The sequence below is a fragment of the Mixophyes fleayi genome, chromosome 11 (genome assembly GCF_038048845.1).
Source record: "Mixophyes fleayi isolate aMixFle1 chromosome 11, aMixFle1.hap1, whole genome shotgun sequence".
Classification (NCBI taxonomy): domain Eukaryota; kingdom Metazoa; phylum Chordata; class Amphibia; order Anura; family Limnodynastidae; genus Mixophyes; species Mixophyes fleayi.
Genome location: NC_134412.1, coordinates 26,598,197 through 26,742,375, shown reverse-complemented (window position 1 = coordinate 26,742,375; position 144,179 = coordinate 26,598,197). Strand labels below are relative to the sequence as shown.

The 144,179-nt window shown below is 40.3% G+C and overlaps 1 protein-coding gene across 6 annotated transcripts; it reads right to left on the bottom strand.

Moving 5' to 3' along the window:
- Positions 1 to 72,549: 72,549 nt before the first annotated feature.
- Positions 72,550 to 142,544, bottom strand: TEAD2 (TEA domain transcription factor 2). 6 transcript variants are annotated; one of them, XM_075190647.1, is made up of 14 exons: positions 142,164 to 142,544; positions 141,699 to 141,915; positions 111,236 to 111,504; positions 93,605 to 93,669; positions 92,162 to 92,224; positions 89,185 to 89,196; positions 83,174 to 83,305; positions 82,401 to 82,459; positions 80,796 to 80,860; positions 79,833 to 79,966; positions 78,587 to 78,760; positions 78,163 to 78,303; positions 77,544 to 77,696; positions 72,550 to 76,042 (listed from the first exon to the last, which is right to left on the bottom strand). In XM_075190647.1, exons 3-14 carry the CDS (start codon positions 111,435 to 111,437, stop codon positions 75,929 to 75,931), a joined length of 1,314 nt encoding a protein of 437 aa, XP_075046748.1. In that variant the 5' UTR covers positions 111,438 to 111,504; positions 141,699 to 141,915; positions 142,164 to 142,544; the 3' UTR covers positions 72,550 to 75,928. The 6 variants fall into 6 exon arrangements, with proteins under 6 accessions (XP_075046748.1, XP_075046751.1, XP_075046750.1 ...); XM_075190650.1 differs by having other exon boundaries at positions 141,699 to 141,840; XM_075190649.1 differs by lacking the exon at positions 141,699 to 141,915.
- Between the last annotated feature and the right edge of the window lie 1,635 nt (positions 142,545 to 144,179).

The following is a 144,179-nucleotide window of genomic DNA, read 5'->3' as shown; positions in this document are numbered from 1 at the left end:
CAGGCTTCTATGTCAAATGCTTATAATAATTTATTAGTTGATATAAACCTGATCTGTTTCTAACCTCCAGCAGTTGAATCTTACCCTGGGAATGCATCTTCTTAATTTTAAAATATCAATGTCACCACAGTAAAATGATACTGCTGTCATATGGTAACTCCAGTCTACTATTAAATTTTTAAAGCCCTTTTTTATCCCTGTTTAAGCACACTGATCTTGACTTTTCATGCAAGTAAAGAAACTGAATATGTCTAAGTCTATGTGGGTCATATGAAATGGAAGGGACGGGGCACTGCATGGCAAATGTTGCCCATTTTCTGTCATTGCTCCTTTTTCCAATAATTCACTGGTGTAACTTAAACATGCAATAAAATCCTTGATATTTAATAATTACCATAACAGGAAATTGAGCAAATCTGGAGGTGTGGCTGTCTTGTACACGGAGATGCAGCGCTTTTGTAGACTGGATTTTTACGGCTGGTCCAAAAATGATCTTAACATATTTACTTGACATCGGGCTTGTCTCCATGTTTGTCTGTGCTTCACCCTCAGATTCCTGATTCACTAAGGAAAGTAAAGCAAAATAAATGAGTAACTCTGCACCTTGGCAAAACCATGTTGCATTGGAAGGGGGATGTTAATTTAAAATGTGATGGCATGTCCTAGACCTGGCATCAACAGCTGTCAAGAGAGGTGAACCAAGGGGCCTTGAACTGTGGATGCTTCACTGCAAAATCCATCACCTACTTGTGGGGGTCATTGGTTAAGACCAGTCCCCCTAGTAAGTCAGCAATAATCATGAGCAGCATAGAGGATCTAAATCTCCACCTACAGTCTGAGACATGGTGTACTTGTAGCTTCTTATTGTTATAGATTTGATATTATACTTATGCTTTAGATATTGGTCTTTTTTCTGGTTTAATTTGGACCTTTAATTATCCTATAGTAAAAAATTTTTCAGGCCTATTTGGGAGACCCAGAGGCAAATATACCATTTTCAACTATAAGAAATCTCCACCTCTAACGGTCCATTTAACTATCTTCTCCTGTAAAATGTAATCCATTCTTTGTGGAGTTCCCATATCTTTAGGCAGATCTTGGGCCTGATTCAATAAGGAAAGGAAAGCAAAAATATGAGTAACTTTGAACCTTGGAAAAACCATGTTACAATGTAAAGAGTGTAAATGAGTTTATTATTTTGCACGTAAGGAAATACTGTCTGTTTTTCAGGTAGCACACAAATACTTGATAGCTTATTTGTACACTGACATTTAAAGTTGTTCTAGGGCATGCCATCACATTTTAAATGTACATCCCCCTTCCAATGCAACATGGTTTTGCCAAGGTGCAAAGTTACTCATTTATTTGCTTTACTTTCCTTAATGAATTAGGCCCCTTGTGTCTACTCTCTACTGGTCAAAAGTTACAATGTTTTCCCTACCTGGTCCTGCCCAAGATTATTCATGTGCAGTCTGTAAATCTATGGACATACCTCACAAAAGCATGACATCCAATTGCCATGTGCCATGTGTGGCGCATCCTCTTTGTAAATAACACACAATTTATTTCTGCTCTGCACGTTTTCTCAGGGGGTCAGTTTTTATTTATTTATTTATTTATTTTACTGGCTCTCGTGAAATATATTTTTTCAATTGTTTAATTTGGGGAAGCATTATAACTAGTAAATCACTAACTAAACATTAATTTCCTCTATATCTCTCCAATGATTCCAATATTGATAATATATTTAAAAAAAATCAAATTGGGCAACAAAGGTGTCATTTATATAGTGTATATCAGTGGTTCCCAAATTGTGTGCCGCGGCTCTCAAGAGTGCAGGGGCACAGAGTGTGTGGATGAAGAGGCACACAGTGTATGGAAATGAAGGAGGGCACAGAGTGTGTGGATGCAGGGGGCACAGAGGGTGTAGATATGAAAGAGGGCACAGAGTGTGTGGATGCAGGGGGCACAGAGGGTGTAGATATGAAAGAGGGCACAGAGTGAGTGGATGCAGGGGGCATAGAGGGTGTAGATATGAAAGAGGGCACAGAGTGTGTGGATGCAGGGGCACAGAGTGTGTGGATATGAAGGAGGGCTCAGAGTGTGTGGAAATGAAGGAGGACACAGAGTGTGTAGAGATGAAGGAGGGCACAGAGTGTGTGGAGATGAAGGAGGGCACAGAGTGTGTGAATATGAAGGTAGGCACAGAGTGTGTGGATATGAAGGAGAGCTCAGAGTGTGTGGAGATGAAGGAAGGCACAGAGTGTGTGGAGATGAAGGAGGGCACAGTGTGTGTGGATATGAAGGAGGGCACAGAGTATGTAGATATGAAGGAGGGCACAGAGTGTGTGGATATGAAGGAGAGCTCAGAGTGTGTGGAGATGAAGGAAGGCACAGAGTGTGTGGAGATGAAGGAGGGCACAGTGTGTGTGGATATGAAGGAGGGCACAGAGTGTGTGGAAATGAAGGAGGGCACAGAGTGTGTGGAGATGAAGGAGGGCACAGAGTGTGTGAATATGAAGGTGGGCACAGAGTGTTTGGATGCAGGGGCACAGAGTGTATAGATACGAAGAAGGGCACAGAGTGTGTGGATATGAAGGAGAGCACAGAGTGTGTGGAGATGAAGGAGGGCACAGAGTGTGTGGATATGAAGGAGAGCACAGAGTGTGTGGAGATGAAGGAGGGCACAGAGTGTGTGGAGATGAAGGAGGGAACAGTGTGAGTTATCTGTAAATTATTCTTTGACAGAAATATAATTTAAACAAATATATAAAAATATTCTTTTCCTTTGGATTTATGTGTATTAATTTTGCATACAACTAAATAAGTATTTCTGCCCTGACCTAAATACTTATTACATTTTTTTGAGCCAACTACTTGTAAAACGGGACTGCTCTGTAATTATTTTGGCCTTGAAAAAATTATGGACACTCTAAGGGTGCCGCAAACTGCAAAAGTTTGGGTACCCTTAGTGCCCAAACTTTGTTGTTTGGGCACTAAAGTTTGTTGCCTAAATACCAATATCTACCCCAAATTCAATAGTAGTATACCCACCTTGTGTGTTTTAGTGCTTTAGTGATGTTAATGGGTTTGTATATTAACCTCTTCACCTCTAAGGGTTTCTCAGCCCTGTGCGGAGTCTATTGTGTCACTTGTTGGGCTTGTCATATTCCAACATCAAAATCAGTAATGTGTTTATGTAGTACACACCATGCAAATTATAACTTGTTTTTCAGAAGACTTTGAAATTTCAAAAAATACCATTAATTAATAAAAGAAAATGGGAAAAAAGGTGCTTTTTTTATATTGAAATTGCAAGAACATGGGGCAGCACGGTGGCTAAGTGGTTAGCACATCTGCCTCACAGCGCTGGGGTCATGAGTTCAATTCCCGACCATGGCCTTATCTGTGTGGAGTTTGTATGGTCTCCCCGTGTTTGTGTGGGTTCCCTCCGGGTGCTCCGGTTTCCTCCCACACTCCAAAAAATACTAGTAGCTGCTAATTGGCTGCTATCAAAATTTACTGTAGTCAGTGGGGCAGGGACTGATGTGAGCGAGTTCACTGTACAGCGCTGCAGAATTAGTGGCGCTATATAAATAGATGATGTGGGGAGCACAGTGATGACATGATGTGGGGAGCACAGTGATGACATGATGTGGTGAGCACAGTGATGACATGAAGTGGGGAGCACAGTGATAACATGATGTAGACAACAGGTTTGGCATTATGTGGGAGGCACAGTGAGTGCATCATGTGTGATGACATGATATGACTGGTACAGAGATGAAAAGAAGCGGCACCAAACGACCAGTTAGGCTTCTGGCCTTGTAGCCTGTGCACAAAACATTTCATTTTAAATTATTGCAGTAGTGCTGCATGCCTGTGAATCTCTTTAATTCAGTTCCCACTATTTATTTAACTGTGAAGCTCCCGTGAGTCAAGGTAAGAAAGGAGGTAAAAGAGAGTGTGGTCTGCTCTGGGTTTCTGGGCTGTACCGTTACACCACAGAAAATGTCCTTAATATTATTTAATAAAATAAAAATCATTGTGCAATACCACTTTTCTTGCGTGTATGCTGGCTGCAATCCCCAGGCACTTTGCTTATCTTGTGTATATAGATAACTTCACTATATCCACTTTTCTTGTTGGTATCCCAGGTTTAGATGTCAGAATATTTCTTTATTCAAATGCTTTTATAAGTTGGGCCATATTTAGAATTTGCTGCGTATGAGCCAATTGCAAACTAATATTCCATAGACTATGCGGAGGATAAGCCCATGTAACCCAGCCCAGCAACTTAATTTATGGTTGTTACCAAGCTATAGATTAGCTGACAATTTATTTACATACGTCAATACATCTCTGCACTAGGTTTGGGTCAACAGTATATTGTTACTTGTGCTTACTTTGCAATTTATTTCCATATTCCAATTACGTCCATATCCAGTGGTCATGTAATGTGTGGGGTGGATTGGTCTGCTATACATGTCTTGTCAGTACTGAGACTATATAAAGTAATTTGTGACATACATTCACTCTGACACAAATCACTAAATAATACAGCTATCTGCAAATTTCACTAAAAATGAGCAATGTTGCTGTATGTTTTTCATATAAATGCTGTTGTTAAGAACAACTCTAACCTATACCGCACACCATCCATGGGCTGACCACAGGCCTCCGTGGTACAATTTTGTGATCCTGAACCATTCATTTCCTCGGGTGGGCTATACCAGTCCGACACTGTATATTGACGCAAATCAGTTTTGAAGCTCAGCATCATCTGACTGGCCGCTATAATAATGAGCTATATCACAGCGGGGGCAGATTGCAAAAACAATTTAGCCCAGGGCATATTGCCAATGTCCTGCACATGCAGCCTTGACCGGTGGTCAGGGCCAGATTAAGGGAATGGAGGCCCCTGGGCTAAAGGGGCCTCCATTCCCCCGTGAAGGCTCCACTCCGGTGAGCTGAGCCGCGCCGCCCGCCCACCCCCCACCCGGCACTTAACTCCTTCTCCTCCTTCCCCAGCACGCTGTGCGCTCTTTTACTGAGGAGATCTCGTGAGAGTGAGACTCACGAGATCTCCTCAGTAAGGAGACTACAGCGCGCCGGGGAAGGACCGCAGTGAAAGTGCTCAGCAGCACTGATCGCACCGGGGGCGCCCCCACCCCCGACCGATCAATACTGCTGCTGAGCACTTTCACTGGATGCCAGAGGCCCCTGGGCTGTAGCCCAGTTAGCCCTATGGTTAATCCGGCCCTGCCAGTGGTGAAGTTGCGGACATATTGAGAGCCACAAGTGGTCCGTGAGGTTACACCCACTGTGGTAGATACTATTGATCAGGCAAATTTGCAGAGTGCAGTTCCAGACTCAGCATCAGTCCACCGTGCAGAAGTCTACCTCGACATGCCCTAGGCCCTGGTAGGACAATCCACCCCTTTCTCACTGTGTTCCTTACTTTGCTGACAATATAAAAATTATACAATGGAATAAATATGAAAATTATTTCTTCTGATTTTCTAATTTAAGCTGGGTACACACTGATGCGATTATCGTGTAGATCAAACAATGCACGACCGTTTGTTCAGCTATTGCAAGAATGTGTACGCTCCCACAATCATGTCTTATCTTGCCAAAACACATCGCATCTGTTGATTTGTTTTTATAAACCTCCTAAAAATCATGAATAAATAAATAGAGCCCCTTGGTGTAGAGGTGTAGAATGAAAACGTATGGGTGCATGAAACATTCACAAAGTACATTAATATAATTAAATTTAATACAAGCATGCATTATATTAAGTAATTAAGCAAAGCAAAAAGCATATATAAAGGTTGCAACCTACTCAAGTATAGTAAATTACAATATCATTCCAAAGATTGTCATTAGTAGCTGTATTGAATAGTGGCTGCCAAAGTTGGATAAAATGGCAAAAACAGCAAGGGCATATGTCCCAATTGTCCAACCATAAGTCCAGAGTGTAAAAGCCCCCCTAGACAAGGATAAATGGTTCGTTTCATGATAAAGCCAATTGTGTTGGCGTTCAGAGATAGACATCAACAACTGGATTAAATAGTAGCTATCAATGGCAGTCATTGATTGTGAACCTTTCATGCGCCCATACTTTTTCACTCTACATCACTGCGCCAAGGGGCTCTATTTATTTATTTATCCTATTCGAAGGGTTGGAAGACCCCTTTTTACACTTTACTTGCCCCCTACAGCAGCTAACTAGGGAAACTATCCTACATCCAGGGAGTGCAGATCCCCAATACCTACTTCTTCCTATTCCTAAAATCATATACCTGTAGAGTGTACAGAGTCACAGGGGTAAATGTATCAAGCTGAGAGTTTTCTGCCGGGTTTGAAAAGTGAAGATGTTGCCTATAGCAACCAATCACATTCTAGCTTTCATTTTGTAGAATGCACTAAATAAATGATAACCAGGGGCCTGATTCATTAAGGATCTTAAATAAAGAGGATTCTTATTTCAATCTCCTGGACAAAACCATGTTACATTGCAAGGGGTGCAAATGAGTGTTCTGTTTTACACATAAGTTAAATACTGCCTGTTTTTTCATGTAGCACACACATATCAACTTTAAATTTCAGTGTACAAATAATATATCAAGTATTTGTGTGCTACATGAAAAAACAGGCAGTATTTAACTTATGTGCAAAACAGAACACTCATTTGCACCCCTTGTAATGTAACATGGTTTTGTCCAGGAGACTGAAATAAGAATCCTCTTCATTTAAGATCCTTAATGAATCAGGCCCTAGAATCTGATTGGTGTTTCAAACCCAAGGTAAAACTCTCAGCTTGATACACTTACCCCATAATCTCTTTTCAGCAGATGGTTATGAGATGAAGATCACAGATCTGAACGTACATTGTGTAGGTGTGTATGCATGAATCGACATGCTCATCGGGACTTTTAATCGTTGGTTAAATTGTTACAGAAATTGCATTTGAAGTTAGATTGTTTAGGTTTAAAATTGTTTAAAACACAGAATTTAACTGAAATGTACCAGCACTCAGTAGCAACTTCTGATTCATTCCCATAACAATGCATTTCAGAAAAACGAAGACAATACATTTACCCTTGTTTGCAACACATCATTTTTTGCATTTAATTCCTCTACAAATATATCTCTTTTGTCATTTGAAATGTTGCCAGTTCTTGTATTTCGTAATTAATGCTCATGTTACAATAAAACTTATACAATTACTGAATGCTTCTCGCAATTTTGCTGGTTACTATATGTATGTATTTACTTATTTTTACCCACACTAATACTCTATGTCCAATCTCTAATATTATCTCACGCTAACTGCCCCCATGATGTCTGGCTCTCTCCAGAAAGGTATTTAACACCTCATGAATGTGCAGCGTGCTGAGAAATTACACCCACTGATCTGCCAGAGGTATTTACTCTTAATACACTCAAGGTCAAGCACTAACTTATCCAGACGCTCAGCACTTACAGGCTTGCAAAATTGTTTCTAATTAAAATAGCATCCTCTTTTATTGAGAACATATGAGTTCTGGTCCAAATTATATGCTGCTCGATATCCCAGAATTTAAATGAAAAATGTATCGGGTATTTAAAAATTTAACACTAGAACATTTACTTTAAACCTTATATAAAATTGCTTCAAACATAGATAATTATATGTAGTGACGAATTAAACATATGGCCATATAGGAAGGAAGTCCCTATCCATTGTCATCTAAACAGAATGTAAACCCAACATCTCAAATATTATAACAGCCAATCAGAGTCATGTTATAATGAGTTCATCTGAAATAATTTTTAGACCCTTAAGTAATATATGGAAAAATGTATTCCATTGCAAAGTTTAGCAAAAAAAAAATCATTGATTGCATTTGGCTCACTTTTGCAAACAGTAGGATAGGTAAATTGTTTAGGTCCCTTCCTTAGCCTGGGTACACACTACAGAATTTTCCACCAACTTTTTATGCCGATCGATTTTACACCCGATTGATGGTCCGATCGCTCGGTCCATGGACAGCATACACACTAGCCTTGTTTTAGACGATAAAGGAAAGAGCGGACGTCCCATTAGTGACTTTTTACAGCCATGTTGTCGTGAGCAATGACTGTAATTTCGTACTCACTGTCGTGGATCGGTCGGAAACTTATACACACTACACAGCGGAAACTAGATTGGAACAAAAATATTTAACGGTACGACCAACCAAATGAGGCGACAATTGTCCATTTGGGCAGACTTTCGACCATCTTGTCACTACACACACTGACCCGACTTTTGAACGAGCGGTCGTATGTCGGCTGGTTGAGCCGATTATTGGACGAAAACCCTGTAGTGTGTGCCCAGCTTTAGCGACTTTTTTTCATGCCAATTGTTGAAGTTTAGTAATTGGACAAAAGGTGGTAATCAATAATTTCTGGACACTACAATCAGTTGCGATGTGATTAATACACAACCTAATCATTATCGTAGCAACATGTAAATAAGTCTCATGTATTTCTATCATTTAATATAAAATATAATGTGGTGAAAAAGCTAGTTTTCAACATATCATTTGCATTGAGTTTGGTGTCATTCTGTTCGCATTCCCATGAGAATGTTTCCGGTGTTATTTATGCAGTGTTTGCACATTGCGAATGCTAGTTATAAATAATGTTACTTTTCATACACCAAATAGCAACTCAAGAGATGTCATAAAAGAACCAGTTTATACAGGTCTAGAGTCGGGAGCCTGAGGATAGGACACCTGGCCATACATGGAAAGATGACCCCCACCTCAAGGAACAATGACCAGAGGAATCAGCCAATGGGGCGTCGAGTTCTTGGGAGGTCATGACCCATCAACCTATAAATGTGGACTTGAATACTGTAACTGTGTATCTTTGTGATGTCACTGCTTTTTATGAATGGACAGTGTATAAAATGTTCACCTCTGGCTCTGGAAAATAGAGCGTTCTGATAGAAGCTTGTTGTTGGTGCCAACCGCGTAGACGTATGCATGCAATACCTTGCTCTGTAATATATTTTGCAAATAAAACTCTTGTGCTTTGGAACAACAGCGATCGCATCGGAAAATCATTATTTTATACGATACATATGGACATAACACAATTCTACAGTATATTATAATACTATATCTAAGGCATAACTATTGATACCACACAGGTAATGGGTTCTTTGTTCCTAATTAGATGGACATCTCTTTTCACCACCATGCTCACCAAAGATGTAGTGAAGAGTTACTTTGCTTTAACAGTAGAACAACAAAAAATGTAAAAGTTTTACAGCTCCAGAGTTATATGAGAAAGTGTGAAAGTGATAATTGGATATTTTATTGACTGACCCCATATCTACAACTTAAGGTTTTGCTGGCTGGGGTCTTTAATGGTACTGGCCAGTTTTATAGTAAAATAATAAAATAAGAACAAAATAAAAAATGTTTTGCTCTCATCTATTTTTAATGTGCATGAACTAATGGAGAGTAGATAATGTGACTAGAGATGTCGGATAGCCTATGGCAGTGTGCAATTATTGATTTTCCGAGTATACAAAGCTGTTCCGAGAGAATTCCTCCTTCTTTGCCGTGTTTCAAAAAATAAATAAATCAGTTCGATGTAGTTTAAATTTTTTTGAGCGAAAAATTTGGTAATTTTGTACACAAAGAAAAATACTTACTATATACGTCATGTCACTGATCATTTTACCGGCAATTATTCCAATAACATTTATTTGAACAACTTCCAGGAGGACCTTATTTTTCTGATCCCAACCCATAGATTAAGAGCATGGGCTATAATGTTTATTGGATGTCAAACAGGGGTATTATTTTACCAAGGAATTTGAGCTTGGCAGGGAGAGACAAACCATATCCGTCAGGATCACAGGTATATTCTGCCTCATCCGCTTTCCTGACATCAACGTTGTCATTGTGCCTGATTTTACAGAGGGGCTGCAAAATTGTCACAGCTGGCGACTGTTGAGGGACTGTGGGTACCCCAAGTGTCTGCTGCATTGTGGATTAGAACTGAACATATGCCATTTTGTTGTTAATTATGGTCTGATTTGACAGTGCTGAGCAACCATGACAGTGTCCATGTGCATGTCTGTAGAGCCTGGCAAACCAGTAAGTAAACCTTTACTACTCTTGGTCAGATGTTCAGCTGCCACTGTGATATTTTTTCCATGCTTGCCAACAATGAGTTTTTGTCTTCCAGGAGAGGTGTGTGCTGGGAGGGCGGGAGGGGGCGGGTTGCGTCAAGTCGTGTCATTTGGCCACGCCCCCACAATGAAAGTGGACAGGATGCAGAAGAATTGCCTGCTCTCGCGAGAGAGTGGGCAAGTATGATTTTTTGAGAGTAAAATATGATGTGACAGTGTGATATAACCATACTAGTCAAATAATTGACATCTAATTATAACATAATCTCCCTTCCCCAACTTTACCTCTTTTTGGACCCAACTCACATATTTCTCTTGGCTCCCAACTACTGTTTGCTATGCTTTTTTAGTGTTTGTATCACTGGATGGATATTCAAAATCACAATATTTACTATGATTGGCCAAGAGACTTGGCAGCAGAAAGGTGTATTAAGAGGGCATTCTAATATTGTGTGTGAGTCTCACATAATCTGCTCACATCCAGTCCTTGGACATTCTCCTCTGTCAGGTACACCCTGTTGCTGATGAGCCCCATGAGCAGTTGCAATGAGTATTGTAATTTTGCCATCAATACCCATCCTCTTTACGCTTAATTTCTGATAGTTTACACCCAAAAGTCTGCAGAGGTGCATAATCTTGGTCTTTTAAACTATTGGGAGGTATAATTAAGTATTGATGCATTAGCTTTACAAATAAATTCTAAATCCTGTTCCAATGTCATGACAACATTAGGAGCAATCCTAGTTTTTTTTAGCTTAGTGTCAACAATTGTTACAGTTATTATTGATCCATAATGGGGTTATATAGTGCCCAGAAACCAATCAAAAAGTCATATTCTGGATACATGTATGTTACATATTAATGGTTTCTTACCAAACAATAACAGCACAAATACACTGAGATTAAAGGATGTGTTTATAGTATAGTATACATTATCCCTTGGTATTTTAGCATTTTGTAATCCTGTTTGTATTTACATGTGATGTAAAGAAGCAGTAGTGTTAACACACCTGGCAGTACAAGTGAGAGATTTACCAAATATTGATTTGATGACTCGCAAAACTTTACTGCCAAAGGCAGCCAGTTCAAAATCAAGAAATGTTTTGCAAACTATTGCTGTGACAGGATGGACCTCCTATGCCACCCTGTCCTTGCTGCTAGGGACTGTCTGGGCTTGCCTTGTCACCGTCCCATTTTGTTATCCCAAATTGCGCCCCTCTCAATGCTGTAGAAGGGGCTTGCTGCTGCCACCACTAGGCTCCTTCGCCGGCTCCTAGAACCAGTTCCTTCTGGGTAACTTTCGCTGCTAGTGTACCTACTTGCTGGGCACCTGGGCTGGTACCCCTCATCTCTTCCTTTAGATCAGGGTTGCTGTGAATGGTTCCCCCTGGCCTATCACACTGGGCAGAGCTGCAGTGTAGTGGGCAGAGCGTTGACACTGAAATGCTGGATCCCAACCTCAGAACAGCCGGATAATAGATTATATTTGTCTAATCTATAGATCACAGGGTTTGCCGCAGGTGAGTACAGTAGACGTCAAAGCAGGATCTTGAATCAGTGATGTTTATTAGCTCAAGTGTCCTAATAAGGTTAGTTACACTTGTGTGTCCTATTATTTATCTTCAGAAGGTACAGATTGTATAATACTACTTCTACATTACATGGTCAAACAGTACGCTTCTTATACAGATTTACACAGATACCCTGGTAGGAGGTAATCCAGACTCCTGCCCCTCTAACCAATCCAGGTGCTTCATGTAGTCATGCAATCAGCCTGGAGGGGTTTAGCACTTTTTTACATTGCTGCTAGCGGCACCACAATGCCTGAGGTTTTATATTGAATATTTACCATCAAGATATAACATTTTCTCTAATCTTGCTTTTAACACAATTTAACTTGCGAAATTGACATTAATCTGTGATCACTTGCATCCTGAGTCTTACAAACATAGGAAGTCTACTAGCAAGTCTAATTACCCCTCCTGTGCTCTCAGGCTCAACAGAAGTGTTGGTCACTCAGCAATGAAAAGGTCTAATTAATATGAGATTACCTGTCCCCAGACAGTTTCAAAAGCAGATTCCCTCCACACATATGCCTACTAGGGATTTTCTCTAGCAAAGTTACAAAACCCAAACATGACATACTGTCTCAAAATTCAATACATTTCCATACAAAACACATACCAATTTAAAAAGATAAGTACATTTGTATTGATATAAATAGGCTCCTCTACCACTAATTGAAATACATTTCTACAATAAATTATTTCTACGCGATTCAGCCACAATTGCTAAGGCTTAATTTAAGGAATTGGAGAAGACCTGATGCTGTTCCACATATCTGAACCACCAATGTCCTGGCTCGTTCTGCCCAAAATGTGTAAAGAGATCTTATTAAATGCAGCTGAAAATTTAATAGCTGAATTTTGTTCGGCATAAGCTTCTTAGGATAGTCTGGAGAGGGGCTTTTTTGAGCCTGCATTACATTTGTTCATGCTCCCAAAACAGACAAATAGATTTTAAGATTTTTTGAATGGCTGTAAACAATAGATTAACATAACCCTATTCGCAGCAAGGGTACGCTATCTCTTTTTTTTGCCATTTCTTCTTGTAGCTTACTCAGGCTGTTAGTATCCTGCCTTACCTATCATTGATTAAAATTATTGGTGTACTTACAATACTACTTTGCACTTCCCTGTTCCTGTTTGTTCTAATATACACCGATCAGCCACAAAATGAAAACCACCTGCCTAATATTGTGTAGGTCCTCCTCATGTCACCAAAACAGCACTAACCCTTCGAGATTTACCCTCCACAAGACCTCTGAAGGTGTCCTGTGGTATCTGGCACCAAGACGTTAGCAGCAGATCCTTTAAGTCCTGTAAGTTGCGAGGTGAGGCCTCCATGCCTCGGACTTGTTTTTCCAGCACATCCCACGGATGCTCAATTGGATTGCGATCTGGTGATTTTGGACACAATATCAACACCTTGAACTATTTGTCACATTCCTCAAACCATTCCTGAAAACTTTTTACAGTGTGGCAGGGAGCATTATCCTGCTGAAAGAGGCCACTGCTATCAGGGCATATCGTTGTCATGAAGGAGTGTAATTGATCTGCTAAAATGTTTAGGTAGGTGGCACATATCAAACTAGCATCCACATGAATGCCAGGACCCAAAGTTTCCCAGCAGAACATTGCCCAGAGCATCTCACTGCCCCTGCCGACTTGCCTTCTTCCCATAGAGCATCCTGGTAACATCTCTTCCCCAGATAAACAACGCACATGCACCTGCCATCCATATAATGTAAAAGAAACGTGATTCATCAGGCTAGGCCACCTTCTTCTATTGTTCCATGGTCCAGTTCTAGTGCTCACGTGCCCATATTAGGTTCTTTAGGAGGAGGACAGGGGTCAGCATGGGCTCTCTGACTGGTTTGTGGTTAAGCAGCCCCATATGCAGCAAACATTAACATTTTCAGAAATTTGTGCTATAGTAGCTCTTCTCTGGGATTGGACCAGACGGGTTAGCTTTCTCGACCTACGCGTATCAATGTGTCTTGGGCGCTCATGACCCTGTTGCTGGTTCACCGGTTGTCCTTCCTTGGACCACTTTAGGTAGGTACTCACCACTTCATACCCGGAACAACTCACAAGAACTGCCATTTTGGAGATGCTTTGACCCAATCATCTAGCAATCACAATTTGGCCCTTGTTGTTCAGATCCTTACCCTTGCCCATTTTCCTGCTTCCAACACATCAACTTCAAAAACTGACTGTTCCCTTTCTACCTAATATGTCCCACCTCTTGACAGATGCCATTGTGACAAGATAATCAATGTTATGTTATTCACTTCACTTGTCAGTGGTTTTAATGTTGTGGCTGATCAGTCTATGTATACATGTGTGTATATTTTTATATATACAGTATACAGAAATATAAATATAGATATTGCCAGAATGGAGGGAGGAGAGTCCCAAGAATATGTCTTGCCTAGGACTCCATGGGGTCTTAACTGGTCCTGCTTCTCCTCCATGTCAGTGTTCCGCTGGGAGTGTGTTGTTTGGCTCTGATGTCACAGCCAAGTACCACCCTCCCAGTCTGAGGAGCTGAGGATACCACCCCAATTACTGCCTAATAAAGTAAAAAGCGCATCCCTAGTGGGTGGTTCTGCCTAGGGCACCCCCAGGGCTTGTGATGCCCTGCCTGCAGGTCTGATTACAGGGCTGCTAATTTAGTGGCAGCAGCTATCAATAATTTTTGGAGAGCTCAGTAATCTTTCTGTGTTGGATGGGCCTGGGAAATGTAGCACGGGCTCCTCAGTCCTCACTGAAAACGTGTTTGCGAATACTCCTATTGCTATCCCTCTTAACAAACTAGATTCCACTCCCCCACATTTTATTATTATTCTTAATATATGATATTCATTTTTAGCGTTATTTATTTTAGATCATTATTTTGCTGCCAAGGGTATTTTCTTATCTGAACCCGATGCTGTAGGTAAATTCCATCTTTTTCCACATACATTAATATTGCATTAGTAAAAATTATCTCTGTACAACTCTAGTCCAAATTTAACAGGACAGTTGTCTGTAACTCTGTCACAGTTGAAGCTCCTTACCTTCGGTGTGAGTCACTTGCTCTTCTTAACACTTCTAAAAGATTAAAATATCTGTGTCACAACAGGAAAATAATCTTGTTGCCATACAGCAGGGGGTGCGGAGCTTCAATATTCCATGACCCTTCAAAGGCCAAGACTTGGAGTGATCCACTCAGATATATGTAGCTCAAAGCTTCTAACTGATCTAAATGAGCAAAACATGTATTATGTAGCAATAGCAATCACTTAAGTATGAAAAATTATTAAACTGCAATATATTTTCTATTTTGTGTATAAAGGCAAATGCAGTTTATTTCTCAATAGTAATACACATGCTTCAAAGTACAAAAAAAAACTATGTCTATGAAATATTTAATTTCCTATAAATGTATATTGAAAAATATTTACATAATTTATCTTTTTAAATAAAAGATAAACTGCATCTAATACAATTCTAAATCTAGAAAAATGTTTGCTTTTAAAGGGCAAATACTATGGTTTCTTTATATTACTAGTAATCCAAAACCTTGTAGGTAAAATATATTAGTTATTGGGTAAATAATACAAGGCCTTCTCACCTGTTTGTCTGTTTTACCCAGTTTGTTTACTAGTTTACTATGTTTGTCCCCAATTGTAAAGCGCTACGGAATATGTTGGCGCTATATAAATAAATGATGATGATGATGATAATGGGCCCGATTCATCAGGCATACATACTGAGCTCAACATGTGTTTGGTTTAAAATGCTTGTAACTCAGCTCTGTGTAATCCTGAATTTAACATGGAACGGAACGTAGGATACGTCCGCCGATGAATTCAGGTGTAGGTCTGCTGTATTCTACTATACAAGACACTGCAGGATACATCCAAACCCTATGTGGATTAGACATTCGCAAAAAAATGCATAGGAAAAAAAGAAACTATTGAATTAAAGTCACCTGTTAATAATATAAGCATTAATGAGAAAACAGTTAAAAACAAAATAAAATGTATTTTATTATATTTTTTATTTTTCCATAAAAAATAGTGAACATAAAATATACTTTTACAGTTGCTCATGATTGCAAACACATGTTATAGCATGCATACGAGACTGTTATCACTCGTACTCAGGACTTAGACTAGCCCTGTAGCTGGAGCAAGAGATAAGGCAGAAAAACAAGTAATTTTGAGATGCCCAGAGCTTCATTCGGAAGTGTGCGCTAGAGTTTGGCACCAATTTAATTCATCAGCAGCGACTGAAGACAGAAGACATCAAGAAAGAAGCCGTGTCAGACACAAGACAGAATAAGCGGGACAGAAGTGAGCAAGCGAAAAAAATAGAAGAGAGAAGACACCTGAGAACGGCAGAGAGCAGAAGCAGGGAGCCCTTGTAAGGGCTGAGAGCTACCCTGTCAGGAAGACGTCAGGAGCGGAGAAGAGCCCAGCTGGGTGAAGAACTCTGCGGCTGATCAAGAGGATGTCGGCGGCACAGACAGCGTGGCGGCAGAGGCCTGGAATCAGGTCAGGTCCTTGTGGGCACCCCATCTACTGGGCCCATGCCCGTACCTCTTTGCCATCTGTCTCTAATAAAATCACCCCTTCTTCTCACACCAGGCACTAGGCCTTCCACCCTCCCCCCTGGAGGCCAATAATAGAAAGTTGGCAACTATGGTGTAATTTCAGTAATTGCATTGTCTGTGTAGTTTTGCTAGATTTCTGCAGAAAAAACTATAACCTTTAGCAGCTAATCCGATATTAAGTCATTTAAAAAACAATACAGTTTAGATAGCAAATGTCTAAATGCTGCCATGGGTTATATAACCCTTTCTGCACAGTTACTTTTGCACCAGTTTTTATAAATGTGCCTATATTTTTCTAGAACATCTCCATTTCTGATCCTTTGGTAAAGTATAAATGTACATTTTATATACTTGTGTAAGTATAACTTTTTGGGCCTGATTCATCAAAGCACGTATCTGCCGAATTTGTGCGTATCACATGCAAAATCACTTTGCGCAGGCCGAAAACTGGGCCATATGCAACTAAACTCAGCAATGTTTAATGCATTTACGTACGCAAAGGACTCTTACTGCAGCTTAAGATTTTTGGGAAGGAACATGTTTGGAGAAGGGTCGTTCACCCCTAGTCAATGTACAGTAAGGGAGTGTCAAACTCTAGTGCACACAACCACTTCTGAATGAAGCTCTGGGCATCTCAAAGTTACTTGTTTTTCTCTTGCTCCAGCTACAGGGCTAGTCTAAGTCCTGAGTACCAGTGATGACAGTCTCGTTTGCATGCTATAACATGTGTTTGCAATCAGGAGCAACTGTAAAAGTGTATTTTATGTTCACTAGGCATTAAGATTATCTTAATAAATATTTTTGTGGAAAAATAAAAAATATAATAAAACACACACACACGTTGGCTGAATTGCAAATTTAGATGTGCTTGTATGGAACTTCCACTTTGAAATGAATGGTTGGGGGTCCGATGGTTTAGAGATTTTTGGTAGAGTGAAATTAAATTTAGATGCATTTTAACAGTGTATAGTATAATATAAAACATATTAAATGATGCAAGGCTATGCACACTGTGTCACCCTCCTCTCCTGTGCCAAGTTACCTTTCCTCTGCGTCCCTCCACCTCTTCCTCGTGTCTCGTTTGTGTACTTACATTTTCCCTCATTTCTCCATATTATAATAAAACGATCCAAACTATATCCATTATATCTTCCATGTTATCCTTTATCTTTTCCTTATCTGTTTCCTTTCTCTGTTCCTATGTGCCCCTATCTTCATTGCAGGTATCCCCCTCTCTCCCTCCCTACCTGCTCTCCCCTGTGCTTCACATCCTGCTTCTCTCACTCCTCCCTTGCTCCTTGATCCTCTCTATCTATCCCTATCCCTGCTCCTATTATTCCCTTTTACTAGTTAATTTACACTTTTGCCCCTCCATCATCACACTGTGCCCCCTCCATCATCACACTACACCCTCCTCAATCACACTGTGCCCAATCCTTCTTCGAACTGTGCTCCCTCTTTCATCATACATATATAGTCCACAAGGCTCTATGCAATGTATAAATAAAATGACAATGCAGGGCTTGACAAGGTTCTCTGCTGTCGCTGGTGTTCACACTGTGCCCCCTTCTTCACACTGTGCCTCCTCATTTATCATACAGTGCCCCCATGTCACACTGTACCCTCATTCATGACACTGTGCCCCCTTCTTCACACTGTGCCTCCTCATTCATCACACTGTGCCCCCATATCACACTGTACCCTCATTCATGACACTGTGCCCCCTCCAAAACACTGTGCCCCCACCATATCTCACAGCAACCTCCTCCATTACACTGTGCCCAATCCTTCATTGCACTGTGCCCCCTCCTTCATCACACTGTGCTTCCACATCACACTGTGCCCCCAATATCACACTGTGCCCAAATCCTTCATTGCACTATGCCCCTCCTCATTACAATGTGCACTCTCCTCCATCATTACACTGTGCCCCCTCCTCATCACAATGTGCCTCCACATCACACTGTGCCCCCCATATCACACTGAGCCCCCATATCACACTGAGCCCCCCATATTACACTGTGCCCTCATTCAGGACACTGTGCCCCCTCCATATATCACAGTGCCCTATCCATATATCTCATTGTGACCACTCCATATATCACACTGTGACCACTCCATATACAGAGCCCTAAATAATGGAACAACAAAGCTGGAGTTAACCAAACAACCAACTTCTACTGAAGCTGATGCAGTCTGTACATTACATACTGCTGTTGTGCTGGTACTGGTACTGGGCGGTGGGTGTAATTGTATCTCTTAGTCACCTTAAGTGTCTGCAATAGCCTCTTGAAAGCACTGTCCACAGAAGCCACTTTCATCACAGGAGGCAGCAGTGTGACAGGTGATTGACCAGTCACATTGCTACGTCGCTAGAGCTCCACCCCACCCCACCCCACCCCACATCATGTGCCTGCTGCCTCCCCACTCTTACATCTTAAGGCTGGGACCCGACACAACCCGCGAACGACACCAGTAACTGCTCCCACCCCACATATATACATATATATATATATACACACACACATATATATATATATATATATATATATATATATATATATATATATATATACACACACACACACACATCATCAATTATTTATATAGCGCCACTAATTCCACAGCGCTGTACAGAGAACTCACTCAGATCAGTCCCTGGCCCATTGGAGCTTAGAGTCTATAAATTTATGTTTATTAAAGCATTTAAAATGCTTTCATTTCCCCACAGTATACACTTAGACACTTGTGTAGTATTTTTACCCTGTGTGGATGATAAATCAAAAGGTCCACAAATGTCTGTTCAGTATGTGTATGTCAGTAATTTACTATTCTTTCAGTGCTGACAACGGCTGTAAAATGGTGATGATGGTGCATCCAAGTCTCTTCCTAACAGTTTACATAAGTGGAGAGATTTATTGACCCATGAATGCCTGTATGGTATGCCCTAACTAAGGCGATGACCTAACATCAATAGCAAATATTGAATGGAAGCAACAAAGAATTTTAATATTGAACAATTTATTTAAACGTTCAACTAAGTAATATACATTAACACTGCAGAGAAAAACACATGGAATATATATTATGTTACATTTAAAATTAAATCATTCTACATTAAATACTTAGTGTAATAAAAAACAATGCATATGTCGCCGATATAAAATAGCAACATTAAAAAGCTATACATTATGGCTAAAATGTAATATTACAGGAGTGGTTCACTCAGTTTATTTCCAAGTTGTTTTCCCCAATTGATAAGGTTACCTTAGAAAAACAATTTTTAAACGTAGCTTGTCTGTGGCACAAAGGATTAGGGACCACCTGAGTCATTAAGGAAAGTAAGGCAAAACAAAATGTAAAATGTTCTCCGGGACAAACCATGTTACAGTGCAAGGGGTGCAAATTAGTTTACTATTTTGCACATAAGATAAATACTGGCTGTTTTTTTATCTAGCACACATATACTTGATAGCTTTATTTGTACACTGAAATTTAAAGTTTATCTAGGACATGCCATATCCCATCTATAAATCTGTCCCCACATTTTAAATTTATTCCCCCCCCCCCTCCAATGCAACATGGTTTTGTCCATGTGCAAAGTTACTCCTTTTTTGTGCTTTGCTCTTCTTAATGACTCAGGCCCTAACTGTTTTAAAGTGCATTAAAATTGTTTAACGTGAATAAAAGCTTTAAGTGAAAACTGGAGGCTGGAGGCTGGAGAATGTGAGTTTCAACTACTATCTTTTCAAACTCGATGTGATGCAGATTGGCTAATATCTCCAGCACACAAGTAGATAGGTTAGAACTAGTTTTTAATGTTTTTCCAGAAAAAGGTATCGGTACATTTAAAAACAAATGCTTGGGAGGTCCCTTACAATGACACACACACAAACGATAGACCCGCTGCCAGAGATTTATTTTCACGTTTTTGGAATAATTCTGGTATAGAACATTTATGATGAAAAAAATCTTCAGTTTTTTAGTTCAATCAGTTCAATAAATTTTTCGATATAAAATAATATGTGTTTTATTTTTAAAATCTTTATACATTCTGCAGAGAACTTTACAAGGAATTTCGTGGTTATCTTGGCCAATTATATAACAGTACATTGAAGGATATAGATAATGCAGATTTGAGCTAGAGAACATATATTACTGAACTACTACACATAAGAATATAATTGCAGTGTAGCAGGACTTTATACAGTTACTATTTTTGCTACTATATAGCAGACAAACTGCAATCCACATTTCCATCAACCACAGTATATTTTAAATGACGAGTATTTCATCATTTTATATACAACTTTTTATAAATTTTTCTTCTATTTGGAAAGTTTTTGTATTTCGCTGCTAAAACACACACACACTTTTTCTGGTAACTATTATATTTTTTAGTGAATCTAAATAAAAGTTACATTTTAGATTATTAGATGCATTAGTGCATCAATTGAAGAGGACTCTTTAGGATATATTACTAAACTGTGGATTTGAAAAAGTGGAGATGTTGCCTATAGCAACCAATCAGATTCTAGCTATCATTTATTTAGTACATTCTACAAAGTGACAGTTAGAATCTAATTGGTTGCTATAGGCAACATTTCCATTTTTCAAACCCGCATTTTCGTAAATATACACTTGTATCTCTCCCCTTTTTTGTAAAAACATTTGGTTCTAATTAGGATAACACCTTCCCAATTGTAAATGAAAATGATCTAAGTAACCTTGATAATAGGGAAGTAAGATCTAATACATATAGCATATATCTTGTGCAGTAAAGCTTTCATCTTTCCACCTGTCCTTTTCTGATTGAAGGTTATCTTGCCATGCCAGAAAATGAAATCAATATTCCAGAGACATCTAGTCATGTCACTGATTATGCCTGATTACTGTGGTCATGGTTCCTTTTGTCTAATATATAATATACTGATGCCTTTGCAGGCTATATACTCTCAACACTATACCTGAACTATTACGTTTTTATTGCACACACATGCATCATGTGGCAGTTAAGACAGACTGCATCTGGGTTATTGCTATCTTCGTATTTCTAAAAGCTGTTTCCTTTTTGGGAGGGAGTAGGGGTTTGTTAGTTTTTTAGCATTTTGTTTTCCACATTTTATTAGAATTTAGAAGATGAGTAAGAGGTGTTTTAAGTACGGAGGAGGATGGAACTATTACAAACAGTAGATGTAAGAATGTTAGCACCTGCAAGTCGCTGCAGATTATCTGCAGATGTGGTAATTCAGATCGTTGAAGCTATGAGTGTTGAGTCCAACCTGACTGGTGGCACATTAATAGCCATGGAGGCAGGGGAGGGCTGGCAGACTTTAGCCCGGGGGGCAAGCACACAGCAGTGGCCCATAAGTAGCGCGGCCCAGCCTTAAAGCTGTTTTTCGGTACAATATATATTTCATAAGATAAAAAGAGGCTGTTTTAGTGTTACTTAATCAGCAGTACTTTATTATTATAATTATAAATACTGAAAATAAATAATGTAACCAAAAACATATATATGCATAAATAAACTTTACAAAAATTGTTGTGAGTGGCAGACCAGTATTAAAATATGGCTCCAAATAACAAATTGTAATAATAGGTTATGGAAATAAGAGTAAACAACATTATACGGCTTCACACTTGCAATCTTTGACAATACAATACAATACACTGCATTGTACTTTAACACACACTCAGAATCAAGATCAGGCCCATATATATGGGGCAAACACAGTATTTTTAAGGGGGGTTTCTAAATGTTTGAAATCAGAACAAAGCCACAAAATAAAATTTCCTAAAACCTTCAACATACACTTTTTAGTCTAGTCAAATTGTTTTTCAAAATAACATTGATACCGCACATCAAAACTAGCAATGATACCGCAGATCAAAACTAGAAATGATACCGCACATCACAACAGCATTGATACCGCACATCAAAATAGCATTAATTGCGCACATCAAAACTAGCAATGATACCGCACATCAAAACTAGCAATGATACCGCACATCAAAATAGCATTGATACCGCACATGAAAACAGCATTGATACCCCATATCAAAACAGCATTGATACCGCACATCAAAACTAGCAATGATAACGCACATGAAAACAGTATTGATACCGCATATGAAATCAGCATTGATACCGCACATCAAAACTAGCAATGATACCGCACATCAAAATAGCATTGATAACGCACATTACAAATACAACTGATACCCTACATTAAAAATAATTTTGATAACACACATTTAAAATATGATCAATAAAAAAAATAAACAACCAAAAACATTGACACTATGACACCAGTTTTTTATTATATTACATACATGTTTACATGCTTTTGCCTGCTCGTCTGTGAAGGGTGGAGGGGGTTTAGCAATATATTATATAATAATGTTCTATTACAGTACTGAACCCAGTGGCTGATTTATCAAAGTGCAAGAAGCCATTTTGCTTTAAAAAACTGATGTTTTTGTGAACAAAATGGCTTGGTTTTGCTCCATAAAATACTAAAGTTGGGGGCACCGATTTATCAAGCACTATTAATAGATCATCATACAAATAGCACTACACTATTTCTTTGATTATCTATTCGCCCACATACAGAAAAAAATGCTATTTTTTTTCAATAAAGATTAAAAAGAGAATATTAAAAAAAATGAACATACACTTACCTGAATAAAAGTGATTGTAATTTCTCTCTTTTTTTATTTCTTCGTGCTGTGCTTTTGCTCTTGTCTTCAATAATGGCTGCAGGGGTAGGTGTTTTTCATGCCCTGCCTAAATGGGAGCCTCCTACTGTATTGGAAGCCCCCGTTGTATTGGTGGGCAAGCCACCAGGATATAAAATATATATATAATATAAATGCCTAGTGGCGTGTGTTAGTCTGTCTGTGTGTGTCTGTGTGTGTGTGTGTAAAAAATAAAACCAAGCTTCAGCGCCACCTGCTGGGCGGAGTTATACACTGACCTACTAAATTCTTAGTGTGTGTGGAAAAAACCTCAGAAAGGGCTGGAATTTGGTATACTAAGATGTTTTTAATTTGTTAATTTAATTTGTTAATTGTTAAAAGTGTTTATAAAGATTTTAAAAAAATATATATATATTTCTTGAAGGAGAAGTGACAGTTGGGAGTGGTTGGTGGTTCCAGGGGGTGACAGAGCGAGAGGAGTGTGATACTCAGGACCGCTGAGAGAGATCCCTGTGTCTGGATAGACATCTGGATAGATGTGGCGATGAAAATGAAGGATGAGGTGATGGAGAAGAATGATGAGGTGGTGACATGTGGACAAAACCACGTTAAAAAAGGGCGCTTGCGTCGGGAAGTAACGCTCTTCCCCTGAGGAGGCCTGGGCTAGGCCCAAATGCATGACAAGAACCTTTTTAACACCTTAAGTAGCTTGATTTGACTAGAATGCATGAGTATCATGCACGGGTTAACTTGTATATATATATTTATATATATATATATATATATATATATATATATATATATATATATATATATATATATATATATTTATTTATTATTTTTTAATTTTAATTACGGATTTAATTATTTAAATATGGGTGTGTGTGTATATATATATATATATATATATATATATATATATACATATATACACACACACACATTTATTTATTAATATTTATTTATATATTAACTAATTTTTACCTACTTCATGGGAGCCTCCTAGTGAGATTGAGGCTCCCATGTATTTGATTGATTGGGGCTGCCCCAATCACATGCAGAGTGGGCTGGTATTGGGGAGGAGGAGATGCAGTGATTGGCTGCTACAGGGCTCCTGTGGGCTATTGGAGGAGCCCTGTAGTACTTGGCTAATGGTTTTTTATGCTGTTTACATGGGTAGCATATAGAGAATACTACCCATGTGTCATGCCCCCCCCATGCTTGAATTAGCAATCTCCCCGGCAGTGACAGCGCTGCGCTACAATCCCGCCCCCCAACCCCACCGCCCACTTTCCACTTCCCCCTCCCGTGGCGCCGTCCGCATACACTGAGTATTACCCAGCGCACAGGCGGCCGCATCACCTGACACTCAATGCGGCCGTGTCATTGGATGACGCGGCCACATTGAGTGTGATGTGAGGGGAGGGGGGGCGGCCTGAATACCTGTCTGATCAAGCGGCCTGGGGGGCCGATGCCCCCCTGCCCCTGGCCCAGCCCGCCCCTGCATGGAGGTACCTTCTGCTCATTCTAATACATCCGATGGTGCATTCATTGATTAGAGAAGGACAGGTTGGGAGAAGCATCAGTGAGGTCACAGCTTTTATACATGGGGTTTTTCCTTGACCGTGGAAAATGACATAGCTGTTTTTAAAAGAAGGGAATTTAAGATAATTTTGTGAAGAATAGAGTCAAGTTTATTAACTCTCATGTACATGGACCACCTAGTCTAATCAGATCAAAAGGTAACGATAATACATCTGCACATATGTTTTATAACAACAATCTTGGCACCCTTATGCAGAGGGATGTTTAGCTTGCCATTTACAGTGATTGGATAACTACTAATTACGTGCACCGCTACTCAAAGAATGTGCCTCCTTGATCACAACATGTTAAACTGAGGTCCTATATTTGAGATGTTAATTCTCTTATTAGTGACCTGACAGCAATCACAACAGACGCTAATGTTTAGTGCTGCATTTGCACTGGTTGTGCAGTCCAGAGAAGCCTGCGGTGCGGCTTTGTATTTAAATATACTGTAAGTGCACCCACACATGTATCTTGTAAGTTGATTAAGTCAAACACGGATCAGTCTGGTAAAGGGCAGTGGATAACTCTTTACGCCCAAGATGACCCGGCCATATGCCCTGTCGCTTTATGTTCTTGATTGGCAGGGGTTTCGCCACCAAGGGGATGACATGTGGTTGATACAGGCTGATGGTTCCCCCTTAAAAAACTTCAGCAAGCTGCTCTCTGGCATGTGTGGGTCTAGACCCAGCACTATACGGCACCCATTCCTCTCGGATCTGGGCAGCTACTGCTGCAGCTGAAAGTTGCTCTTCCATAATGGCCATTCAATCCTTAGGGCAATGTAAGTCAGACACCTATAAAAAGTACATATGGCCTAAAGCCTAAAGTTGCTCCTGGGCGTCCCCTTTTTCGGTAATCCAGGGCTATGCTACTCCTCACTTTTAGTGGGGCATGAAGGGATCTTTTCTGTAGATTAAGGCCTGATTAGCTATAAACTTTGGGGTTTTATGAGTTTTTACCTTCATATGAGTTACCGTTTCCCCCTCCCCTCCCTGCCCTGGTACCCCATTGTTATGGCATGGGAGCCTCCGAGTTATGCAGCACACTGCTGTCAGGGGTCTGCTTTATGGTGTGCGGCCCACTGCTCTGGCAGGGGCCTGCTTAGGTACAGTAAGCAGCTCACTGCAGAGACAGGAGTCTGCTTCTGATAAGGCCTGAAGACCACTTTTCAAAGTAGAGATAAATCCCGACTGGACACTATGTGCTTCATCCTACGTACACAGGCCAAGAGGATCCGGATTTGGATTATTGGCTATTCATACATATACTAGGTGGCCAGACACCGGTTAGCCTAGGATTGGTCCTCTTTCTCCTACCCCGTGAACATCAGGTGGTTGGGAAGGAGGGGTTTGGTATGTGCGTCCATCATACCCTTATTGTCAGGGGAGATAACTCTACATGGTCCCCAACACTTTAGTATTGCATCTAGGGGTAACGATGTGAGAAAGGGCAAGTCACTAGAGTTACTTAACTCCACTAGGGAGGATCTTCGGGCCATTCAGGTACATTGGCCAGCAGTTACATTGAGCTGGTCCAACATTGTCCCATGACTTTCTTGGAGATCCGCCATCTCCTCCCCATTATGTGTTCTCTCCTCAAGAAAATCAATAGTTCCTCGGGCAGGTCATCAGTGTGCTAGAGGAAATAATCATTGACACCCTTTAATAACGGTGGAACAGGTATACCTGTTTAGGCCAGATGGTATTCACATTACCAATGAGGGGTTATAGCTCTTTATTGAGCAGATTTATTGGAAATTGGGGGCTAGCTATAGTGAGGTCACTTGGTGGTGGGTTGTGAGTCCATTAAGAGATCACAGTGGTTTGTAGGAGAGCATCGAAGTCAGTGACTAGTAAGCATATGGTGCTTCCACAGCTTGCCCAGGGGTCACTGCCCCCTTCGTAGCAACCTGACTCTTGTTGCTTTTGTGTGGAGGACCTCTTGAACTGCTTTGTGAGGGCACGTCATTGTTGAGTCCCAAAAGGGTGTAGTAACTCATAAAGGATAATATCCTGGGACCAGTGGTGAAATGGTGTGAACTTCCACTGTCTGGCTTTGCAAATAGTTTGGCTGACTGCCCTACTCTCACCGCCACCTTTTCATATATTCATTTATATGTAAATAAACTGTGAGCTTTAATCTGGTGTCCATGTGTTTATTTATAATACGAATACGGTTATAAGATGAACATTAGAAGGAGGTCGGGTGCATGAAAAAAGGGACATTAACACTATGCAGTTTATGGGTTCTTTGTCATTTAAGTTGTGTAGAGTACAGACTCCCAAATCTCTCCCTGGTGATCCCAGACATTACCTGATTGCCACGAATCAAGGTTTGGGTGGAGGCACTGAAGCAATCCACATGGTGAAAGCTACATCACATTATACACACATGCACCTTTCTCTTAGATTAATAAACATGACTAAAAATAAGAATGAAAGTGAAAAACTACACAAGAAAAAATTAAATATAGATAAATAAGTATTTGAGCATGCTCAGTGTGCTCTCAGTTTGGGTGCATTATTCCACAGCTGCTTCAGAATAGTCCTTATTGCTTCTCCTTATAAAGGAAGCCTTTATAAAGGATTGTTTTATCTTTTATCTCTAAATCTGTCACATTGCCCTGGCAATTTCTGCTCCTAGAAAACACATTTTCATCACCTTTGTTTTCCCAGCAATTTATTATCTTTATAACTTGAAACAGGTTCTGTTCTGATCATTCTGATGAAAGTGCTATGAACAGCAGAGAAACGCATTAAGGAAAGGGCCTGAATCTATTATATAGACACGTATTTGGAGCGCGGAGTTAAGCAGCAAGCCGTTAACTGTGGGCGATTCCCTTGTGCACAATGTAGATAAATTGCACCATAACCTGGACAAAGTATACTGATCCAGGAGTGGTATTTGAGTATATACATATGAATTACTATCCATTGGGGACTGACAATTCTCTCTACACATCAGCTAAACACTCTGCTTTTCAAGACCAGAGGGACTGTGCAAGTTCCCTTCTATGTCTCCCACTGTGACCTGCTAATAGACACTACATGTACTTTCTCTGTGATATATACAACTGCCATTCTCAACCAATTTCAGGGCCAGAATCAGCCCAGTTTTACATGTTTATAGAGATGAATATATATTTGTTATGATATTATTAAATTGATTTTGGAGACATCCGTGGTATCCTGATATAGAGCTTTATATAGATATAAAAAGGGTTAATCAACAAGCATGTACATATTACATTAATCATTAGAATGATACCTAGAAAAGTGGTATCTAGGAATGTGCTTTTCCTTATAAAAGGAAAGTTTAATGTGTGACCCTTTATAAGTATAGGGATGAGATCCAATCTCTCGGTGGTAGAGGAGAATTGAAGGCCTTTTGCAGGAAGGGAAAGGTTGCAAGATCTCCTACAAAGCAGGGACCACCCCGTACATCTGTTTTTTCCACCCATTTATAGAATTTAAATAGTCCTCTCCCCCTATATGAACTATCATTTTGGAACTTTAGACTCCCTTTTGTGCCTAAATTGCACCTTGCAAGAAACAATCTTGATCAACCCAACATCTCCCATTGGCCAGTGCAAACTTCTATGCACCCACAAATGCCCCCATCTTGACCCACAGATCCAATGCGTTTCCTGCACATCTAGTTGCACTTACAGAAAAGTAGTTGGTTGACATCACAAAAGACCATTTATTATTATAATTATTATTAATCTTTATTTATAGGGCACCACAAGGTTTCCGCAGCTCCTTACAGGCTACAGACAGGGGACCATACAGGGTTTAGGCCATTGGAACAGACAGCTTTGGAGTATGGAGTCTACTGGTTGCCTTGGTTTTTTGAAAGAACCCTACAAGAGAGCTTGGGTTCCAATGTGAAGTGAACATAGGTTGCAGCCTTCAAGGGTATTTCATGATGTGACTGCTGACAACAAATACATTACCACATCACTGGACAAAAATGACTTACAAGAACTTGTCGAGGAGCAAGGGCATATAGAAAAGTAGCTAAGGGTTATGGCACACAGAGTACAAGAATAGCTAAGACCAAGCCATATTGGGCAAAGGATCAAGTCAGAGTGATTTGTACAGTGCTGCAGAATCTGTGGTGTTTTATAAATATACAGTGATGATCATAGCATGGAAATGTTGGATTTGTGCATTAATAATACCATATGTACAAGTGCTATAAAAACATGTATGTAAGCCCATTTTGCATAACGCAGACAGGCATTAAAGCTGATTGACTGTGGTACTAGTATTTTGATGAAAATGTTTATTAATGTTTTTTTGCATTCTATAACTCAAGCTAACAATAGTTCCAGAAAGTAGTACAATTCATACAGGAAAATAGGAGAGCATTTAAATTATTAAAACAAGAGGGTACAGAGATTTTATCCATAGGCATGCATAGCAAATTTCATTAGCGTGTACACACCAGATTTTTTTTAAAAAGCAATTATTAATCCAGCAATAATTAACCCCTCACCCTAAATTATTAGCTCCCTTTCACATCATCATTCTCCGTTAACCTCCTCATCATCTTTATATTATTATAAAAACTTATTCTTTACTCATCCAGGCCCCTGAGCGTCTCCAGGGGGAGTGATAATACATCAGTTGGCGTCTGAGTACTTCTGTACTTGTGTCAAGCCCCCTGTTTTTTGGGAAAGTTGTAAACCGGATATTGGCAATGCTTGTAATGTGAATTATCTGGATTTTTACAAATTATTTGATACAGTTTCACTTTAAAGATTAAAACATAAAATAAAAGTACTGGGATTAGGGTAAAAAATGTACATGGGACACAGATGGTTCTTATTAATGAAACATATTCTGAGGAGGAAATATTGTTCCTATCTCTCTAATAACCAGCCAGTCTTCTAAATCACGTCGCCTCTTTGCCACATTCAACTCACTTCTCATACCAAATTCCACCCACTCGACCCACCTTCACCTACACCCCTAATTCATTCTCTCCAGTAACAGAAGACGAAGTCTCTGCACTCATCTCATCATCTCACCCTACAACCTGTCTCCTCAATCCTATTGACTCCCATCTCCCCCACTGTACACCTCTAGCTCATCTCTTCAACCTATCTCTCTCCGCTGGCACATTTCCATCCTCTTTTAAATATGTGCTCATCAATTCTAAAGAAATCATCTCTCAATCCAGCCTCTCATCAATTATCGCCCTATCTCTCTCCTCCCCTTTGTCTTCAAACTACTTGAGGGATTAGTGTACAATCGCCTGTCTCACTTTCTCTCCTCTCACTCCATTCTTGACTCTCTGCAATCAGGCTTACGCTCCCAACATTCAACTGAAACTGCTCTCCAAACAGTGATCAATGATCTACTTACTGGAAAGTCTAAGGAGTATATTTAATAAACTGTGGGTTTGAAAAAGTGGAGATGTTGCCTATAGCATCCAATCAGATTCTAGCTGTCATTTTGTAGAATGCACTAAATAAATGAAAGCTAGAATCTGACAAGTTGCCATAGGCAACATCTCCACTTTTTTAAACCTGCAGTTTAGTAAATATGCTCCTAGGCGTCATTTCTCCATACTCATTCTCCTGGACCTAACCGCTGCTTTTAACACTGCTGATAACCTTTTTATCCTATTCACCTGTCACTCTTTCCTTGTTCACTTCTTGGCCCTTTACTTTTTTCACTGTACACCTCTTCTCTCGGAGAACTAATTCACTTATTCAGGCTCGTGTACCATCTCTACACTTACAACACCCAAATCTATATCTCTTCCCCTCACCTCTCCCCATCTGTACTATATTGTGTAATCAACTGTCTTTCTGCTATCTCCACGTGGATGTCCCAACACTACCTAAAGCTCAAAATGCAGTCACCACCTTCCGTTAAATCTCCCTCACTGTCAACACGATTTCCTCAGTCTTTCAAGCCCGCTGCCTTACTGTGCCCCTTGACTCCACCCTCTGCTTTATTCTTCACATTCAGTTTCTCTCCCAGTCCTGTCAACTTCACCTTAAAAACGTTGCCAGAATTTGCCATTTTCTTACCCAACATGCTAATAAAACTCTTATCCATTCTCTAACCATCTCCTGCCTTGGCTACAGCAACCTCCTGCTATCATCATCATCATCAGTTATTTATATAGCACCACTAGTTCCGCAGTGCTGTACAGAGAGCTCTTTCACAACAGTCCCTGCCCCATTGGGACTTACAGTCTAAATTCCCTATCTGGCATTCCCAAAACCATGTATCCCCAATTCAATCCATCATAATTGAAGGTGCAAGACTGATCTTCCTCTCTCACAGCTCCACATTTGTTACACCACTTTGCAAATCCCTATACTGGCACCCTGTGTCATCCAGAATGTAATTCAAATTACTCACCCTTACCTACAACGTCCTCTACAACACCACTCCTGCATACAGGAGAGGGCGGGCAAATTTTAACCCAGGGGTGCGGCAAAACTAGACTCAGCAGCCCATAAGGAACATTTTAAAAGAAATGAAAATGCAGGTGGCCCAGTGACCCAGCCAAAGGTAACCTACTATGGAACTGGACCGGGGAAGATCCCCCCTGCCCACAGCCCACTCAGTTCCTACATTCATACATCTCAAATCTCATATCAAAATACTCATCCTCCCACTTTTATATCTACCTCTGATCTGCTCCTTGTCTCGTCTCTGGTAACCACTTCTCACTCCCACCTACAAGACCTGTTCCGTGGTGCTCCCCAGTTATGGAATTCCCTACAATGCCCAATCAGGCATTCCCACAGCCTTCAATTCTTTAGACACTCTCTTTTTTAGATCTTACCTTATCCTTGATGATACTATTCACTATTGGAACAGTTTTGCACTCTCACAACTGTCCCAATCTCCACTCTGAGCCACAATCACTCCCCCTGTTTCAGTTGTGCCCTCTTCCACTTACAATGTAAACTCTCTAAAGAACAGGGTCCACTATAACATTTGTTCTCATGTCTGCATTTATTTTGTCAACCTTGTATGTCCCAGTTTTATGTATGTACTGTTTTCCCTACTGTACGGCGCTGCGGAGCACTGTGGCGCCTTACAAATCTATGACAATAATAATTGGGCTAAACTGAATAGTGGCGTCCCTCAGGGATCAGTATTAGGCCCTTTTTTCATTAATGAACTCTGAAGGTCTAGCAAGTAAGGTCATGTTAGTTAGGCCATGGTAATAATTGTGCTACCTATACATTAAATGGTATACAATTGGAGAGATTTGAGATGGAAAAGGACGTGGATATCTTAGTAGACAATAAGCTTAGTAGCAACACCTAGTGCCAGGCAGTTGCTGTAAGAGCTAATAAAATCCTAGGATCCAGAAAATAGGATGTAGATGCATGAGAACCACACCATTGTATAAACACTTGGTTAGACCGCCTCTTGAATGTGGGGTACAGTTTTGGGTACCTCTATAAACTAAAGACCTAGGGTAGCATTAGAAGGTTCAGAGACAGGCTACCTTGGCAATAAGGTTAAATTATAATGAGAGACTTGAAAGAAGGTTTATTTATATTTGAAAGGACTTAATTACATTCTATAAATATATTCAAGTACAATACAAAAAATTGAAGTTTTTACACCCAGTACACTTACAAGGTGACATGATGAATTTAATGCTGACAGAGATAGTAATGATAGAATCACAGAAAGAATTTAAAAAGGGATTGGATATTAATCTTACAAGGAATAATATCAATAATTATAATACACAAACTAAGCATGTCACACCAGAGGATCTGTCTGTACCCAGACTGGGTTGTGTCTCTGGAGTTAGACTATGTACACAAAGCTGGGTGGCCTGATTATGTTCCTTTGCATGTAAATGGAAGGACTGGCACAGGTGGTGATAGACTAGCAGAGGAGACCAGGCGGGAACTGGATTGCTGGAACCGGAGTGAAGGAATCGGAATGTTGGAACCGGAATGGAGCTGGAATGCTAGAAAGACTGCAGACTGCTGGGAACCAGGTTGGCTTTTGGAAATACAACGTTGCACTGGCAACAGGTAAGGGCTCCATGAAGTCCTTTTATATTTGTTGTTGTTGATTCCTGATTGGAGACTGCGGTCAGCTGGCAGGGCCACCTTAACAACATTATGGGCCCACAGGCAAAGCAGTGCACCGTGGCCCCTACATATATATATATATTATATATATATATATATATATATATATATATATATAGATGTATAGAGGAGATACAGATATAGGTATAGATATATAGAGATAGAGATAGATGTACTTGCTCAGTGACCCTTGAAGGTTTTTTTTGCAGGTTTTTTCTTTTGCAGGATTATTTATTCTAATTAAGAGCCCTGCCTATGGGGCCCCCTTGCCCGTGGGGCCCCCGGGCACCTGCCCATTGTGCCCGATGGAAAAGATGGCACTGTCAGCTGGGCAGAAGCAGCATTCTGAGTTGCTGAGATGGATCAGGTGACTATATCCAAGATGGCAGCTCTCAGGAATTGGTTTTGTAGTGAAGCCTGGCGAGAAGGTTGCTATCCCCTGATTGACTGAGAGGAATCATGTGACCGAATCCAAGATGGCAGCGCCCATACCCTGATTCTGGAAGGATCTCTGGAGCAGAGACAGACTGGGCAGAATCTTGTAGAGAGATCTGAAACCAGCAGAGCCTGAGGGCCGCAGGGACAGCCTGGAGGGACAGCTTGGAAAGACAGCGGAGAGGTAAATTTCTGGTGCCTAAGAAAAGTGTGACAAAGAGGCTTATTTGCTTCATCTATCCTGCATAGGGACAGGAAAGATCCCAAGAATCTGCAGGTACAGGCTGCCAAAAGGGTTAATTCCCACACAGTCTTTCCCTTGCAGCACACAAACACACAGGTGCACCACATGGGTGTAATTGGTTTGTTTTCAGTGATTGGTTTGTAGTGCTTGGGTGGAGGATAAAAGTCAAAAGATAAAGTCTGTTGTTGTGGGCAGGGCGACTGATGCCAGCTAGTTGGCCGGTGTCTGGGCAAAAAGACAGCGTCTAATCAGAGTTAGGTTTCCTGGTGTCATCCTGCTGAAAGATTACTGTGTTATTGGGTTGTGAACAATAAAAGCACAGTTTATTCATGAAAGAAGTTGTAGGTGTCTGTCATATGAGTGTCAGTATCACAATATATAGAACAGAACATGCATGTCTTGGCATTTAAAGAAATGGGGCAAAAATCACAGCCAATGTGTAACATTATGGACCAAACGAAGGATCATTCTTAAAAATAGGGCCAATAGATGGCTGGAATCTGTACTGAGAGCCTTCAACTACAGTGTATAGTTACTTACACTCTCTAAGAAAAATGTTGGCAGTAAATGTATATGTATGCTTTAATTTGGCCTAGACTTTACAATTCTTTCTAACTGTATGAGGTTTATAGTTTTATTGGATTATGGTTCATCTATTGCTTTTGTATATTTTCCATAAATCTAGATCTGAAGACATGTATATGAAGATTATGCCTTGTAGCTATAGATTACCTTATGTGTTTCTAGTGTAGAAGCATTGGTGTTATTTTGCTACAGGCCCCTATTGTAAATAGATACACCATGGAGTTAAGCCAAATTCTGCTGTCTTTGGAACCCAGCAGCTTCAGCTCAAATTTCTGCTATAAAAAGCTTAGGGCACTGTGGACTGCACACATCTGGCGGGAGGGTGACTAGAAAGGCAGAACAGCCTTATGTCATTATGGATTGATGGTAAAAAATAGATTTGTCTTGATAAGGTCGATGATAGATGATAATCTCTATACCATATGTTCAGTCTTTTAGAGCATTGATCCAAGATGTCAATGCTTTGCATATGTTGTATTGTGCAGACTGAAGTAATAAGGGGTTTCCTACAGTAATATGGTAAAAACATTTGTATCTCCTTGATCATCTATCACTCTAATTATGTACAGCAAGAGCCACAAAATAACAAACATAAAGGGATATGTGGGGCACAAAGGGTATTCTGCATGTGCAATGCTCATTAAAATGATTAAACCATGTTTTGTACTAGAAGCAGCTGCCCTACATTGACTATAACATGTAGACACATTTGGATCACCAGCATATTGGTCCCTTACATGCATTCCTTAATGGAATTGTAACCTTTAGGCTGAAAAGTAGAGCACAGACAGTAAACTTTTGGTCTCCAGGGCTAGCAAAACAAGTGGCTCAGGTTGTTCTACCAGTGCGCCATAATTGTGGTTTGGTTTGTCTAAAATAGGCATGGTTTTATGTAGTCAATGAAATATATAAAAAAAAACAAAAAACATTTCAAAGAGCTCTAATCGAAACAATACAGCCCCATCTGATTAGTATCCAATGATCTCTATACAATGCAGAGAGCATTGTACCTTTAAGACCTCCAACCCCCAGGTCACTTGATGTCCTCAACTGGGTGTTTCTTACCTGCTGCTGATGTTGCAGCACCTATCCTGATAGAATGTGTCCGTAATGTTGCCCTATACCAATGTTGGCTAACCTGTGACACTCCAGGTGTTGTGAAACTACAAGTCCCAGCATACCCTTCTAGCAATAAGCTGCTATATATTAGCAAAGCATGCTGGGACTTGTAATTTCACAACACCTGGAGTGTCACAGGTTGGTCAACACTGCCCTATACCAACCAAAGGCTTGAACGTATCTCTTGAAAATGATTGTAAACTGACTACTGTGGATAAGTCGATGTGTACCACAGAAACAAGCCCACCTTCTGGACCGGTCCGGAACCCATGTATACATGCACTGCTGCAACCAGGCAATCTTCTGGCTCTGCATCTGGTTTCTCCTAATCTCAATAAAGGAATAAAGCCCAAAATCTCCTCCTGGTGACAGTTCCACTTTAAAGCTGCATTCCCAAGTAGAGTGAAAAGCACCACTTGCTGGAGTCACAAGGGTGACCTATGCAGCCGGTTTTTTTATGGCTCTGTGCTTGGTCTCATAGCCCTTGTAAAAAACCGAAGTGACACTGCGGAGGAGTGTGTGATTACACAGACAAATAAGAAGCCACAATCACGGAGATTATGGATAATTATTGATCCTCCATATGTATGCACTTTAAGTGTTATTTTCCTGGCCGTATGCCAGTGTAACCTATGGCTCTTCAGTGCCAGCTTGTCCTTATGCAGGGTAGTTCCACAGCACTGAACAGTCACACATTGATAAAGTTAGTGTAATTGAAGACCCATCTTGCAAGCTTGTGTAAGTTCTTTACTCTCTTCCTTTCTTTTCTATTCCTTCCTCCACTCTTCTTTTCTTCTATCTTCCTTTTCTTCTTTGTTCTCTGTGTGATGCCTATGGACTAGGGGGAACAGTCAGATGTGTCTGTATTATCGAGTGATGTTCCATATCAACTATCTTGGGACCGGACAATCCACCAATTATGCAACACGGATGTGTCTTTTGTGCACCAGGCTTAACTTAGCAGCTCCATAGAGGGTGGGGTGGCTCAGTATAGGGTTATTAGTGACAAAGCAGCCTGGGTCAGATGCCACCTTTCCCTTGACCTTGCCCCCCTGGCTGTGGTCTAGCAGTTTCATTATTTCTTCTAGGTAATCAATAGAAAAAATTCCAAGTATCAAAAAGTATATCCACTTATCAAAAATGTAGTGCATATATGAATAGCCCAGTGCATTATAAAAACATTCAAACTACAGTTAATAGTCACTGGCTAAACAACTTTTAACACCAAGTTTTATTCTCAACTTTGCTTTTTTCAAGTTAAACACACAATAAAACCCAATAAACTTCTGCAGAATGATTCAGAGAATGATGAGAGCACTGCTGATGAAGAACAATGGTCAGAGATAAAAAACATATTGAGGACTGTAGAACCCATTAGTTTGAACTTATCAGAAATGAGTCACTGTCATTGAAGTGGGACACGGTTAACAAGTGTCATTACGATCTTTGCGATGCAGAGATTGGAGTAAATACAAACAACTATCCTCTAGTCTGCCTTCTAACCACAACTAAGATGGAAGCAACACAACACTGACTACTGAACGATACAACTATAAATCCATCATTAATTATGATGCTGATGAGTTATCCATAAGTCCTCGCTTTTAGCTTATAGTTGTCTACACTGTGCCTTTATATTGTATATGCATTGCTCACTGTCCAATCAAATAAATAATAACTTTTATACACATATATTATTTTGTTATTACCAATTTAGAATTTCTCGATTTCAAGTATATTATTGATATTAATTAGTGCAGGAGATTATTCTTCTTTATAAATGTTCTTTATTTTTTTATTTATAAAAAAAAGAAAAAATTACATAAGAGTAAAATTAAATATGTTAAAAACGGTGGCATGATTGAAGGTATGGTCCATGCTACTGTACAAACAGCATGTTTGCCTGCAGTTGTCAATCGCACCACCACATGGCAGTAAAAATGTAACTATTCTATCAAGACATACTGTATACACCATTTTTTTTTAACTTCTTATCGGACATACGTACGTACAAGTCTAATCAGACCAACTAGAAATAAATTCCTATTATTCTCTTGTTGAATTTTTCTCCGAAGACAACATGAGGTGACTTTTATGAAGAAGCAAAGTTCAAGTGGTCAAAGTTTTACACTAAAAGTGTTTTATTAATATAAACACTGGGCCTGGGTCATTAAGGAGAGTAAGGCAGAAAAAAGAGTACGTTTTCTCCAGGACAAACCATGTTACAATGCTAGGGGTGCACATTAGTTTATTATTTTGAGCATAAGCTAAATACTGGCTGTTTTTTCATCTATCACACAAATGCTTGATAGCTTTATTTTTATACTGAAACTTAAAGTTGATATAGGATATGCCCTACCCCAATTATAAATCTGTCCCCACATTTTAACTTTACTTCCCCCTCCAATGCAACATGGTTTTGTCAAAGTGCAAAATTACTCATTTTTTTTTGCTTTGCGCTCCTTAATGACTCAGGCCCATAGTGCAAAGCAAAGTAATGATAGGAGTAAGATTTTGTGAAGCCACCTGCTAGTACTGAAATAAAGTGCAGTCCTTTAAAAAACAAAAAACAAATGAAAACCTAGTTTTTCATATTCTCACGTGTGCTTGTATACACAAATTCCAAGAAAGATAGCAACCATCCAAAAGCTTTTATAATGACATTATTCCTGTATTAGTGTCACACACATGCTCACTGAGGGTCTGGTTCATTAAAGCACGCAAAACTAACGGAAATTACATTTTTTTTAAAAACGCACGTATCTAGGAGCGGATCTGAAGAAACGTCTCTTGTTGAATATGGGTCTAGGTACGCTCTGCTCTGACAGACAACATACTGCAGGATGAGTCCAATACATACATAAAATATAAAGTGCCAAAAGAACACACAGAAGAAAATAAATAATTCAATTAATGTCATCATGTAATAATATAGTAATTGATGACAAACCATAACAAAACCACAATCAATCCCTTTCTCATCCAATTGCCGCCTTTATCATCCTCCTCTCCACATAATCCCCTTATGAACATTCATTTAATCATTATTGCCATCCTGTCTCCCTCATTATCTCCATCACCCTTGCCCATTCATCATTATAATCATAATAATGAACTCCTTTACCAATATTAACCATCCACATAGTCTTCATTAACCCCTCCATTATTTATTCATGTATCAATTACCATTCACTATTTACCCCTGCCTGCCTCGACTCCAATCCAGTCATCTCCTTCAAAACATCTTGTTCTCTGAGTTTGAGCTCTTAGATTTGACTCAGACTTTTATCAGCTGGCCGACAGTAAAATACATTTCAAAAAGACAGTTTTTGAACACTGCATATCTGTGTGTATCCAGCAAAATGAAAACATGAGGTATTAGTTCATATTTTGATCAAAACATTTAAGCCTGCATCCCAGCGTCAAGGGCACCTCATTATATGCAGATCCTACACTGATTTATAGCTTTAAACACTATTAACATGCAGTTAAAATCAGACACACTCACCTTACAGGCACAGGGGCTTACTTCTAGTGTGAGCCACACCCAAAAGAACCATAAGTAGGTCTGTTAACAGCTGCTAAGACAACATAAGGCAATATTTATTTAGTAAAATACATTTGTCAACTTGCCAGTTGCCTTATTGCAGTGATTGCCCCATGTCAGTAATCAACTTCTTACACATAGAAATAGCCTTGTCCCCAACACACACACACACACAGACACAGACACACACACACATACAGACACACACATACAGACACACACGCACCCCGTAACATAAAATTACAATGCCACTTTTGCATGGGGTCCATGGCAACCTATTGACTTAGGAGTAAGCGAAATGAAGAGGTCCATGTCATGGTTACCCTATTATATACATAAAGGTAGATAAACCTTTATGTATCTACATAAAGGATGCATATGTGAGATAGGAAAAAACAGACAAGACCTAGGATATGGAGATATAGAAATGGGCAGACTAATAGGGCATGTAGGGTAAGACACAGGTAGGAAAGACAGGGCAAAGACAGGGAAAACAAATACAGTGAAGTAAAGAGATAGTAGAACCATGGAATACACATAAGGGGCCTGATTCATTAAGGATCTTAAATGAAGAGGTATCTTATTTCAGTCTCCTGGACAAAACCATGTTACAATGCAAGGGGTGCAAACTAGTTTTCTGTTTTGCACACGAGTTAAATACTGACTGTTTTTTCATGTAAGATCCTTAATGAATCAGGCCCAAGGACTAATAACCAGGACAGACATATAGATAGGTACATATGGCTACATAGAGGGACACATAGGACATACATAGATGAAGGATAAATAGACACATAAATAGGATAGGCTACACAAAAGTCATAGGTCAAATAAACAGAGAGAAGACGGGAAAGCTGATAAAAATATAATACACAGTGGAAAGAGAGAAAACAAACATAACATAATGAGGGTCACCAGCCTACTGGAAAGACTCCAATAAGCCTCTATATGGCACTCTACTTATTAGATTTATTTACAACTTGGTTATTAGCATTTCCCTTTCTATGCATAAACACTTTCCAACTCACCATCCATCCGCACTGTCTTACACCAGTAAGAGTACGGACAAAAAAGTTGAAACCTTTAGACTTCCCACAAGTGAATTGATGACATTTTAAGTCAGATGGGTTCATTTAGCTATCAGATCTCTCCATTAGAAGAACAATAATAATTTTCCAAAGAGGAAATTATCTTCTGTGGGCATTTTAAACACCGATGGATGGTTTTGCTAGAAATGTTTCTGCATACGAGTTGGCAGAGCTAATATATCTCACAATGCTTTAAAAAATGTTAAAATGCAGAGGGACATCAATGTACATTTTCTAGACTGTAATGAGTCCATCAGATGATTTCTTGACCCTGGTTTACTATGACAGACCTGTCCTCAATTCTTATACAGCGTCTATCAATGGTGGAACTAGTGAGCTGTGGGCCCCAGTGCAGGGAAGCAGGGAGGAGGGAACCGAGGCTCCCTAGTTGCCCGTGCAGCGGGCCCCATTATCTCCGTGGGCCACGGTGCACCGCACCTGCTGCACCAATGGTAGTTCTGCCACTGCCGTCCGCTAAATAAAAACACTGTATCAAGTTATGGAACATCAGTGTTCTTTTTGCAATATGTCATGTTTGTATACATACTTTTTTTTTTCTGAAGTTTAAATTGTTTTCTTCAACCACTTTATACCTAGGAAGTGTTTAGTCTTTTATGACCCAAGTCATTTGCGTATCTGTTTCCATAAACAATTTATATCCGCAGTTATTTTTACATCTAAGCCAATGCATTTCTTATGTCTCTGCACCTCATGCTAAACGGATCCATTAGTCCAACCACTTAAATGTTTTGGATGCCACTTCTCATCACACCTCATATTAGAGGTATCCTATTTAAGCACCTAATGGATAATTTTTGCTGTTTCAACATCTGGTGTCCTAGGAAGATAAGAAAACAATTACTTTAAATAAGGAGAGTCTCTTCTTTCAAGTGGGTTACTTCACTAACTTGATTATGATCCTCAGGTTCTAACAAAAATAAATAAAAGGAATACTACTTTAACTTCAGCTAAACAGTATTTATCCTAACTAAAGATGAGCAAATTTTTACACTTATAATCTGAGGGGACCAATATGCAATATATGGCGCTTAACTTCATGTATAAAACTTCTATTGTCCTATACATTGATCATCATCATCATCAGTTATTTATATAGCGCCACTGATTCTGCAGCGCTGAACAGAGAGCTCATTCACATCAGTCCCTGCCCCATTGGAACTTACAGTCTAAATTCCCTAACACACACACACACACACACACACACACACACACAGAAAAAGAGAGACTAGGGTCAATTTTTAATAGCAGCCAATTAACCTACCAGTATGTTTTTGGAGTGTGGGAGGAAAGCAGAGCACGCGGAGGAAACCCACGCAAACACAGGGAGAACATACAAACTCCACACAGATAAGGCCATGGTCGGGAATTGAACCCCAGCACTGTGAGGCAGAAGTGCTAACCACTTAGCCACTGTGCTGCCCATTGTAAGCTTGCGAGCATGGCCCCCTCACCTCTTTGTCTGTCTGTTAATACGCAGCCCTGTTTTGTTCCAGTTGTAAAGTGCTATGGAATGTGCTGGTTCTCTAAAAGTAAATGTTGTTGATAATAATAATAATAATAACAATAATAATAATAATAATAATAATAATAATAATAATTAATAACATAAGCTTACCTCTTAGACTGTGTGCGCAAATTACTGCAATTTAGTACTCCAGTTCAGGACAGCATGTAGGTACAGCTGCAGCACAGCTGTAGTACAGCAACTTAAATTCATACAATTTGATATTGATTCAGGGTACTTCAATTAATATTACTATTGCTGATGTTTATGTCCACCAGCTAGTAATGGCTAACACACCTATAGATCACTGTGAGAATTAATCTGGCCTGTTGCATTTAGTAATTGTGTTTTACAAACATATGAAGAGGTCTCTGTGATGTGTCACATTAGCAAACTGCTCTCATTTTATTAGATCCTAGTTGAAAATGAGGGTCCTCACCAGATGGAATAACACTTACATTATGTCTTTGCTGTCTTTACCTTTATGTTCCTATAGGTGTCCATTTTGAGGGTTCAACTAAAATGATCAAACATTTTTATTGTAAATGTACTACAGCATCAATTTGCCTGTGATGCATAGTTTAAACAAAACATTTTAAAACTACCAGAACATGGCAGTTGGCAACCTAGGAGAAAAATTTGAATTCAGGAGGCACTTTGACTTTAAAGAAGAGCAAATGAGGCGACAGGATGTTGGAAATAGTTAGAACAAAAAGTTATGGAGAAGTAACAGAAGCTGGCACAATGAGGGAAGGGTTATAGATGACTTTAAAGGTAGTAAGGGATTGTGTAATATTCAACATAACATTATAATATAATGAAGTGCATCACATCAGTATAATATAGAAAATAAAAACCAGTGGTGGTAATCGTAATGCCAGCGACATATTAGTATCAACAGTCAGACACACGAGTTATGAATTCTTGACAGTCCTCAGTGACAAGAGAATCAGAATGGGAAAGGAAGCAAAGTAGCACAAAACATTTAAATGCAGTTTACTGTTATCCAAGGTGAATCTGAAACGGATGAAGAATCTTCAGATTCAGGAACAGGACTCACATACAAATGCTATTTAAGTGCTTATAGAGGGCATCGGATGACCAACTGTGACTCCAATTGCCGGAGTTTGAAAGGATGGTACATGCAGACATGTCTATATAAGAGTTAGTGGTACATGTTCAGATCCTGTCCACCTTTGGTCAACACTGAGCCACAGATATAACAACCCATGAATGTCAATGCATAAACAGTATCATGTATTGATCCATTCATGGCAAGCAAACTTACTTCCCTCTGACTCCCACTGTCACTTCCTATGCCTCTCTGTCCTGTATTCTCTATGCTGGTGAAGGGGAGAAACACTGGCATCTCTAGAGGAAGACCAAGATTCACCACACAGAGACTTGGATGCCTTGTGCCACATTGGGTAAGTACAGAGCTCCTCCTCTGAGGTCCAGCAATAAATGAGCTTACTCTGGTCTACAAACTTTCAAGCACTCTCTGAAAACCCACCTCTTCAGACAAGCTTATAATATTCCTCAACCACCCTCTTAACCTCACCACATTATCCTATTACCATCCGTTACACAATTTCACACATGACAACTACCCCCTGACCAACATTGTTGTGTGACAGGATCATTTAGCTTATGAGTCACTTTTACCTTTTGGCTGGGCCGAAATGCAAAATATAGACATAGCCTTAGCCTCATGTGTCAAACTCCCATTGTCCCATAGATTGTAAGCTTGCGAGCATGGCCTTCTCACCTCTTTGTCTGCTTTACCCAGTTTGTTTATTAGTTTACTATGTTTGTCCCCAATTGTAAAACGCTACGGAATATGTTGGCGCTATATAAATAAATGATGATGATGATGATGATGATGATACTCTGCTATTTGGACACAGAGTATAATCTATTGAAGCAGAGGTGTCTAGGCTGGACTGTCTTTCGCGACTGAATAGAATACCTGAATGTCTCCTGCAGAGATGATTAGCGTGGATGACTGGATCCTACCTCGGTCCCGGATCGGGAAGTTCTCCGTACGCTCGCGAATAACACCTAAGAGGAGAAACAGAGTTAAACCGAGCCTACCAAGTAAGGGCTGTCTGAGAATATGGCAATGAACAAGGACACTCTCAGTCCAAGCCCACTTGCCACCTCCTCACTTTGCTCTTGCCAAGGCACTGGGGACTACAGGCACTTGAGACCAGGACTAGTCCCGCCTCAAGAACCTCGCACACCACCCGGTGAGGGCCTAACCGAAAGGGGGAATCGAGCGTGATACTCACCGGGACACTCCCACTTACGATCCGGTTCTCCTGCACCTCCCCGACACCTGCGGATGACAAGGAACACACAGCCTCCCTCTGCACTCTCAGTGAGACTAAGATGGCCAACCACAAAACTAAACTAACTACAACAGCGACCCGACCCTAACAACGCTCTAATGGTCGGCAACGCAACTAAGTCAAACAACTATGACTAACTAGGTGTGGTGCACTAACGAAATGCTCACTGACCACTACGGGGAACACCAGCCGGTGTTCATGGACTAAACCGGAGGGCGGTTCCTAACCCCTTCACCCAGGCCGTACCAAGAAGCTGCCTTCTTGCTATGGGGTCACCCACGGATCCTAAGGACCGGCTGCACCAGGCCCGACTGAGGCTCACTGGAACAGCACACTAACCTGCGTACAGACTGCCGCCCGGAACAGCCGATCGAAACTGTACCGCCCGACTGCCTCCACCCAGATATCGAACACGTATCCCACTCCGGAACCACCAGGGAACCTGCACGGAACTGAGGACTGGGACACTCAACCAGAACCACAGGACGCCCCCTGGAACTGCGTTGAGCTGTGCTGCACTGCCACTGACTCACTCAGTCACCCCCTCTGGAAACCAGTGTGATCCCAGGGACATAAGGGACAGGAAAACTATGTATGTTCTTCCCTGACTATGTGTAAGCTGGTAACCACACTTGTCCCCACAGCACGGGTTAGTACAGGAAAACACAGGGAACAAGAGCCTACCTTTAATGGGGGCCTGACATCTTGCCCCTGGAAACAATTAGGTAGCACACCTAAAGTTACAGTAATACAGACAATACTCGCCGCACAGACAGAATACAGTAATACAGTACTTTGTACGCTACTCACCAGAGCACACCACTGCTAGCCAACCAGCCGGTTGCTACAGCACCCACAAGAGCTTCCGCTCTACTGTACCTCCTAACTCCGTGTGCTCACCTCACACAGGACCGCGCCTACACTCACAAGGCTCTCACGCCTATCACACCACCAGGGCCTTATGCCCTACACACCATGTGCCTCGTGCACAGCTGCCTACAGAGCCTTGTGCTCTGACTATGGGCCTTAGCCCCCTCTATAACTCAGGGCTCTGAGCCCACTAGCTACGGCCTTGTGCCCTGCTACCTAGGGGCACTAGCCCCTGCCTACTTAGGCCTCGTGGCCTCCTAGTTATCTACTAGGGCCTTGTGCCCTTCTCAGACTATGGGCTTTCAGCCCCCTAACCAGGCCCTGTGGCCTTCCTATGGCCTCTAGGCCACTACCTACCTAAGGGCCTTGTGCCCTTTTATACCTGGGGCTCTGAGTCCCCCTGCCTAACTAACTAACTAACAGGGCCTTGTGCCCCTCAAAACTTATGGCCTACTGGCTCACTACTTTATAAGGGCCTAGTGCCCAGTTCCCTGGGCCTTGTGCCCCTAATTTACTGTTGCACTGGCCTTGTGCCCGACCGTGGCCACGGGCCTAGTGCCCCGAATTTATAGTCGTGCTGAGGGCGTGGGCCCGAAAGAGATGCTGCCCGGCAAGGGCCTTACCTGGTGCTGTCTTCGGGGAGCTTCTCCTGGACTCCTTCCCCTTCTGCCGCTGCTTTCACGCTCTGCCGCAGGCTTCTGGTCTTGATCACGCCGGTCTTCAGGCAGCAGAGGCGCTCTTAGCCCTGACAAGGGCTCTCTGCCACCACTGCTGGTCTCCGCTGGCTTCTTGGCTTCTGATCTCCGCGACACGTCTGGCTCCTTCTCTCTCCGCCGAAGAACGTAAAATGGCGGCGCGCCGACTTAAATAGTCGGCGACGCGCTGACGTCATCACGCAGTGTCGACGCGACGTTACGCGATGACGTGGCTGGTCCTGATTGGCCCGCCGCCGCGTAGCTTCAAACTCCCGGGAGGTGAGCCCTGATTGGCTCACCGCCCCGGCCGAACAGAGGGGACCGCCGCCGCCGGAAGACGGACGACGACCCCATCCAGGTAAGTCCTCCACACTACCAGTCTCTGTTTCAATTACAGCTATTAATATGTCAAATGGCAAGATTGCATGTAGCACAATTGACAGCAACACAGTAAATTCAATGTCCTCTGCCTGCAGTGCTATCATTACTTTCAGACGCAGCTACTGCGGGTGAGGTTGTAGAAGGTACAAACTCCTGCAACCTGCAATCTGCACAAACTATTTCCCTAAAGACTCAACAACAAACCCCAAACTTTAACTCTAGACCGAAATATTAGCTCCAACCCTGATTAAACTCATGTTTTGTCAAGTGGAATGGTAGCGCACATATTTCTGAAAGCGGCCATGCCTTATTATCATGTGACCTCTGAGACAACTTCTGACCCTAGAAGCATTCATAAATACAACAAACATCAAGGGGTAAATGTATCAAGCTGAGAGTTTTCCAGTGGGTTTGAAGAACCAGTCAGATTCTAGTTATTATTTATTTAGTACGTTCTACAAAATGATAGCTATAATCTGATTGGTTGCTATAAGCAACGTCTCCATTTTTCAAACCTCCCAGATTGATACATTTACCCCTAAGAGTAAATCATGACAATCTTTCACTTGAACTACTGAAATAAATAAAAAGAAATGTTCATGAGCACAAGCATTATCAGAAAAGACGCACACATGAAAAAGCGCAATTACATGTATAAGTTCAGACTGACGATTTCCAAGATATGTCCAGTTGTACACCATTAGCATGCACACCAGGTTTACATCAAGAGTAAACTTACACATCCCTATAGTATGAACAAAATGCAGAAACAGGCGTATAAAATATACAAACACAAATTCAATTAAATTAAATTAAATACAAACGCCTGTTGTTTTCACCTTTACAAATCAAAAGGGAACCTTATTTCCTGCCACAGTACAAATGCAAGCATCAATTAAATAATGCGAATAGACAGACGCAACTTCATATGATACAGCAGCCACACTAAGGAATTAGCTGGAGGAATCAATATGTAATCAGCCAATCAGAAGCGGCTACTTAGTGCTGCTGGTTATCATCATTTCATCTCATTGCACCAGCCCTCCAGCACCCGCACGCCAGGTGCATAGGCAAACCAAGGGGGGTTTACTAGTGCCTGGAAACCCCCCTCCAAGCCTGGGGCACTGTATAATTGAGGTAGCTGGACCCTGCTCTCGCTTCACACAGCTCTGCTTGAAAAGGGAGAGCAGCGTGCACCTAACAGTAGTGCATGCAGCATTGCCCATGTATATTATAGGGATAGGAAGAGTTGGAGAGCAGCCAAGCACTGTCTAATATTATAGCCACGCCCCCATGCATGCTGGTCACGCCCACTGGCGTCATGGTGTGGAAAAAACCCTCTACAAATCCTGCGTTTGCCCCTGAGGTGTATATGCACCTGAGTCCTATTCTTGCCCACCATTGTTTCCCTCACCCTTTTGGTCTCTTTGAGCCTAAGAAGTCATACCTGTTAGATGAGACAAAATCTGCATGCGGATGTATGCGTGCGTACATCCAATCCTATATAAGCCCTCAAATGTTTTACCAACTGTCGTAATAGTAGCATTGCACAAAAGAGAAACTGCAGACTCAAAAGTTACCACTAGATGCCCCTATACATCCACAGTAGAAAACTGGCTTTGTTTTCCCATGACTTTCTCATTGTGTTAAATCTACAGTACCACTTTCTTACAAGTTACATTAATCTAAAGTGTAAATTAAAGGGGTGGTGCACATTTTTTACTTAATTCTATTTTTATTCAAATTTTCATTGTGTCCATATGAACCATGCCAGTGGGATGTGTTTTTTTTTCATGCTTTAGCAGTAGAGATGAGTGATTTAACTTATCTCTACTTAGCAGAAGTTCATTTAATTTAACAAATTGCATAAAAAGAGTGTGGAAAAACACTTGCATTTTAATGCTGTGCTATTTATACATTGAGCAGGAATCAATGAATTAACTGGAATTCAGGTGAATACATGGAAACTGTATCAGAGAAACCTCAATAAAACATGTGTATTTAGGATGCATGTTTAATGAAACCATAGTCCCAAACCTATGATATTGTTTAATTGTGCTCCATTGCCCCATTTCCTCTTTTGTTTTTGCCTGTGATTGGCAACCAATGCATTACAAGGTGAAAGCAACTCCAGTACACTACTAGGCACCAAGAAGGGGTTCTGTATTGTACACTAGTCACCATAAAATAGCCTGTGGGTCAAGGGTGTAAGGAGTCTATATAATAAGTTAATTTAATTAACCAAACTTGCTGAAACTGATTATATTCTATTTTGCTGCCACCCTTCAAATAAATGTGCTGTCTTAGGGCCTGATTCATTAAGGATCTTAACTTGAGAAACTTCTTATTTCAGTCTCCTGGACAAAACCATGTTACAATGCAAGGGGTGCAAATTACTATTTTTTTTGCACATAAGTTAAATACTGACTGTTTTTTCATGTAGGACACAAATACTTGATAGCTTATTTGTACACTGAAATTTAAAGTTGATATTTGTGTTCTACATGAAAAAACAGTCAGTATTTAACTTATGTGCAAAACAAAATAGTAATTTGCACCCCTTGCATTGTAACATGGTTTTGTCCAGGAGACTGAAATAAGAAGTTTCTCAAGTTAAGATCCTTAATGAATCAGGCCCCTAGAGAGGAGACATCCCTCAGTGTGAATTATACTTAGTACCCCCTCCCAATATATATGTACAAGTTTCCACACTATGACAAGAATTAAGATATTAGACATTTTTAATTACCACAGTGCATGTTACTATCCCAATATAACCACTATCTTCTAGTGTCCTTCTATAGAGCTGATTAGAAGTTTAATGTGTACCGTCAAGCATCCTTTCCCCATGATCAAACCTTTATTGCAAATATATATAACTATGATACGATTCACAAAATATTATATTTCATATAAAGCTATATACATTTAAGGATTACCAGCCTTTCAAAAATACCTATTTTGACAGTACATCTCATATATCTGTTTATTTACTTGATCATTTTATATTCCTTGGGAGCCTCAATCAATGTTAGTATAATTAAAATATAATATTTATTCTTGTATTATTTTAGGAAGAAAAAGTGAGCGATACTGAGTAGGTAATATAATATAGTATAATTTAGTCAATTCATCAAACAAAAGCAACAACTGCTGACTACTAACTTGGCAATCATCATACCATTCTGAAATATGTTACAATGTATGTTACAAAAAGGAACACTTAAAAGGTAATTAAAAAATAAGCTCAAAGATAAAAAATACATAACATAACATAAAAACATAATAAATTGCCTACTCTAACAGAGTGTCCAATAGAAACTCTAGGAGTAGTGTGAGACCTTTCCAGACTATCGGGAGAGCAGGCAATTATCCTGGAAGGATGGTTAAATGCCTGCAAAGTGGGCGGGAGTGTGACACAGTAAAACAAATCATAAAGGAGGGGAGATGCTATTAGCATCATCATACTCTTTGCCCCACCCACTGATGCAAATTTCACCACTTCTGCCATACCTCACCTCCAATACCCTGGAAGAATGAAAGGTAGGGTTTAGTTCCCCCTCAACAATCACTTCTTTTACTGACCATGGGTTATATTTATCAAGCTGCAATTTTCTGGCTAGTTTGAAAAGTGGAGACGTTGCCAATAGCAACCAGAGTCTAGCTGTCATTTTGTAGAATGTGCTAAATAAATGATTACTAGAATCTGGTTGGTTGCTATAGGCAACATCTCCACTTTTCAAACCTGCCAGAAAATGACAGCTTGATAAATTTACCCCCAAGTGTTTGTTTTGGTGTGCGTGTCTCAATGATCTTGCCTCAGTGGTGACAACATGATGAATGGATTAGCTGGACTACTGATCATTATTCAAAAACTTAATGACAGCTGGGAGTCAGGTTACAGCTGAAGTATAGATTTCCAAACTGCCATAGCCCTGTGCAGAATGTACTCTGTGTCAGTATGCTTTCATGCAAAGTCAAAGCAAAGGTAAAAATATCATTGTGATTCAGAAGTATTGATCACATTGTGATCATGGAGATCCCAAGTAGGCATTCCATTTCAGATAAAGACTAACATTTTCCCCAAGTCTCCCTATTATGTTTTCTGTGCTAAAAAGCTAATACTACCTTGCACTGTAATCAGTTCAGATGCATGCTGCATACATCTTAATTAACTGCATGTAAACATGCAAATTGTATGCTTGATATAGGTACCTCCAGAGGTCGAAGTGGAAATTTAGAAATGACGCATGGAATATGTAAGTAAATGCAATTTGATAGTTTTACAATGAAGGCAGTAGGAGAAGAGACGGTATTACATACCCCCGTATACCAGCCCACTTCCACCGCTGGGTACCTCATTAGTTCATTGGGGGGGGGTTTCCTCCCATAGGACCTCACAAATATTGGTAGCCTCTGTTGGTCAGTCTCTTTAATCACATTTGAGCAGTCAATGGAATGGTATAACTAGCAATTAAAGCCAGCTCCTTATTGGATGATCATAGCTCTCTCCAAATCAGAAGCCGTCTGTCATTTCTAAGAATGTTTTATATTTTTTTAAGGGTGCACATTCATCCATCAATCATTAAGCATTCAGCCACCAAAATTAACCCCCTTTCATCTTCATTCTCCATTATCCTCATAGTTCTTCATCCTCATAATATTATCCACCCTGCCAGAGCTGGATTGAGCCTTAGGGAGGTCCGGGATACTAAAGACAGGGGGGCACCTATGATGTAATAAGGTTATCACTTTAGTAAAATAGGCAATACTGTGTGCACTACTGTTAGATGCACGCAGTTCTGCCTTCAGGAGCAGTACAGTGTAAAGTGGGACATACCTCCCAACTGTCGTTGTAGTCAAACCAAATCCTGACTAAGCGGGACAGTCACCCAATTCTGCACACCAGATTCAGTTGGCAGTCTGTCCTGCTCTCTCCTACCTGTTCTTGTCACTTTCACCAACTGTGGCTCGGTGGTAAACGTTAACACGATTACCACAATTACTACCCCCACGAAACCTACAAATAAAGACGAATGTATTAAAAACTGATGTAAATATTAATAGACTTACCTGAAAAGCGACTGTGTAGATCACCGATGGAGCAGCATGATGACCGCAAGTGATTAGAATGAAGAACTGTCCGGCACTACAGTTTACTGTCATTGCGTCTTCTATTAATGTTAATTTAAAGCGGCAATGTCGGGACCACGCAGGTTAAGTGTTTAAACACTTATCTAAAGCAAAAAAAAAAAAGAAGTAAAAAAAAAAGGAGTAACTTTGCATCTTGGTAAAACCATGTTGCCTTGGAGGGGGAGGCAAATTTAAAATGTGATGGCAGATTTATATTTGGGGTTGGCCATGTCCTAGATCAAATTTACATTTCAGTGTAAACATAAAGCTATCAAGTATCTGTGTGTTACATGAAAAACAGCCAGTATTTATCTTATATGTAAAATAATAAACCTATTTTCACCCCTAGCATGGTTTTGTCCAGGAGAAAACTTACTCATTTTTTTGCCTTAGTTTCCTTAATGAATGAGGCCCAATATATTTTAATGGTCTATTTTACTTGCATACCCATGTTCTGTGCTAATTAGTGGCACGCATACGTCTACTTTTCCAAATAAAGACTATACTGTGTTAGCCATCACTATCAGTCGGCACTTACACCTGCCCTGTAGCTGATGGAAATGGAACGACTGAAACAAGCGTACTTACCAGAAACACAGGTCTTGAATCGTCTGCATCTGCGTCGGTACGCCCGCAGCACGCCCTTATTATACAATGTCTAGGTCTGTCCACTCCTTGCCACCATTGTTCCCTTCTGTGCTGTAGGCAGTCGTAAGTGTCATTTGCTTTTGGACATGAATTACATGCAATTGCGCTAATTGAAGTAAATTCGTTTTGGAGCAAGCGCAGGTCTATTTCACGCAAGATACGTCTGCACATGAATCTGGCCCATAATGTTTATATGTACATCTATATACATAGAAGAGAATAAAATCTTAGGAGTTGTTAGGGGAGGATGGTAAAGGGTGCCTATGAGGGTGTGACCACGCACCCATTGTGATATGACCACACATCTATTTCTGGATGCACCGCTGCAAACTGTGCTTTGTTCTGATTCGGGGTTTGCAAAATTTGGGAGGCATGAAATAAAGACTGAATATTACTTACAATATAAATAAAATGTAACAATATTACAACATAAGCGCATTGTCACACGTGTTAAAGCTTAACTTGTGCCTCAATTTAGAATTGAAACAATGATCCTCCATATATAATATAATAGACAAGACATTTAACCTCAGCGATGGAATCCACACAGATGTTTTCTTCATTCCACGGGGAGGTGTCAGTGGGATCTCCAACGAGGGTCTTCATCGCAACTCCTGGCACTGGGGAGACAAGAATATTCATTATCAGCTAATATATTCTCAATGATGGGTGACTTTGTTTTAATACAAATTATCATTAATTTACCCCATTGCATTAACTATATAAATCTGTTAAACATATTTCTCATGTCTCCGATCTGCATCCATGTGTTTGTTCATTATGCTTGTTTTGTGCCTTCCACCCTTAGTTCCTCCCCAGTTGCCTCTTATGTGCGTTCCTTTGTGTGCAATAGCTACCTCTTGTGTGTAGATCCAGTCTGCATCGTCTGGCACTCAGGAGGGATAAGAGACTTTCAATTTGCAGATCGCTTCTGTGAAAGCTTGAAATTAGAAAGTGGCCTATGCCGACAGAGAGTCCATAACTGATCTACATGGAAAAGCTAGCTTCCGCGGCATAGCCGTGGGCCTTGGCTAGTACATGTGTCCCATTAATTATTATTATTGCAGTTGATATGTAAAGTGACACAGTGATAGGCAAAAGAGGTATTGGGAAAAACAGAGTATACAAAATACAGAGACATACAAGGTAGACAAACATAACCACATCTCGATGGGGGTGTGGTCAAGTTACGGTGGGGACGTGGTCATTAGCTATCTCCCTTACTCCACATTCCCACCTGTGGGACAAATATGTCCCCGGGCAGGATAGTGGGACAGAGCCCTGAATTTGAGACAATTAGGAGGTATGTAACTACCATACTGCTTATCAATTGTGGCAAAACTATACCATATACAAAGAAGAAACACATACTGAGAGGCATTGGCAAGTGAGCGCTAGCTGTCTGTAACAGAACAGGCTGACAGCGGCTTCAGGACTCAACAAGTTACATCAGAGTTACAAAAAGATGGGGGATGGGGGGTGCTTGGTGTACCACTGGGTGCCCTAATTGTCCGTATCAAATTCTTGTTTGATATTACCACTGGGTGCCCTGGATTTTTGGAGCCCCGCCCTAATGAATACATTTATATTTTACTTACATCTGGAAGATCCGTGGATGACAGGCTTGTCTTCACTCATTGTTCTGTCACTTGTCAAGTATCAATCTGTTGTTAATAAATTTATTCAAAACATGGTTACTTTCAGAGCTGTTCATTATTTAATAAAAAAAAGTTACTAAAAACAAGTCTCAAAAAATGTGTCCCAAAGCTACTGTGCCTAATTCATTAAGGAAAGGAAAGCAAAATAAATAACTGCACCTTGGCAAAACCATGTTGCATTGGAAAGGGAGGTAAATTTAGGGGTAGGGCATGTCCTAGGTCAACTATAAAATTCAGTGTAAAAATAAGGCTATCAAGTATTTGTTTGCTACATAAAAAACAGCCAGTATTTAACTTATATGCAAAATAATAAACTAATTTGCACCCCTTGCATTTTAACATGGTTTTGTCTAGGATCAAATATAGTCCTTTTTTGCTTTGTTCTCCTTAATGAATCAGGCCCATTGTGTTTAAATGTATTCTACACTTTACCTCCAACCTTGTCTCGTCTCCCCTCGCTCATCCTTCTCCCCTCACCCCATTACTTCCTCATCCTTTCTAATCTCTGTTACTTTCCATTCACCCCCTTTCTCTCCATCCATCTTTGGTTCTCTATCAAGCTCAAGATGGACTAAAATCATTATGTTAGTTCTAGATTAGTTTAGTTCACATTGGGGCTAATGCACATGGGCACCATTATAGTCCTGTAGATTCAATCTTTTATTATATAAACATTAATCTCCTGTTCCCCCTGTGACCCCACAAGTGGACTTACCTGAATAAAGGACTGGAGACTATCGCTAGGACCCATAGAGCGTCAGACCTGGTGTAGGAAATGCACAAGGCACTAACTGGGGCATTTTTATTAACTATAGGGCATTTTGGGCATATAAATTATTTGCTGCACTTTTATTGTTATCATTAGATTGTAAGATCTCTCAGGAGAAGGGTTCTCACTACCCTTGGTTTTTATATTGCCATTTATTTTGTCTATATTGTATGTAGCTGTTTTATGTATGACATGTTTACCTCACTAATCTGTAAAGCACATTTTGCCTTAAAAATAAATAATAATAATAATAATAATAATAATAATAATAATACACATTTTCTGTAAAAACATTTTAGAAAATGTTCCCCTTTGTGTGCCCAGTAATCCTTGATCAGCCATTGGTTGAGAGCCGTGTAACTGTATATTGCCATATGTATGACAGCCCTATGTCTTAGTTATGTACATATGTGTAACATGTATGAGCTATATGAATTATGGGGAAGTGAAGCCATGACCTGAATGGTTAAGTTATAAAAAAAACTATCTATATTTTGGCATAAGACTACTTAGTGGGCTATTCAATTTCCCATTGTTGTGTGTGAAACAAGAAGATTTTTTACCTTTCCCCCATATTTTGTTTTTTATGCTTTACTAGAGATGAGCAATTCAGAGATAGAATTAGATAGATAGGAATTTTGGGGTACAGAGTAGAATTGAGTCATGACTCGTTGTCTTGCTCCAAATTCTGAAATGAAATATAGAAAAGGAAAAACATCATTCTATGTAAAATGTTGGCTATCACAAGTATTGGATCGATATCTTCAATGTATAGCCCTCGTTACTGTTCTCAGCTGCCGTTTTAGAAGTGATAGCATGTGGGTAGGACGTTTGCTGCAATTCTGTGCTCATAACGTTGGTTTCTCGGGGTGCCAGAGACAGTGTATATTGAAATAGCTGTGATTTTACTGCACAAATCTTAAATTTATTTACAAGCAGTGGCTACTGCCACTAGCATATTATTAAACTAAGAGTTGACAAAAAATATTCTTTCTTACTTTGAAAATCAAAGTTGTTTAAATCTGAAGGCAGCAGTGCAAGGGTCAGTATCAGTCACATCTAAAACTATTTAGTGGACAAGAAACAGGGCACTATTTAACTCTGAGCAGCACACCCCTCCCCCCCCCAAAAAATCTTGCTTTTAAAAAATCCAAGTATTTCAATCTGAATGTAATTGCATGAGGGTCAGTATCAGTGACATCTGAAATATTTCATGGTGAAAAATAGGGTTGGATTGTGAGCAACCCCCCCCCCCCCCCCTACCTAAAAACAAAATGTATATACTGTGTGTAAATTAGAGATGCTCAGGCTCGGTTCCTCAGAGACTGAACATACCCGAACTTAGGGGACCCGATTACTGAGCCGAGGCGGCTCGGTACTTTCGCGCTTTTTTGGATTGCAAAACGAGGCAGAACGTCATCGCAACGTCGTTGGATCTCGGATCTCTTGAGTTTTGGAATCTATAAATACCGCCCTCCACGGCGATCTAGCGCCATTTGAGAGAGAGATACAGACGGTGTAGGATATAGTGTAGAGCAGTTGGGCAGGCAAACTTACAGAAGTGAAAGAGGAGGGTGGTAGAAGTGTTCAACAAACCTCCATTGCTAATTGTCGTCGCTCAAATACAACTATGCAAGTCCTTGCAGGCTTTTATTCTGAATTTGCACCAAAAAGTGTAGGGTGTTATATACACCCAAAGACAAGAGCTCCATTGCTCAGCTTGTCATTGCTGAAATTCAAATACAAATAAATACAAATAAAATGGCTGCCAGAATGGATGGGAATGCAATCTGCGCTCTATTCCGGATGCAAATATTTTAAAGAATTAAGGGCAAAAATCAGTGATGTAAAAAAATAAATTAAAAAAACTAGAAAAAAACTTCATGCAGATGCTTCAGTTTTATTCAGAAGGTTATGTCACAAAGCACCAGCCACTTCCACCATTAACAAGTGTAATGTGATATTGCTAATATAAATATGTTGCAACTTTTTATTTTTCAACTATTATTTTTTGCAGCAGAATTCAAACATAAATCACTTGGATTTACAATGTGTGGTTTATTCTGTGTATTTTACAAATATATCCATTAATAAGTAAATAAAGGTTCAATTATAAAACATATTGTATGTACATGTAATGGGTTACATGTGCAAGATGCAGCACCATTTACATAGGTACTAATATGTAACCAGACATATATAAAATACACATCTATACACATCTATAGGAAACACAAAAATGTGTTACATACAAAAATGTATATAATTATGCATGCAGATAAATGTAATACATATATTTTCCCTTTTTATTAATGTGTATTGAGTGTACAATAAAGTGACACATAGCTATAGCTATATTAAGGAGGCAGACATAAGCAATACACAAATAAATGAAACATTGTTTTATTATAACACTACACTGACAAAGGTCTATAATTAAACTGGCAGACATATGCTATACGCATTAATGCAATAGACACCTGCTGTTACTTTAACGCTAGAAGCACCTAATTACCAAATGGGTGACATGTGGAGACCACGTGGGACTGGTACAGGCATCAGAAAAGAACAAACACACGCCCCCAAATGAGTAGCAGCTCGAGGAACTATCGGCAGTTGCTCGTGGATCGATCAGAAACTTATACACACTACATGATCGTTAGGTGGATTGGTCGGAAAATATTAAACAGTACGACCAACTAAATGAGCCGACAATCGACGCTTTGGAATGAATTTCGACCATCATGTCACTATACACACTAACACGACTTCTGACCGAACGGTCGTATGTCGGCTGATTTGCCTGATTATTGGATGAAAATGCTCCAGTGTGTACTTAGCACTACTCTTGGGGGCTATTCTGGCCCCATAGTGTCTGATCTGATGGTTCATCAACAGGATAGAATTCCTGGGTGTATACAAGTTCTGTGCCTCAAAGTGAACAATTATTTTTAAATTAGCCCAAGCTGGACTCACCTATTAGTGAAACCACCAATTTATGGCTTTGTGGCACAGGTGCAGGAAATGCACCTATTTATATCAGTGCTTAAAGCATCATGCAACAACCACAAATATACTGGGACCCGCAACAAACAATCACACATTTAATTCCACTGATCAAACTTCCACTAAACTGACCAAGGCTCATATCTGACTGGTTGATATTTGTTAAACCACATGTGTGATAATTGCATCATATTATAAAGTAAGTCTTTTCCCCCTCATGGACTGATGACATGGGCTGATGACATCACAATATGACAAGACATCACAATATGACAAGATATCACAGACTCACCACAGGCTAAACGTTGTCAGATATATTTATATCTGGATAGGAGAGGAGGAAAATCATATTTGTTGCAGTCTGAAATTGACGTAAAGATGTCAGATACAGTGGTAAGTGATGTTAATTCTCTACTTAAGACGCTCTATATAACTTTACCTCTGTCTTTGCCTTACAGGTTACATGTCTTGTTCTTTTCATTAATATATTAACTCCATGCTGTGATCAGTAGATGATGTACTTCTACCGAGTGTTCATCCCCATGAACCATTTTTTGTATTTTACTGATATGCCAGATTTATTGGAATTCAATGTTTTATTCCTTAATCTAAAAATTAAATGTTTTGTAGCTTCAGAATGTACTAGATAAATGATAGCTAGAATCTGATTGGTTGATATAAGTAACACCTCCACTTTTCATTTTTAGAAAGACATTATTAAAACATCAGTAGAAAATCATATATATGATATTCCTACTTAGAAAATGAAAATATCTCCTAAAAAGCAGTGTGCTGCCAACTGAGAGGAGAAGAGTTATTTCCTAAAATAAAGTTTGGACACCTGTTTTATATATAATACTTTCCCTGAATGCACTGCCGTTACCTTCCCAGTGAGATCTCACACTCATATGCTTTGATTGGTTAATACAGCCCAATGTGATTCATGCCAAGCAGTTAACAGCATTAATAGTTGGAAGAAATTATTGATTTGCTAAATTTGAGATAAATGTATTAAAATGCAGCTTTCCTGCTTTCACAGAACTTAGAATTGGAGCCCTGGGTACACATAGGTTTGGATTGGTGCCGTAACCGCAGCTTCCGCATCATCACTCAGAAAATGCTGCAGAAACTGCCGTAAGTGGCAAATGATGAACTTGACTGACAGATTAGGAGTGTGGCCACAACCACATTGGTGTGGTCTGAGCAGAACAGGATATGACCTAATGCTGGAAGGTTTGGAGAAAAGCAGGGCTGAGCCTGTAACATTACCAGTCATGATTTGACCTGAGCTCATTTTTCCAACACTCAGTGCCCATAGAGTTATCTGGATTCTACCATGACTGTATATAACATAAAACATATTTTCCTCATTTATAGTTATCCCGGTGATTATCGATGTGTGTTGCCACCGATAATGAGTAACGAGGAACAACAGCGCATTATGGAGGCGGCCCTTGAACCAACAGAGGGAGAATATAGAGTGGCAAAGCCATATTTGGGAATGGTAAAGATGGACTCCACCGTAAGTATCCATTCTCAAATGAAAGATGCAGAGAAATTTAACAGAGTCACTGTGATAATAAGGTATAATGAACATCATTTAGTAGCATTCTGCTATATATATTACATTTCTAATAGATGCTTTATTCAAGCAGTGAGAAGAGTTAAGGAGAACTTAAGGAGACCAGTAGAGGGTTCTTTCCCCAGTCATGATGCATTTATTAGTAGCGAGTTTAGAATTCCATCATGTATTTGTTTAAAGAACTAATACTTCTTTGTGACTAATGTCTCATGTTTTCCAGCTTGCTCTTAGATCCATGACCAAAGAACAGGTCAAACAAAATGAGTGCCTGAGAAAGGTGATGTATGACACCATCAGAAAAGAGCAAAAAGACTGTCAGGCCCGTAAAGATCGTTACCTGGCCCAGCAGGCGGAACGGGAGCGGGCTGAAAGAGACAGGTTTTTAAGGTATGGAGAATTGGATCTTTTCTAAGCCAGATAACAGCAGGTGTAACGGAGTATTGATATTTGTGAGCAGGTCATCTGATTGTCCTCTCTCAAAATGTTTCATCCCAGATCCCAGAGAGAAATCATAGATAAAGAAATAAAAAAGCAGAGGGAGAAGACCATCCAGCCCAAGAACATCAAACCGCTGGTGAAGCACGAGCTGCCACCAGGCCCATCTAAGCAGCTTAATGACCGCCTTGAGCCATTTATACACCATCAGAAGCTGTGCACGGAACAGAAGGAGGAGTTTAAACAGAGGGTGTTCCAGGAGTGGCAGTAAGTGTAACACAGAGGATAGAGGAGAACTGACAAAGTATCAGAACAGAACAAATACAACGAGACCTTTCCTGTAGTCATAGAACACAGAAATGTGTTTACGCAGTTATCAGTCCCATCACGATTCCATGGGACTGTACATGTGGCCTCATTTCAGTTGTTGTGCTAATAAGTATCAGAGCATGTAAAGTAACCTGGGGCCCTCTGGCTGTTGTGGAACTACAGATTGCAGAACACTCTGCCAGCCAAGATCTAGAGAACCTCAGGTTGCCTGATATAAAGCTATGTATATCAAGGAGAATAGCATCACAAGATAAAACACATTATGTAAATGTAACTAATGTGAAGATATGTTCTCGGTATGTTTACTGTTATTTACTTATTATTATTATGTTTATTATCATTATTATATTTATTAACTTTGCGCAGTTTGTCTTAAATTATTACCATTAATATGGGTGACAGCTGCCACACGGCTGATTTCTTGTGAAACATGGAATCGTTTTCCATAGACTATAAAAGAACAGGGCCCCAGTCGCCAGATTGGCTGGAAGAAATGGCAGAAGTCTGGCTGAGCTTCACTGAACCAAGTTCCCTCAACACATAAAACACTATGAATTGTCACTGATTTTCCATCTTGTTCCTCCCACTAATTTTAAGTCATTGTTTTAGATCTGCGGTACACTGGCCAGGACACAAGCCACCTGCAGGGAAATTGGAGAAGATAGAAGGGAAAAAGAAGCCCAAATTGGTGGATCGGGTAAAGCCACCCTCTGTGGCCAAAAGAGATCCAACCTGCATCTACTATTATCGTGCACAATAAAATTGCACCTCTTTCATGTGTCTCTTTTTCATTTACACCTCACATCTATTAGATTGTTGCTATTATTATTATTATTATTATTATGAATATTTGTTTTAGAATAAGTAATACATTGCTTTAGCTACAAATCAAACAAAGGTCTTGTATCTGCTAACGCTACACAATTTACAGACAAGTTCTATGTGTTAAACACAACATTGTCTCTATTAGTCACAGGTTACAGCAGTTGCCCAATATAGGACACTACGCGCCTGATTCAGTGAGACGTACGTCTGTTTGTGTAGAGGATCTTTGCACTTTTTCACACCCGCATGTTCAGAAAGTGAAGATTTGCAACTGCAGCTACTCAGACCTGTGGCTATTTGGCACTTATAACGTCTCATGTCTGAAGGTGTGATGGGGAGGAAAAGGGTGTTCTAGCGTAACCAATGTACAGTAAGACAGAGCTCCATTAAGAATTTGGAGCACTTCAGCCAGGGGGGCCCTATCGTCTAAAAGTATATAGATATAGAAGTATACATATTTTAAACAATAAATGAAAAATATTTAAAAAATAAAAAATTAAATGATTAAAGATTAGTCAAAGTATAAAGCAACTTTTTAAATTACTTTAAAATGTTCTGGTATCGCCATCCTCAGATGAAGATACCAGAACAGGTATTTTGGGATAAATAGGCTTCTGTATGTAAAGACAATCTTGCCGCCTGCCGGGGTAACCGCCGGTGATAGCAGCATTATCCCCGGAGCACACTAAAGTGACGGAACATTGTGCTTACCTACCATCCTCAGGTTCAGTTATGTGGCGCTGGACATGGCTATGCCCTTGTTCACTCACGTCACTTCTGATCTACAGCCACCAGCGCTGCCTACCACATCCAGAAGAGGAGGAAGGAAAGGTGCGAAAAGAGAAGTGGAAGACGAGAGGGGAGGACGTGTAGTGCAAGAGGACAGTGCAAACGACTTTCATGTATTGGCTTGTGCATGGCCTACTTCAACATTTCTAAATCTAGAGCCTCTGAACATCTTATCCATATTTTTACGCTAGTTATAGTTGTCAATTTTACTTGCCCTGGGATATGACCTAAAGGTCATTCTTAGAATGGTTGTGCCCCATGCAAAGAGCATGGCAAAGTTCATTTTTATCCCAGGGAACAGAAGGAAAATAGAAAGACAAAGACATGTGTGTAGTATAAGTTGCAGGAGGCACATATAAGTTAATTAATTAAACTTGCCTGAAGGTAATTAAATCCTTCATTTAAATCCTTCATTTATCTTGAATGGATGGGACATGTGTTCCGCAATACACACTATGCACAATAGAGCTGTTATGGGCAGGGCTAATGCAACACACAATGGTAGGCGGAGTTATATTGACACAAGGTGGAACTAACACATGAAAAACAGGCTATAAAGTATTGTACTCTGCTCAAAGTCTTTAATAAATAAAAAGAACTGAAAACTGAGCTGCGACCATATTTTATAAACAAAAAGACATTTGATCCTCTGCACTCACCAAATACATTACTAATCCTATTCTAGCTATTTCATGCTATGCAGGGAATGTGAGTTCCACATTTTGAAATACATTTTAAGCAGAGCAAGTCACACCATAGTGTTCCCCTACAGGCCAGTCCTTTTTGACATGGTCATTGCTATGCTTTGTGACTGGGTGGAGTTTTACCCGCATGCAGCTTTTAGAGGCGAGTACCCCCCAAACAATAGCAGCTATCAGACACCTAGGGAATCACCTGACATAAATTAGATAGGAACCTAACATACAAGTAGGTGAAACATTGCACTGTGACTCCTGTACAATATAGAGATCATTCTTGTGACTGCCACCCAATACAGAGAGCATCCTTGTGACTGCTACACAATACAGAGAACATCCTTGTAACCACTGCACAATACAGAGAGCATCCTTGTGTCCATGCACAATACAGAGAGCATCCTTGTGACCACTGCACAATACAGAGAGCATCCTTGTGACCGCTGCACAATACAGACAGCATCCTTGTGTTCACTGCACAATACAGAGAGCATCCTTGTGACCATGCACAATACAGAGAGCATCCTTGTGACCATGCACAATACAGAGAGCATCCTTGTGACCGCTACACAATACAGAGAGTAAAATGTGAATTACATTGATACAAGCAAACTGTACACTTAATTTGTGGGAATGTGACTACAGCTGGATTATATTGTATGGAATTTTGCTTTTACATGCATCATTTATTTCTGCAGTTCAGGGTTTTCACAAAGATATATTTTGTCCACTTTTATACCTCCTAACAATTTAAGAGGAATGTGTAAGATTTATTATGTAACTATTATTTCTTCAAGTGTTCAAACATCTGAGCAGACTTCAAAATCCAAATTGTCAAAAACCACAGTTACCTGTCAGTAGCACCAGGGTATAATCCTCATGGAAAAGGTGGGATATTGTTGTAAGAAAAGGAACTACTGATCCCTATGCGGATACACACGGTCATTCACACAATACATTATAACTAAATAGTCAAAGTAAAATGGACAAAACTGCCATGTATCTATGTTACCTTTTTTCTTTGTAAATTAATGGGGTGTCTGTGTATTAGGGCAGGATGAGGGAGATGGGGTGTCTGTATATTAGGGCAGGATGAGGGAGATGGGGTGTCTGTGTACTAGGGCAGGATGAGGGAGATGGGGTGTCTGTGTACTAGAGCGGATGAGGGAGATGGCAGATTGCTAAAATGACGTGATTTCCTGAAAATCTCATCAATGTGGCTCTAATTCTGCCCACTTCACTAGAAAGCGGGCAGATGCGTGAGGGTGCCTTACTCTCCCGGAAGTCCTACAAAGAATTCAGGAGTCTCCCAGATATTCTGGGAGTGTTGTCAAGTATGCTGTAAAAATAGTTCTCTTATGGTATGTGAGAACAATACTCAACAGCTTAGTTTTAGATGCTGCAGTGCAGTCTCATTATCTATATTTACAAACTAGTTTCATTATATAATCTACAGCACTTCAACATAAAGCAATGCTGAGTCTGACAGTCAGATGATAGCCCTATGTCCCATTATGTCATATCACTCCTGTATACGAGCTGTATGACACCAGTGTATGACAAGACCAAAGCCTGAACTCAGTAACAATAAAATGTCACTTTTAGGGTAGGAAAATGGGAGGATTTTAAATATTTAGATTTTTAGAATATACATTTTTAATTACCCTCCCTTCTCTTGAATAGTATTTTGGTGGGGGTCCTCCAACATTGCTCCCCCACTATTTATTATAGATAATAAAGCTTTTTGTTGGGTCCTCTGCTCCATGCATGCGAGCCATGAAAGAGATGCCAGCCAGTGAGGCAGACACAGCAGCATTAGATGCGCCATCTTGGTATTGCGTCCACATAAAACCAGCATCTCATCGGTCTGACCTGAACATTGTGATCCTCTGGTTGTGAGGAATTGTTGTCATTGATGCCACGATGTCTGATAGGCTCATCTAGTGGACTTCTCCAATGACCTCTCCATAAGTCCCCTTATGCAGGCCCGATGATCTGACAAACACAAGAGGGACAAGGGGGGCCTATGAGACTAGCATTAGGAGCGAGAGATCTAAAGTGACACCATTGAAAACATGATAACATGTCTGCTATGTTATTCTCTATCCATGAGACATGGGGGTAAATGTATGAACCTCCGGATTCTTCAACTCCGGCGAGTTCAGCGTCTTCAGCGCTTAAATTTAAAGCCACGCTGCCTTGTAAGGGAATCTTCTCTTTACAAGGCAGCGCCGCTTTATATTTAAGCGTTAAAGACGCTGAACTTGCCGGAGTTGAAGAATCCGGAGGTTCATACATTTACCCCATGGTGTGCAGCAAAGGAAATGTCAAATTCTAAGCACCGCAATATCAGGTGTCGCAGCAATGCAATGACAAGAGGGGAAGGTGCTCACTGTTTTTTGATTGATCGAACAACTCCCATATTGCTGCACCAGAATATAATATGCCATCCCAATAGTTTGTTTGCACATAATTCGATGACCACGATAATGGGAAAGAGCTCAAGGACTAAAAGCTGCTGCGCACCATTCACCATTAAGGTATGCACCAAATCCCAATGAGCCTGAAGCGTCTGTGTCTTGGGTTGGAATCTTTATGACCCTTATCATCTAAGAGGCAGCAGGGTGGCTCAGTGGTTAGCACTTCTGCCTCACAGCACTGGGGTCATGAGTTCAATTCCCAACCATGGCCTTATCTGTGTGGAGTTTGCATGTTCTCCCCGTGTTTGCGTGGGTTTCCTCCGGGTGCTCCGGTTTCCTCCCACACTCCAAAAATATACTGGTAGGTTAATTGGCTGCTAACAAACTGGATTGCTACACCTCGGATTACCACTTTGAAGGAGCACCAAAAGTTAAAAATAGAGGTTTCCTCCGGGGAGTTAGTGTGACAATACAATTGGATGGCTTCGTGAAGGGTCAATTAAGCTTATAGGAGTGATACTGAATATGTTGGCATACGCCAAGGTCGGAGGGGAACATGTGCTCTTTGTATATGCCATGTCCATAGTAAAGGAGGGTGGTCAGACCACGTCATTGGTAAAATTTTAATCTTGTCGGAGGCTTGCAGAGTCCATTTATCTGTAAGGATAAGATCAATGTGAGAGTAAGAGTTGTGGGCCGTAGTATAATAGGTATGATCTCTGCCACTAGGGTCAGAGATCCGCCAGACATCATATAGGTCGTATTCTGCCATAAGTCTTGTAAAGGCTATTGAGGGACCCAAGGGAGAAGAGTAGGTAGATGAGTGAGATGAGGAGGATCTATCTAGTCTAGGGTCCGCCACTATGTTAAAGTCTCCAATAACAATCAAACTGCCCCTCTTATGGCTGTCAATTTCTCTAAACACCTCTTTCAGAAAAGGGATTTGTCGGGAGTTTATGGCAAATAATGTGACTAGGGTCACTGGTCTATTTTGTAGAAGGCCTATCAATATAAGATATCTACCAACTTTATCTGCTACTGTAGACTAAAGAGTGAAAGTGACTGTTGAACTTATCAGTATGGCAACCCTATCTTGTTTGAGGGGGCCGTTGACTGTGTAACATTATTATTATTAATTTTCATTTATAGGGCGCTACTAGGTGTCCGTAGCGCCGTACAGGGACAAACAAAATTACAATATGAGGAGAGACAGCACAGTACAGTAAACAATAAGCACAATAACTCAGAGCTCAAAGCACAGCTAGGGGTGGGGGAGGGGAGAGGGGAAGGTCCGCATACGACGGAGCCCAAGAAGGAAGGCACGGATGACAGGGAGACCCCCAGGGGGGAGAGGAGGAAGTGAGAGGGCACGGGGGGGGGGGGGAGAGGGTCCTAGAGGAGGAGGGCAAGGTAGCTGGAGAGCAGAGTTAAAAGTGGTGAAGACAGGAGGAGAGGGTGACCCTGCTCAAAGGAGCGTACAATCTAAGGGGTGGGGTAGACAGACAGAGAGACACGAGGGAGAGAAGGCGGAACAGAGGATAAGGATAAGGGAAGGGGAATGAAGGGGAAGAGGCATAAGAAAGGTAGGTAATTAAGTGGGAGACTGGAAGGCTTTAAGAAAAAGGTGGGTTTTTAAAGCCCGTTTGAATCTGGACAGATTAGGGGAAGTTCTGATGGAGGGAGGGAGCTTGTTCCAGTGGAGGGGGACAGCGCGGGTGCATGTTGGGTAATAACGGTCTCGAAGGAGAGGGGGGGCGGAGGCAAGGAAATGTGTCTCCTGCAGGGCAACCACATCAGCCCTGAGTTTGTGAAATGAGGCCAGAGCCAGTCTCCGTTTGTTCGGGGAGTTTAAACCCCTAGCATTTTGAGAAAGAAAATTGACCATAAATAATTGGGCCAGGGATTCATGATCTGTATAAGCTAAACCATCAGAAAGTTTAAATGTAGTGAGATAGTATGGAAAACCCAGCGTGCACCCAATCTAGGTAGGAGATGCTTTGATCACCTGTATGGTTAGGTGAATGGATGGTGTGTTCCAAAGAGGTATAGGGGACAGTTAGGGTAGGGGGAGTGATTAAAAAGGATAAACAAACTGAAATAACCCAAAACATTGGGTTACATTATTTTCTGGGGGAGAGTGAGATCCAGGGTAAAACCAGCAAACTAAGTATCTATGTCACACATTGCACCAGCTAACCTGTATTTTGGTCACTGTTCTTACCGGTTTCCCTTGGTTCTCAATCTCTGCATTCACTTGCTGGTCTGAACTGAGCATACGCACACCAGGGGGTAAATGTATTAATCTCCGGATTCTTGAACTCCCGCAAGTTCGGCGTCTTCCTTTACAAGGCAGCGCCGCTTTAAATTTAAGCGCTGAAGACGCCGAACTTGTGGGAGTTCAAGAATCCGGAGATTAATACATTTACCCCCTGGTCTTTTCAAAACTCTCTGCATTCTCTTGATTGGCTATTTGCCTGTCAGCTCTGTCTATTTAAAGCACCTGCTTCTCTACTAAGTTGCCAGATCTGGTTTCCTTACCTGTTAGGACGCTGTTCTCTATGGCTCCTGTCTGCACATCGGTATCCTGTGTTACCTGTTCCACGATCATGACCTGTGGTGTTATTGCAAGAACCGTGTGCCTCATCATCGGTCTTGTCCTCAAGCTATTCGCTTTCCAGGGATCTCAGTGCATCAGTTCTCTGCAGTTCACCACCTCTCAGTTGGTATCCTGTGTTACCTGTTCCACGATCAAGACCTACGATATTGTTGCAGGGAACCTCGTGCCTCATAATCAGTCCTGTTCTCCGTTATTTGCTTTCTGAAGACCTCAACGCTTCAGTTCACTGCCGTTCACTTGAATCTCTGCATTTATCTTCCAGCAGTTCCGCTCCACTCCACGGTTACATCTCACCAGGCTCTAATCCCCCTTAGAGGACCGCGACCTGCGGCTAGAGAGCTGCTAAGTCCATATTCCCTTGCAAGGATCCCTGGTGAATACCTCTCTACCGTTAGACTCTGCACCTCTCAGGGGTAAGTCTATCTAGAGTGGGGCTTCGATGTCTATTCCAAACTCAGGCTCTGTGACAATCTGGGGGCGCAGGGCCACAGAAACAGGGACCCCTTCCATCCACATCACCCAATGCCCCAACCACTGGTAATTAGTCATTAATCATCAATTATCAATCAACAAATATTTATTGTTAATTATTAACTCGGTAAAACAGACAGTAAAGTAGTTTTGAAACAGTTATATACACAATACCTTAAACCTTCTAGTTAAACCTGACTGGACATGAGGAACTTGAGACAGTTATTCCATGAAGTGAACTCCCTGCTGCGTTCTAAAGCTCATATCGCCTGGAACAAAGAACATGTGAGTTACATGATAAATAACACGACACAACTGGTAGCAACTGGGAAGACCAATGCTTTAAGGAACCTTAATATTTGAATCTAGGTCGGAGCAAGTCTAGAACTACACCCCACCACTAAGAGATGGGATACATAATGTAGCAGGGCTGCGCCCTATCAAAGAAGGAGTTCACATTCACATTCGCGCCTTGAAACTCATTTTGACCATTTAGTCCTCATTCGCGTTTTGGAGGCGACAGGAGCCTTTTGTATCTGAATAGCCCAAGATTTCAATAGGATAATACCATCTTCGACTGAAGGGATCATGTGGGTTATGTTTTGCCTGCAAACAAGCAGTTTTACTGGATATTCCCAGCGGAACAGGATATCCTGATCCCTAAGGGCTTTGGTCACCACTTGAAAAGATCTACGATTCGCTATGGTTACAGCAGAGAAATCTGGGAACAGTTGGAGTTCTTTGAGGATTGCTGAACTTCCACCAATCTGGCAGATTGCAGAATACGTTCCTTGATATGAAAAAAGTGAATTCTCAAAGAGTATCTCTCGGAAGTGCTTCCGTGCCGGTCCTTGGTCTTGGGAGTCGGTGAATACGGTCAATGATCAAGTCTTGCTCGGATGCAAAGGGGAGTAGTTGTGGAAACAATGTGGTTACAAAGGGGAGAAGTTCAGTAGGTGAAACTGTCCATGGGATGTTCATTATTTTAATATTATCTTGTCCCAACCTATCCTCCATATCTGACGCTTTGTCACTATACGCATGAAATTCAGTTTCCAGCTTTTCATACTCTGTGATTAAATCGTTAAGGGAGGAGACCAATTCTTCCATTTTGTCTTCTAGATGAATGGTACGGTCCCCAAGGAGGTGACCTCACGTTGAATCTCCTTTATTAATGATCTCACATCAGATAACAATTCTACCCTGAATGTAGCAAGCATGGCTTGCATGGTTTTAACTGTGATTGGGCCATTAGGGTCAAGATTTACCGTATTCAGAGGCTCTTCCAAAGATGGAGAGGTGGGAGGCTCTGTAGAGGTTTCTGAATGTTTAGATCTCCCCGCATCAACGGCAGAGGCCTGCGGTGTCAAGAAGTGGACTGGAGGTGGTTTTTATTGGATTTCACTTTTTTTAGGAGCCATGATGTATACTACAGACAGAAGTACACAATGACGATGAAGAGCGGGAGTTGAAGGTTTAAGGACTAGCAACTATAGCTAATTAAGATTACTGGGCATAGAAAAGTTAGGCGATCCAGCGCCACATGCCGTTGAGGCAGTGCGGCATGGGAGGGGCACCCAAGTGGGCTCAGCCCATGATGTTTGGAAGGACTTTCATAGTAGTTGCTGTGGAGGGGCTCCCCAGAGTTGGCAGTAGTTGTCAGGTGTAGGAGCCAACAGGTGGCAGCAAAGCTACTCAAAGCACTGCATCACCATGTCGCAATATGAATACAGAATAGTTCATTTCTAGCATATGTTGCTGAAGGCATGCAGGATCACAGACAGCCCATGCCGACCTGGGTGTGGCTGCCCGGCCGCCAGATGAGAGCCAGACAGTGTCTCTTCACTCAGACTCAGCTTTTACAGACTGTGTGAGGTCAAAGAAGCATGTAGTGGAGTTGTGCAGTTTGGCTACTAGAGGGCAGCAGAGATTCATTGAAAAAACAGTAATCAGTAACAATGCAGCATACATGTAGATTAGTGACAGTTCAAGTGAACTAGTAGCCCAGTACTCCAAACGGTTTAATCAGACAGTCAGATGGGCAAATAGTACAGACCTGGACATGTGTGGTCTGTTAAAGATTGAAGTAAATATCATAGTAAGCCTGAATAGTGTCAGCTCTCTTGACTCCCAGCTGTGGGGCTGTCCTTCAATGAGGTATAGAAAGAACAAGTCTGTGGCCACAGCGATGTAAACAGACTTTGGGTTCTGAGGTGGTAAAGAGCCCGATGCAGTGCCCCACACAAGTTATTTTCTAGTAACTTTAACGGCCAGCCAAAGCCTGGCTCATATATTGGCAGTGGTCAACTCAAAAACCATAACCATCATAATATGACAATTACATTATACATAGCAGTCTTGTTTAGGGATGTGTTGTCGGAGAGGGTAGTGTTTATCAGATTATAGAATTCAGTCACGTTGGCGCCACAAGCCGTGATATCTCTGCAAGTGAACTACATAGAGTCATCATCATCATCATTTATTTATATAGCACCACTATATAAATTATATATTCCGCAGCGCTGTACAGAGAACTCACATCAGTCCCTGCTCCATTGGAGCTTACAGTCTAAATTCCCTAACATACACAAACAGACAGAGAGAGAGACTAGGGTCAATTTTGATTGCAGCCAATTAACCTACTAGAGTCTCATGCGTTTCCCCAAAATGAACGGCATGCCTCAATATTCAGCGCAGCGATGAGCGCCATGAGTCACACGAATGTGTTGAAATGTGATCTGGTCGTTTTTACCAATCAATTAATGGCCTGGTCTATAAAATTGGGACCAAATTCAAATAATATACAGTTTCCGTAACAGAGCTATATATAACCAGCATTTGTTTATTTAGTAGTCATGCTGCTAATGTCTCAGGGTGGAAACCAATCTCCTGACTTCATAAGATGTGGAATAAGTTAAGTCTCCACCTGGAAGCTGTATGGTGCTATCTGCAAATCTGCAAAATAAACTAAAACACAGATTCTTGCAATAAGACTGGGTCACTCTGGTTTCTTCATGGAATACTTTGTATTAAATAGTCATGGTTCATAAAGAGAAGAAAATATAACATATAAAGGGTCAAAAAAGTACAAACAAAACAAAAAAAACACAACAATAGTTCCATTAAACAAGATCTCAGAATATCAATACAATTCAGTAAACACCATTCCATGGCTATGTATGGGTTAATATCCGCTAGTGTTCAGCCTGAATAGATTTAATGATGCAAAAGTTATTTTCTTCAGTGTTTGTTTTCAGTTATAGCCCATTATCATCCCTCCTAATGTGCAAGACTTTAGAGAATTAAGCAGTAATGAAACCATTCTGCATAGACAACAGTACTGGGCTCTATAGTGTCTGGCTGTGGTCTTGCAGTAGTGTGTAAGTGTGATAATAGTCAATGCACTGGTCACAAATAGCAAGTCCTTTCTAAAAACCAATAAAAGAAACAGAGAAACTATATATACAGCTTACAATAAGCCTTCAGTTCGCAGGTTACTGTAAATTCTCACACCGATGTCATAGGAAGATGTGCTCAGTGTTAATGAATCAATAAATCTAAAATCTGCCTTATATAAAAATCTGCTAGTAACAATCACAAAAATACATGTAAAAGACCCCACGCTCTCATAGTACTAGGGATGGTTAAGATTCTAATTACACTTGCTTGCAGTTTGTTACAAGCTACTGTTGTCGTCATCAGCCATTTTCTGGAAAGAGTGGCCAAGAGTGATTGACTGACCCATTGAGTCCTTCAATGGGATTCACTAGCAGGAAGCCTAGGGAAATTCAAAGCATCCACCATAGTCACAACGTTAGGGTAGATTTATTAAACTGTCTAAAGTGGAGGTGTTGCTCATAGCAACCAATCAGATTCTAGCTGTCATTCTAGAAAATGAGAGCTAGAACGTGATTGGTTGCTAATGGCGACACCTCCTCATTTTCTGTTAAAGGTTTGATGAATCTACCCCTTTACCACAAAGATCGTTTGTGCTGATAAGCACCCGAAACTTGTACATATATATATATTTGTGATTCTTCCAAGTAATTCCATCGCATAATTACTGGTTAGTTTGTTTTTAAACACAGGATTTTTCCATGGAAATAAAAATATACAGTAAATAACCAATATAGTTCCATAAAATCCTTATCCGGTATGTTGGCACATCTTGTCAGGAGGTGACCACTATCGCTCTGTGGGCAGTCATCTTCCAGTGGCACTAACATGCCCAAATGAGATCCATCTGCTCAAACGCCGAACATCTGAACCTCATCAAATTTGGTCACCTAGGTGTGTGGTCAAAATGGACAGAGATCCCGTCGCTCGGTGCCAGGTTTACTAGGCACCCTCCCTTTCCTGCCTTACTTTGACAGACCTGATGAAAAGATCTTGCGATACGCTTTTGTTACATCAAGATGAACACATGGGCAGCACGGTGGCTAAGTGGTTAGCATTTCTGCCTTACAGCACTGGGGTCATGAGTTCAATTCCCAACCATGGCCTTATCTGTGTGGAGTTTGTATGTTCTCCCCGTTTTTGCGTGGGTTTCCTCCTACACTCCAAAAACATACTGATAGGTAAATTGGCTGCTAACAAATTGACCCTAGTCTGTCTGTGTCTGTCTGTATGTGTATTAGGGAATTTAGACTGTAAACCCCAATGGGGCAGGGACTGATGTGAGTGAGTTCTCTGTACAGCGCTGCGGAATTAGTGGCGCTATATAAATAAATGATGATGATGATTTTGTACATAATAACTGGTTATTGAACAAAAAATGTTTTTGACATTGGGTGCTCAGAATTATAAAATATATTTCCTTAAAAGAGTTTTGAAAAAACCCCTACCCTTCCCTGACCTGCCTCCCCATGCAGCAAATAGGATCCAGGGAGCCATATAGTGCTGCAGCTCACAGTGCAGTATTCAGTAGAGGTCATTTAGGAAAAACAAAAACATGCTTGGTCAAAATCAGCTTTCACCTGCTGCGCATTCCATTTGTGCAAGCGAAGATTTCCTCCAAGACGCATGGCTTTGTGGAGAAAGATGTGTCTTTGGAGGAGCACAAGCAGAGGGAAGGACTGTCGAGAAGATGTTCCTACAGATGTAGATGCACCTCAATTTGTGGAGCAGTGCTCAAATGAGATCTCTTTTTGCTGAACAAGACTATTGAAGTGAGATAAAGGTGGTGTATTTGCTGTGTGGAGGGGACACTGCCAGTCTGCAAACGGAATTCAGTCTCGCAAAAGGCAGGTCTAGCGGCATTTGGATCTTCTGCACTCTTCTTAGTTTACAGAGATATCTCTGGATACAAAACTAAGGAGTGTCAGTGACGTCCATTCTGTTCAGGTCTTTTCAACCCAGCTAAACAGAAATGCTTCTGTTCAGTCTGTATTGATGTAAACAGTACACTTTGGCTCCCCCCTGCCCACTTAATTTTATGCACCCAGGACCAAAGAAAAATAAACAAGCAAAATGTCTTTGCCCAATAACCATACCTATAGATTGTGTTTATCTTCATCTAATAAAAGCTTAAGGCAAGATATTTTCACGAGTCAACAATTGCCTCATTAATACCCATTTGCAAGAGAAAATACACAAATGCAACACATTGAATTCAATTAGTTTATATTTATATTGCATTCATGATTTGACCATAAAAATGATGTTCATAAATAAAAAAAAACACTTTTCTTTTTTTTTTTGTAAAATAATTTTATATACTAAGAAAGTTTTGTTCACAATACAAACATGGGTATACATTAAATTCCACTGGTTTTTCTCCTGTGTATAATGGTTTTCCTCAAAAAACTCAGAGCAAACTATTTTCTGAAAATGTATTTTTACGCTGAGAGGCAAAGGAAAAAGGGCAAACGCATGGCAAGTGGGGGGTCAAAAAGTTTATTCTGATATCACTCACTAACTTCACTAGCCTGTCAACCCATTGGTTCATACCTTACCACAAGAACAACATAACGGTGGTGTTTTGACTTTGTTCCCTCAAACTTATAATATGAATGTAGTAGTTGTGGAAGATACGCCACCTCCTACACATCCCAGAAAGACTCGCTCCTTGCCAGTGTGGTAGCCAAAACTTCACAAGAGCAACTATAGCATTGGCAATGAGCGTACTTCAATGGCAGAGAACATAAAAGGACGTGGCACACTAAGGGGAAACAAAACAAAATTGCATATTGGTGAAAGGGCTACAAATATGCATGTATAGTTTTCCAGAACCTATCAAAACTTAAGATACTTGAGGTAGGCTTTGCTCAGTAAGGGAAGGAGCGTGCCTAACTTCTTGTTGGCATAAGAACTACCAAAGAGCCCTATAAGGACACAACATAAAGTCATCCAAGACTCATGAACATACTGCCCTCTGCTGGCTAACAGGGCACAATTACATTCAAATATCTTAAATTTAGACATAGCACGCACATTTTATAGATGCATTTTGAACACTACATTGTCTTTACATATTGGATAATTTTAGAGGTTTAGTTAGAGTCTCTCAAAGTTTAAGAGAGGTGCAAGAGAAGATCTATTTTATGGCTAGATGAAAAATATTATTAAACTGTTGCTAACTTAAATATCTATACTGATACGGTGATTACAGCCAAATGGTATACAACATAGGTAAGCCAATTTTGTTAAGATGAATTCATATTTTACTTGTCGATAAATAAAACAGGAAACTTGGTTAATGACGTTAAACACTTAACAGTGCTCAATGTTGTCCTTCCAATGTATCTCATAGGACTAAGAACATATCTGCTTCCACATGCACTTCCAGATTCACCAAAAACTGTTTTTAGCCATTTATGTTCCTTCATGTAAACTTCCCACTTGATTTAAACCCAATAAATAGGGGACCCCTTGAGGAAAATCCATGACCTATACAACAAGAATGAATATGGCAGAGGGTTAAACATGACCCTCATTCAGAGCTATGGTGGCAGTTGCACACGTCAACAGACAAGAGTGCTTAATTAATCTAAAAGTAGGTGGTTTAGGTTTGTTTTTCAACCTAACTTTACTGCTGAGAACATAAAATAGTTTTAGAAGTGTCCACAATAAAAAGACATCATCAAAATCAGGAGTGGAGAGAAGATCAGTAGATACGCATAGTAGGTATATCTTTGGTTTGACCAACCTGCTGTAGGAGAGCTCTGTGTTGTCTTGTTTTAGCATTCTACCCCAACAGCAAATGTTTAAAGGTGACCTAAAGCTGTTCATGTCTATCTTACCTCCTAGGCATCAAGTACATTTATTAAGTCCATGCATTTGACAGTAGTGGCATACATAAGAACATCATTTGAGGGTTTGGGGACAATCTTGAGGTCTCAGAATACTCTTAAGTACTAATTAACAGCCTTTTGAACCATTAAATGCCCCAATTCTTTGTTTTTGTCTGAGAAGATACACCAAACACTCTATAGCACACATCTCCCATTCCACCTTTGGCAAGCAAAAGGAACGTCAATATTACTCCCGTCACTTCCCAATAAAACCCAACATATTCTAGTATAAATGACAAATCTTCTCTAAATTTTAATAAAGGACTGATCCACCTCACATTCTGGACATCTTCTGGAGTGCTGGGAGGAACTTTCAGGATGCGGGCTGGCAGTTAAGTACATTTTTCATTATTATTTTCATGGCACAATATCAAATCCACTCAGGAAAAAAAACTTGGCTTTTCAATACAAAAAATATATATATATATATGTCTTTTTTTCCACTTTCGTTTTAGGCACTGAATTTGTGACACAAGGGCGAGAGTCACTATACATTTCTTTCTTGTGGTCCTACATTACAATAGTCCAACTGGGTCAATACCAAAAGTCTTTCGCATTCATCTTCATGGCAAGTCTCTCATTGTTTTTCTTTAGGGTGACTTGTTACAAGTGCCACACAATGACACCCGCGGGAAGCCCCCAGTCTGAGTACTGTCAAAGCACTTGGAAATAAAAGCAGCCGATTGGTCTTTCATTCCTACTCAACAAGACCTCACGTGGACCAGATGGCAATGCTTAATCATTTCTTGGCTGGTTACTGAAAGTATACATTTTCTTGGCAAGTAGAACTGCTTAACTAACCATTAAGTCACATTATATACCACTTTTTTTGACTTCCAAATCTCTTCACAAGTCCATAATGGGGATTACATGCACCAGGATGGTTTAACATTCTCACATATTTAAGACCAAAAGGTGCATCAAACCTCCCAACACAGTAGAATTTGCTTTCTGCTACTCCCTATGTTAAATATGATATCTTAGTCTTACGAACTGGCCACGCAACATGGGGTTGAAAAGTGAACCAGATTAAAATACTGTGCAAGCCTCTTATTAACAAAACAAAACAAAAAAAACTTTAGTGGGCTAAAAAAAAAAATGTAAAAAATAAAATAAAAAATATGGTGACTATAGATAGCTACAATGTTTTGACCACGGAAAGTGCAAGAGTTACATTTCAGTGGGGTTCGAGAAGCTAGATTTAAAAAAAAAATAATAATAAAAATAAGTGAGAGGAGGAGTGCTGATACGAGTCTCCGATCCCCACACCGTATTCTTAAATTGGCGCCGTACCGTGATCTGATGCACTTGGCAGCAATATAATGTAAAAAACAAAAAACAAAAAAGAAACATTAAAAATTATGACAGCTGCGGCTTCTACATGGTTTCCCCGGTCTGGAAACTGTTTCACACACAAACATATATTTATATTTATATATATATATAGATATTTATATATATTCCTTTTGGCTCAAAACATAACACAGAAGGTTCTGTTAGGGTGAGGTCTTTGTGGTTTTGTGGCCCTTCCCCTCATGTCCATGCATCCTTTTAAGGGTCCCATCCCCACTTTCTAGATATCCTCTCCCAGGAAGTGTCGAGAGGTTCAAGAAGAACACGAGATGCCACCAAGATTGCCAAAAAACAGCCAAGTCCTACATGGCCGAGTCATGGGGAAGGGTTCTTTACAGCTCAGTCTTTCACCAGCCTATAGATATGATGCTGAGCTCCGTGTTCGCTGGTGGACACTTCAAATACGTAAGCTATGCAGAGAAGCAACTCTTGGGTGTCTCGATTTGTAACCACCTGAAAAAAGACAAACAGGCAAAATAAAATTGGCAACAGAAATAATCTTCAGTAGTGAGGTAAACATAAAAGCAAACTTCACTCAACACCACTGGGTATATTTACTAAAACTTTAGGTTTGAAAAAGTGGAGATGTTGCCTATAGCAACCAATCAGATTCTAGCTGTCATTTTGCAGAATGAACTAAAAACTAGAATCTGATTGGTTGCTATAGGCAACATCTCCACTTTTCAAACCCGCAGTTTAGTAAATATACCCCCACGTCTGTTTAGCAGTCATTCAGATTTAAACACAATGGGGATTGTTTACAAGGAGCGTGGAGCGAAGCTGTGGATCTTTACACCACTACTTTTAAGCACTAATACAAAGCTTATAAATTTGTTCTTTTGAAATATGAAATATTCAATTGTAAGAACTTCCTGTGACTATAATCCATTGCAATCCAGCATGTACAGATGCTTGCCAATCACTTTCTATACATTACATTGAATATACCAGTGTACACTGTTGGAGCTTCTCCCCTTCTCCCTATACGTGTCTGTATTACAATAAAGCCTTGGGCCTGTGATTCCCCTGACTTAACCTCCTTCCCCCATCAAACCACTTGAATGTACCTATCCCTTATATGTGCCTGTTTAGCAATCAAGCTTTGTGCCTGGATCACCCTCCCTTACCCTCATCACCGCTTCCCCCACCTCACACCAATTGTTCTTTGTTGAAAGAGTTGTCTTGTTTAACTAATGAATGAATAGTGCAGTACTTGATAGTGTAGGTCGGATGTCATCCTGTATGCCAAATGTCTTGTATTGTGTTATAATGTATGACTGATTTACTGTATGTTACACGGTGTACTGCGTTTAGACTGCGCCGCGACGCAGCACATGTGAATGTAATGCCTTTATTGATTTTTTTGTATATTTTTTAGACAAATAAAGTATACATTTGTCAATAATAAAATAAAAATATTTTGGGTGACTGCTCGGATTCAATTCATTATACATGGACCACATTCTTCTCTTTGAGCCAATAATACTCTTGAAAGCGATTGCAGAGGAGCACTGTGTCGGTCAACAGGCAAGTCCGATGGAACTACTCAGAAGAGGTGGAAGCCATTTGGCTCTACATTGCCCCTCCTAAATGCCAGGCCGGGATATGTTTTGCATTTACAATTTATGGTTCAGAAAATACATTTAAAATTAAATACCGTAACAGGGGCGCACGGAGGATTTTTAAGGGGGGGTTTCCCCTCCACCCCAAAAAAAAAAAAGCGAGAGAGCTGCCGCGCATGCGCAGCATCTCCGTTTCGGCAGCACTGTACTATACAGCAGCCGCGGCGCTGTCAAAGAAGCGTCCGCGGCGGTGCTGTATAGTACTGTGCCGCTATGTAGGGTACTTTTTTTTAGCGGAGGGGAGGTGTTCCTGGAGACCCAGAAACCCCCCACCCCCCCTGCGTGCGCCACTGCGTAGTAAAGTTTCTCTATGTCCCGTTTCCCACTTTTACCTGTAGTATAGTGAAATTTTCTAACACACTGTTCATCATGTATTTTTCTGGAAGCTGCTTTAATTTGTGGATGAAGTTGATGAGATATTCACACATGGGTGAGCGGTGGATGCGATACAGGAAACGGCCGTTTTCAAACCGGGCATACTCTGTCTGTGGATCAACGAGGACATACGCCACATATTAGCAGTGTGCTAGACATCTAATGTAGACATCTAATAATTGTATTAGACTTCATTCACTTGTCCAGTCTTCTAGAAGAGGTTCTCAAAGCAATCATTTATGGACGAAGCCCCTTAAGAACATGTAAAACATTATTACCCGGAGAGAAAGTTCTCTGTTATCCAAGTCTAGGACAGGACCACCCAATGAAAATTCTCAATACAAGTCAACGTAAAATATCCATTTATTACTTTGAAATGTAGTAGATGTTAACACAGAGGTTTCAAATGAAGGTATCCTTTTTGGGGCCTAGTCCTACTTCTATACTGGACTCTCATCACAACCAAGAACTGATCTGATAACTACATGCTTAGTCATTTCCATGTAAGACAAAACAGTAACACAATATTTTATACTCCTTACTAAGCACTGTTGTGTACCCAGATGAATATCTCACCTCTACTTTTTCCACCACTTGTTTTCCAAAGGAGCAAACTTTGGAGGAGCAAGAGATAGTCATGTTCTCAGGGCTCTCGTATTGACTGCTTACACCATAGAACACGCCTGGTTCATCCTGAATGCTGGTGTTGAGGTCAGCCTGCCAGGAGAGTAACAGATAATTGAAGAGAAGACAATGAGGCTTATTCAATAAAATGGTGCTGAACAATCTCAGTCACAAATAATAAAATCACTATGTATTTGCAAAATAGCAGAATTTGCACAAACAAAGCTTTTGTGGAGAGAACAGAAGTCATTTTGGAACATTGTAAATTTTTGGGGCAAAATAGACATGATCACCATCCTGTCCGGATGACCATTTCATGGGCCAAGGCTTAACTAAAGCCAAAACAACAAATCAAAGTTTAATTGGCGTGTCTTACCCAGAACTTGACCAAAAAGAAGGCGTTGGGTGGTCCCTTTTCGTAGAGTTCTTTAAGTCCTCCCTTCTTCTCTGGAAACTTGTCATAGATCTGACGGACATCCACAGACTCCAACAACGCATCGTTGTAGGAAGGATTGGACTGACTGATGTGCACGTACAGGTGTTTGTTGTACTGTTGAGAGAGTTCCGTGGCACAAAACATTAGCCGAGCAGTTTACTACCTACAATCTGAAGTAGTCAATATAAGTTACAATATAAACACATTTGTGAAGGATAACCAAGCTACCCATCAGTAAATGCAGTGCAAGGTGATGCACCATAGGCAGGTGTTAAAAACCGACCATGAGTAAATAGCCATAATTACTCCTGAGGAGTGACTTCCATTCAGGAGATAATGGGTTAGGTAATTTTTAGAAGTTTGTTTTCACTGACGTGCATACCCAAAACCCCATATTTGGTGCATTAGCACTGTCACATTTAAAATAAAGATTTGAAACCTTATTGTACTTTTAATTAAACAGCTGCACTTTTAGCTCCGAACAAGTAGATTTTATCCAATATTCAAGCACAGGAAATGTTTTTCGATACACAAATGGAAAGGCAATTTTAGTAAATCCCTGTTATTAGCTTGGTATGCAGAAAACTCAACATAACTGCCCCATGTTTCCGATCGATCAACCAACACAAACACAGGCCGATGAAGATAGAGTCCAATATTGTCAGGACCATGTTCTTGTCCGACATAAAAAAAACCAAAAGGATAGGCAGCACTATAATATACTGCATGGAACGGTCTTGAAAATGTGCCCTGTGTTTGGCCCGAAATGTTGACTTCTGATTAGATATCTGCACCTCTACATAAAGGCAAGAAGAACTTTTTACACAGTTGTATACTTTTAGTTAGAATAAATTATCTTTGTGCTTATTATTATTATTATTCTGTGTTTCTGCTTGCCGTGGTCACACCTTTGATAGACTCTATAGTTATGCACCTTAAACTCTTGGTTGGTCTTTACTTAGTTTGGCTGACAATAAAAGTCAACACAAGGCCTCTTCTTAGCATCCAGTGTTAAAGATTTTCGATATCAAAAACTGGGAATCCCAACTTCTGACTCACAACACTAGGATGTTATGATCACATCCCATTGTTAAACGGGGTACAAGGATCCTTTAGCTCCCAACTGGTCCCAATACATACAAATAGCTCTTCCCACCCATGACAGTTCCCACTGGCTTATACTCACTGCATCAGGCTCTCCTTGCTGCTCCATAAAGGCCAAGAATTCAACTAAACGCAGTTTGGGTGTTCCGATGGAACGCCCCTGCCACGCAGGCCCTGTTGGTAATGGGGAGAGGCTGGCAGGACTTGCATTATAACCTAAAAGCATAAAAAACTAGAGGTAAAATAAAACCTAGAGACATGCTAGCATTGCACACTACGGAGCAAAGGAATAATATACATTTATACAAATGATAGACTAATACTATTTCCCCAGCTGTTACTCTAAAAAAGTTCCCTTCTTAAGGCTTATACAGGATGGAAGGAGAGTCTATAGGTGTTGATAAGATGTCCCAGGAGAGTCAGTTAGTGTACTACCCACACCCAGTATCCAACCAAAAACAAATATTACCGACTCCTTGTTGAACAAGGCTTATACATACTTGCCAACTCTCCCGGAATGTCCGGGAGACTCCCGAAATCCGGGTACGTCTTCTGGACTCCTGGGAGAGCAGGCAAGTATCACGCATACTGGAATCTACTTGCCAAAATGACGCAATGACGCAATCCACCCCCCACGTCAAAATGATGGGGGTGGGGCCAAAATGACGCGATTGACCATGCCCCGTCCCCTCCCTCCAACCAAGCCCCCTGCCCGAGATCTCCCGAAATTCACTTGTCAAAAGTTGGCAAGTATGGGCTTATAGTTGATAAACATCACGTGTTCACATGAAACTGAGCAAAGACGGGTTAGAAACCTTTGCTGCAAGATCCCATGTACCTAAACGCTCTTTGCTATCTCTTCCTCACTTTGGTACCACTGTCTTTTTGCTCTCATATCTGTTGCCAGGGAAAAACTGCCACTCTTCTTTATAGAGGATACAGGGTTGTTAAGATTTACACAAGTAAGAAGTGAAGGAAGGATCAAAACTAAAAAGCAGAGTAAAATTTAAGTTTAGATAAAAAATATATGAAAAATACTTTATACCTGGTACAGCAGGAGGAGGGGGAGCAGGCTGCAGGGGGTATGGAGGCTGGGAAAACGGCTTAACACTAAAGAAAATAATACAAATGATAAAATAAACATGAGTGAATGAACAAGCTGGAAACAAATTCACCTTTGACTCCTTTCTCCAGGAAGCAGTTTATGTGAAATAAAGAGAGAGAGAGATTGAACACAATATCATAAAGATAGATCATTGTTATGATAACACTATTATGTTATTATGCGCGGCCAGAGAGACGGTTTTTCCATGAAATCGATCTCTCCAACTCCAGAGCCCCACGTTGTGCTCAAATAGTGACAGAAACGTGCAGTTTTTACCAGAGATTAAAGTACAAGTTTATGGACGTAAAAAAAATATTTGTCATGTTTTCCCCCATTATACAGATGTTATGTTTGAACCTCACATTTAGGTGTTCGTTTCACTTTTGAAACCCTATCTATGGTTCACAGTGGGTGAAAGGAAACCAAGCTCTAGCAGAGGTCTGCCATGTTCTACAGATAATGGGTCTGATTCACGTTCCAACGTCAACCCGTATACGTGCTTCTGAAGTACGCTTGATTTTAGATGTATTATTTGCACCAGCTATGGGGCGTAAGTGCTGACTGACAGTGCTTACTGGTACGGCATAGTCTTTGCACTGACAACTACACATATGTAAAGAGCATGTGTCAGGCGCAAATGCAGGATTTGTAGAGGGGTTTTCATGCCACACCACCAGTGGGCGTGGCCAGAATGCTTCAGGGAATGGCTATAATTTTAGACAGTGCTTGGCTGCTCTCCAACTCTTCCTATCTCCATCATATACACGGGCAATGCTGCGTGCGCCACTGTTCGGAGCACACAACTCTCCCTTTTCGAGCAGAGCCGTGTGAATCGGGACATACCTCCCAACTGTCCCTACAATCAGGACAAAGTCCTGACTGAGTGTGTCAGAACAGATGACGGACTGTTCTGCTCTCTCCTACCTGTTCGTGCTGCTTGCAATACTTGTTGGGGAGAGATGGCTGTGAACAGTGCAGACAGAAACGATCTGCACACAAGCTGCAAAGTGGCTGTACCAGGGCAGGGTCCAGCTACCTCAAGCATACAGTACCCCAGGCTGGGAGGGGGGTTTCCAGGCACAAGGAACCACCCCCCACTCGGTTTGCCTATGTGTATGCAAGATAGACCATAAAAATGCATTGTATATAGAGTATGCATTCTGAACATCTTGATTTATGCATTTAATGTAATTTATGTATTTAATGCAAAAAAAAAAAAAAATGAGAAAGAATATTTTTAACCAACCATATTTTTTATTAATGATTATACAGTAGAGTGACCTTATAGTATATTGCTCATACAATTGTGCATATACTGCACTCTGTTCTGTCTGTTACTATATGGCAAGTACTGTTTAGGCACAGCGTACTTACACTCAGATTCATATTGAGATGCACCTTGAGATCCGCTTGGATTTGAATACGGTGGGAACTACGCCCTAGTTCTGTGCGCTTTTTAAAACAAGCAGCGTTCAGCTTTAAATCAGGCACAATGACTCTAAATTCGGAGAGGATATTGTCAGGGCTGGTCTTATGAATACTTACTCCTGTGTGGGCCGGGGCGGGCCAGCTCCTCCGGGCCAGAACTGGAAAAAGTCTGGAGACTAGACAAAGTAAAGAGAGGAGGTTAACCATCTAGACCATATTCAATCACACACATTTCATTTCACAGCTAACAATCGTACCCAATAAAAAAAACTAAAACACATTTAATGTGTTTAATGTATAAAATAAAATAAAAAATAGTCCACTATTGAACATTACTATACAAGATATATAATCATATCTACTAAGTTGAGTAGTAGCCAGTGGACATTAGTACAGCTTTGAAGTGTCATTGGTAATATTAAAAGTAGCACAAATGGTTTATTAGGGACTACTATAGATTGTATATCGTAAAAGCACAAACACCTCACAAACGCACCACAAACAGGCCTCTAAAGCGTGCGTTAGTTTTCATGCATTTTACCCAACTTCCCAGTGCATATAGGTCAACGAGCTCTCAATCAACCAGGAGGTACTAAGAACCTCTCAGTAAATGGTGTATTGAGTTAAGCAAGATTTCATTAGATACTAAGTGAATTTCTACTAAGTGATTAAAGTTGTGGCTACACATACAGCCTACAAAAAAAAAAAGAAGCATACCACGCTACGGTATAAGCCGGCCGCATCCCCCCCTCTCCACCTCTACCCTACTTTTCTCTAGTTGTGACAAAAAATATTTTTTAAAAAAAAAATATATAAATATATTTATTTTTATTTTAAATGCAACCAACAGTTCTCAAACAGGCAAATCAGTCATCTTGGTGAGCACTTACCCCTGCGTTGGGTGGGAATGGGGACTGTGATATACTGGGCACCAGCTTATTCTGAATGGCTGTTGCAGAGATAAGCTGCGCAGAAGACATTGCTGCCATGCTCTGCAGAGCTTTATCTTTCGCTACCTGATCCTGTAACATGAGCACAAGAACAACATAAACTAAGTATTCAGAAACCTCTGCAGATAGGAATTAAATACAGAAAATTGACCGTATAGTTGTCTGACCTATATACACCCCAATAATATTACATATAAATAAATACATTGGTGACTAAAGCAACAATCGCATATACTTCCTCTTATAACCTCCGTATTGCTCTGCCGTGGCTCAGACGTATTGTAACATATAAACCAACGTGTGATACAGTAACATATCGTATGTCCAACTCCACTAAGCTTCTTGTTATTGCTCATTCATCAGTGTGTGCGGAGTGAAGATATACGTAACATGAGAATAGAAACAAATATAATCTAGTAATCAGTGCAACTTGCCATAGAAAGTCTAAAAAGCCATTGTTGACTTGTTACTTAGAGGGACACTATAACCAAATTGCTTCAAATCTACGTAGCTTTAAGGAGCGTTCTCAGATATCAGATTGTACTTGGCTCATGTGCCTTTAGTTTTACGGTTTTAGTGTTGGAACAGTATATATAGCCCTCTAAGCTAGCATGGTCGTTGTTACTGCAGTAGCTCTTTTCACTACGGGGTCGATTTATCAATATTATGGGGAGATATGGAAGATTCTCCACTGCTGCTTACTGCAGAGATAGAAAATCTTCTTTTCTTTAATTTAAGAAGACAATGATGCTGGGGCAGCTGAGCGATGCTCCACTCCCTGGCGATACTGGCTGGCAGTGCTAAGAGGACTCTTACCGCCTGCCTGGGGTCAATCTACACATACATAAGCTGGCTTACAGGCTCACACATGCAGACTGTGCTGGAAGCCCAAACTCAATTTATAAAAATAATAAAAGGTAAAAAATAAAAAATAAAAATAAAAAAATGCTTCATTTGAGCAATAAAGCATTTTTGTCCTTTGCTGACCTCAGCAATCCCCATCCTGAGATTGTGACAGGAGTACAGCGGTGGTACTTGTCCTTGTTAAATAGGCCAGAGGCCCCGGGCCGACCATGGTGGGCAATAATCTTCACCAGCCTGGTGAAGCCCAAATACCAACAAAAACTCCTAATTTTGCCATATCTAAGGCTTTTCTCCCTATAATTAATAGGCTGCTCAGGCTCTAAGATTTGTTACCGTCACTGTACTGAAAGCAATATGTAGCTAGTATTATTATCAGTTATTAGTCGAAACATGCCTACAACCCTTGAAAGCCAGCACAGGGATAATGGACTGAATTAATAGACATCGAGATAATGGATTTTTATAAAGACCCAGTGAACCCACAAAAGAATTGATACCCCCCCCCCCTAAAAATAAAAATAAATAAAAAGAGCTCAGGTAAAAAAAAAAGTTTAAACATTTCTTACATGAAACATTTATTTTTTTCTACTGTAACTTTGTTTTGTTAATAATTACAGGTCTGTAGAGTATTTCCAGGTGTGGCCATAATGTCCTGGCCGAACAAACTACTTTTCAGCACTCTATTTTGGCATGGCGCCACTCATCCCCCTATTAGTTTACGGTATATACTCCACCCTTGCTAACCAGAGTCCCCCTCAGCTCATTCTTGTACGGACTGCCCCAGGGGAGTGGACGCACCTTCAGTTCATGAAATATGACACAAAGTTTCTGAACTATTGTCTTCTTTCCAGAACAGGCTGGAGGTTATAAACCAACAATCTACTATGGTGTCAGCTTAAAGGGACACTACGCTGAAAAATTACCGATTTGAAAAGATTAGTGGTAAATGAGGTATTGTTCCCAATATATCGTTTACAAATATATTTCTGAGTCATCATCATTAACCCACTTAGTGATTTCTGCACATTGCATGAACAAACATTCTGCAGACTTCTGTATCTGACAGATTGTTGCAATATTAGCATAAAACAGACAAATATCTGTTTGCTTAGGACAAAGCAGCAATGTCTAACCCATTCACCACATTTTATTTTCAAGGAAGTGGTTTTATTCAACAGCTGCTTCGAAACCAAAATAACCTATCAGATCTGTAATGCCGCGTTCCCACTTCCTATTTGACGATTTTCATTCGACCGCAAGAATGTGGGTTTCATTTTTGAGCGTCAGGATTATTTTCTACTGATTAGATGAAGTACTGAGGAACAGAAGTTGGATTTCTACAAGTAGTATTTACTGGGAACTTATAAGTCGGAACCAGGGGAGGGCTTGCAAATTTTGGACGAGGGGGCAAGACTCGACTCAGTAGCCTATTAGGAACATTTTAAAGGAAAAAAAATGCAAGTGGCCCAGTGAGCCAGCCCAAGGTAACCCACTGTGGGACCAGTCCGAGGGGCAAATGCCCCCCTGCCACCCAGCCCAGCCCAGCCTGACCCTGGTTGGAACCCATCTTTTTATCATTAAGCTGGACAGCGACGTCACTAACCATAATTCACAAGGCACTACTAGTAAACGGATAGGCTGCATTCTCATGATTACTGGATCAGCCCACAAAAAGTCTGCATCCACCGTTTATCCTATTTCTTCTGCATTGGTAAAAATGCTAAAAGCAGAACATACAAATTGATATAAGCATCACTTTTAAAACTATGTATCTATAGGGCATGGAAGTGCTCTGGTTTTAATCCGACGCAAAAAATTCTACAAGATAAATACTAAAATTGTTCAACAAAATAAATATTACAACTATTCTGCTAGAGGCTTGGTTCGGTAGAACATGCAGGAAATGCATTTACCAGCGGCTTGTAATAAGGCCAACTGATTCGACCGACACTGGTACATGATTAACGGGGAACACATTGTAGGGAGTCAGATTTAAAAGGTGCATCATTTATTCCTGGCTCGTATAAGGAATAGGAACAGTATTTAAGTGTTGCCACAAGCAGAAAAATAATTCACCCCACCTACAAAGAGAATTAATCCACACTAATAAAAAAATGTGTTGTGAAATCCATAGAATACCATCAAACACAAAGTATTTATATAAAATTGAGGTGTTTTTTAACCTGATGGAAGATTAATAACTGCATCAGAGGCAAGGTGCAGTTCTGTACATGAAAATACTAGTACTCACATGGTTAAAGCCATGCAGGACAAACTTATTATTTATTTATTTTTTAAAAGCAGTTTTTAGGAAATATGTGCGGTTGGTGTTGTACAACCTCTTTCTTATCTTAATAGCTCTGCTTTACTTCCCTCAGTCAGCTTCTGCCTCTGGCAGTGACTGACACATTTTTCCAATCTGACATCTTATAAGAACGGGAAAACAATAACAACACACCTTCTCTAGCGAGAATCTCCAAATTAAGCTGCACAGGACACGGTTACAGTTATTGAGGCGTGCAAGGGGATTTTTGACCACAAGACACTTGGCCAAGTTTAGTTTCGCCAGGTGTCTAGGGCCAAAGTGCTAACATATAGGGGCCTATTTATGAACCGCCAAAGAGGTTTAAATCCCCCGAAACTCCGTTATAACCCATACTCGCCTACATTTGGCAAGTCGTATCCGGGAGAGGGGTGTGTCTAGAGGGCGGAAGGGGGCAGGACTCGGCCAATCGCGTCATTTTGGTCCCACCCCCCACGACAAATATGCTGTTTGTCACGGGGGCGGGGCCAAAATGAATTGCGTCATTTTAGACCCGCAATTGCGGGATGCGGGAGATTTGCCAGCTCTCCCGGGAGTCCGTGAGACCGACCTGAATTTCGGGAGTCTCTCGGACATTCCGGGAGAGTTGGCAAGTATGGTTATAACCCATACTTGCCAGCGTCCCCTTCTGGAGAGGGGAGATCGCTGCTGAGTCCTGGGGACGTGGTCACACGAATTGCGTCTTTAGGTCCCAGCCCCCAGCTGAACATTACCACTTTCAGCCTACCACAGCAGGAGGCAGGGCCATGATGACACGATTCACCAGCGCTAAGCCCAGCCTCCAGCCCACTTCACTAACGAAGTGGGCAGGATGCGGGAAGTAGCTCTGGTCTCCCGACAGTCCAGGAGGACCCCCAGAAATTCAGAAGTCTCCTGGATATTCTAGGAGATACGGCAGCTATGTTATAACCTATGGGTAGCGCATCACCCGAGATGAGACTCAGCCAGGCCAGTAAGTACCTGTTAGTAACGTGAACACCACTGCAATCTCTTCACTATAGAATATTTGCCGAAACTGGCTCCTATCGTAGTTGCTGTCCCAATGAACCAATTTTAATCAATTGCCACGTTCGTTAATTTCTTACCATTGCGATAAGAAATTAAAATTAACGTGAGAAATTTGTGATTGGTCATAAACAGAACCCATAGCCCCTTACATTACAGACAGAATGGCTTTGCTCCCTGCATTAAAATAAAATGTATTTATTGATGTCAGCAGATGATTTAGCACCCATAAATAAAAATATGGAGAGCAAAGAAAACAAATGCACGATACAGATAAACCCCAAAAGTATCAAAATGTAAAAGTAGCACAACTATGCTAAAACAATACCTAAAACCAACAAATACAGACAGCGAAACAAACACAATCAATTATACAAGTGGACATGACAGCATGATCAAATGTGCAATCATTGTATAACATATGCTAGATAGCTGCCACATTACACGACATTAAACTATACTTTATTCCTTATGTGCCGTCAAGTAGCCACAGCGCATGATCATGCTGATAAAAAAAAAGCATTTAAAAAGGATAAAACCACCTAAAATTAAAAAAAAATGTAACAGTGGGGGGACTTCAATGCGTTAATATAAAAAGCAAAATTGTACTTGACATGGACATGACTTTGATGTGTTTAAAGGGCCCCAGATCGCTAAACAGTCTCAAACCACACTCCGATCTCATGAATTTTGTATTGATGCGAATGGGAAAAAGACACCCACCGGTCCCGTTTCAAGCTAGCTGGGCGATAAAAGAGAGAAATGCAGTATAGGACTGACGACATCATCAGCTTTGGCTAATGGTGCCTTCACGGTAATTAGAATTACATTTGTAATATTAACTCATTTAACTCCACCTAAAAGCAAGTTATTAATGTAACCTAAAGTCAAGTTTTTAGTTCACCAAGGAGAAGGGGTGAGATGTGTGTACGTGTGTGTACTATTGCTTATCAGTGTTCTCCCCAGCAGGGGAAGGTGGGACAGGCTAGAGGGGTAATGGGGTCTACAGTAAATGTATGTTAAGAATACTCAGGTTCTGTCACTTCGTTGTTGCGACAACATTTCTGGGAACCCACAAATCACAACAAATAATTACTTTTTAAAATATTTGATCTTTGGTAGAGTTTATTGTTGAAAGCTCACTTTTAAAAAAATATATATATTATTGAAAAACACTGCTAATATTTGGATACTGTTAAAATGGCAAAGTAAAGCTGGGCACACACTACACGGTTTTTGTCCAATAATCGGCTCAACCAGACGACATACGACCGCTCGTTCAAAAGTCGGGTCAGTGTGTGCAGTGACACGATGGTGGAAAGTCTGCCCAAATGGACGATTGTCGCCTCATTTGGTTGGTCGTACCGTTAAATATTTTCTTTCCAATCTCGTTTCCACTGTGTAGTGTGTATAAACTTCCCACCGATCCACAACAGTGAGTATGAAATTACAATCATTGCTCACGACAACATGGCTGTAAAAAGTCGCTAACGGGACAGCTGCTCTTCCCTTTATCGTCTAAAACAAGGCTAGTGTGTATGCAGTCCATGAACCGAGCGATCGGACCATCAATCGGATGTAAAATCAATCGCCATAAAAAGTTGGTGGAAAATTCTGTAGTGTGTACCCAGCTTTAGCGTTGATAAAAAAAGGGCTCTGTGTTTACTCAATGGCTCTGCTATTGAGCTAATCTATATAACCCCTGACTCAACAAACAGGAATATTAAGAGGCTATTATATTTCAAAAACACCAACTTACCATGTTCATAGCCTGGACACAAAGAGATTGTCATCCAGAGCGGAGAACAGGAAAGTTGCAATCCACAGGGATGGAGATGGGGGGAGGTGGCGTGGGATGGGATGGAAACGGGTAGGGTAAAGGGAATGGGTACACAGAGAAGAAGAGACAGTAGGGATAGGGAGGAGAGTGGAAATGTGAATCAAAACAATATAATACATGTCCTTCAATGAACAACAGGATGGAAAACAATCCATGAGAATACATGATGGTGCATGGGTGGAGACATTGGGCAACTACAGGGGGGTTAGTGACAGAAGGGAAAAAAAGATATTAAGTTATAATTATTGTGAAACTAGAAAAATGCAGACAAGGATAAAATGAGGACAACTGTTCAGTTCCGGGACGGAACGGGAATATTGGTTCTGCCAGAAGACAGGTTAACAGGCATTAGGTGGTGTTAATAAATAGGGGTGCTGCAAATCTGCCACTACTGAGAATAGAAATTGTGTTTGTTACTGCAGGGGGTGGGGGGGGGGCATGGACAACTCATAACAAATGCCAAGCAAAGCACAAGAGGAGTCAGACACAGCACTTATGGCAACACAGACCAGCTTGTAAGACAGGACAAGATAAAGGGAACATCGACACTGAGTAAGAGGCGTCTGATCATTCAATCAAGAGCTCAACTAATACGATTCTGCAGATATTTCCAGAAGTAACAATTACAATCCTCACTTGTACATTGAGTGTTCAATTGCTGCCACCTAAAACATAGGAATTGCCATGACCTATGGTATGATCATCTCAAATCCACCTAAACTCACTGTAGGGCAGATTCAATCAGATCCCTTGGGAACCACGCGGTGGGAGCAAAAATGTTTTTTTGTTTTTTTACCGTAATTGCGGTAAATGTATGAGACACATTGGGGGGAATTCAATTGCCGGTGATTATAGTGGAAATCTCTGCTCATTTTTCTTCTCAGTCCACAGAGGTGCCAGGAAAAGTGAGCGGATATCTCTGTCAAAATCTCCGCCACAAAGTTCTGGTGACACTGATTCCCCACCATTGAATGGGGTTCTGTCAGAACCTCGCAGGCTAATTGAATCTTCGCTTAAAGTCTCAAAACATAAGTATAGGAACATCTTAAAAGAGCGAACAATTATTGCTTTGGATCACGGTCTAAATCAGACGGTTCCACATGATGGTGGTCAGATAAGAGCCATTTTTCTGTGGTTCTCTCATTCATTAATCATTGTATTAAAGCACATATATTTTTATCATATAAGGCCACGTTTATGCAAATACTTGGACACCACTGGTCTAAATGTGGATATATTCTGTTCACCTAACTACAAGGTCATCTCAACAAACTATAAATATACTTAAAACATATTTAGGGAGAGTGACATTTTTCTAGTGCAGTTTAAATATTTGGCTGGCTGCTATGACTAACACTCCGTTTTTCGTGTGTACAGATTTTAAATGGCCCTGATTAAATCTAAGTTTTCATGTATCAGTAAAAGTAGTGTAACATCATGTAACATTATAAAGGTAGTACATCATGTAATTCAGTACGGTCTAGTGATAAGTATATTGTTTATCCTACTTGTTCCTCCTTTAACTTGTAATATTTTTTCCCATAGATAAGACTAATGACCCAAATTAGTATAACAAGTGGATTTAGTTTTCAGTAAACTTTACTTTATTTGGCTGAAAGAACTATGGTGTGGACTCTATGGGCCTGATTCATTAAGGATCTTAACTTGAGAAACTTCTTATTTCAGTCTCCTGGACAAAACCATGTTACAACGCAAGGTGTGCAAATTAGTATTCTGTTTTGCACATAAGTTAAATACTGACTGTTTTTTCATGTAGCACACAAATATCAACTGTAAATTTCAGTGTACAAATAAGCTATCAAGTATTTGTGTGCTACATGAAAAAACAGTCAGTATTTAACTTATGTGCAAAACAGAATACTAATTTGCACCCCTTGCATTGTAACATGGTTTTGTCCAGGAGACTGAAATAAGAAGTTTCTTAAGTTAAGACCATTAATGAATCAGGCTCTATGTCCTTAACAAACTTTAGGTCACTTCAGCTTCCCAGTTATTCAAGTTTATGAGTGCATACCCAAAAATAACATTCAAACTAAAGCATTGGGATAAGGAAAGAGCGACAAAGGTCTGTTACATAGTGCGCCAAAGTAAAACACCGCTGAACAGAATCTATCGAACCTATTGGAATGCCTGTGCAGATAAAAACAACATTGTAGCAAAGAAACATTCCCATAGGCCTTAAATGGCAAGTAAACACACAAGTTAAGCGCAAATGTATAGGCAACGCCACAAATAAGTTCTCTTACCATGACAGATGGTAAGATGTGTGAACCTGTATTGACCATTGCTATGCAACAGAACTACCAGTCATTTCTCCTGGTGATTATGCGTTGTGATTAAATGACTGAGGTCTGATGTGCATAGAAAACAAGCGCTACGGAATTTGCTGGCGCTATATAAATAAATGTTAATGATGATGAAGGTCCCACAATGACATTTTAATCTCAAATAGCCTTGGATACTTACTAAACCTTCTGCATCTAAGTAAATTGTAAGTATCCATTGTTCCTAAGTCTTATTCTACGATTAGTGGTTCCTTAACTCCATATAATCTACAAAACCACATATTGGTAATATTTACCAGACCTTGAAGAATATTGGATTACAGATTAGAGTTTTTTTGAGAGCCTACAAGGACAGACTTTAAAATATTGAATATGTTGTGAAGCCACCAAGGCGATGGATGCACAACTTCTGCATATGACCCCTTGATCCGTTCCTGCCAAACGGCAACATGCACACTTAGCCTATCTGGAGCTGAAGCGAACTTATATACAATGCAGGCAAGTCAGGAAGCCAGCCTGGGTGCCATTAAAACAGGAGCAAGCAGAGAGGCTGAAGCCAGCAGATATGAGGCGCAGGGGTCTTTACTTACCTTAAGCTTGGATTGGATCTCCCGAGACTTCCGCCGTGCTAGGACTTGTATGTGACTAGACACCTAGAGAAAACACAAATGTATTCCATTTATTTTTATAAGATAGGGCAATTTAAAGTAAACATACCAAGACCGAGCTAACAAATAGCAATATTCTGCCTGACCATAAGATAATATTTGTAGATTAATAAATATTTAAAATTAAAATTATGTTTATTTTTTTTTAAACACCGGTCATAACACTGGCAGCAAACAATATTTTTGTCCACGTAATTTGACTTTAAAATTATTAATATTAAAAACTCTTTGCTGTTATATTGACCAGGAGTAATATTGTATAGAAGACTTCTAGGCTTTAAAAGCAGAAATGTGCTATTTCCCAACGACATCTACTGTCCACAAGGTGGCAGTACACAAACAGTTTTAGAGAGGATATAAGTAATCCGGATAACTCCATAAAATAGTTTATGGGCTAGATTTACTAAGCTGCGGGTTTGAAAAAGTGGGGATGTTGCCTATAGCAACCAATCAGATTCTAGCTGTCATTTTGTAGAAAGTACTAAATAAATGTAAGCTAGAATCTGATTGGTTGCTATAGGCAACATCCCCACATTTTCAAACCCGCAGCTTAGTAAATATACCCATATATGTGGGAAATATACAAGATGTCAAAGAGATCGACAACCATGGTTTAAAATCGTCTCATTCAGATTCAAATGACATCACATGTTATTAGGACTGGTGGTCTTTTTGGACACCTTAAATTCTTTTGGATTGTGAAAATTGAAGAGACAAAAAGGATTTAAGAACGAGGAACTTACTTAAAAAATTGGCAAAACATCTCTTGGCATCTTACAATTCATTTTATCCATTTGTTCAATATTTTTGTGCAATCGAAGATGTTAGGAACATCTTAGCCGTGGCTCCCTGGGGTGCCGTGGTAATCTCACAGGGTTGCCACTGTCAGAGCCAGTGGTAAGCAAGGCAGAGCACTACTTGGTGAATTTTTTGGATTACGGTGCCTTGAAATAATTCTGGAGACCCTAAGGGTGCCTTGAGCTGAGAAAAGCTTGAGATCCCCTGTTACAGGCACATTTTTCTCAAAGGACCTCTTCACTCAAAATAGCCTAATATCCTATAAAGACCACAAAAGCTTTTCCAGAAAATGTCTTCTGTTTATTAACTTATCTCTATTGTGCCGTATTAACAGGTTCTCTCCATCACAGACACCTGCTGATTTCAAACCATAGCGGAATGACAAGTCCGAGCATGCTCTGCCACTCTATTTATACAGTAGATTGATATAAAGTACCTATAAAGTGTTTGATGGGACTTGTTATATAATGGCTTGAAAAGCACAGGTTTCCCATCACTACCCTATAATATCCAGCATTAAGTCACATGACTGTTATACTTTCTCCCCTCTACACATCCCTTTCTCACCTGTTTTCTTGTGCGCGTCTTTCCTGTCCGTAGTTTTATATATCTGGCTATCAATTCATTGCGGCCTGGGAAATGGGAATAGGGATCGGGGAGCAGATGGAAACAGTATGAGAAGATTTGGAGAAAAGAGCCCAGCAAACAGAGAAGCATTGCACAAAAAAAAAAAAAAAATGTCAGAAAACATGGTGTAAGAAGACAGAGAGGAGAAAACAAAGAAAAAAAAATATTTAAAAATACTAATTTTCTTACAAAATAAAACAAACATGAAACAAATTGTCTATTTATAGAAATAAATATGTAGTACAACATGATATGCACTAATACTTTATAGTATAACAGTACAAAAATAAATAAATAATAATAATAATAATAATAATAATATAAATGTTTCAGTTAAAAGAATTCAATGCAAAAAATAAAATAATGTGAAAACAGACAGCAATAAGACGGTTTATTGCATATTTGAATTTCATTGCAATTTGCATTTTTTTCACTCAAATTCAATTTGTATTGTGTGCAACTTATTGTCCGTTGCAGTAAATCTATTAAGTAAGCAGAAGACAGGCTCCTGTTACATATCACATGCCAGTACCCTTAGTGACCGTAAGGGTTAATGGGAAACCAGATCTTAGAACAAGATAGGTGAATAATGGTTATAAATAGCAGACAAGTGTTTCACTCCAAACAAACCTCTATTTTTCTTCATTTGTTAAGTTAATACAGAGACCACTTAATGCCTTTGTATGTGTTCAACTCGGGGGTCGGTGAGGTGGCATGTTTTCAAAACATCTTCCCACCCAAGCCTTGGGGGGGGGAATCAGGGTCCCTGGGACCCACTATCTTTTGTTAGACGGCAGGGAGGGGACTGCATGCTCACGGCCACAGGCAATATGGGTGGAGGTGACTGCACCTGGGTTGACTTATTGAAAGTAATGTTATGTGAGCTCTGACAGCAGTTAATTGTGCAAAAGGTAAAATAAATGACCTGTGTTCGATTACAAGCAGGTAAAAACTGGTACATTCATATTAGAATTGGGTGTACATTTAAAAACAAAATTATTCTGCTTAATAGTTACGGTCAACGTTATGCTAGAATCTTTTAGCAGATGACTGTAAACCGAGTATTTTTCTTTGGAGAAAGACGTGGGGGTGTATTTACTAAGTGGCGGTTTTGACAAGCCGCCGATTGCCGTCATCTTTTAAAATATCAATTTCATTAAAAAGACAAACCCATCGGGTTTAATAAAATTGCCGTTTTAAGCGCCGCTTAGTAAATACACCACATGGTGTCCTTGCATGATTTTCATATTCAGTCACCTTGATGACAAAGGAATGAAGACTGTTTGGCCACACACTGGCAGATCAGGTCAACTGCTAGATCACTGTCCAGTTTGGTTTAACTCATCGAAGACCAGATAGTACAGAACAGACTATGGGGTATATTTACTAAACTGCAGGTTTGAAAAAAAAGTGGAGATGTTGCCTATAGCAACCAATCAGATTCTAGTTATCATTTATTTTGTACATTCTACAATATGACAGCTATAATCTGATTGGTTGTTATAGGCAACATCACCTTTTTCAAACCTGTAGTTTATTAAATATACCCCTATAACTGCGCGCAGGGTGGATGGATGATGACTGCATGCAAATCCTTGTACAGTCAGCGGCCAATCAGATTTTCCAGTCTATCATTTTACAGAGATATGTTGTACATATCTGGTCAGTAACTTTGGTGGTTTTCAACCAAATTTGTTCATATGTGGGCAGCTTCAAAATAATCCATAACTAAACACCACTAGCAAATATTTATGGTTTGTGCAACCGATCTGAGCTAAATTGATGGAATAAATAATGTTGAAAAATGCGTTCAGAAGAGGACCACGATCAGCCTCTGCGTACAGCCATCTTACACTGCCGCGGTGCAAGACAAATTTATTAGGCTGCTCGACCTGAGCGAAAAGTGTCCGGATTGGTTCCTATGTAGCCAGTTTAAGTAATCAAAATAAGAGTCACTTAAAATATGCAACGCACAGCTCACTACATATAATGTAATGTAGAGTCATAAATATTGTGTGGCAATAATATTCTGTATTAGAACAACGTTAGAACCATCTAGGTGGCGCTGATGCTACATCTGTCTACTCTCATCTCCACTCATCTCATTTCGCAATATGGATGTAAACATAATTTCATGTGTGCGCATTGCCTTGGTGATGTCACTTGTTCCTAGAAAATTGGTAGGCTTCAGCAGAAAAAGTCCCCCCCCCCTCCGTTTGCTAAACTTGGAGGTTATAATGTTAGTTTTTACTCTAAGTATACAAAAAAACAATGATTATGAAGCGGGGCAATATGGAACAGATGAGCAGAGTAATGTCACATGGGGTATATTTACTAAACTGCAGTGCAGATGTTGCCTATAGCAACCAGATTCTAGCTTTCATTTATTTAGTACATTCTACACAATGACAGCAAGGATCTGATTGGTTGCTATAGGCAACATCTTCACTTTTTCAAACCCACAGTTTAGTAAATACACCCCCACGTCTTTCTTTGGCCAACACACAGGACAAGATGACACAAGTCTTTCTTTCCAAGGTTAGTTATATAACAAGCAAACAACTACCATATATAAATTGCAATGTCAGGTTTCAATAAAATGTTTAATAATAGTTATATTAAAGTATACTCACAGCAGCAAGAAGAAAATGGTAGTTTTACTAAACAAATCTTAGGGGCATATTTACTAAACTGCGGATTTGAAAAAGTGGAGACATTGCTAATCAGATTCTAGCTGTCATTATAGACAATAAGCAACATCTCCGCCTTTTCAAACCTGCAGTTTAGTAAATAGTGTCACATATGGAACCTATTTTGCCCACTTGAGTCCCGCTGCGCCCTCTTCTATTCAGAGACTGAACAGAGCATATTGTCCGATTTTGGCAGTGCCCATGTGTACACAGAAATATTATCAGATATAATGTGTGGCCAAACTGGACATTGATCCTGCCACTCACACCAAGCTGTAGGGACGGCCTTTGTGACTAGTTTAAGATCTAGACCAACGTGGTTCAAAGTGTGGCCCACTGAGGGCATTGTTTGCCGCCGTGCAGATTTTTTTTTTTTTTTACGTCCCTGTAGCCCAGCCCACTTTAAGGTTGTCAAGAGGGAAATTTTTGGTGCGTGCCTGGGATTGTCCCTCCATCGGTACGCTGGCTAACGATAGGTTGGGAGAACAGAGAGGCAGCTGATGTCTGAGAGGGAGGGAGCGGGTAGAGCCCCTGTGACAGACAGCGCAGGATTCCTGGCAGAACAACCTGTGTTGTGTTTGCATTTCTAGTGTCCGCTAGTGAACCCCAGCGAATGCAGGTAAATGTAATAAAGTACCACACACTTAACCATAAATAATTCCTGAACTTGCATTAAAAAAAAATTATATATATATATATATATATATATATATTTTTTTTTTTGACAACTTCAGTCTTGAAGCTAGCACCTATATTTCCTCAAGCCTTACCTAAATGGTACAAAGCAGGGGAGAGGTAAGTTCCGAAGTTGTAGCCATCTGCCTCACGGTGGCTCAATGGTTAGTACTTCTGCCTCACAGCACTGGGGTTATGAGTTCGATTCCCGACCATGGCCTTATCTGTGTGGAGTTTGTATATTCTCCCTGTGTTTGCGTGGGTTTCCTCCGGGTGCTCCGGTTTCCTCTCACACTCCAAAAACATACTGGTAGGTTAATTGGCTGCTATTAAATTGACCCTAGGCTCTCTGTGTGTGTTAGGGAATTTAGACTGTAAGCTCCAATGGGGCAGGGACTGATGTGAGCGAGTTCTCTGTACAGCGCTGCGGAATTAGTGGCGCTATATAAATAACTGATGATGATGATGATGATGAAGTTGCAGCCATCTGCCTTGTCCCAGTTGGGGTCTGTTGCCCCCATATACAAAAACTTTGGACACCTCTGAGCCAGACAGACTTAACCAAAAGGTGAACAAATAAGTATATAATTACAAAGTAATACAATGGGACTTGAAGAGCCATGGACAAATGTGAGATCCATATAAATTCTTATTAAAATAGTTAACTCTTACTGATGCTATATAAATAGATGATGATGATGATGATGATGATGATGATGATGGCCTTATATTCCTAAGAGATACAGCTGCTTGGCTCTAGGGAGCTCACCCAGCCCTAGACTTGTACAACCTGTAATTTTCCAGCTTTCCTCAAAAATAGTGATTTCAGTGGCGTCTTGTAAGAGGTTAACAACGTGGCACCACTTTAAAAACATGCCCAAAATATCAAAGACCCTTTGTTACACATGAAGCCACCAGTCACCTCTTGTAATCAGAAATTCACCTCTGATCCCAACTAATGTTTAACTGCAAAATTTACACCAGCAGTTTAAAAAGAGCCTGGACCCTAGATTGTCCACAAAAAAAGAAAAAGAAAAAAAAAAAGAGTTTTAAGATGGATAGAACAAAGCAGAATTCTGCGCAGGACAAGTTAGAGTACACAGACCAATTGAATACTCATATAAAACAGATTCTCACACTAAAAACTTGTTCGTGTAACAGGTTGGAAAGTTGGATCCAATATTGTCACAGCTGCTTACTGCCACATGAATCCACCGTTTGGTCATCTACAAGTACATCTGCTTCACCCCCCCCCCAATGTCTCGTGCTACAAGAGAGCTGCGGGGCAAACACATCCCCCTGAATGAAACAAGTCACAAGTCACAGCACATCAGTGACCAAATATAGCAATAGCGAGAGGGCTAGGAGCACCAAGCCAAATCCACAATCTAAGGGAAACACTGGTGTTTAGACAAATCAGTAAGTGATCAGTCTACGTGCAAGTGTTGTTTTATTAACCCCCAAATATACCAGTCACGCCACAATGCAGGCCTCCTTAGGAATCCTGCCTTAATTTAAGCAAGCACACTCTAAAAAGATGTGCACTGCATGCTAAGCTGACCGGTTACAGGGCTTTACTGCAGGCATACTGCCAATTAACAGTTTCACTTGTATCAGTCTATCAGGAAACTGTGATAAAAATAGAAGTTGCTCTATGTTTCTATGGCTCTGCCACCTGAAATGTACGGGAATACTAAAGAGAAGAGTCAATCAATGTCCTATTACCACTTCTTTGTAATGCACCATATATGTATTATAAAAGTTAGTTAGCATTCTGTTATTTAGTAGTAGAGATACTATACTTTTGATTAATTTATACTTTTATGCGTGTGTCTCGACCTTTTGTTAGCACCCCTCGAATGCTGCATACGCTATGCAATGGATAAGGAAAATAATAGATGCATGCAGCACAGTGGCTTGGTGGTTAGCACTTCTGCCTCACAGCACTGGGTTCATGAGTTCGATTCCCGATCAGGGCCTTACCTGTATGGAGTTTGTATGTTCTCCCCGTGTTTGTGTGGGTTTCCTCTGGGTGCTCCAGTTTCCTTCCAAAAACATACTAGTAGGTTAATTGGCTGCTATCAAATTAACTCTAGTCTGTGTGTGTATGTTAGGGAATTTAGACTGTAAGCTCCAATGGGGCAGAGACTAATGTGAGTGAGTTCTCTGTACAGCGCTGCGGAATTAGTGGCGCTATATAAATAAATGATGATGATGATCCAGCGTACAAATAGTATTAAGATATGAGAGATGGCTCTAGAATTGGAGAGGGGAACAAACAAGTGCTCTTCTTTTTTTAAAGCCTAGCAAACTTTTATTTCAGGAAGTTTCTTTGATCATTATTTATTTTATTAGTTTGTGGCATGTTAATATGCATCTGTTGCCTTCACAGCCAGGACCAACATACCGGCAAAGCTTAGTCTAAGTCTAAGATTTATTTTGCACCTTGGCGACACCACTGATTTATGGTGAATTGATTGATTGAGCTTACAAAATAGATATCAGCGTCAATGTGTAGTTGACCAATGTGATTTAATAAACGCTAATACGAACAGAATTCAGGACGAGTCTGTTTCATAGTTTTACTCAACACATGTAGAAAACTAAAGAATCTGTAAATAATTAAAAATATTATATATTTATTTTTTTTGCATATAAAAACAGCGATATTCAACTTCAAAACAAATTATAGTCAAGGTTTGCAATTGAAAAGAAAATCCATGACTATCTGTTTCCTCCAGAACAGATATTTTCCATCTTCTGAAGAGTTAAACCCTCTGTGGCCCAATCAATAGACTGTGTACATATAGCTGTTATTTTACTCAGAGGGTAGAACAGGTTCTATTAAACCGGCTGCTTTCTTTCCTTTTCAATAGGTTTACTGTGCCTGGAGCAAATGTCAGCAAACAGCTTCCCAGGCACGATGTGTAATGTCCGTCAAATCTGAGACAGGTGGTCGCCTAAGACACATGTCCAATATTTTTACAGACAGGCAGAGAGTGTTTATCCGGCTTGTTCCGCTGGGAGAAAGTTAGCCGATTTTCTTTTCTCTGTTAAGCATATTATCACTTCAATCCATGCGGAGTGGCACAGTTGAAATCACAGTATTACAGTTATCCGGGCATGTTTTCACACGCACACAGCAGGTCTAACTAGGTAACCTGCTCCTCCTAACCAGTCTTACAACAATCAGAAGCATGATTCATATCTCGCTCTGCAATTGTCTGCAAGGCTCTTTTAACTCCTTCTATGCCAAGAACAAGCATTCAAGGTGTCTCCATATGAAGAATATCGATATGCACCCTGGCTGCTTCATGGCTTTATTCTGCAGAGTATTCCCGTTATTCCCAGGGGTACGGGCTTTCTTGCCTTAAAATATGAAAACGCTTATTTCCAGGAATTAAGATTACGGATGAAACTGGATTATCACGATTAGGAAAAATGGTTTGCTAAAGCAAATTTACTTCATTTTTACTGCATCTGGTACCCATAAAGTGACAAGGGGTGGTATTTTGGGTATGAGCAAAGTTCCTGGGGGTATATTTACTAAACTGCGATACTTTGAAAAAGTGGAGATGTTGCCTATAGCAACCAACCAGATTCTAGCTGTCATTTTGTAGAATGTACTAAATAAATGAAAGCTAGAATCTGATTGGTTGCTATAGGCAACATCTCCACTTTTCCAAACCCGCAGTTTAGTAAATATACCCCTATATGTGGGAAATATACAAGATGTCAAAGAGATCGACAAACAGGATTTAAAATCAACTCATTCAGTTTTCTTACAAGACCCCTAAAAATGCTGATCCAAATATTGTGAAGTTACCAAGGAATGACTTCTAAATACCACTGTTTTGTATTATACTTATTTTTCACTTAGCAAAACATGTGACACAAAATATAAATTGCTTTCAAATATTAGAAGACAGACTGTCATAAAGCTGGATGTCTTATGGCAGTGTTGGCTAACCTGTGACACTCCAGGTGTTGTGAAACTACAAGTCCCAGCATACCCTTCCAGCAATAAGATGCTATATATTGGCAAAGCATGCTGGGACTTGTAGTTTCACAACACATGGAGTGTCACAGGCAGGGCCGGATTAAGGGAATGGAGGCCCCTGGGCTAAGGGCGCCTGGAGAGTGGCAAGAACACTGCTACCCCTGTTTCTGTATGAGCAATTGTACTGAGCAATGGCACTGGAGACTGGAGAGTGGCAAGAACACTGCTACCCCTGTTTCTGTATGAGCAATTGTACTGAGCAATGTCACTGGATACTGGAGAGTGACAAGAACGCTGCTATCCCTCCTGTTTCTGTATGAGCAATTGTACTGAGCAATGGCACTGGAGACTGGAGAGTGACAAGAAAACTGCTACCCCTGATTCTGTGTGAGCAATGTCACTGGAGACTGGAGAGTGACAAAAACACTGCTACCCCTGTTTCTGTGTGAGCATTGGCGCTGGAACTCCTGGGGAGGGAGGTACTTATGGAATGCAAAACTCGCGAGATCCAACAACGCAACAATGACATTTTACCTCTATTCAGATCCAAGGACGCGCAGAGATACTGAGCCGGCTCGCGAGCCTACTCCAATCCCCTAAGTTCGGGTGGGCTCGGTTTTCGGAAAACCAAGCCCGAGCATCTATAGTTTGTATTAATTAGTTATGATATATAGCATACCAAATGGACAATAGATTAATCTAAAAATAACACTCTTCTGTTAATTATGTCTCCTTTGTCTACAAGAAGAGTAGGCATCCTCCTGGATCCCGGCGGAGCTTAATGATGTTATTTGCATCCTCAAGCCCCGTCCCTGCTATGCAAAGGTGACACAATGACGTCACCAGACCCTCCTGCCCTTGTCATCTGACCTCCCCTAAAGGAGATCCCTGAGGGGAGGTTATAAAATTCGGCATTTATGCTTTATACCCCCACTATTGCCTTATTCAATAGCTGTTGTTACATTCTTGTAATCAGGAAAATTTTCTCCCCACAATGGGACAAAGTTATGGAATAAACAAATTGCTATGCATTTGTATGTTTTGATTCCACAGATTCAATTATGCTTTTCAAGCTCAATGGGGTTAGAGGTGGGATGGTTCTGTTTATTGAGTACATAGAAGATGACAGATAGCAGTGGTGAAAGCCAAACACAGCACTAGAACTCTAGCTGGGCAATACATAAAATAAAACAAATAAAAAGTTAGTTCCTTGAGAAGTTGAGAGCACTGTGATGACCCTCCAATTCGTAATTTTGATAATACACAGTTAATAGGGGGGAAAAAAAATATTTTTCATAGACTGGAAGACAGATAATGAGTTGATATAGGCGACACCAACCCTGATCTTAGCAAAATTTCACTATGAACAAACTTCCTATTGCACGAGGCGTTTGCCATCCCAGTACTAGTGCAGAGAAAGAGACAGAAACTTTGAAACTGACCTTTCTTGTTTGTAGGTCAATTTGTAAAACACACATAAAAATTCAAATTCAAAAACGCTGAGCCACATCTGAAAAATCTAAAAGATTATTACGCACCAATGTTTAAACATAAAAACCGTCGGCCAAGTAACAGGTTTAGATAATTGTATCATTAAGCGTAAACTATTGCTGATTCATTCTTGGCGAATAAGTTCATGCAAGAAGTTCCTAAGCTGCCTGTCTCAGTTGGGAAAGAAAAGACAGTTGTTGGAAAGAGGAGGAGGGTAGGGGGTGGGGAGAAAGCAGGACAGGGGGGAAAGACTGAAATTCAAGGAAATAGACATGCTTTGGTGTTAAAAGGAAACTACAGCAAGGCATGACAGCTGCTTTGCGGGGTCAAAGGCCACTGCTGTGCATTCATGGGCTTAACAGTACGAAGGCAGCACCTGCCGGCTTCAGGGTGTGTCTAGAATTCTCATTGCTGTATGTGACAGTGAGCAAGGAGAGGTGAAGGAAAATAGAAAAAAAAAAGCAGGATTAAATAGATAATGAAAACAAAACACAAATTGCATACAGAGGTGAGGGCGCGACCAGCCTATAGTTTGTTTAGCAGACACGCATAAATGCCATTAGGTAGACAGATGACAAAAAGCTGTATTGTTGAGGGAGGGGGAGAAGTTAGTTGTGGTAACAAAAGACTGTGGTATACAACTATGGTATACTATACTAACTATGGTAGCAGAGAGAGTCAATATTTTAATCAGATTTTTGTGCGTGTACCAGTCAACTACTTACAGGGAAGCCATTCTTTTTCTGCTGAACCGCTGAAAGCAGCCAATCAAGTCACAGGGAACCAGTGACATCACGGAGGCGCAAAGTTCTCCATGTCCTGAAAAATGGCTGCCTCCGTTGTTTTTAAAACCTACTTTCATTTACCCATTGGAGCTGCATGTCTCAGAATTCTCTATAGAGTGCAGCAACAGGATGCTATTCTAGTTTCAATATTAACTAGATATTCTTAGAACTGTATTTAATAACTGAATATGATTCTACTTAATAATGCTTCATTTGTTTAGTCATATTTGTGTTTTGTTATCAATGTTTTTTTATAAATAAACAAAAACTTTTTTTAAAATAAATAAATAAATAGATAAATGTTGGGACTCCAGCCCTGGGCTTCAAAGACATAGACATAGTGATCCTAAAACAAATCTGTGGTAGAACAAAATTAGTGCAAGATTCTTAGGGGGGTATTCAATTGTTCGTCTGGACCTCAGAAAAACTTGCGCTCTAAAACTATTACCGTTAATACGGTAATTACTCGCTGAATTTCAGCGAGTAAATTACCGTATGAACGGTATTTACGCGCAATATTACCGTATGAACGGTAATAGTTTTAGAGCGCGAGTTTTTCTGAGGTCCGGAAGAACAATTGAATACCCCCCTTATAGTTTATCAAATATGAGCTCTTCACATAAGTTCCTAAACCCCCTCCACTGGAAGCATATTCTGGTCGCCACCGAGACTGAAAGAAAAAGAGAACATACTTCCCAATTATCCACACAGTTCCTTCATCATCATCATCATCATTTATTTATATAGCGCCACTAATTCCGCAGCGCTGTACAGAGAACTCGCTCACATCAGTCCCTGCCCCATTGGAGCTTACAGTCTAAATTCCCTAATATAGACACACACTCAGACATAGACAGACAGACAGAGAGGGAGACCCTAGGGTCAATTTTTATAGCAGCCAATTAACCTACCAATATGTTTTTGGAGTTCCTTACCCCTATCTTTCCTTTTTAAGAGGAGAAACAAATAAATAGGAGAGGGGCAATAAAAGTTTCAGAGGAGATTACTACTAAGATTCTCTGGGATGGGAAACAGCATCATATCTTATGTTTTTGAGGAACGAGTAGGTGTTCCATAAGTGTGATTTGGGTAAGATATACTTGCTAGCAAATCAGGATAGCAACAACAATAATCATAACGGGATCTTGCACACAAATATGTGTGCTTGCTGGAGAAAATTAAATAGTTTACAGCTGCCGACAGCTGTTCATACAGGACTCTGTAGCTTGGCTCTTTAAACACACTGTTCTGAAGCAATGTGGAGAATCGCAGTAGATGGGCATGATAATTGACTTTTTCAGCTTTCAACTGTAATGGAACAAGTACTGAAAAATCATTGTCCGTTCCAACAATGAAAGTTTTATTTATATAGTAGCGCATAAAGTCGAAGAGTTACTCCAGATAGACATATGCCACTTGAAAAAAAAAAAGAAAAAACTTTTTTTTTATATTCACTGCTGTTGCTAGGTTTGGGTAGAGTTCAAAACATTGATATTACAATTATACTTAACGTGTATGCACACTGGGGTCCTTGATGACTGTAATAGCCTCACATCGCACAGCTCTGTTTGAATGGGAAGTTTACTGCGGATGAAGGGATTGCTGTGCGACACTGTGACAGGCCTCAGGGCCTCTGAAAACTTTGAATTTACAGCATGGGAAGTTCATCAACACCCACTTGGAATGCTTAAAACAGACCAAGTGGTAAGGGGAGAGAGAAGAGTAGTATGGGACTGTTGCACCCATCGGGGACCCATGGCTATCCAGTGAACAGCTTATTCACAGTACAATTCCATTTGTCATATAAGCTCAATTGAAATCCATCCCAAAACTTTTTGTTTTCTACTAAGCCCCAAAATTGAAATTTTCAGATATGAAAAATGAAATGTTCATGGATTTGCTGATACAGGTCAAATGGAGAGTCTGTGTGACATATGCAGTCCTACCCCTGTGTATTAATCCACAAAGTGCATGTCTGCAAAGCAGTCAGTCACTCTCTGTCTGTTCTATTAGAGATGCACCCCTACCATGGCAAGGAGAAGTGAAAGAGAGCATAGTGGACCTATTTCTTCAAGTATAAACACTCCAATCAATTCATGTATATTATTCAGCTCCGCAATAGTCATATAGTGGCATTAATTGCTCTTGAAGGCATAAATATATATATATATATATATATATATATATATATATATATAAAATTTTGTTTTTTGTTCTTTGCCGATATACACAGCATTCAAGAACATGCCAAATAATTTAAATTACCTTTTATATGTAGTATAGTGGTAAGAGCCACCATGTGTCACTTCTGCTGATATGTTCAATGGGGAGTTTTGACATACACAGCAAAAAGTTAATTTGAAACAATAACCACTTTTAATCAGAAGATTCATTCACAGGAAAACTTTCAATACATTATGTTACTTAAAAGTATCTGTAAAATAATTGAAAGCTTTTTAGCCAAAGACTTTGTGGGCTATCTTACGCGTTATACCAGTATACAACGCTGTCTGCGCACAAGCAAGTCCCTGCGCCATCCGCAAGGTCATAAAGAAACACGCACCCAACTAACAGGCTCGGCTTTCATTTCTTTCTTCTCTCTCCCTCCTGTTCCCATCCATCTTCCACCCTTCCATGTGCAATTTCACAGAGAACAAACCCATCTGGAAGACACATGTGCCTCACTCTAAAGCTATTCTGTGAATCTGAGCAAATGTGGCTGAGGATTCTGGAATTTCTGGCATGCGGAGAGCTAGTTGCGGATGGACATTCTAGAGCGAGTCCATCTAGAGAAATTGATACTAGAGATCCCGTCTTGGTCACATGCCCTAATCCCACTTTGGAACTCATAGCAGGACAGATAACATATTACAGAATTACCTTCATGTAATGCTTAAAGTGAACAAATATTTTAGATAATATTAATACATATATTTATTTTTCATAGGGAAGCTAAACGGTTAACACCCAAATTCCGGAAAACTTGAAAATTTAGAGCACATTTATGAAAACTGGTGAACGGAAGAAAAAAACATGATGTGAACCAAACCTAGACAAGTGTATCTAAAAGTCACACCGCAATGATTAGGGGTGGATTTACACACATAATGCCCTGGATATTATACACTGCTTGCACCCAAAACATTATACAACACACGACACCGGCCTGTGCTCAACACATAAGCAGTATCTGCCCCACAAATGATTACGCCAGTCTGTGCATGTACAAAACTAAAACATGCTACCTGGTACCCTGCAAAAAGCATTGCAGCAGCCCCTCCACCAAAAAAAAAATACAATGTGCCCCAGCAAATATCATTATATCCGACTAGATCGCCACAGAAAAAAAACAAGACCAGGAAACCACCCACAAAAGGCATAATACTCATCATCATTTAATTAAATAGCGCCAGCATATTCCATAGTGCTTTACAATAACACTCCAGGCCCGCAAGGAGAATGACAACAGCCTTATTCCCACTAAATACTCCCCCCTGCCCCAATGTGCCAGCCGGGAATTATTAGAATGGGCTCCTGACATTCTGGTAAAAGTTTCAATGTAGTCTTAGTTACATATCACATTTCCCAAAGTTGTGGATTTTGACAAGACACAAGAGACCACGATTGTCAGGTTGTTAGTGGACTACGGTAACAAAATAATTTGTCCTACCTCTCTTGGGGTAACATGTCAGCTAGAAGACAATAATATGGACCGTTAACCATTACCGTGAGGTCAGTGGTGAACATATCTATGTGGGTTTAAATACTGGCCTTATATCATACTTGGCTACTCTCCCGGAATGTCCCGGAGACTCCTGAATTCCGGGTAGGTCTCCCCAACTTCCAGGAGAGCAGACAAGTCTCCCGCATCCTGCAAATCGGTAGCCAAAATGCCGCGATTTGTGGTGAATCGCGTCATTTTGCTTACATGCTTACATGTTGTATGCAAAGCTTATCGATAAACTAGAAATCGTGTTTTATCCATACCAACGTAAAATAAACTTGTACCATTCATTGTACCAGTTGGATAGTCTGGGATTTATGAACCCAGGTAAATGTGCAAATTTCAACTTTTCCAAAAGGATCCCAATGTCTGCCTACTTTTTATTCATTCATCGTCAACACTGGAACTTCCCTAAACAAAATAGGTGGAACGCAGGTGAAGGATACACTTGTATTCACGCGTTTCATGGGTGGCAGACTCTCCATCTGTGCAGAGTGTATATGTTCTCCTCCACTTTGTGTACGTTTCCTGCCAGTCCGAAACTATACTGGTAGCTTAATGTTAGAGATAGCGTGCGTGTGTTTTCTGGTAAAGAATTTAGACTGTAAGCTCCACTGGGGCCAGGGCTGTTGGGAATGATTTAACATATTTCTGTAAAGTGTTGCATAACATGTTGGTACTATATAATAATATTAATAAGTGCCCACCTAATGAATCAAGCACAATCATCCAATTGCAAATGTAGTAAGGTTTTTAATGCCTGACATACATGGAGGCCGATTCAATTTGGCCACGTTATTCTAGGTTATTCTAATAGTATTACAGTTAACACGTTAATTTTTGCTTGCGGCCCTGAGCAATCACCGTTAAAATTACCGTACTAACTGCGCACTATTACTGTAGGAACAGTAATAGTGCCCAGGCACTAACGTGGAATCAGATGAATAAAACATAAAATAAAGCTTGGGCCAATAGGACATGACTTGAGCAAGCACTGCCTAGATTCAACCACCAAATTTGAATGGAATTTAACTCCGATTAAGTCCAAGTTGAAGGACGTGCATCATATCTCAATCATGTAACTGGAATTTCCATGTGTGCCAAACCACTCAATAATAGTGATAGTCTCGCTACAAACAGTTATAAAATCTAGCGTGAAACTAAGCTTTTTGGTTTTGAGTTACAATCGCTGAGTAGGATGACAGACACATCCTCAGGGACTGGATGCTTTTATAGTATAAGTATTATAATGAGATATTCCAGTGTAGGGAATAGTTGTAGTCTGTGTTACTATACATATGCAAACGGTTTTCCCTACCTGCACATTCAGTTATATATATATATATATATATATATATATATATATATATATATATATATATATATAGTAAATTAAGGTTGAAGCAGTGTCTGTGAAGCTACACTTGTGTGATCAGGCAGGGAGATAGTTAACGTGTGAGCCTTCATTACAGGGCTGTCTTGTAATAGATTAGGTCTGTATGTGCTACTCCCCCACCAACCCCTCCAAACACACTAGAGCTTGTCCTGCCAGGCAGAGACCTGGATCAGATTTCATCTACCTCCTCCTCCCCCTTCTCCTTCAGCCCTAACTCCCCTCCTCCTCCTCCACCCGCTGGTGTCTTCTTTCCATGTGACCTTGCAAAGACTTGATTTACTGGAATCACAGACCCCCTAGAAAGGCAGAAAGAGAGAGAGAGAGAGAGAGAGAGAGAGAGGGAAGGGAAGGGTGGGAGGAGAGACAGAGGGTATTACACAACAAAAGCTAGTTCCAGGTCTCTCCCAGCCAGACACCAATAAACACCAGCTCAGTGTACACCCAACCAAGGTGGAGAGCAGTTTGCAGGCTAGACAGAGGGCAGGCAACAGGTCTGCCCAATGCCAAGCTTGTAGCAGAAAGCTGAGGCAGATAAAGACCTGTGTGGTGTTGTCAGAGTAGTTAGGGGATGTGATTGAAATTAATGCCCTAAAAAGTAATGTAGAAAGTTTATGGGCTCTGTGTAACGAGACAGCAACACAGGGAGAGCTGCAAGACTTATTCAAGGAAATGAAAGATAGACAAACATTGGAAACAGTTTTATCTCAGGATCGATAAACTGGTCAGATTAGCTGGAAAAATCATCATTTTATTTATCTAAAAATATACATTAGTCCCTGCCCACACTTGGGCTTAAATTAGTCCCTGCCCACACTGGGGCTTACAGTCTAAATTCCCTAACTAGGGTTAATTTTGTTAGCAGCCAAGCAACCCACTTGTATGTTTTTGGAGTGTGGGAGGAAACCGGAGCACCCCCACAAAACGTATGACCCCAGTGCTGCGAGACAGAAGTGCTAACCACTGAGCCACTGTGCTGCCCCAAAACATGACCCTCCAACAGAAGACTTTTTGTAAACCATGTCAAATACCCCAAAATTAGTTGAATGCAAACGCATTCCCTAAGACTTAAATTGTATTTATACATCAAGTCTGTTTTAATATTCTGTAATGTTGAAATAGAACATAAAAAGGAGTTTTTCACCTCCAGATGGCATATAATTGTTATCTTGTATATGCCATCCTGAAGCTTTGACCAAATAGATTGCTTTAGATTACTGGCTTTATTCTGTGCTTTTCAGCCAAGCACGTTTATTAAGTAGTGTTTTTAACTTTTCTTGTGTTTCAGTAGGACACAACGCTCCCTTTTGGGTACAACTATATACAGTGATGAATCTATACCATATATCGCAGCAACAAAAATCAACGTTTATCATGATAGTAATGCACAGCTGAAAAACACAGGAAGGCATAAAATTACAAAAAAATGACCTGATGTTTTTCTCTTGTAAACTCAAGAAAAACCCTGTAAGTAGTAACATTGCGGAAAACCAAGAAACACCCGTTAGTAGAAACACTGCTCCTAATAACAGAGTAGGATATTCAAAGATCAACGAGTGATTCATTGCTCATCACTAGTCCTATAGAGAATAAGCAAATACTACTCATAGACTTAGCTCAATATGGTTATTATGCTTTGTCTCTGAGAATTGGAGAATCATTAAGAGTCAAGAGATCTGTAAAAGAAATAACGACAAACTGCTGTGCTTTACAATCCTCAAGCAGGCTATAAAAGCATCCCCCTAAGAGACCGGGGTGTGTCACTTCCAAAAGAATAATACACTGCTGGTTGTCTACCACAGGGTATAAACTGCCTTGAACAGTGTAAGCATAACACATTTGCTTTGTCAATTTGGGTTTATGATGGGTCTACTAGGGAATTTTATAACCAAAATAACGTAATTATATGTGGAATATGCATTTTATGCTCTACCCAAGGATAGATATATTATGGATTTTTTGTAATGGGGAAATTAATTATTCCCCTCGTTTTCGCACATCTTGCATGCATGTGGGGCTGACCAACCGGTTGGATTTGAAATGGCCACTCTTGGCCCAAGTTTAGAAAGAAACCGCAAAGCTCTAGGTCAAGAATCTAGAAGTGGTTCTGAAAGCATGTGGTCTGAGAATCACCCCACACAGCAAACTGGGGCAGGTCCAACCAACAGGAACATTGCTCCTCTGTAGAAAGTCAGAAGTGGTTGGAGAAATGTCTAAAGTATGTAGCCACCTCTTACAGCTGTGCTCTCCCCAGGACCTATTTCCCGGGTGCTCCTCCCGGCTGTTTTTAGTTGCCACTCAGCTCTTGGAGCCCAACAGAGTCCTATTATAATAGAACAAACTATTGTTTCTGCTATTAGAACAGGCACCATGTGAGCACTACAGCCAGCAGTGTGTATTAGACCACGGACCACCAGTCTGACCAGTCCTGGCAGGTGCGGGCAATAACCTCTCAACATTTTTTCATTATTATTGCAAAGTATTACAACTGCCCCCACCCGGCTACTTCTTAATGCCACCCGGCTGGCAAAATTTTCTGGGGAGAGCACCGTACAGGGATTTATTTTGATGGCTGAAAACCTCAACCTTCTGCCTAAAGAAATAGTCCACTTCTCAGGAGCTACTCTCAGAATAGCATAGGTATCAAGAGTAGTCGTAAAAGGGAAAATACAAGGTCCATGCCACACAGATATCGTTTTCTATGGAGTATACAACATAAAAGCAAATACTAAAAACAAACACAAAAATGGCAATAAAAAAAAAGGAACACAATTCAAGATCACCCTAGAAATTGTGTGTGTGGGATAACTCACCATACATTTTGCCTTCATCGGATAAGATGATTTTGCGTCTCCCGCATGGTGGGTATATAGCCAGCGCCTCCTGGAAGCTCTGCTCTATGTCTGGACTCCACACTCCTTCTGCGTCATTGTCCAGGCTCTTCTCCATGGAGTCTCCCAGGTCCCCTGTACTCTCAGCTGGGCTGCCAGCTTCGCTCCACCCATTGGGGTCCATGCTTGGCACAGGAGGGAAAGGAGAGGCTCCTCCAAGCCTCGCCCTGCTAAGGAGAACTCAGAAAATTCTGCAAAACAGGAAAACGGTTCTGTTAATGTGTGACCCTAGGACCAAAGACAACATAAACAGCTAATGACACCAGCTATAAAAAGCACCTAAAACTGAATACAATTAAATTACATCTGGGTAATAAATAAGCAGTTTAATACCGCTGTTATCCACATAACTACCATCTGATTCTTGGGCGTCATTGTAAGGTTAAAAAAAAAATATATATATATATCATATCAGAATTAACACAATGGGATTTATCCAATAACATGCTGTAATGTGTACAAATGTGCTAAAACCCATAGAAACCAGATGGTAGCACTGTCACAAATAGTGCCAAAAAAAAAGCTAAAATCTGATTGGTTGCCATCAGTCCACCAATAGTGTTCAATGTAGTTCCTGGGAGGGGGAGGGGCTAGGAGTCGGTTATCTGCACATTCAAGACAACCAAATCCCTGGAATAGCAGTTGGGTGGAGTGTCCATGTTTCATGTGATACCATTATAATTAAAAAGTACCAAAATTACTTATTTTAAAATAACATCCGGCTAGATCTACACACATTCAGCTTACTGTGGCTGACTACAAAGCATACATTGGCGCACTACAACTCCAAACATAAATGAGTAATGGACACCATTATGGCATCATTTTACTGAACAATATTCACTTTCAAACTTGCAGACTAATGACTGTTGCAGCTAACATACAGGACAAAAAAATGGCATTGTGCTGTCAAAATGAAGCACATGGTCAGGGATGGAAATTTACAGACAAATCTTCACCATCCAGGACTAGTGCTGGAAATTATACAATCGATACAGGCACACAAACGTCTACTCTGCAACATGTTAAAAAAAAACCCGATCTACAGGTTGTAGAAAATTAAAAACGTTAACGCTCAGGTAGACCAGGGACATGAAACCTATTGCAACCAAGGGCTTCCACACAGGTGTGGCTCGTGCGTTAAATAAGCAAACAACATCCCTGCATGGTCAGGGTCCTGTATAAAAACGCTGGACTGCCCTGGTTGCCTATAATAATGGCTGCAAGAGGAGATCCCAGCAACTTTGAAAGAGGGACGAATGCTGGTGTGCAATTGGCAGGAGCTTCAGTCACCAAAAGAGCTGGTAGTGCATACTCTAAAATCATGATATCAGTGCATTAAATATGTTGCGCAAGGCAAAACAGGCAATTGTAATTTTCAACATTAAATATGTTGCGCAAGGCAAAACAGGCAATTGTAATTTTCAACATGTGTTGTGAGCAGCCATCTAACAGGTACTCTACAAAGTACGAGATCGTATATTTCAGTGCACAGACTGCTCATTAAACCTGGCTATACACGTTTGCGAGTGCAAAAAGCACAGACCATGGACTACTGAGCAGTGAAGGATGGGATTATGGTCAAACGGATCATCCTTCACCATGTTTTTGACAAAACGGATGAGTATACATGCGACGCCATCCTTGAGAACTTCACACAGCAAGTGATTGTTTCCAACAGTAATGGGCTTTCGTGGTTTCACAAATTTGCCGTGCACATTTTTTCCAGGAATGGTTTGGGTGCAGTTATTCCCATAGATGGAATAATGCTATATTCTACTTAATAGGTATTCTGTGATCATCGTCAGAGTACGTGTGATCGATCCAATGGTTCGATGACCAGGGGCCTGATTCATTAAGGATCTTAACTTGAGAAACTTCTTATTTCAGTCTCCTGGACAAAACCATGTTACAATGCAAGGGGTGCAAATTAGCATTCTGTTTCGCACATAAGTTAAATACTGACTGTTTATTCATGTAGCACAAAAATACTTGATAGCTTATTTGTACACTGAAATTTAAAGTTGATATTTGTGCGCTACATGAAAAAACAGTCAGTATTTAACTTATGTACAAAACAGAATACTAATTTGCACCCCTTGCATTGTAACATGGTTTTGTCCAGGAGACTGAAATAAGAAGTTTCTCAAGTTAAGATCCTTAATGAATCAGGCCCCAGGACACAAATATGGATAATATCAGTGGAATATTCTGTAATAACTTGTCCAATTATAATCTGATGGATTAATATCAGGCATTGGCCATGTTTAGGGGCCCACACATGCTGCCATACCGGGGCCAATTGACCGATATCACTGCTACATTTGACTAGTTGCTGCAATGTTGGCATTGGTCTTATATACAAGACAGGCAATCTGCTAGATCTGGGATGAAGTAATCAGCAAGTGTATAGTTGCAACATGAGGCTGTCTACAAGTTTATTTACAGCAGACAAATCTGGCCACACACTACCATTGTGATGTTAATTTTTAACCTGGTATTAATAAGAAGCTCAGGCTGTTTGACAACTTTGGTTAAAGACTTTTTGTTTAGTTTAACTACTTTGAAACCAGTCCCAATGAATGTTTTGTAAATAAAAGCCTTTTGCCTTCTTAGCAGTGATCCACAGGTCTTATTAAATAAGTTTTTATTTTAGGAAAAAAACAGAACACACCAATGTTTTCTTAAGTTTTCTGCTATGTTAAACTTTAATCTATGTGCAATACACCAAAAACGTTTTTATTGTGCGTTGATTAGTGCACAAAATTCTATATTTAAAAGAACAGAATACACTTCTTGCCAACTACAAAACAAAGGAATTCACATGTCAGAGACATACAGACATTATTGCCAAGCAAGTATTCTACCAATTTGCGAATAATATAAATCCACTATTTAGTTGGAGTCAATTGACGGGATTTTATTTCCGCTGTCCTGAGAAAGCAACATGGCAGCTCCCATTTGTCTAATAAAAGTCAGAACAGAATGAAATACTGTATATCCAACTGATTTCCTAAATATTCACAGATTACATTGAAAATAAAGCCTACAAGAAAAGTGGTACATTTTCTCGTTGAAAGGGATATAGGTCACTAAATCCAAAATATACATTTATCCATATAGGAGGTAAAGGTACTTTATACAACAGGCAAAAACCTGTGTTACATTGCTAAACTATGAAAGGGGATTATAATGCTTTAAAATTGTATGTGTCTTTACCTAGTTGAGTGTAAGCCACTGTTCCCTGCTCTAACACTTAGGGGGAGATTCTGTTGGGCAGCACGGTAGCTCAGTGGTTAGCACTTCTGCCTCACAGCACTAGGGTCATGAGTTCGATTCCCGACCATGGCCTTATCTGTGTGGAATTTGTATGTTCTCCCCCTGTTTGCGTGGGTTGCCTCCGGATGCTCCGGTTTTCTCCCACTATACAGAAACATACTAATAGGTTAATTGGCTGCTATCAAATTGACCCTAGTCTGTGTGTCTGTGTGTGTGTCTGTGTGTGTGTGTGTGTGTGTGTATTAGGGAACTGTAAGCCTCAATGGGGCAGGAACTGATGTGAGTGAGTTCTCTGTACAGCGCTGCGGAATTAGTGGCGCTATATGACTAAATAAATGATGACGACGGTGTCTCTGGAACAGCCCACGGACACACCGCCACGTGATGTTGAGGATGAAATCTCTGCTCATTTTCCCCCTCATACTCCCTATAGGTGCACAGAAAAATTAGGAGATTCTTTACCGCAATGGGCGGAAACGTGCGCATCCCTAGAGGCGGCTAATTTATTATTCATATCCAGTAGTTTTTGTTTGTTGTAGCAACTTACATTTTATGTTTACCGGTCCTTCACAAACATACTGCTCCCTTTCAAATGCCTTATAATACTGACAATTTAAGTGATCTTAAATAAATCTATGGAGAATATTGCAAGCACACAAGTGAGACATTCTAAACACACGTGAAGAATTTCATGTTGAGGAGGATGACTGTGTGCCCTGTTCAACACGCAGGTCCAGTGTCCAGCATAATATATACACAAACACGTCCAGCATAATATACACAAGAAAAAGGCAGTAAGTATGAAGTATATTAATCAATACATTTAGCCAAAAGGAGTCAGCTGCAACACAAAAAATAAAATATATCTGAAATTGACACAAAGCTTTGAAATTGATTGCGGCTTCAAATTTCCCAGTACAATAACCTGTCAGTTCAACTCTTTCTGAAATTAGCGTTACGGAGGAAAATAGCGATTACACTTAGGAAAAGCATAAAATGGCACCAAAGTTGTCAAAAGTAAATATTTAGTTATTTTATGATGTTCTGCGTTGTACGGACAAATATTCACAGTGTAACTTAGTAAATGTATAAATTGGGTTTAGAAATACTTTTAGAAAGACAGTGACTTGAGAGAAAAAAAAAAAGATTCTCCTTTATATGACCTTCACCAATTCTTCACTTTAGTTTAACAACAAACCTGCAGACGACCATATTATTTTATTGTTATGATTTGTTGTGCTTGCAGCAATGCATCATGGGAGAACAACGTCAAACAAGGAAGCAAACGGGGGAAAACAAAAGTAAAATAACAAACAATTGTCTTCAACAGCGCAGGGTACCCGCACAGCGCCACAGAACAGGCAGTCTGGTGGGCAGTTGGACTACAAGGACAGGTTGACCTCAGCCACATTGAGAGGGTCTGTCAGGCTGCCAGACTGCAGCAGGTGGGGAATGAGTCCATGTCATTGGAGTCGCTGGCAGGGATGGGGCACAGCCGTCCTTATAACAGAGCACAGATACAGTTTTAAGAGCTGTCAAAAATACTACCGGTACCAGAGAGGAGAGTTCATAAAGTACATCTAATAAAAACTTCAGTGAAAAAAAACACCTTTTGAAATCTGACTGCTACCCGGTCCTAAAAATTAAAACAAATTCACAGGGTGCAGGCTGTCACTTTAAAAACAAAAATGTAAAAACACTAGGGGTAAATTTATTAAGCTGCGGGTTTGAAAAAGTGGAGATGTTGCCTATAGCAACCAATCAGATTCTAGATGTCATTTTGTAGAACGTTCTAAACAAATGATAACTAGAATCTGATTGGTTGCTATAGGCAACATCTGCTCTTTTTCAAACCTGCAGCTTGATAAAATTTACCCCTAGGATTCTGTCATCTGGTTTTTCTGCCACATGTGGAGAACTCCCTGGGATCTGGAATACTCTTTTTAAATGAATAAACCAGAGCATGAAACATCAACAATTATTACCAAACAAGGTTCTTAACAGCAACATACTCTCTCACAACACAGGCTGACTTTTAATTAAAAAACTGAGTTACAGAACTAAGAAGTGCCAGTTGTAGCTGTAAAAAGAAATATACATTAAAGGGCCTGAGTCTTAAAGGAGAGCAAAGCGAAAATAAGGAATAAGTTTGATCCTGGGCAAACCATGTTACAATGCAAGGGGTGCAAATTAGTTTATTATTTTGCACATAAGTTGATAGCTTGATTTTTACACTGAAATGTAAAGTAGATCTAGGACATGCCCTACCCAATCTATAACTCTGTCTCCACATATTAAAGTTACCTCCCCCTCCAATGCAACATGGTTTTGCCCAGGTGCAAAGTTACTTCTGTTTTTATGCTTTGCTCTCCTTAAATGAGTCAGTCCCTAAAAATTCACTTTTGTTATGCTGAGGCACAGAAACGTTGCTGTACTTTTTTATTATTCATTGTTTAATGTCCTAGGTAATTTTGGATACAGCAAACCTGTTCCATCTCTCAGAGGGTTGTCATCACTGACCAGACCAGCAGAGAAAAAATGGCTACCACTGAACAATTTTGTTCTGGACTTTAAATTGGACCCATTATGCCAACAAATACAGATATAAATACATGACTCAATTAAAAACGGAATGTGACATGGAACATCTTTCTTCTTATACAGCTTAAATGTTTATTAAATGTATTCTCATTGTTAAGTGCTGGGGAAAGTGGATAATCTGTTGTAGACATTGGTGACCGTTATTGGCTTATCTTTCACAGAATGTTATAATGGCTTGAATTAAATCAGAAAATCCCTAAGGAGGTGGATTTACTCAAACATCTAAAAAAAAAAAAAAGAAGAGTTGCCCATAGCAACCAATCAAATCCTAGCTAACATTTCTCTAGAAAACTATAGCTAGAATCTGTTTTGTTGCTATGGGCAACACCTCCACTTTTCCTTTTTAGAAACTTTAGTAAATCTACCCCTAAGAGGTTTCTCACTGCATGCTGCCATATGTCTGTGCAAGTTTTAACCAGTTACCTAGCAAATGGCTTTTTTTTTTTATAGCATATTCATTTTCTACCTCCCTAATCTATTCCCATACTGCATTCTAAAAGAATATAAGACAATCAGCATCTGCAATACAGTATCACAAACTGTGACTGGTTGGTTCCAGTCTGAAAAACAACATTATGTGAATATACTGGAGATTTCTAATATAAGGCACACACAGAGGAAGCATTCATGTTGTAGGAAAAGCACTTTTTAATTTAGCTAAAACCACTTTCAAAACAAGTACCAAAAATATAAGAGATAAAACTTATTTCGACAGCACAAGCTGTATGATGTGAATGCAAAAATATCCCAGTACACTGAACAAAAACACTAAACAAAAAATCAAAAACAATGTTTACATGTTCCAAAAAAATACAAAACATCAAAAAAACAACAAACAAACCAAACTATATGTAACTTTTTAAAAACACAATAATCAACAGTGGCATAGAACAGATCTCTGCCGTAGTCATGACTGAGCAGGAAGTAAATTAAGAATCTTTCCCGACAAACTGAAAGAGAAAGGCTTCTTGTGAAGCGTGCACAATACATTTTTGGAATTCTCCAGTACAGGTAACTCCTGGCACACAGGATGGTTTTTCTTGTGATACTGTTGTTCTGCTGGTTACAATACACTCTTAGTTTACCAAAACAAACCCTGAGGAGAAGCCAAGCCCTCTAGGAACACACAATCCTCCAGGAGTTGTGTTCACACATCTCATTTTAAAGCGAACCTGTCAACTACACCAGCGGTTCTGAAATCCAGTCTCCCGGGAATGCCACCAGCCTGTTTTCCACATCTCCTAGCTGGAGCACCGATGTATTCATTACTGACTGACACCCACTGTTGGCACTAATGATTACACTTGGAGAACACGCACGGTTAGCCGTCCCCGACGGCCGGGTTTGAGAAATACAATGGAGGCAGCCATTTTGTGTGCTGAACAAATATGTTGCTGCCTTATAACCCATATATCAGTGATGTCACTGGTTCTTAGTGAATTGTCAGGCTGCCTTCTTATACATTTACACAGCTCACAAAATGGCTGCCTCTGTGGTATGTTGGCAACAAGTACTCTATAATAGTTAAGCAAAACAAAAATAAATAAATATGAAATCTCTCTCTCATATATAATTATATATATATATATATATATATATATATATATATATATATATATATATATATATTAAAACTAGTGGACATTTAGCATGGTGGCTCAGTGGTTCACACATCTGGCTGTGTGTTAGGGAATTTCATACATGCCTACTTTCGAAAGTTGGCTTCCAGGAGCCTGCCGGGGGAGGTGGCCGTGATGGGGGGCGGGGCTCCAAAATGCGCGTCATTTTGGACCCGTCCCCGTGACGTAATGACGCAAACGTGTCATCTGACAGCAGGGGGCGGGGCCAAACACAGCGATTCCCGGTGAGTTGCGGCATTTCGGACCTAATTCTGCCCACTTCCTAGTGAAGTGGGCAGAATTGCGGGAGATTGCCACACTCTCCCGGGAGTCCGTGAGACTCAAGCGAAATCCCGGACATTCCGGGAGAGTGTGGCAAGTATGGGGAATTTACACTGTACGCTCCAATGGGACACGGACGACGGATGTGAATGACATATATTCTCTGTATAGCATTGCAGATTTAGTGGCACTATATAAATAAATGGTACTTAATTATTTAAGAAATCTGTCCACTAAATTGGTCAATTAGCAACATCTATCTCACACTTATTTTGTCTCTCAATCACCAGACCCATTTTTTTTATGCTTGTTCAGTCCATAAAAACTACAATCTGTTTTTTTTTCTGTAGACTATAAGAAGTAAGAATTCAAGAGTTCAACCACTTTTTTCCATTCTGTGCGTTGACTCAGTTTCTGGCATGATTATCATTGTAGTTTAGAGATATCTAGCAGTAAAGCCTGCGATAGCCTTACAGAAACAAGAACTTGATGCATAACTTCACCCTCCATGTATAGTAATGATAGATTTTACTGGACTAGTCTTATCATAATGACTAAGATATATAATCAATCGTTTGATGAACTGGCAGATTCCAATCACTGGTCACTGTTACAGTAGTGGCTCTGTGTAGCCCGTAACCTTCTGTGAACAGCTGAAGGCCTGTTCACAATATAACAATTTAGAAGATTAAAAAAACAACATATTTGGAATAAGAGGAGAAAGGGGAAGCAAGATGGGTTGGTGTGTGTGTGTCACACCCTTGTCTCCCCCATTATATCTCCTGGAAGCTCGCCCTCCCCCCACGCCGTGGGCAGCCTGTCAGCCAGCGCTGACACGCCAGACCTCCTGCTCTCCAATCTTAGCTGCAGAACAGGTGGACTTGCCCAAGGCAGCTGCTTTACACACAATCTGGAGATGCAGGAGTGAGATTACAGTAGATAGAGAGCATCAAGGGCAAAGGGGAGGACATTGAAACTCGCAAAGGCGGAATGATATTTTAATAAAGATTTCATATTCAACCACTCCCAGAAAAATAACCCACATGGTTTTATTGGGAAGGGAGAAAAGGGACACAACTGGCTAGTCTAAAAAAGCTCACAATCTAGGCAAAGCATGGATGAGCGAATATATGTCATGATGAAATTAACAAAGTAGTAAATTAATTTACAAGTGTAACATGATAGCTCCTGTCTTTCAACAGCAGTAACCTAGCTCTATCTATCCGTTCTCATCAGTCATATCCTGTAATTTTGAGTGTAAAAAGAAAATGGAAATTCCACTTTCAAAAACTTCTCTTAAGAGTTGTAAAAACCTAGAATTTTATCAATGCCCCTTATATATCCTCTGGTATTGGAAGTATCTCATTTGGAATGTTTTCCATGGAATTCAGATTCCTGATTTTTTTCAGGTATTGATATTAGGGTGTATTATTATTATTATCATTTATTTGTTAGGCGCCACAAGGTTTCCGCAGCGCCGCACATAGTACAAACAGTAGACTATACAGGGTATAACAGTACAGAACAATAAACAAAAGTACAAAAGTGTAGTGGCATCTACCTTCAAAGAATTCTATTGTCAAGGCAGAAGTGTTTCTTTTTTGTTGCCATTAGCTATACCTGTTGTGTAGATAAAATAGTATCCATTGCAAAGACATGTGCCTATCTGTTATTGTATCCAAGGGCTACCCTACGTTGTCAACAGAATCTTCTAAAAGGCGGAGTTCCCCTTTACCAGTTTTACCTTATTTGGCACTAAAGTCTTTTCCAAACAAAGTGATGTGGTAGAACAGGGGTCAGGAAATTTTTTTTTCCCTTTACCCCCAAATATATTTAGATACACAGACGTTACCCCCTTGATTTGAAAGGAAGGAAATCATATATTATTAATTATTGGAATTTAAAATTTTATTGAATCTATTCAAAATTTCTTTGAAAGCTTCAACTTCAAAACTTCAGGTTTTGGATGAAATGATGTTGCTTCATTTTTGATACGAGAGCATCAATATTGGGGCATTTTGATGTCAGAGCAATTTGGATACAGTCTTCAGCGTCCAATCGATTTCTCTGCTTTGTTTTTATGTTCGTTAGAGTGGAAAATCCTTGTTCGCAAAGGTAGGTTGTTGGAAAAGGCAGCAACTTTTTGACTGCCTCCTCATGTGCAATGTTGAATGCCTTTGCAGCTGTTGACATCTAAAAATATGACAGATCTGCTTTGTTTTCAAATGCAATACGTGCTTCATTATTGCATCGAAGCTCAAGAAGTGCCTCTGCCAACCCTTGAGGCTCTTCTGGTGCAACAGCAATTTCCCATTTAAAGGGGTCTACAATCCAACAGCATGTGAATCGGCAGCATTACCCACAGGAATTTCATTTTTACCCCATTTGGGGTAATTTACCCCTGTTCCCTGACCACTGTGGTAGAAGGTAGGTTGATGACTCACTTAATGTACACTATTGCATTGGGTGACTGGATATGCTATCCTGTCCATTTGATTTTGAAACATTATTTAATTTTGCTTGGAAATTATAAATGGGCCATACATTCTACTATATCAAACTGGTGAGATTGGATGGCATCTCTTGTACCTATACAGCAGAGTGCTGTAGATCATCGACAGCAGGAGTGTCCGATGAAAACCTCGGAGGAGCACAAGAGTCCAATAAGAAGAACATTAACACATTTTTAAAAGTTCACGGCCCAAATAAAAAGTAAATACGGAAGCAGCTCACTGGCTAATTGACAGTTGTTTCCGAGTCTTATATACCCTGTCAAATCTTTGTTTTAGTCTTCTCCCATTTAAACTTTCTTGCCTCTGTTATTCCACCGTGCACAGAACTGTCAAACATTCTAAACAATAAAGTTTCCATGCCAAATATATACAAAGTTTAGACACTCTCGGCAGTGCTCCTTTTCGGTGCCTCGACCTTTGATCGTGAGCCAGAGATCATCACTGGATCGCGTGCGATATTTAATGCTCATAAAGTGCCACTGTACATTCATTTACTTCACCCAGTGTACATTGTTCTTTTACAAGAATACTGCCCTGTAGACATTGTGAAGCACTGGGGAAGTGTCCATTAAAAAAAAAAAAAATATGACTCTGCCACTAAATGGATCATTTTCTTTGCCTAAAAAAAATCAATGGTGTAGCCAAAAGAATTGGAAGCCTGTGGCTACAGGATTTTATAGATAGTCAGAGAAGTATCAATTAGGAAACAATATAAACCCTCTTTACCCTATACAAAATTGGTGCTATTATATTACAGTTCCCCTGTACAGCCAATTCTATAATCTATTATTTTGGTGCCATCCCAGATCACAAAGAGCCGACCCTGGGATTTAAACTTGGTTCTCCAGCAGGTATCTCAGTGACATTCCTATCACATCAGTGCTTTTACCCTCTGATCTTCCCCTGTACCAATCCCAATTATTTAGTATGGCAAGACAAAGTTCCAGCAGGGTTGACCAGTTGATGGCATGATATTTAGGGTCATTCCCCTATTCTGATCATTATGTAGCATAGGCAAACCAAGGGGGGAAGCTAGTGCACGAAAACCCCCCTCCAAGTACTGTATAATTGAGGTGGCTGGACCCTGCCCCCGGCTTCACACGGCTGTTTGAAAAGGGAGAGCTGCGTGCACCTAACAGTAGTGCATGCAGCATTGCCCATGGGTATTATAGGGATAGGAAGAGTTGGAGAGCAGCCAAGCACTGTCTAATATTATAGCCACGCCCCCATGCATGGTGGCCATGCCCACTGGTGGCGTGGTGTGGAAACCCCCCTCTACAAATCCTGCGTTTGCCGCTGAGGACACACTATTCCTAGCTAGAGGTTTTAAAAATAAAATTACAACAAAAACAGCTTTATATTAAAAAACAGTCAGTCACTTCTTATATCTTATTTATCAGTAATATAAATGAGAAGCAATTAAAAACTAGGAAACATTTTATTAAGTTCAGCCAACACCTGGTCCAAAAAAAGTTATTGGTTGGTAAAGCCAAGCTAGCATTTTCTGAATCTTCATGATATAAAGGCCAATCGGAGCGTTATTCCATTTATGGCTAAAGCTGGGCACAGACAGACGCAATTATTGTGCAGATCACACGATAAACAACTGTTTGGTCAGATATCGCAAGAGTGTGTACGCTCCCTCGATCATGTTTTATCGTACCAAAACACATGGCATCTGTTGATTTGATTTTATAAACTTCCTAAAAATAGCGATGGAACGATGTCGAGCAAATATGGAAGTGTGTACGCACTCACGACCAGCAGTGCAGGCAGATATCTGTAGTGTGTGCAGAGTCACGATCTTACCAGCAGATGGTGATGAGAGATGACAATCACAGATCTGAAGGTAAATTGTGTAGGTGTGTACACATCATCATCATCACCATTTATTTGTATAGCGCCACTGATTCCGCAGCGCTGTACAGAGAACTCACTCACATCAGTCCCTGCCCCATTGGGGCTTACAGTCTAAATTCCCTAACACACACACACACACAGACTAGGGTCAATTTGTTAGCAGCCAATTAACCTACCAGTATGTTTTTTAGAGTGTGGGAGGAAACCGGAGCACCCGGAGGAAACCCACGCAAACACAGGGAGAACATACAAACTCCACACAGATAAGGCCATGGTCAGGAATCAAACTCATGACCCCAGTGCTGTGAGGCAGAAGTGCTAACCACTGAGCCACCGTGCTGCCCCACACATGAATCTGTTTTATCATCGGGACTTCAGTTGTTGGTAAAATCGTTACAAAAATCCCATGTGAAGTAGAATGCAAAAGTGTCTACCCAGCTCAAGTCTTACATTTTCTTTCACCCTAACAAAGTCACAAATACAACAACATCTTCCACTAATTCTTAGCCCAATGAATCCCCTTTTATCCTGGTAACCTGTGTCTCAGATTGTAAGCTTATATGGGAAGAGAATTCTATAGCTTATATTTCAGTGTAAGTACAGAATTTGTTTGCTGTTTAAGAATACTGAATAAGAACACAACTATACTAAACTGTCATAAAATGAAAATAATAAACACAAGCATGCAAAGAAAAATATTTGTGCAAAGTACATTAAATAATAATAATAATATTACATTTGACTTTAGAGACCAGGCCATCTATATAACAAAAGATAAGCATTAAGACAGCAAAATACTTCAAGGAGACTTTAGTTTATAAATAGAGACGAAATACAAGAAAACATTTTTTTTTAAGTAGAGAGTATAAAACCGTGGATTCAAAGTTTTAGCTGAAAGTCATTCTTATTTTAAGATTTAAATGAAATTATGTAAATATAAGGACTTTGTATGATAGAAAGCCTGGGCTAGCATAAAGAACATTGTCACACCAACGCTAAGGAGCAAAAGTAAATCTTAAGGAAACCTTAAAAAGAGAAGAATGTTGCTTTAAGGAACTTCCATACTGTCCTTTTGGGAAATTGGTGCGAGTCTTGTTAAGTATTAACATTTTTATAAATGCTTTACGTTGAAGCTTGTAAATAAAAACACAAGAAGTATTATCAATGCAGATTGCGCAGCCCTGGAGGTGTAAACTACAATGTTTAACTAGACAGATAAGCAGATTTTCTGGCAGCACATTGACTTGTACACAAAGAGGCAGCTGAGAGTAAATCAGAGATCAGGAAAGGGGAGTGGGCTGGAGAAAGATCTAGAAGCCAAGAGCTGGATCTCGCTGTGTTTGCAGTAGGTTTTTTTTTTTTTCGTTTTGTTTTGTTTTTTTACAGGAGAGTTTGGAGAGGCAGGAAGTGGTTACTGATAGAAATCTCGGTTTCTTTCAGAGTAAATGGAATAAAGTGCTAACATGGGTTAGCTCTTCTGAATACAAGTATGTTTTATGAAGCAATGCTGTCTCACGTTCAAATGAAACAGACATGGACTCACACAGGGGACAAAATAGCTTTTTTTAACGGAGGACGTGTTACTTGCAGTGGTGGAAGTCCAGCCATTGTGGGGGATGAGGCGGCCATGTTGACCGTTGGCGAGTGGGGCACGTAGACAAGGTGCTCCCTATAATGGCGGTAGTTTCACCTCTGCCAACGCCCACTATCAGCACAGAGCATGTGTACAGAAGCCCCAAAAGGGGATTCACGGTATATGCCTGTGTTGGCTAACCTGTGACACTCCAGGTGTTGTGAAACTACAAGTCCCAGCATACCCTTCCAGCAGTAAGCTGCTATATATTGCCAAAGCATGCTGGGACTTGTAGTTTCACAACACCTGGAGTGTCACAGGTTAGCCAACACTGGTATATGTACTGGCCGCTGTGCCTCATCAGAGCAGAGCGGGGACTGTGGGAGAATGGACCGTATTGCTCAACCCCTCACCCCTAAGGGGGTCGAGGAATGTAGTGTTCTTCCTCTGTTTACTTGTATGGACATTGATGAGCCATCTATGACACATCTCCAGATCTTGGCTGAACTCAATGGGTCTGATTCATTAAGGAAAGTAAAGCAAATAAATGAGAAACTTTTCACCAGGGCAAAACCATGTTACATTAGAGGGGGAGGAAAATTTGAAATGTGGGGACAGATTTAAAGGTTAAGGAATGTTCTAGACCAACTTTGAATTTCAGTGTACATATAAAGCTATCAAGTATTTGTGTGTACATGAAAAATCAGCCAGTATTTATCTTATGTGCAAATAATAAACAAATTTGCACCCCCTTGCATTGTAACATGGTTTTGTCCAGGAGAAAAAACCTACTCACTTTTTTTGCCTTATTTTCCTTAAAGAATCAGGCCCAATATTTCCATGGTTTCTATTTTGCAGTGAAAGTTAAAGGGACTCTTACCCAATATTTAGTGCATTCCCTTTGGATTTGTCTAATAACAATATTAAGGGATGAATATATAAAATGATTATTGTTGTAGCTCTTTACCTAGTTTCCATAACAGTGCTATTAAGTCTGCTTGCAGACCTCATCACTTAGTACAGCTGAAATTATTCTATTTAAACTGGTTAATCCCAATAATTAACCAGTTTATGTGTTTGCACTGTTCACATTTCAGTTGTTAGTGCTTTACACAAAACTTAGACATCCTGTACACATGTCATGATAGGACATACTCCTATGATGATGTTTTCAATCTGTTTCACTTCCCATGTGTGTTAAAACAACAGTTTATAGAGGTACTGTGGGGGTCTGACTGTCTTTATTAAACCACCAGTTTCTCCAGGCTTAGCAAATGTGTTCTGCCGTTTCCTGCTACACCCAGACTAGTAATTGTTTGGTTTTTTATTTTTTTTAAATTTCCCCAAAAAAACAGAACAGAAAGTCAGGAGTGCGTGGGAATATTGCTTAATTCGTTGGAAAATAAAAATGTGTTTTTGAGGATGTGACTGTGTGGGGCCTCATCTTACTATTCTGCACCTGAACAACATAGACCGTACAGAAAATCTAATGTATTGTTATGACTCCACTAGATCACTCATTATCAATGTTCACAGCCTATGCACAGGTCAAGATGTATGCGGTTTATCATCATCATCAGCTGTTTATATAGCGCCACTAATTATGCAGCGCTGTACAGAGAACTCGCTCACATCAGTATCTGCCCCATTGGAGCTTACAGTCTAAATTCCCTAACACACACACAGATAGAGAGAGACTAAGGTCATTTTTGAAAAGCAGCCAATTAACCTACTAGTATGTTTTTGGAGTGTGGGAGGAAACCGGAGCAGCCAGAGGAAACCCACGCAAACACGGAGAGAACATGCAAACTCCACACAGATAAGACCATGGTCCGGAATTGAACTCATGAACCCAGTACTGTGAGGCAGAAGTGTTAACCACTGAGCCACCTACAGCATCAGATTCCATCCATGAAGCTGAAACACAGACTTCTGAAACATTTTTTGTAAATATTCCACATCCAAAAAGGAACAGGTAATAAATATCTATCCGTAGTAAGGAACACACCGAAGTCACAGAGGATGAAGTGTTGCTTGGAAACTTACTGTGTCACTTCCTAAGTGATTCATTCATGTTAGGAGAACAATGAGAGGATGTGAAGCGATGTTTTTAGTGCACATGACTTGGGAGTCAGGAGTTCTCCCACAAAATCCCAGATTTACTTACACAAGTAAATCCTGCTTATTCCTTGTGTCAAGGAGAACTGGGTTATGTTATTTTCAATTGACACATAATATCCAAGTGCACAAAGTGAATGTTAGGGCAACAGTATTCTACTATACATATATGTTTTATATCTGTATCGGCAGTGAACCAACACACCTTATATAAAGAACACTTGATAAATCCCAGGGTCTAAATTTTCTATTTCTAATATGGACGTGGGTAGATACCCCTTCCTGGGGACTTCTAAAAGACCACTGGCAAATAATCTTCAGACTTTACAGTTAAACAGTGCAGTCTGACTGAACTCTATATTTGGATGCGAGATCACAGCAGTTAATCCACTTCCTGCTTTGGGGGACGTGGGGGGACAGGGCTGGGAACACTTCTCCCCACAAGCATGAAACTCTGGAAACCATATAAATTGTATACTGACATTATAAAGTTCCCAGGCATTACTTAAAACAAAAACAGACATTACTAGTCCATCTATATCTAATAGATGTTTTTATTCATTTAAAACTCTGAGCCCTCAATGCAAATACCCCCCTTCACTGTGAGTACAGGCAGCTGTGGTTGTGATTAGTAATCCAAACACAAACAGCTTGTTAAAATAGCATTATCAGAATAGATAGAGGGTACAGCAACAAATAATCACAGCCAATTCAGGTGATCAATTGTGTGGACTTATTCCTATGCATAGGTAGTAAATAATGATAAACATCCTACAGGCCATACTGTAAGACACTCATCCAACAGGACAGAATGTGATCGTTATCTCGCAGAATGACAGAAACTTAAAACAACCCAAACCTTGTGGGCGGAGCCTGCTGCACATCTGGACTTGCCCAGCGCTCTGACCCCCTGGAGGGCGAATAGATGGGGGATGGAGAGATGTTATCAGACTTGTGAACAGATCCCCTTGGGACAGCAGGAATATGATAAGACAGGCAAAGATTGGAGAGAGTCTGATGTTTTCCAGAAGACAAGAACATTTAATAATAAGGAGACGAGAAAAAAAATAATAAAAAAAAATAAATATATATATATATATCCCACATTGTTCTAATTATTATAGTTGCAAGTGGCATCTCTTTAATGCGGCGTTAAATTACCATTAATACGGTAATTTTAACCCTGATTTCTGTTCACCGCTCCCTGAGCCACAAGCAAAAACCAGCGTTAAAGATTACCGTATTCACGGTAATAGCGCGCACTATTACCGTAATAACGGTAATAGTGTGCAGGCCGCGTTACTTTCGGCAGTAACGCGGCCAATTGAATTCCCCCCTAAGAGTAACTAAGCAACAGTGTAACCTGAAATTGGTCAACAGTGATAGTAATCAATCTGTCAAGTCATAATCCAAGGGTCTCTTTAGAAAATGGATCAGCATCTGTATACAGCAGAGGCAGCCAACATAAATACACCAGTCAACTAGAAGTTAGCAACATCACTGAGCAACAAGGTACCCAAACACTCAATGTTGATTCAGGCCACAAAATGGCCGCCTCCACTTTCTTCAATTTGTGTTTAACTGTACTAAATTAATACAAAGTTAATTACAATTTGTTCACATAAAAATAGATATGTTAAACATTACTTCAAAATGTAAACATTTTTAACCTGAAGAGCTTACAATCTATGCACAAAAGAAGCTAAGGAGCCTATTTAAACCAAGCGTCTGTGATATCGGTTTCTGCACGGCTTAGGCATATTTAAGTATGTAAGCAATTTAACAAACGCCTAACGCAGGCGATATCAGAGCTATATCCTGAATTAGACAAAGTACCACACACTACCACAGTACCACTCCCCCATAATTTTCAACGGGGACTGCGGTCTGGTTAAATTTATCAAGCTTCGAAAAGCTTAGCTTAATGGTAAATTGCTCCGTTAAGTCATCTACATCATCGCTGTAATGACAGATGTTACTAAACGGAACAAAAATGCCAATAATGTAAAATAGGTCACTTATGTCAAACAACATGATTCATAATCCGTGTATTTTATTCTATATTATACACACAGCACACGGAGGACTCTCTACCATTATAACTTCACATGGCAGAAGTTTATAGAAAGAAAAAGTCTGTAAAATTATGCTCTAAAAATGTGAACAATAAAAAAAAATTTACAGAAAAGTTTTACAAGTAATATATGACTATGTTTGTCCCATTTCAAGATGGAGTCAGTGACCAATCGCTGGAAGAGAATAAAGGGTTAACTTGGTTTATAATCACGGTCATTGGGATAGGATCAAAGCGTTACCAGAAGTGTGGCGAGTATGACAAACGTTACACAGAACTATCAGGCATCTGAATTTTCTGCTTTTTTTTTTCTGGAATGCTAAATATTTGGAATGTTACCAGTTTCCTAAACAAGAAAGGATCCTCTGCCACGGAAAGCCCTGCATTATGTCATACTCACAGACTAAAAAAGGTCACTTACAGAACATAGCAATCAAAAGGCTTGCACAGCAAAGTGAAAATGGTAAAAAAAAGAATAATATATATATATATATTTTTTCATGTGCAAACGCTATTTAAAGTGCTCACATAGGCACAGTAGGTGGAGACTGCCATTTTCTTAGCTTAAGCTGGGTACACACTACAGAAACCAACTTTTTATGCCGAGCGATTTTACATGCGATCGATGGTCCGATCGCTCGGTCCATGGACTGCATACACACTAGTCTTGTTTAGGACGATAAAGGGAAGAGCGGACGTCCCTGAGCAATGACTATAATTTCGTACTCACTGTTGTGGATCGGTCGGAAGTTTATACACACCGCACAGCGGAAACGAGATTGGAACGAAAATATTAAACGGTACGACCAACCAAATCAGGTGACAATCGTCCATTTGGGCAGACTTTCCACCAACGTGTCACTACACACACTGACCCGACTTTTGAACGAGCGGTCGTATGTCGGCTGATTTAGCCGATTATTGGATGAAAACTGTGTAGTGTGTACCCAGCTTTAGGTTGTGTTCATGAGAAAGAAAACCATCCATTGTCGAGGAACCAGGTGCAATCAGTGACTATTTGTTCCTCGAAAATGTTAAGGCTGCATTGTCATGGTTGGGGGTCACAAAATGGCTGCCACCACTGTGTGCAGGCAACAGGTGTGATATTTCCTATGCATTGCTCACAACCTTCCTATCAAGAAATGGTATAAAGACACGACCCCACTTAAATTAAATCAACCCCTTATAATTGATTTATCCTACCCGTAACCCACACACAGAGTACTTTATTACTTGTTCGCACCGAGCTGCAATTAGTCACACAAACATTGCCCATGTGTTTTGATCATTTTGTGCTCTATCTATATGTCTTTTACTTTGAAGTAAACAACTGCCACTGCTACAGTCAGCAGTATCATTGCCCCTAGGGGAATATATAACCTATTTTAGTAGATTGGTTTCATGTAGCAGTTTATTTTTTTCAGTGTACATAAACCTTTATTTTAGCCTCTTATTTTGAAGCAACTTAGTATAGAGCTCAGTCTGTATGTTTGCTACTCCTTTTGAAAAGGAGTCCTTTCTATGACGGAATATATAACTGACTCATAGGGGTATATTTACTTAACTGCGGGTTTGAAAAAGTGGAGATGTTGCCTATAGCAACCAATCAGATTCTAGTTATCATTTGTTTAATGCATTCTACAAAATGACAGCTAGAATCTGATTGGTTGCTATAGGCAACATCCAATTTATAGAATAGAAGCCGTAACATAACACGGCACCATCTTATGTAACCAATTTTATTTCATATTTATAAAAAAAAAAAAAGAGGGGGGAAAAAAATTAAAAAAATGATTGCGAAGAGCGAGTGTCTTTCACACGTTAAGAAATGCTGTGTGGAGTTTGTATGTTCTCTACGTGTTTGCGTGGGCTTCCTCTGCTTCCTCCCACACTCCAAAGACATGCTGGTAGGCTAATTGTCTGCTGACAAAATTAACTCTAGTGTGTGTGTTAGTGACTACAGACTGTAAGCTCTACTGTGGCAGGGACTGATGTGAATATTCTTTATAAAGCACTGAGTAATATGTGATAAACATTAAATGCATAAAAATTACATTTAAATTAGTACAAAATAGTCGATGGTGTTGTTCCCACCACTGCATTCTAGAATTTTAAAGCAACATAAATATATATTTTTTTACAACACATCAAAACCAAATTTTACCCGTTATAGGCATATTAGTGAAACTGCAATGCATGAAAAATCGCATCACTAAAGCATGTGTTAGTTTTTCCCAGTGCATGTGTCCTCAACACTGCAATATTATCATCATCACCATTTATTTATATAGCGCCACTAATTCCGAAGCGCTGTACAGAGAACTCATTCACATCAGTCCCTGCCCCATTGGAGCTTACAGTCTAAATTCCCTAACACACACACACACACACACACACACACACACACACACACACACACACACACACAGAGCGAGAGAGACTAGGGTCAATTTTGATAGCAGTCAGCTAACCTACTAGTATGTTTTCGGAGTGTGGGAAGAAACTGGAGGACCCGGAGGAAACCCACGCAAACACGGGGAGAACATACAAACTCCACACAGATAAGGCCATGGTCGGGAATTGAACTCATGACCCCAGTGCTGTGAGGCAGAAGTGCTAACCACTAGGCCACTGTTCTGCCTACTGTGTATGCAATACACAAACAGTTTATATGCAGGAGACTTCTTTGGTCTCACAACTTGTATCACTAGTTTTACCTTTACCCTGAATATTTGGTGGTTTCCCTCAGGCAGATCTACAGTACTCACCCATTACAAACTTTTGGATCTACCACCCACACACCAATCTTTTTGACATGTCATCAGGATTGCTCTTTTAATTAAGAAGAACATTTCTTTGACAAAGCAGTGCATGGCGTTTGTAACTAAACACTGCTAAAAACTATCTGGAGAAAAGAAGGTTGTCCCCCCCCCACACACAATCTGCCAGGGACAGGGTCTGTTATTTAATGTGTCTACTGGACAGCACTAGGTTTCTCTAGCGCCAGTCCCCCCTACTCTACATCAGTGCTCTTTACCGGTGAAACCAGAGAGTCATCCAATCAGCTCTGTACTTTGTTTTAAAAACTTATACCGCAGAGAGTTATTATTGCTGGTGTAACTGAATAGCACTGGACTGTATCTTTCTGGCTACTATGAGTTGCGCCACCTCTTTTACCATTTACATAGTAATGCTAAATAAGCTCATAAGTGTAAATATAATCAAAACACGGCAAAATGCGGCGAGGATTTTTTTTTTGCTGAACAGGACAATAGAATTCCGGATTCCTCAAATTTACTTGGGAAAGACATGGGGATAGCCTTACAAAGAACTTAGGATCAAATACAGTTTCAGATTACCATAGGTTGATAAAACAATGGGCCAAGTAGTTCTTATCTGCCGTATTCTATGATATATATATATATATATATATATATATATATATATATATATATATACACACACACACACACACACACACACACATATACAGTGTTGGAAGTGCCAGTGTATACGGTGGTATGTCATACCGCCACTTCTCCTACTGCCTTCATTCTAAAACTAGCACATTCCATTCACTTACATTCCCACTACATTATTCATGCCACCGCTTCTAAATTTCCTCTACAACCACCTGCCTAGTATTGTATCGATTTCTTTCGTGCTGCCGAAACAGGCATGGACTCCACCAGACCTCTCTCTGAAGGTGTCCTGTGGTATCTGGCACCAAGACATTAGCAGCAGATCCTTTAAATCCAGTAAGTTGCGAGGTGAGGCCTCCATGCCTCGGACTTGTTTTTACAGAACATCCTATAGATGCTCGATCAGATTGAGATCTTGGGAATGTGGAGGCCAAGTCAACACCTTGAACTCTTGGTCATGTTCCTTAAACAATTTTTGCAGTGTGGCAGGGAGCATTATCCTGTTGTAAGAGGCCACTGCCATCAGGGAATACCGTTGCCATGAAGAAGTGTACTTGGTCTGCAACAATGTTTAGAAAGTTGATATGTGCGAAAGCAACATCCACATGAATGTCAGGATCCAAGGTTTCCCAGAAGAACATTGCCCAGAGCATCTCACTCCTTCCTCCGGTTTGACTTCTTACCATAGTGCATCCTGGTGCCATCTCTTCCCCGTGCACCCGTCCGTTCATATGATGTAAAAAAAAAACATGATTTATCAGATCATGACACCTTCTTCAATTGCTCCATGATCCATGGCTGCCCACTGTGGGCGCATTGGGCAGTGGACAGGGTACACCATTGGGACTCTGACTGGTCTGTGGCCACGATGTACTGTGTGTTCCGACACCTTTCTATCATAGCCAGCATTAACATTTTCAGAAATTTGTGCTACAGTAGTCTTCTGTGGGATTAGACCAGATGGGCTAGCCTTCGCTCCCCATGTGGATCAATGAGCCTTGGGTGCCCATAACCCTGCCGCCGGTTCACCGACTGTCCTGCCTTGGACCACTTTTGGTAAGTACTTACCACTCTATATAGATCTCACATGTGGCAGGAAATGTCAATAGTACTCCTAACAGACTGCACCTGTGCTCCATGGTACTACTGTAGCTAAAGGAGGCTGCAGATATTGGTATCAGAAAATGATTAATAGCTTACAAGTTACTATTTTATACAAGTATACAACATGTAATATGTGAACACTTTATGTAATTTATCTTTAAAGTGTACCTGTCCTTTAAATTCAGTGGAGGCAGCCATTTTGTGAGCTGAAACACTAGTCACGATAAAGTAGCAGTAGTCTCATGAATATTGTTTCAGCATACAAAATGGCTACCTCGGTTGTGTGCAGATATGTGTACTGCAAATTAATGTCTTTCATTATGGCTACAACAAAATGTCATCCTTTGTTTACAAGGTTCACTGCTTTGAGAGAAGTAGGAACAAAATAAATAACAGTAGATGCATGCTCTTTTACGTTGCTCCTCAACTGGAAAGACAGGACATCAACACAGGAACACGGGCACGGAAGGGTGACTGACCTAGGATAGGCATTATGAGTTTTATTCATGGCTAGGTTTGTCTTTTTCACCACTAACAAAGTAAACAGACCCTTACGTACAGCCAAGTAGAAACCCTTAGCTCTACAGTCAACAATGCAAAAACAACACGCATTCAGCTAAAACCTTCTCAAACATACAGGAGCTTAGAATGTACTATTGGCAAACGACAATAGGCTTCTGCTACTGTAAAAAAAAAAAAAAAAAAAGCTAAGCTCTCTGCTATCTCTAAGCACACAAAAAAAATGACTGGTTGGTTGCTTTAAGAAAGGTGTATTACATTGTTATGGAAAACGCTGCCAACCATGGTGCCAGGAAAGGTGTTATGCTAATACTGGACTTGTAGCAGCGCCAACCTCGGCCTGATTGAAGCTCCAGACCATGCTGCCGCCAAACTTTCGCCTAGAGCACTGCTAAAATAAACCGCTCAAAGCTTTCATTTTATTTGATTATTTGAATGCTCAAATTAATTGTGACAATAAAAAAAAGTAACGCTTGAAAAGAAAAAAAAAAGTAAACCATTTGCACAGCTATTTAGCGATCCTAAAAAGATTTTTCTGCAATCCGTTTTGCAAAACATACTTTGACAGACAGAAGAAACTTTTGGCTCTCCAGCTGTGCGTGAACTACAACTCCCAGCATGCTCCGACAGCTAGTGACGTATGGTATAAGCACGTTTAATGTGACACAACTAAAGTGCATCACTGTTACAGATTTTAATTGCACTCAGAATCTAACAGCTGCAGGTCTCCTTACATTATTTTAAAGAAATATAAGTGTTAAAAGGACATTAAACTAAGGAAGCTTTTAAATGTATCAATATGTGACACTTTAAAGGTGCATTAGAGATCAACGCTTCCGTTTCCCAGTGAGTCCCCTGAAACTTTACTTTGCAGATTGTTGATGTTGCCACTGAAGGGGTTAATCCAGCTAATCCTGCCATTGTGTTGGACATAGCTTTAAGCCACACAGTGTATTTATGTAATGGGGTTACTTCTCTTAAAGAATAGGCTTTTTATTCACTGTAGAGGTGTTATATTTACACCATCTGCACAGAATAGAGCTGCTGTGTGACAACAACACTCAACAGGACAGAATCTGCTCATTGTTTTATAAACAAGTTATGTTCCCGGTGGAACTCCCAAGAGTTAATAATGACATTATTAATTTATTCCTAAAGCATCAACATACTTCACCATGTTATACAATCATACACGGATTACAACACATTGACATAAATTGTGACAAATGACGTCCTTAATACAAAAGCTTACAATCTGATAAGAGGAGAATTGATACAAAAGACATATGTATATGTAAATGTACTGAGTGATGAAGGGGCCAAAGATCCATAGCTGGAGAGGAGTCAGGCCCATTTCCGAACGATGGGAGATGAAATGCACAAAACATTCCTGCCTTATTCATTAAGAAAAAAAAAAAGAGTAACTTTGCACCTGGGAAAAACCATGTTGTATTGGAGGGGGATGTAAATTTAAAATGTGATGGCAGATTTATATTTGGGGTAGGGCATGTCCTAGATCAACTTTAAATTTCAGTGTACAACTAAGCCATCAAGTATTTGTGTGCTACATGAAAAAAACGCCAGTATTTATCTTATGTGCAAAATAAAAAAACTAATTTGCACCCCTTGCATTGTAAAATGGTTTTGTCCAGGGTAAAACTTACTCACTTTTTTGCCTTCTTTCCTTAATGAATCAGGCCCTCCGTTTATATTGATCCTGACCAAGGCTCTATCTGTGTGAAGTTTCTCCCCCATGTTTGAGTGCGTTTCCTACAGGTGCTCGAAGTTCCTCCCAAAGCACCAAAACATACTGGTAGCTTAATTGTCTGCTGACAAAGTGGACCCTACTGTGTGTATCTTTGTGTGGTAGAGAATTTAGACCAGGGGCTAGATTTACTAAGCTGCGGGTTTGAAAAAGTGGAGATGTTGCCTATAGCAACCAATCAGATTCTAGTTGTCATTTTGTATAATGTACTAAATAAATGTCAGCTAGAATCTGATTGGTTGCTATAGGCAACATCTCCACTTTTTTCAAACCCGCAGCTTAGTAAATCTAGCCCTAAGATTTGTGTGAAAGATAAAAATATTCTCTGTAAAGCTTTGGGCAATATGCAGTCGCCATATAAATAAATCTGTATTTCAAGCATGGCAGTTTATAAAGTTTTACACTTTTCACCTTGATGGGGTGGGACTGATCCCACTATAAATGTTTTAAAGCTTCAAAAACAGGAACCAGTTTAACAACTTGAGTATACATGCAAGGAAAAAACAAGGACAGCGACAGAAGGGAGAAAGACCACTGTCTTGCACTTGAAAGCAATGATAGCAGCAAAAATGTCCTAACAAACTGATGTATATATTGCTGGATGGGGCGCGCAGCATATATATATATATATATATATATATATATATATATATATATATATATATATATATATATTGAACACACTCATTACATCCTCCCATTCCCGGTTACAGGACTTTTTTCGGGCTGCACCCACTCTATGGAATTCTCTCCCTCGCACAATAAGACTCTCCTCTGGTTTACAAGCTTTTAAGCGTTCTCTGAAAACCCACCTCTTCAGACAAGCTTATAATATTCCTCAGCCACCCTCTTAACCTCACTACATTACCCTATTACCACCTGTTATACAACCACCCCTTGACCAACATTGTTGTGTGACGGGATCATTTAGCTTACGAGTCACTTTTACCTTTGCAGTCTGGCTGGGCCGACTGCAAATGTAGACTTAACCTCATGTGTCAAACTCCCATTGTCCCATAGATTGTAAGCTTGCGAGCAGGGTCTTCTCACCTCTTTGTCTGTTTTACCCAGTTTGTTTATTGGTTTACTATGTTTGTCCCCAGTTGTAAAGCGCTACGGAATATGTTGGCGCTATATAAATAAATGATGATGATGATGCCTGCCATCTGGTTTTAGTAAGAGGTCACAACTGAACCTGTGGATGTTCTCAGGCAGGGGTACAAACCCTAGAATTGATTTATCAAGTCCATAGGTCAAAAGTTGCCAGCCCTGGTCTGGGCAATACCTAGCGAATGTCCCGATTGTGCCAGCAGAACACTACAAATGCATACAATATAGTGCGTTTCTGAGAAAGCATTATATATTTTTTTTTTATTAAGCACGACTGTACACAATGTAGCTGAAAGAGGCATTTTATGAACAAAATATATGTAGTGTAATACATTTAATATAGACTAGTTTAGGCCTACTTAACTTGTGGGCAACAGAATATGCTGGTAGTTGTAGTTTAGCATCGACTAGAAGAGCCTAAGGGCGCTTACAACAAGCAGTAACAGAGATTTCCTATGCTAAAAATAGGACACTGGACACTGTTCCTTGGTTACTACAAACAGGTCGGGTTTTGGGGTTATGCTACAACTGTATTAGTCATTAGCTCTGTGTTACCAACTGAGTCAACTAAGCTTTAAAAGCTCTGTGTCACACTTGAGAACTGGTCTAGATTATTTCTAATGTAAATTACAAAGCGTCTGTTGGTGAGAAACACGACGCACAAATTTAGGGGTGTCTAGTCAGCGACTTGTCGCCACAGGTCATATGTTTTGTGCGCTAGTATGGTTTCGATATGTAGACGTTTTAGTTGTATACTTAAGAAAGCTTGAATTTTTATTGTGGACGAATAAAGTTCTTGTCGTGTGTGTTCCGCTAGTGCAATGTGAATATCTTAAAGCACCAATATAAAGCCACTTAGTTTAAAAAAACAAAACATGTTCTAATTTATACAAACACAAGGGAAACAACTGAATGTTATGCTGACTAATCTACATCTCTATGTATATAAAAAGGACATTTACTTAATGTTGGCACTGGAAACATTCAGAGAAGTATAAAAACAAACACAACTAAATAGTAAATATAACAAACAACCAGATCTTTCCCCTATGAACTATTATTGAATATATTATGACAATACGGATATCGCAGGAGTCTGTATGCTCCCACCATCATGTTTTATCTTATCAAAACTCATCACGTGGGTTGATTTGGTTTTATGAACTTCCTAAAAAAATCACAATCATTGGAACGACGTCGAGCAAATGTGGAAGTGTGTGAGGACTCACGACCAGCAGCAGATATCTGTAGAGTGTACAGACTCACAATCTTTTCAACAGATGATTATGAGTGATGAAAATCACAGATCTGAAGGTAAATTGTGTAGGTGTGTACTCATGAATCTGCATTATCATTGGGACTTCAGTTGTTGGCAAAATTGCTACAGATATCACATCTGAAATAAAATGCAATAGTATGTACCCAGCTTTACTCAAACCCGAGCTCATAAAAACCATTTAAGACCTTAGAAACAAAATCTACATTCTCAGAATTAACTGTACATTGTTGGAATTTTTAAAATAAAGGGAGGGAAAAGTCGCACACAAAGTAGTAAATGCTGCTATGCTACCACCGATCTATTTGTGCACAAACCATGACTTTTGTAAATTGGCTTTGCCCGGAATAATTACAGCACAGTGGCGTAGTGGTTAGCACGTTTGCCTCACAGCACTGGGGTCATGAGTTCAATTCCCAACCATGGCCTTATCTGTGTGGAGTTTGTATGTTCTCCCTGTGTTTGCGTGGGTTTCCTCCGGGTGCTCCGGTTTCCTCCCACACTCCAAAAACATACTGGTAGGTTAATTGGCTGCAATCAAAAAAAAAAATTGACCCTAGTCTCTCTCTCTCTCTGTCTGTGTGTGAGTGTGTGTCTATAGTAGGGAATTTAGACTGTAAGCTCCAATGGGGTAGGGACTGATGTGAATGAGTTCTCTGTACAGCGCTGCGGAATTAGTGGCGCTATATAAATAGATGATGATGATGATGATGTATAGGAGTATATTTACTAAACTGCGGGTTTGAAAAAAGTGGAGATGTTGCCTATAGCAACCAATCAGATTCTAGTTATTTATTTAGTACATTCTACAAAATGACAGCTAGAATCTGATCGGTTGCTATAGGCAACATCTCCACCTTTTCAAACCGGCAGTTTAGTAAATATAGTCCCTGATGTCTGAAGGATTATTCAGTGAGGATACATCATTGTAATATCTCATAAGGCACCACAGATTCCTACAATGAACTTCCCAAAACTGTATTCAAGATCACTGCCCTTAGCCTTTTTTTTTTTTTTTAGGCTGTTTGCATATAGATTACAGGTTGTCAGCCTAAACAAATACAAAATATTTCATTCAAATCATTAGGATCTCGGGAAAACCAAAGGGCACAGAAAAGCCTTCCAGGTTTGTATTCAGTTGGACAGCCCTGTTCTAAAAATATTCAAGTCACTTATTCCATTGTATAGACTAATTAAAATGTGTCCTGTCACCTTCATAAAATAAACTGGCACAGAGACACGATCTGCAGGGCGGGCAGGCTGGCAGAGGAGCAAAGCCATTTTCACCAACTAAAATTCATGTTTTCCCCGAACTTAAAAAACAACAAAAACACCTCAAAAGTCACAGTAATTAAATAAAAATGAAAACAAAAACACTACATTGATCCTCTAACTTTTTATGCCATGCAGCTTAGACGTTAAGGCAATTTCTTAATTATAACCTGTAACACGTTTATTCCTGCTGACATGTTATTACAGAGATTATGGGTAATATGTGGCCATTTTTAATGTTAGAGGGCCCCTAACATTGTTTCCAGTGAGGAGGCGATGACCTAAACGTAATCCCCATGCCCAGGTGCCATAAGGGTTAAAGTGGCAATACCCCAGTGAGGGTGGTATCAGGTGGGCACTCTGAACACTGCCACTTTTCCAGCTACAGTGAAGTAACTAGGGTACTTTTATACCTAGTCACATGGGAGAGATTAAGCGCTGAAGATACTACATGCAAAAAAAAAAAAAAATCACATTCTCCATTCACGTCATTGTGTTAGCACAAGAACAACGGAGTGCTGGAAAACCACTTGCGTTGAGGACGCCCATGTGACTCTGCCTTACTTTTATTTGCAAAGAGTACACTATCCAAAGCAGTAACTGCTACTGGGTTTTCCTAGCGACATAGTTGACATTTCTAGAAACACTTTGCTGCTCCACAAGTGAACCTAAGCACGTCATTGGCGGTACCGTCCAGACTGACGTTTATTTCCTACAGTACCCATCAGGAGAGGTTTCCTGAGCAGAATAAAATATGATTTTTATGTACTCTTTTGCATACTTCACATTATCCACCTATAACATATAAAGTCAACAAAATAAGAATTGAATGGAATATACAGAATAATAAGAATAGTATATTTCCAGGGACAATTCTTTCAAACCTGGAAAACAGGGACAACTGGCAACGATGTAGTTAAAACCAGTAGCAGAAATACTGGTCGCGGCCCTTTGTGCAGTGATTTTATCCCCCACCCCCCTCTACAGATAGAACATGAGAGATTTTGTTTGCTGCCCCTCCACACAGTGAAATTTGTGGGGAAAAGCGGCTTCCTGTCCTATTTGCACTGCAGGTACTACAAAACAAATAAAAAAAAAAAAAAAGGAAAGAGAGACCACAGCCAGCACAGCTGAACAAAGACAGCAAACTTTGCTGAACAAAGACAGCAAACTTTGAAAGGCAGCTCTGTTCCCTCCTTATCTGTCCCTCTCCCTCCCTTTTTTTTTTTTTTTTTGTAAACCTCCCCCTCCTTCCTTCAGCTTTTTCCATGTCGGCTCCTCTTTCCTACAAAGCTGCTCAGCAACAGTTGGGCAATATTCTGCCAGCAATATGGCAAATACAGGATCCAAAGGACCCCCCCCCCCCCTCCCTCTCCCCGCTTCCTAGATCCACTGCAAGACAAAGGGCCTGCAATTAGACAGGAAAGGGTTAACATCCCAGTGACTTACACTGATGTGAGCTTTGTGTAACAACAGCCCAGAAACTGGACAAGTTAAAAGACATTTAACCACACAGAATGTACCCATTCATAAAGTTCTTACAACCATCCCGGCTTCATTCATTCTAAACCGGAGCACTCCGAATAAGTTGGAAAAATAAAAAAAAAAAAGTTATGAAACTTCTTCTAGGAGCGGCGAGGAAGTCGTGAAAGACTTTGCATTGCTCACAATGACTCCTAAGTTATGTTGTTGTATATGTAAAATCAAAGGAACATGGTGGGTCAGACAACACAATGTTTTAGAGACAAAAACAAGGGGGAAAGAAAATTGAACTTGTAACCGATTGAGGAAGTCTGATCTGCAAGCTTTGCCCCGCTCCGGGGATTTGTGCTTAGATCAGCAGAAAGATGGAAAAACAAAGGATCAGGACCTAAACGGCTACAGAAGCGGCGCAGATCCATGTTTAACAAAGACCAATAACGCAAACGTTGAGTTTTAAAAAAAAAAGTATTACGTTATGAACAATACTAAATATTATTGACAGTAAATTGTACTTACAGGTAGGTAAGAGAATTCTCGGTACAATGGAAAAGCGGGGTCAGTAAGACATGGAGGAGGGGGGGTCTTTGCTATTTAACTCAGATAGTCCAGTAAATTGTAAAGTTATCCCAGATCTGATTTGCTGTCCCGATTCCAGGCGCTGGGAGAGAGGAAGAGAATACGCTATGTAATGCCAGATCCATTATCCATCTCAATAGCCGAATCACAAGAGAAGCTAAAAAGAAGAGAAATTAGGCAAAGACACCCCCAGTCCATGTTCTTAGAAAGGACAGAAGGCAAAAGCTCCTCTCAGTTCTCCTGCTCTCCAGCACAATCCAAGCTCAAAGTGATCAGGAAGAGAGAAAGGAACCCAAAAAATGCCAAACATGCAAGAAACGACAAGGATTTCAAGCTCCCGGATCCTGTGATAGACAGACAGGGAGAGAGAGAGAAACACACAGATCTGGAACTTTTTCTGCTTACCTTGCCAGAAGAGGAAAACGTGCAGGATTTAAATAGTGGAACTTTGTGGTAACTGGCTTATTGTGGGGTATCTGGGAGCCAGGAGTTAGGACTGATTGGGGGCAGAGAAAGGCAACCCTGATCAGCACTTTGTAGGGGAAAGACTTGTATTTTTTTTCTTTCTCTTTTGGGCAGCACTAAGAGGGATTGTCTCTGCCCCCTCCTCTTGTGTGTGTGATGAAGGTCAGGTGAGGATGAGGGGGGCTCTCTGGCTAGCCCTGCTGCTGCTGTTGTTGTTGTTGTTGGTGCTGGTGGTGGTGGCTGGAAAGCAGGCTTGGTATTTTGGAAAGGTTACAGCTTTTCAGAGGAATCTCTGGAATGAAAGAGAGGAATGAAATTAGCTCAATGAGTCAGTTGCAGTTCATGGGCGTGGCCTGTGGAGGGGGCGTGGCCTTGGGTCATTAAGTTAACTCCTCTCCCTGTGACACCAATGTGAAGCTTGTGTGTGTGGAGTTGGAATCTAAAGTGCTACAACTTATCACTGTGCTGGAAAGACTGCTGAACGCTTTGTCACTTGGAAACATTGTTCTAACTGAGACTGGTAATATGTCACAGGAGGTACACACAGCTGCTGTAGTACAGCCCCTTGTATGTCAGTGAGGTTGACACAAATAAAGGAATATGCTGCCAAAATATCTACAATCACTAAGGCCGGTGTCTCACCTGCGTTTTAGAAGCTGCCTATTACTCTTGTGCTTTTTTCAGATTGTTTTTGTCTGCTTGAGAAATGGCTAATTTGACACTTAAGTTGCATTTTAAAGACCAGGCTGAAGTTAGCTTCTCATTCGTGTTCCAGCTTCTTATTCAGAATGGATCACTGATTTCACTAGATTAAAGCTAAAGGGGCTACCTTACACAAACTGCAATAGTATTTACCCTGGCCCAACAAGGTTTAGGGCCGCAGCTCCCTAGGGTGCCACGGAGATCTCACAGGGGTGCCGCGGCCAGGACCGCTGGTAAGCAAGGCGGAGGACTACTTGGTAATTATTTTGACTTAGGGGTGCCTTGAAAAAATGATGGAGACCCTAAGGGTGCCTCGAACTGAGAACGTTTGGGATTCACTGGGTTAGGGCATGAAATCAGGAGGCAAAGTGGGCACAGATAGCATTTTAAACATTTTAAATAAGGAGCTGAATTGCCCACATTGTTTGTGATCCCAAGTATATTGCTGCCAGGACTGAACCTTTTGCCTGGTGTTTTGACTATGCCTATTTTCTGTGATACCACTTCCTAACCACAAGATTGTGGTGCCCACTATCTACATCATTGGATTTTCCAGTTTCAGCTGTGATACTCAATCCAGATTTATAGTGCAGCAGTGCCTCTGCACTTTCCCTTCCACTGTCTGCTGCTCTCCAGCGCCATCTGCACACAGGCCACAACTGGCATTACATCCATCCTCCACTCTACACTGCCAAGCTGTTATACTGGTGGAAGTTGGTATCACATCCTATTGCTACTCAGTATATCTGCTAAACCTGCCTCAGGTGCGTCCTGCATCCCTGTTGCCATAGAGATCTCTGCTCAGCATCCCACTATCTAGTGTCCACCTACTCGAGATAAGTGACCACAACTCGAGGTTAAGTCCTGGGGACAACCAAGTACGGGCAAAGATATCTGGTTCCATAAGAACGGGGATTACTAAAGGTGAAGCTCTTGTGTACATTAATTTCTGGCAGTGTGTATTAAACTTGCAATTTCTCAGGAAAATGTAAAGCAAGGTTATAGAACAAAAGCTATACATTTTGAAACCCAAATTGTACCTGGTTTGAGAAAGAACTTATTGACGTAGTGAATATACATAGTTAGTGGTTAGCACTTCTGCCTCACAGCACTGGGGTCATGAGTTCAATTCCTGACTATGGCCTTATCTGTGAGGAGTTTCTATGTGCTCCCCGTGTTTGCGTGGGTTTCCTCCGGGTGCTCTGGTTTCCTTCCACACTCCAAAAACATACTGGTAGGTTAATTGGCTGCTAA

Coding starts and splice junctions, on each gene's coding strand:
- TEAD2 (XM_075190647.1), bottom strand. CDS start 111,437: ATGGACCCCAATGGGTGGAGCGAAGCTGGCAGCCCAGCTGAGAGTACA. Junction 92,225..93,604: donor AGACGCGCACAAGAAAACAG/GTGAGAAAGGGA, acceptor TGTTTTCTCTAG/GTGTCTAGTCACATACAAGT. Junction 77,697..78,162: donor AAGTGGTGGAAAAAGTAGAG/GTGAGATATTCA, acceptor GTTGATCCACAG/ACAGAGTATGCCCGGTTTGA.